At 38.6% G+C, this 144,179-nt stretch overlaps 9 protein-coding genes across 16 annotated transcripts in view; 3 read left to right on the top strand and 6 right to left on the bottom strand.

Moving 5' to 3' along the window:
• Positions 1–18,299, bottom strand: part of LOC112553161 (FMRFamide receptor-like) — a 47,113-nt gene extending 28,814 nt beyond the window's left edge. The window contains exon 1 of one of the 2 annotated variants that reach the window (XM_025220201.1): positions 18,236–18,299. The gene's annotated coding sequence lies outside the window, so the exon portion shown is untranslated. Of the gene's footprint in view, positions 1–5,121; positions 5,759–18,235 lie in introns of those variants that run through there. The other variant, XM_025220200.1, reaches the window with a different exon arrangement.
• Positions 18,300–20,528: 2,229 nt separating this feature from the next.
• LOC112576666 (integrator complex subunit 8-like) lies at positions 20,529–36,607 on the bottom strand. The gene is made up of 27 exons (XM_025259286.1): positions 36,465–36,607; positions 36,070–36,221; positions 35,420–35,569; positions 34,597–34,699; positions 34,236–34,382; positions 34,015–34,080; positions 33,507–33,567; positions 33,020–33,190; positions 32,297–32,389; positions 31,894–32,040; positions 31,316–31,407; positions 30,639–30,771; positions 29,755–29,819; positions 29,343–29,530; positions 28,294–28,430; positions 27,796–27,912; positions 26,441–26,648; positions 25,740–25,849; positions 25,079–25,163; positions 24,528–24,697; positions 24,219–24,278; positions 23,738–23,799; positions 23,330–23,448; positions 22,901–23,004; positions 22,343–22,532; positions 21,939–21,982; positions 20,529–21,544 (listed from the first exon to the last, which is right to left on the bottom strand). Exons 2-27 carry the CDS (start codon positions 36,197–36,199, stop codon positions 21,425–21,427), a joined length of 3,072 nt encoding a protein of 1,023 aa, XP_025115071.1. The 5' UTR covers positions 36,200–36,221; positions 36,465–36,607; the 3' UTR covers positions 20,529–21,424.
• A 144-nt stretch (positions 36,608–36,751) lies between these two features.
• On the top strand, positions 36,752–38,158 carry LOC112577431 (guanine nucleotide exchange factor MSS4-like). The gene is made up of 2 exons (XM_025260503.1): positions 36,752–36,901; positions 37,919–38,158. Exons 1-2 carry the CDS (start codon positions 36,752–36,754, stop codon positions 38,156–38,158), a joined length of 390 nt encoding a protein of 129 aa, XP_025116288.1.
• A 4,783-nt stretch (positions 38,159–42,941) lies between these two features.
• On the bottom strand, positions 42,942–55,260 carry LOC112576667 (pyruvate dehydrogenase phosphatase regulatory subunit, mitochondrial-like). Of its 4 annotated transcripts, none has more exons than XM_025259287.1 (16): positions 55,135–55,260; positions 52,688–53,074; positions 52,074–52,204; positions 51,727–51,808; positions 51,027–51,108; positions 50,626–50,707; positions 50,220–50,341; positions 49,243–49,513; positions 48,682–48,806; positions 47,884–48,076; positions 47,133–47,285; positions 46,427–46,566; positions 45,422–45,570; positions 44,828–45,125; positions 44,455–44,634; positions 42,942–44,218 (listed from the first exon to the last, which is right to left on the bottom strand). In XM_025259287.1, exons 2-16 carry the CDS (start codon positions 53,026–53,028, stop codon positions 43,814–43,816), a joined length of 2,754 nt encoding a protein of 917 aa, XP_025115072.1. In that variant the 5' UTR covers positions 53,029–53,074; positions 55,135–55,260; the 3' UTR covers positions 42,942–43,813. The 4 variants fall into 4 exon arrangements, with proteins under 4 accessions (XP_025115072.1, XP_025115076.1, XP_025115073.1 ...); XM_025259291.1 differs by lacking the exon at positions 55,135–55,260 and adding an exon at positions 54,913–54,996; XM_025259288.1 differs by lacking the exon at positions 55,135–55,260 and adding an exon at positions 54,222–54,309.
• A 14,002-nt stretch (positions 55,261–69,262) lies between these two features.
• Positions 69,263–83,734, bottom strand: LOC112553236. Of its 2 annotated transcripts, none has more exons than XM_025220326.1 (10): positions 83,649–83,734; positions 82,826–83,061; positions 82,243–82,389; positions 81,911–82,090; positions 81,500–81,696; positions 73,286–73,452; positions 72,393–72,646; positions 71,403–71,664; positions 70,538–70,715; positions 69,263–70,123 (listed from the first exon to the last, which is right to left on the bottom strand). In XM_025220326.1, the coding sequence occupies exons 2-9, from the start codon at positions 83,018–83,020 to the stop codon at positions 70,555–70,557; spliced, it is 1,563 nt and encodes a 520-aa protein (XP_025076111.1). In that variant the 5' UTR covers positions 83,021–83,061; positions 83,649–83,734; the 3' UTR covers positions 69,263–70,123; positions 70,538–70,554. The 2 variants fall into 2 exon arrangements, with proteins under 2 accessions (XP_025076111.1, XP_025076110.1); XM_025220325.1 differs by lacking the exon at positions 83,649–83,734 and adding an exon at positions 83,509–83,648.
• Positions 83,735–85,954: 2,220 nt separating this feature from the next.
• LOC112576438 lies at positions 85,955–95,308 on the top strand. Of its 2 annotated transcripts, none has more exons than XM_025258848.1 (3): positions 85,955–86,161; positions 88,490–88,542; positions 89,141–95,308. In XM_025258848.1, the coding sequence occupies exons 2-3, from the start codon at positions 88,527–88,529 to the stop codon at positions 91,165–91,167; spliced, it is 2,043 nt and encodes a 680-aa protein (XP_025114633.1). In that variant the 5' UTR covers positions 85,955–86,161; positions 88,490–88,526; the 3' UTR covers positions 91,168–95,308. The 2 variants fall into 2 exon arrangements, with proteins under 2 accessions (XP_025114633.1, XP_025114632.1); XM_025258847.1 differs by lacking the exon at positions 85,955–86,161 and adding an exon at positions 86,891–86,988.
• Positions 95,309–95,454: 146 nt separating this feature from the next.
• On the top strand, positions 95,455–131,936 carry LOC112577428 (protein broad-minded-like). Its single transcript, XM_025260493.1, has 37 exons — positions 95,455–96,117; positions 97,240–97,293; positions 101,482–101,506; positions 108,798–108,958; positions 109,586–109,744; positions 109,869–110,022; positions 111,410–111,421; positions 114,031–114,105; positions 114,554–114,671; positions 114,811–114,848; positions 115,010–115,085; positions 115,381–115,484; positions 115,845–115,906; positions 116,724–116,856; positions 117,156–117,212; positions 117,635–117,737; positions 118,106–118,243; positions 118,601–118,687; positions 119,158–119,300; positions 119,740–119,867; positions 120,617–120,815; positions 121,043–121,131; positions 122,101–122,239; positions 122,629–122,716; positions 122,966–123,084; positions 123,466–123,585; positions 124,152–124,240; positions 124,846–124,956; positions 125,555–125,666; positions 126,016–126,112; positions 126,573–126,695; positions 127,335–127,418; positions 127,958–128,027; positions 128,235–128,356; positions 128,824–129,119; positions 129,649–129,837; positions 130,554–131,936. The coding sequence occupies exons 4-37, from the start codon at positions 108,804–108,806 to the stop codon at positions 130,665–130,667; spliced, it is 3,903 nt and encodes a 1,300-aa protein (XP_025116278.1). The 5' UTR covers positions 95,455–96,117; positions 97,240–97,293; positions 101,482–101,506; positions 108,798–108,803; the 3' UTR covers positions 130,668–131,936.
• Positions 97,381–107,377, bottom strand: LOC112576440 (dehydrogenase/reductase SDR family member 1-like). 2 transcript variants are annotated; one of them, XM_025258850.1, is made up of 10 exons: positions 107,222–107,377; positions 106,701–106,858; positions 104,299–104,363; positions 103,714–103,857; positions 103,174–103,253; positions 102,685–102,817; positions 102,208–102,348; positions 100,620–100,695; positions 99,985–100,065; positions 97,381–99,545 (listed from the first exon to the last, which is right to left on the bottom strand). In XM_025258850.1, exons 2-10 carry the CDS (start codon positions 106,810–106,812, stop codon positions 99,409–99,411), a joined length of 969 nt encoding a protein of 322 aa, XP_025114635.1. In that variant the 5' UTR covers positions 106,813–106,858; positions 107,222–107,377; the 3' UTR covers positions 97,381–99,408. The 2 variants fall into 2 exon arrangements, with proteins under 2 accessions (XP_025114635.1, XP_025114636.1); XM_025258851.1 differs by having other exon boundaries at positions 107,197–107,256.
• Positions 131,274–141,459, bottom strand: LOC112576439 (probable serine/threonine-protein kinase kinX). The gene is made up of 3 exons (XM_025258849.1): positions 141,322–141,459; positions 138,711–140,696; positions 131,274–132,003 (listed from the first exon to the last, which is right to left on the bottom strand). Exon 2 carries the CDS (start codon positions 140,656–140,658, stop codon positions 139,588–139,590), a length of 1,071 nt encoding a protein of 356 aa, XP_025114634.1. The 5' UTR covers positions 140,659–140,696; positions 141,322–141,459; the 3' UTR covers positions 131,274–132,003; positions 138,711–139,587.
• Positions 141,460–144,179: the final 2,720 nt, after the last annotated feature.

Below are 144,179 nucleotides of genomic sequence, written 5' to 3'. Positions count from 1 at the left end.
TTCACCTACGAATCTCTTCATCCTCATTGTCATCTGCAGGTGCTCGTCGAGCGTTGTGTGTGTGTAATACGTCGTGCGTATGCAAGGTAAGTGTACGTTCGTCTCATTACAACAGCAAAATGTTACTATTGTAACTGGTTGCATTAACGTTGTCAAGGCTTTCCGACTAATGGAAGATTTGGGACCACATGTCAAACAGCCTATCTCTGGACAAACCGTGGCGTCTAGACCATGGCGAAAAAATTCACTTTGATGTCAGGGGAAAAAAAGAATTTTTCACTGAACTTGACCCACTTGTTAAGAAAAAAAATGGCACCGCTCCCTGTAGGTCTTTAATAGAAGTGCTGGCGTACGTACACGCCATGACTAAAGTCACGGAAATCTTCGCACTGCGTCAAGAACACGTGAACGATAAAAAAAAAGTGTCAAGGTCGCCGACGTGTCGACAAACATATCAGATGGTGAAGTGACGACAGGTCAGAGGGCAATCGCGATTGTGGCTGGTAGTAATGTCATTAAGCTTGTTTCGTGCTGAGGTCATCTCGCCGCTGAAGTCAGGGGAGGTCAGTCAAGTAAAAAAACATAATTAAATTAAAATAAAACATGAGCCCACCAATATCCTATATCTTCTCTCCGCCTCTCCCACCCCAAACACACACACAAAGTCGAGCAGACGGAGGTAAAGAGTGAGAGACGCACAGACTGAAGCAGGATGACAAAACGCTTCCTCCCTACTACTCTCGCGAAGATTTACAAACAATTTTACGAAAACGGCGATGTTACACATAAATACTAAGGGTCTAGAGCAAAAATAATGTTAAAATGGAAAAGAAAAAAAAATCAGTAACTCAAAGATGAACCAAACCTGGCTTCGTTCGATGCACAGCCGATTCCTTCAACACAGCATAAAAAGTGTACAAAGCTGTACGTGATGTCATGCTTTGCAGAAATCCATGTTCGATCTGAACGCTAAATAAGAATGGGACGAAAATACAAAATGCAGTCCGAATGCCAAATTTGGACAGACAAAAGATCAGCATCTTTTCACACAACGGACCAATCACCGGCCGGTTTCATCAAAAGTCTGTTAGTTTTTAGACGACGCTTGCATCATCATCGAGGGCTTCGAGACATTTTACAGGATACAGATGTCTATTAAATAAACGAGGCTGAAGACAATCTTTAAAAAGTATACGTATAACCTCAAACACAAAATATTCAAACATCCGACCTGGGCCTGGTCGTGCAGGCAATTTCCAGCGACAAGATAACAAGAGAAAAGGTCAAAAGAGTACAGAAACGAGAGTTCTGTATTAAAGAAATGAAGCTATTTTCAAACTGAAACGAATGAAAACTAATTCTCCTGCATCAGAGATGATATTGCATATACAAGCAGCTCTAGCGACTGCTGATGGACTCGTACAACACAAAATAAGTTACCACTATCTCATAATTGACCGTAAACAATACACACGTGTAAACTAATCCTATTGATGATAATTATGATTGACCATAACACAAGCTAATCTCATCTAATGATTGACCCTAAAAAAAAAAATACAAGCATGTCGTTAGCTCATACTAATGATTGGGGGAGGGGAATTGGGGATTTATACCGAGCCAGCAACTAAAGCTGTCATGGCAAAAGCAGCCAGCCCTGTATATATATTTCACATGCAGAGAAAGAACAGTGTGCCAGAGACGAGATATAAACCCAGGACCACCGACCTTCATTAATAAAGGTCCTTGCACCCAACCAAAGTGTTGGTGAGAGGCGCTAACCGTTGCGCCAGTGGACCGCCGCTGATGACTTAGGGGAAAAAACTGAACAAGCAATTAGTTACAACCAAAAAATGGATACTATTCCGAATAGACGTCAGAAACATTATTTCCCTACCACCTTGTCGCATACCCTCCGCCCACCGGCCCTTCGGTGCTCAGCACAAACTACACATGAAAATAGTTTCTTTACAAGTCTAGTGTCGTTAAACTTGAATCCAACGCATTAGGTCGACTCCTAGCTGCGGAATAAAAATAATTATTACTTTCTTAAAGGTCTTACAAAAGTAACAGCTGGAAAAAATTGCACTTTTTGAACTGGTGCCCTAACTGCACTAAACGTATAAAAAGTTTTATGAAATGTGTGAGAAATCGGCTTTGAGCTAAGTTGACTTAGCAAACTATTTTTACATACTCACTTAATATCTTCCAGTTTTAATGCACTACAGAACAGCAGAAAAGATATGTATATTTTTCAATCAGTATCCTAGCTACGCTCGACTGTACAGGAAGTTTAATCTGAATGTGTTTTAGGCGAAGTCGACTCCGCACACTATCTTCACACTTTGGCAAACACCTCAAATACTGCCCATGTAAAGGAGGGTTAATCACACTGTTATTTCTCTTTTAAAAAAATCTTTTAAAATATCTTTCAGACTAGGAAATTAAAAGACGGTGACAGCATTTCCTAGATGTGTCAGTCTGCTAAGAATGCCAAGAACTGATGATGCCAGTCGACTCACTCACCTCTGAAAGGTTTTGTTTGGCTCCTGCCCCGCTGTCGCCATTTAAGTTGCTGGCACGGCGTAAAACTCAGACAAACGAACGAACCTGCACCGCTGCATGAATTGTGTGTGCCGTCAGAAAATCGGGAGACAAACTGCTCAAACATTACACATTCTTTTACGCCTTGAAATACGAGACATGCCGAAGGGAAAGTTTCGCAACTCAAATACAGGGAGACCAGCCTGGCGCGAGATAAATCGTGATGGTTGATCAAACTGCTTAAGTTTTCTTTTTCAGACGTCATTAAGGCATACAGAATAAACAACAGGACCTGACATGCTATTTTTGGCTTGTTTTCATAATTATCTTGGGGGAAAGTCTAAGGCATTTAATTCCGTGTTATCGAGTCACCTCGGTACGGGACTCCCTGAAGAGAGAAACTGTTAAAAACTTGTTGTGCAGTCCGATTGTTAATGTGTCACGGACTGCCTCTTATTTCTCCACCCACATTCTCAAGTTTGAATAGGAAATCATATCCCGGAGCATAATATAAAAGTACAACATATTCTCGGTTAAAATAGTCAAATAAATCATAAATCTAGGCGTACTGCATTTTGTGCGTCAACTGAAATATTAAATATTGCATATAGATATATATTTTCTTTTTCTGTATTGATGATCATGAAGCTGTGTGGGTAGAATGACTGGGTTCATACGAGAAATTTGGTGACATTAATCATGACGATAATGATGACGATGATAAGAGAGATTGCAGGAGAAATTGAAAGAACGGTTTCAGATTGAAACACTAGGGACTGCGTCATTTGCGGGAAATGTTAAGGACCGAGTAATCATAACATTAGCGTAACACACATATTTATAACCGAACCTTCACGCGAGCTAAAATTTATTTGCTACTTCTGGTTCCAAAAGTGATTTCTAAGTCCTCGTTACCGATGCCGTCTGAAACAGATGCTGTGGTCTTCGTCTCAAAAACATCACACAGCTCTAGTTCGGAAAAAAAGGACATACACTTTCCATAATATGAACATAGTAAATTTCTTCTTAACTCTAAGCTTGACATCTCTTATTTAAAATAAGATGAAATAAACCTGAAACATCTGTGAGCGTGTAAGAGTGCCTGATAAAGACAGACAAAAGCCTACCGGTGTGACAAGAGCATTGCGTTTCGAAACGCAAAACACCTTCCAGACCTTCAGTGCCAGACAAAAAGGAGCCATTACATAACTTTACTCACAGGGGTAATAATTTTTTGTCAAAAAAGAAAGAAACTGTCCAGACATGCAAGCAGACCAGATCCCATGAGCCCACTTCCAGGACCAGTATATGTACGCAAACGGAACCAACTTTTAGAGTTTAGCCAGAGACTGGTGACATGTGCTTTTTGAGGACGCCTCCTTCACATTCCAAGAAGCGGCAATCAAACTAAAAGCAGACATTTTATTATTACTGGCAAAACCCAGATGTGCAAGGTCCGTTCTGTGGAAGTAGTGTAGGCGACTCTTAATGGCTAGCCCCAGACAAATTAAGCTAAAAACTGCTCGCAAGTTAACAGAACACAGAAATCTCATTATACTGTTACGGAAAATGGACTGCACGATTTTCAAATTAATTTACATATAGATTGACCTGTAACCTAAATTTGAACTACTGACAAGCTAAAAACTGCTTGCGAGTTAACAGAACACAGAAATCTCATTATACTGTTACGGAAAATGGACTGCACAATTTTCAAATTAATTTACATATAGATTGACCTGTGACCTAAATTTTAATTTCTGACATCATTGAAGGCTGCAACCAGTGGGAGAAGTGAAAGGTGCAAAGAAAACACTTGCGCAAAATTCGCGCTTCTACTTTGTGACAGGACTCAGAAAATGAAGTCTTGATCCTTTCTTCAGAAACCCAGATGAGAACTTCGATGCTTAAAGGTCTGTACCTTGCCAACAGAAATTTCGCTTAGGATTTTTTTTAAAGGAATATACTCTATCCACAAATTAAAGTCATTCATTTCATACTAATTTTTCACGCAGATTAGCCTTGGATGCTCATGCTGCTCGCCCATCAAGCAGTGGCATTTAAACTACAGTGATGTGACTCGCTTTTGCGGATTTCCTAACATGATGAATACGGAGAAAACACACCTCTTTTCTTTTCATTTTTTTTGTGGGGAGGGAGTGGCGGTGACAGATCTGTCTATTATAACACGGCAGGTACTCCGAGTTGCGTCTTTAGAAACCACGGGAGATCTCGCGTAACGTTACGAGGTTTTCAATGTGTCGTCTGCTTTCAATTAGATCTGCTCAGCCGGCGATTCACTGGAGTGAAGGCAGGTCAAAGGCTGAGCAAAGAAAGCCACTTTAATGCCGCGAAATCACTATTGAGATCGGTAATGCTGCATCTGCACGTATCGCAATGAGTAGAAGCAATTTGAAACGAGTGGTTCAATGGGAAAATGAGAACCGTAGTGGTTGGCCTCCCACGAAAAAAAAAAGCAGATCTCACACAAAATATATCAGAAACCTGTAGCAAATCACTCCCTAGAAATTATTCAAGCTTACGTCAGAAGTAATCGGTATATGACAAAGTACTAACCTTATTATAATGCTTTCGATTGTTCTATGCTGATTTTTTTTTTTTCAATGCCCGGCACTGCGGTATGTCTACATGTCCACCATCTTCAATCTGCGAAAGCGAGTGGTAGCCATCTGTGCATATGTGCTTAGGTTCAAGGCAAGAAACCCGGCACTAACCACAATAAAACAATCAGTAAAATCAGTCGGCAATTTCTTTCAAAATTTGAAAGAGAACTGGTCCATAAAGCAAATTGCGTAAGTAGGAACGCAGAGAGAAAATGTGGAGACTAGCTCTGCTTGTTTCTGTTTTTTGTTTTTTTTTAAGTGCCATTGGATTTTTGTCGTGTTTGTTGTCTGCTGAACATTGATTACCTGTGCTTTATTGCTTTCGCCTGCCACTGTTTTGGTTTTTCCCCCCGAATATGTATCCCTTTGATGTCTGCTTCATCGTCTAACGCCTAACAGCCTGAAACACGATCCTGAGCCATCATGTACAACGTTTTCTGCACATCACAACTCAGGTTTTTAATTTGCTAGAGAATTACTCCACTTCCTGCAGTTGTTAGCGCTTTCTGCTCTATGGATTACTTTCATCACAATTTTTTTTTCTCTCCGCTGCTTTAGATCTATGTGATTGTTTACAATCTTGCCTTCCTGCTTCGTTTATTTTCTTCACAGCCATTGTGTTGATGCGACCTCTGTGACAGTCATGTGTGTGTGTTACAAAAATGGACAGTTATATATGTTGTTGTTGTTGTCACCATCACCACTACTATTACTGCAACTACAAATCACAGTTACAAGTAAAAATACAGTCAAAGAAGAAGAAAAGGTTAGAAACGGATGTTTTGCTAGTGGTACTAAGCTGTAGTGACTGCTCCTAAGCTAATCCCATTTATCTTATTCTCGCAATGAAACTCTGTTTTGAGACTTAGCGCTTTGATTATTTTCTGTTATTTGTTAGTCATGAGGAGATTAACAAACAAAAAAAAGAAGAAGAGGAAGACGAAGACAGCATCCACGTACACAGATATACCATGAAGAATAATATTCAAACACACACACGAGCTAACTCTTCACACCGGGAACAGTTTTGCAACAGATGCGCTTCTTCAAACACCCACAATGACAGCGACCAAAATTTCTGCGCCAGCTGCCGGCTGCGACACATGCTGCCAACTGATGGCACAGTGGCTCCGGTTCACAACATCACCGTGCATGCAGCACACTTCTCACCTCGCTGCACGGACGGATGCGGCAACGCACACCACACACTCTGCTCTGGCACTAGCTGCTAGAGGAGGGAGGGTGCGCTGTCAGGAGCATGGCTGTTCCGCGAAGCGCGGCTGTTCCGAAGTTTGCGTTTTATTGCATCGCCCGCGTGCGCATCTTCACAGTTCCGCAAATGTTCGCACGCACTCCTGTGCGCCTGCTTTTAATCAGAAGGGATGAGCCATAACTGACGACGAGAGGATGAGTTAACGACATAGCACCACTACTCCCGCCCTCCTTTTTTTTTTTTTTGGCTAACCCCATCATCGCTTATTTCTAACGAATACAGAAGCGGCGAAGATACTGCCAAAGGGGAAAAAACATGCTTGATGGCAGCATTATGACAAATATTATAAGATAAAATCAGCCTCATTAAAAAACTTTTATGTCTATTCACTCAAATTCAGAAAAAAAGACTGTACAGCTGTTGGTGACAAAACGAATAAAAAAACCCTTGATTTTAAAATACAACGGTATTTTTAATACTGAGCTGATAAATTCATTATAATACCACAAAATATATTTAAGATGCCTTCAGCGGAACATTGCAATTGTGTGTTAGACTATTACTCCCGATAATCTGCTGCAATGATGTGAGTTTTTTTATGTTTCCTTGAAGACATGCAAAAAAAAACATGGAGCCGCTTCTTGCCGACATTCTATACTTTTGTGTTGATTTTCATTTTTGTTAAATTTTATTCTTTCTCTTCTTTTCCCTCTTCTTCCTTCTTTGTTATTCACTGGACCTGCGCATGTTGATTAACGGTCTTATAAGCTTGTATGGCGCAAATGCATGATGGTTAGCTAGCTGTTGATGTTTTATACTGAGTTAGCAACTGATGCTGTATCACAACTAATTAGTTTAGCCCTGTGAAACAACTGCTACAACTACTTGAAGCAAGATCTGAACCAACAACCTACGACTTTTTCTGGAGGGAAATACATCCCGTCCAGATTTTAGTAATCTAGAAATTTACCACGAGGAATGTTCGTGTGACCAGGTAAGAGATTATGTTCCATTACCTTGTTTTTCTAAATTTTAAGGAAGAATTCAGTCAATCCGGATTATTTCTATCGATTGCTACAAATCCTATCATTCCTATTTTCTCGGTAAACAGTCACTTCTAATAACTCATTTTCCCGCAAACCAATACCCGCGTTTTCAAGCCATTTCTCTGGGATTTTATCTTAGTGATTCTACCTTCCCCACTCTCCATCTCTCTTGCTTGAATAAGGTACTTATGGTAATAGGTACGACACCTTGTCGGATTCCTTTTTCTTTTATCTCGCGGAAAGTTGCACATCAGTGTGAGCGAGCGCGTAATTTTATTTCAAATCTTGTCTAGTTACAGCTTTACAATCTTGTCCAGCTACTTCATTGTACTCATGCTAGGAAAATAAATTAGCAATGGTGTCACTGTGGCTTTAAAAGCGTTATGTCATACACCCTTTCTATACCCTCTTACCCTGCTAAAATACAACCGAACTGTCGCTGTCTCAGCGACACTTATCGGTTCCACTTACATGTTCCTCTACAATCCTCGTCTGTTATCTCATTTTACAGCCATTACCTTCCGTGTTGGGAGCACTCTTCACCATCACGCGCCTGGCCCCACCTCACCTTAAGATATATTTCTTACTGGCTTTATAATAAACATTTAATACCAACACTATATTAACAAAGTTCAGTGTGTCAATAGTTTATTGTTTGTTCTACACAAAACGACTTTTGTATGTCCATCTCTCTTACTTTTTATTTTCTTTCGTGTTTAATTGAATCCTTTTTCAGCATGAGCATGTTCACATTTTATCTTTAACATCTGTGATTTCCGGAAAACGAACCGTGGATAATCTAAACCTGATCAGATCCCACTTTTTTTTTTTTAAACAATCGCTCGAGCACTTTTTTTCTGTTTTTTCTGACAAAAATGGGCGAACGGTGACCTACGTGTGTCCGGCCCCGGATCGACCGTTCATTGCTACCGGAAGTTTGATTTTCACTTTTCGCCACCAGACGGCGCTACGACTTCACTTAGCCGTGTGACGTCAGCGATGGTGTTGACGGGCTTCCCGCTGCGCCGTGGAATTCCGTTAAGGAAATTAACCTGCAGGGCGCAGGGTTGGACACGTGTTCTCAATTATGAATGCACACAGAACAGGTTAGAAGCGAATCTGTGAAAACTGAAGAGCAAACAAGGATGTGTATATATATATTTCCATGCGCTACATCGAGGACATCCTCTCAAGACATTTTACCGTGAGCTTGGTTTTGGAAAAAAGGTCTCTGGCACCAGTAAAGATGTGACTCAAATTGCAGTGAAATATTTGTGTGTGCACCTACAAATCCATTATTATCTCGTATTACCATGTACGTAAACTTGCACAAACAAAATTTCATCCTACCAATCAATAAAAGTATCAGATCACAATTAATGTTAAACTGTATCTCGCAAATCCATGTGCAGGGGAAGAGTACGTGACTGAAGCCAAGTATAAATGTTAAAGAGCGTTGCCCTCGAAAGAAAGTGTAGGGCTTACTCCAGATATTATATACCTCCATTAAGCTCCTCTTTGCTTGATACTGGATCTGGATAACAGTTTCTACCAGCGTCTAATACTTAATCTTATTTGTGCTGCCGTCCATGAGACAAACTGTTTAAACAGTGTTTATTCACTGGGTTCATTGTAAAAGTACTTATGGACAATAACGTATTTATCATGTCTTTCGATCATGTCTAAGGGAGTCCATGTCGAATGCATGTTGATGATTTATCTACCGCTTACCCAAGTTTGAGGTAATTTAAAGGCCAACTCATTTCTCAGTCCTTAAGTACACGTATATTGCACTGACGACCGCAAAAAGTGTCCAAAAGCCAATAATAGTGGTGACGATGGCTGAAACCTTCGTGGCTGACTGAGTGTAGGACGTACCGTCTTTTGCCGTTCAAATACGTTAGCAACTGGTGCTGAGGGGCAGAGCGAGTTTTTCCGTTACGGGTCCCAGTGAACCTTAAAAGGGCCACCTGCTTCTCAATCGAGGACACTAACCACGGTGCCTTCCCTCACGGTCATCTGCGAGATTAAAAGCTTTCACGGAAATGACACACCTAGGGTTAGGGAATAAAGATGTTATTTCAATTACATCTACTTTTCTCTATCCCTCCATTCCCCCTTCTCTCTTTCCCACACACACAGAGCCGCCAGGCAATGCACCTGCATTCACAGTGCTGTTTGCTGTTAACAATGCTGCCAAGGGCATGCACTGACCAAATATTATAAGCAATAAAATTGTTTAAGTGTTTTGTCCTACATTACAAACAGGACACCGAGGTGTGTGACCCCCCTACCGCACTCCTAACCGCCACGGTCAAAGAGCACAACGGCATTCATGGGTCATCACTGTTGGCGTCATTATTCAAACTCCATGTCCTCCTCACCCTCCCATCGCCATTTTCATCCTCTCCTGTTTTCCACGACACAAAGAACGTGCAGCACAGCAGTTTCGCCGCGTGCGTGACAGCAGCAGCTACACGGTGGTCGCGGATGACTGACAACTCACGGCTCTCAAGCCTAGATTTCGAAAGGATTTTGGGCTCGGTCACGTGATCCAACTGGAGTAACCGACCACGTCTGTTTACGTCTATGCACGCGCTGTAGCTGATCTACCTGACGCAGTGACGCTGGTAACATTCTCGTTGTAAACAGTTTTCTTTAAAATTGGTTTTTAAACATTTCTATTGACAACAAAATATGTGCTTAACTCTTAACTTCTATGTTGTATGTCTTGCCGGTTGGCACGTGACTTGGGGATTATGAGTAAAATAAATGAGGGGAAGGAGTGGTACTAGTAAATGACGACTTACCATGATTTCAAACTGCATGCTGACAATCTGGAATACGAACTTTCCCTGAGACTTTCTTTTTAACAAACGCAACGGTTGGCAGGATAAGCAATAGTAATCATGGCTGGCTGGCTAACAGCAAAGAGCGGACAGGATGCTAGATGGGGGACCTACTCACAGGAGCTGAAGATCGGCTCCGACGGCACGTTGCTGCGTCTCATCGAGTCCTCCCGACGACTAGTACTGGCGGAATTATAATGACAATGATGATGATGAGGAGGATAAACAGTGATGTGCGTTACACTTGTTCCAATTCCTGCTATGCTTCTTAGGTGGTTAATTAAGACCATCTACCAGCAAACCCGTACTCACTTATCAACAGAACCCGATCATCGCTAATAACAGGTGGAACAAATAAATTGTTTTTCCCCTTAATATCTGCGTCGTGTGAAAACCTCGGGCCACTAAACAACAAACAAACAAACAAAACGTGGATGGGAACATCGAAAGGCTGCCAAGGCAGATTTCTTGATTCCCTCCTACCCTCCAAAAAAAAAGTACATCGCTGGAGTGCCATGACGAAAGATGTTTAAAAATGGAGAAGGCAGAAGGTTCCGAAAGTGTGCAATAAAAACGATGACTAATCCTTCTATGACCGTTCATGCAAAACATCAGTCGCAGATACCCAAGCTTATTGCCAACAGTCATTAACCGGAACGGTTCCGCACGACAGACCGACGTCAGCAGTGGTGGCCGCAGCTGGTGTCACCACGGAGTTTTTATATAATGTAATCACGGAGTTTTATATAATAAGACTGATGAACTCAGAAACACCGTTGAAGTCAGACATACGGACGAGATTACAAACAAAAGACACCACTGACCACTTGTACACGACTGGGCATCATCTACATCATCGTTGCCCAGTGACCAAAGTGTTGTATGCATATCCTTGTATCACCTGATTACAGGCCTGACCGTCGGTGGGCTTTTTTTTCCAGGTATTCCGGTTTCCTTCGCGCTCTCTCTCTCTCTCTCTGTTGTCTGCAAGGTTGTCCATGAAAGTGCATGGATGTCCACCCTGTAGAGATGTGTGCCTGAGCGCACGTGCGTATGTCACGCCTCTTGAGCCCGGCTGGTGCAAGGGAAAGGCGCTATATATATAAATGCACTATTTTATTACTACAGCACAAAAAAATAAGGTATTTTCGCAACTTCCTATGAACTCATTTCTGGTTAATGTATTCAATTATCTGCAAATAAAAGACCTCGACATCTGTAGTCCTTATTAACAAAACTCATCCCAGATAGAACCATGTCCCTGACGACATTTGCCAAAAGCCTTTGGGATACCATCTCTGTTTCCGCCTGAGAGATAAAAGACCCGCTTTCTGTACCCTGATTGCAATTAGCGCCGCAAACAGTACAAACACCCAACACACTGACTGCACTCATTACTGTAATTATTTGCTTGCAGGTTGCCCCGCATACCTTCAAAAACTCCGGAAAATACAGAACTCCGTCTGAAAATTTGGCGATCAGACATAGCATCAGAACACGATCTCAGAATCACAAGGTATGAGAATCGTGGCAATTTCAACTCTATCAAATGAAAAGATAGCAAGATTCCAGTTCTGTTGAGAAATAAGAGAACGATATAGACAGGCGGAGGAAACTCATATATCACTAACGTTTTTACAGTTACACAACAAGCAATGAAAGATGGAGGTCTAAGAGGTAGCCAGCCGCAATGTTACCTTCTGTGAATGAGCAAATCAAAAGAGAGAGGGGGAGAGGAGTGGAAGGTGGGTAGTAACTTCACTACAGGCTCAACTTTCAAGACGTCCTTCCCCTTCAAGACACCCGTGTATCAGAGACTTCTATCTCTGTGTGTCTAAACTGTTTGCGTTTGCCCGTGAAAATCTGCCATGTATATGTTCCTATCTCCACAAACATGTCTGTAAATCTCATAGGGTCCGGGAGTAGGAAGGAACAGACCCTAGAGACACTTTTATGGTCTAAATGAAGCCCGGGGCCGAACTGAATGAGTGTTACTGTGTATTGTTTTCCAAATCATGAAACTGCCAGCAAGTCGCGCCGATCGTGTGAAGTTTATGGGTACTTTTACGTACGGAAGTGACGCATACGCTCATACAGGGGAGCCTAAGATCAGAAGATCAGTTAGCGGAATTATGAGAAGAGTAAGTAAAGGGGAGTGCAGACAGGTGCGTGGGTGTAGAAACAAACTTTTAACTTTCCTACATCTGAGCTTAGTCGGAATCTCTTTCAGCAAGTCGCAATCGAATTGTATTGCCGTCCTCTCGACTTAGTCTCCGTGAACAAACAGTCCAGGAATTGTTTTTGTTAAATCTTATCAACTTATCAACGGCTTATTCCAAACAAAGCGCATGCAACACATACGTACTTTTACATAACATCGAGCTGTCCTCATCACCACAGCTCTGTCCAAACAGTCATCGACAATAACCAGCACTCTTGCTGCAAAAGATTCGGGGTCTCAGCCCTCTCCTCCCATCCCCGATTGAGAGTAACCTCCGTGTTGCTGCTGGCACAACTTCTTCCTCCTTGACTCGCGTTACGACACTCCAACACAAGTACGCACGCTGGGGCTCAAGCACGCGCGTGTTCGAGCGATGTTTAATGGCGATCTATAATTATAACATTCCGAGACATCGGTCCCAGCCACTCATCCGTTATACCTTTTTGATGTCCACGGCCAATAAATCATATTAATTCCCTGGCATGACATGCACAGCTCTTGTCCTCAGCGCGTCGTCATGCGCTTAACCCCCATTTCACGCACCCTCGTGGGGCCTTCTTAATGGGGTATAGTCGGTATACAATTTTCTGTCGAATACATCAGTGTGTCTGGGAAAATTTAACGTGTCGGATATAAAAACAAATGCCGCGGAGCCGCACACTCGCTAACATGTCAGGGATATAAACATTTTTTTCTTAAGATTTGTTAAAGTTCAATAGAAGATTCTGTTTCCCCTAATTTGGGTGACGTGTTTGATTAAACATCTACAAACGTCACCATGACAGGGAGAGAGGTCAAAATAGTGATGTCATGATTGTACTCAGATATGCCTAATCAACACTCTCCCATTGGCTGAAGCCTTTATAATGTAGGCATATCCGTTAACAATTCTAACGCCTGTGCTGTTGACTTCTTTCTGTGGATGGTGATGTTAATAGCGATGTGTTTCGAGAACGGAAGGGAGAAGGTATTTACTCAGATTTGTGGAAATATCTTTCACTGAGCTTTCTTCACTAAATTGTTAGAAAAAAATGTACCCCACTAATCCTTTAAGAAGGATCGTGCTATGAAGCTTTTCTACGCCCATGGTAGGTAAATAATACAGAAAACATTTAATACGTGGTCATTGACCCACTCGGCTGTGGCTGTTGTTACAGGTCATCTTTAGTAATGCATGTAAGTAGGCAATGTGTACCAGTCATCAGCTGAAATCCAACATTCAGATCGCTGACCCCGACATGAACCTTGGCTTTTGGTAATATTCATTTCAACGTTTAGTTTACGATTAGTTGACAATCATACCACAGAAGAGTTCACAAAGGAAAGCAGCCCCAGGCAATGTCTGGCTCACCTGCTAGCACGGTATGAACGTGTCTACATACATGAAATAGTGGATAAGCTAAAGCAACTGTAGTCATGCACACTGGAGATGTTTTGCCAGGGACAGGTGTTGTCATTATTATTTAGGGATTATTGTTCGGTGCTTTAGAGGGCGCCAGGTGCCAGGAACAATACCCTGTTCAGTGATATCTGGATGGCTCACACGTATCGCCTTTTTGACTTAGCCTATTAGCATAGTAGAACTGCTTCGATTTAGCCTTCCAGGTAATGCTAGGCAAGGTGTTGTACAGCAGGTCCATAGCGACTCACCAAACCCAATCAAGACACCATAATGCCCGCTCAGGTAGTCTAACGGAAAATTAACACAAAGTGAATGAACTGTAGCATACCTCACCTGTCTAGTAGTCCAGGTCAAGAAAATGCAAGGTACCGTTTCACGGTCTGCAACGTCTCACCTGACGACCGGCACTTCGTCTCATTAATTTATTCTCAACCAAGTTTCGCTCGGCTCGGTGCTGTCCCGAAGATTCTGCGCACAACGCTCCAGTCCATTGTCCATTGTTGTTTTTGTTGTCTCAAATCAGTTTATCCACTCTTACGATATCGGGGCATCCACCCAATACCTCCTCTCCAGCTCTTCATCTTGGCAAAATTACACTGGTCCTGTTCCTAACTCCAGCATCTAGCTCAGCGGTTCTCAACCTGTGGGGCGCGACCCCCTGGGGGGTCGCGACGTGCCTACAAGGGGGTCGCGAAGGTGGTCATTTTTTAAAAAAGTTTCTTATACTGGTATTAGTGAAATTAGTTTACATTGTGTAACCGAGTGGTGAGGGCGATCAAACTCCAAATCTCTTCTCCCTATTCAAGTACACTGTCTCGACATGCAGTGACTTCTCACTTCCAAAACTCAAAACACAATCCCCCTCTCAACAATTAAGCCTCCAATCTCCATCCTCTCACCTTTTGCCCTCTCTCTTCCCCAATCTCTCATCGCTGACTCCACTCTCCCTCTCCAGTCACACCTCTCTTTTTTTTAAAACATCTAAAAGGCACGCATTCAGGAAACGTCCATCATTCACACCCTTTCATTCGCACGTGCTCAGTCCTAGTACTCTATAGGTCCCTGACAGAAGGCCATGACCAGACAAGGGAAGGACACCACCATATTACAAACAACTGACAAGATGAATGCTTTCGTCCGAAAAATTTCGTTGTGGACGCAGAAGATACTCCAAGAAAATATTTTTGATATGTTTCCGTGCTTGTGTAAGTGCAAGGCTGACGTTAACTTGAATCTTGATCAGGTGAAGAATGTAATTATTGCCCATCTAAGCGGACTGCAAGAAAGGTTTCAGCATTATTTCGCTGAAATTGATGTGACTAAATACGATTGGATTCGTAATCCATTTCTGGCTGATCCTAGCACAAGCGGGTTGTCCACGCAAGAAGAAGAGCAGCTCATCGACCTTTCGAGTGACCAATCCCTGAAAATGGTCTTCCACACAACACCAGTGCCAACATTCTGGATTAGCGTCAACGGTGAATATCCTCTCCTTTCTGAGAAAGCAATGAAAGTTCTGCTGCCATTTTCAACTTCATATATGTGTGAGCAAGGATTTTCAGCATTGGCAGCACTGAAGTCTCAATACAGAAATCGTGTGGACGCAGAGGCTGAGCTGCAAATAGCAGTGGGTACGAACATCGCACACAGGTTCGCTTCTCTATGCAACAGCAAGCAGGCTCAACCTTCTCATTAATCAAAGTGAGTGTCCAATAAAATAATATTTATTAGCACCGCAGAATTTCATTAACAGTTATACTTCTTGCAGATACGAACTTTGTTCTTCCGTTGTTGATTTCCTCGACGCGCCGTTCGAGGTTAGCTAAGGCTCCCCCCCCCCCCCGCTCTTCCACCGACCTAGCTGGCTAAGGGGGTCGCGGACGTACCGGTGTTCGTCAGGGGGGTCGCCACATGTAAAAGGTTGAGAACCGCTGATCTAGCTATTCATGGTTTGTAACCCGTAGGTGCTTCAAAAGATGCCTCCCGTCACGCGATGTCACGTGACCCACCGTTTGGACGTTATTGCAGCCATTCTGCGGCGAAACATGCAGGTCAGAAGTGGATCTGGTAGAAGACAGGAGTGACCCACGAGAGACTAAATTATCTCTTAACCGTACTCGTCTCCGGTAAAAACGTTTGGTTACAGAACTGGATTAAAAGAAACACAATTCTCTTATGTCTGCGGCATTCCCGTGTCAACAGCTCATTCCTTGAACATAAAATACCTCGGAGGTACGTCCTGTCTACCCTTGTCTTGCCCAAACCTTCTTCAAAGCCAAAGTAAGCAGACTTGTGTCAGAGGTCCCCTCAAAGGACCAACTTTTACGCGTGTCCAGGGAGCTATTGCACATGAAAATCCCTCTCGAGCCCCAAACCCATCAGGGTGTTGCTGCGATGGCAGAGATGTACCAAGCACGTGTGTTTACGTGTGCACAGCCTTCTCCAACAGAAGATAAAAGTCAAAGCGTTTTTAAAATTTACTTACGTGTTTTTGTGTAGATCACTAGCAGCTGTTCACCAGAGACTTGGTCCGCTGTGGCAGGTAAATCACTCAGCGAGAAATGTTTTTCGTAAAAATGCTGATACCTTCTGATTGCATGACTTCACAAAAGGATGAAAGAAAAAACGAGACAGCAACTCTTCTTTGCTGAAGCGATAGCCTTCCTGAGCTTGTGTCAGGACCAATACTAGTTGTCTGGGGTAGAAAGGAAGTGTGGAAGGGAAAGCAGGGATGGTGTGTATGTGCATATGTATAGGATAGGCCTGATTATTCTTTCTTTGGTTTTGTTTCTTCCATCATCTAGTCATATTCCGAGTGGCGTCTCACTTGGCTAATAAAATTCTTATTATTATTCTTCTTATCTTGTTCTAAATAACTCAAAAAATAAATAAAAGAATACCAATTACAAATATGCAAAATGCAAACAGTATAATTTTAAGAAATGGCGATATAATAATACAGGTTGTAAAGTCCTATGAAAAAAAAATCCAGTGGATTCTGTGCTCATTTTCTTCAAGACTCCCCAGTGGCTTAGGAACCTGGGAGTCAAAGGAAGGAAGGAAACAAAGTTGGGAAAGCTCTCTGTTGTCTGACATTCGTTTGGGACAGAGAAAGATTGTTAGGGTAGCCATTCCTAAGCACGAACAGACAGTGGAAACAGAGGACATGCTGAACATCTTGGTCACACCCTCTGCCAGCCTATCATGGATGCTTCGTATTTTTCACTGAATACAAATCTTCCTTCTGGAATCGTTTTCCACTGCCCGTGCACTCGGGAGTCTAAAACCAGACACAAATGTAAACACAAACAAGCATTTGGCCTTCTAGAAGAAACTGGATGCTGGTGTAGCAATCGCGGTTAAAATGATATTTAAAAAAGATATGAAACAACTCCCAAGGAAGAAAAATATTTCCAACTCCAGCCTGAACTGCTGCCAGACCTGAGATATTTCCCAGGGAAGAAGAATTAGTCCAAGCGGACGAGCTGGGAAGATAATCACACCTCGGTTGTGAGAAGTGTTTAGATGAACCCCAGCAATAAACTCCAGACGTGCTAAAGTGAACACCGAGGTAGTAACCGTGCTTTCTCGCACCTATCCTGAAGAGTGGTATGGTAAACACCTGCCATCAACACTCTATTAAAAGCTGAAAATAATGAACGAGTAACGTGTGCATGATGATTTCCTCCTGCAACTTGTTGTACCAACATCGGGGGTAGGTGTTAAAGATTTCGCTCTGATGTGTAACATGTTTACGCACTATGAGTATCTAGACTGGGTTTTGTTTTCCCCTTCTCTCTCCCTTCAAGAAAACCGATGATTCGTTTTTTTTATGAAAAAAGTCTCTGCTTTAACGTACAGGAATTTTCTGCCGACTTAAGTAGTTGTATAACAGTGATATAAAGCAATACGCACAATAAATAAACATGTACTGACGACTTCAATAAACATGTGCAAGTGCATTTACACGGGAATCTTTCAATAAACATTGATTGTAACATTGTTGATATTAATGAATTTAATGGAAAATCCATCCCACCCCAGAAAAATGTTAATCCAGAAGCACGCTGAACGTCGAGTCATTCACTGACAATGCCTCCCTTGTGACATTCAAGTGAATGAGGTTTTATACTCACCGGGCACAATGAATGATAGATGTGACAGGGCCAGATCATAAACGGCCGAGCTGAGGGCAAGCCGATGTTCCAAAGAATAAACCAAGGTGGATAGAAAAGGGGATTAGCCGCAATGGCAAGGACCTGCCGAAGAACGACTGGCACCAGGGTTTATGGCCTGCTGCTTGGCATGACAACGAAATGTGAGAACTTTTTCTTACCTTACCTTCGCCTCAACGCCGGCTCCGTCACATTCTTCAGGTCAGGGTCAAAAGCCATCGAGTTTAGCTCCCTCTCTCATGACCTACGAAGTGTATTGCACGGGGCTGTCCACTTGACATGTCAACAGTTATTGGCTCCGAGACAGCCAGGTTGTTACAAGTCACAGTAGCAGATTGGATCTCGACTCTGTATGTGTGTGTATGCAGCCCCGACTCGTTATCTCGCCATCATCCCCTAAACAAATGTTGGGTAAGAGGCGTGGGTGGCAACATTAAAGAGGGTATAAAACCCATTTCCGAGTATAAAGAAGTGAACTGTGCCATCAGGAAAGAGATGAAATCAACTAGGGAGGGCTGATGCTGGACCGTAGTGGAGGGAATGGCATGGAATAACAGCAAGGACTTACTACTGAAGACCCTTACCAAGACAGGTCAACAAGTTATTATCAACGAAGACAGCGATAGCCACCTTCTATCAGAAAGCGCTATGTACTCAACCGATGGACTGAATATCTCAAAATCTCGTACAACTTCCATCTTAAGACAACATCCTTCAAAACAACCAGAGAAGAACCAGCAAACCTGGAGACCTACCAGTCCTTTGGGAGAAATGTCGAAAGAACGATGCGAAGTCTGGAGGGAGGAAAGTCCCCTGGCGTTTACAAACGTCCCGGTTAAGCTGCTCGAGAAGGGCGGGGACGAAACAATAGTCTTAATATTTTGTGAAAGAGATTGGGAATGCAAAGACAAAGGAAATAGCAAACAACGCCAGAGGGACAGAACCAAAAGTCCTATCAGCCACCCAACCAAAGTCTTGCTAAAAGTAATACAGAATTGCATCAGCACCACACCGAGGAACTGGTTGCAGAAGAACAGGCTAGCTTCAGATCTTTAACTGCCACATCCTTATGGAGAAGCATCTTCAGCATCAGCGGGACCTCTATCACAACTTCACAGACTTTCACAGGGAGCTATGGCCATTCCACATCGAAGAAGGTCTCGCCTAAGTTATCAAATCTGTATCATAACCCAGCGAGTACACTGCTGGACAAGCAAATGGCAGCTTTCTTTCACACACCAGCAAAGCTCTGTCAAAGGTACCTCGTATCACGTGTGCTGTTCAACATCTTGGAGAACATCATGCGCGAAACCCTCCACGACCATCACACTTCCATTTCCATGATGGAAGACCGATTTGCATCCTACGCGTTGCAGACGACCTCGATCTGATAGCAGGCAATAACAGAGAACTGTCAGACCTTACAAACAAACTGACAGTCCGCAGTCATTAATCTAGAAATGAGACCAGCACTGACAAGAGTAAAGTCATGGTCATTGAAAACAGCAAGGCAGATAACTTGATGATAGGAGTACGGGTCGAAGAGGTAAACACAGGGCTGCTGAGAGCCAGCAGGGGCCCCGGAGTACACGACCTCTCCGGGCCCCTTGTAATTGTAATCATACATTATTTTTCCAGTATATAATAATATGCTTACAATTCCATCGGCAATATCTATATTTCATCAAGTACCGTAATATAAACTGCAAACATTAGGGCAAGTGCACTAGGATCTACATCAAAAAGAAGGGGGAAAAATCCACCGACCAAGACCAGTCCCCCTTTCACAGCCGCGGGCCCGGGTATAGCATCCCTTCTCTTCAGGCTTGGGTGAGTTTATTCCTTGTTACTCCTCGAAGAGCATAGGGCCGCAACAACACATCGCCAGCGGACCCGGTTTTTGGCAGCCACCTTCAGTTGGGTCCATGTGGTTCCGTTCTCCTTTGCTCGCTCTCTACTGTTCTCTTCCACGTCTGCTTTGGTCTCCCAACTCTCCTCTTCCCCTAAGGGTTTTAGTCAAGCATGGGTAAACACCTTTAAGTGCTTAGGGGTCGACCCTCTCCAAAGACGGCGGTTCTACGACAGATATCGCGATAACTGCGGCGAGGACATGGTCTGGAGCAGCCGTAACATCAAGTTTACTACTAGGTACTAGTAGTAAAGATCCTGCGTGAAACATGGATTTTAATACAGATAGGAGAATCCAGGTATTCGCGAGCAGGTGCCTGATGAGGTTGCTCTGGATCTCGTACAGGGAATATAAGACAATCACTTTGTACAAAACATGATCACCACATTCATCGGACACCAGGAACTCCTTAATTGCAACAATCATGCGGCACGTCACTGTTGAATTGTCCTTCGAGGTACCTAACAGGGTGGTCAACGCGGTGGTGCAATTTTCTGACTTTATTCAAGCACTTTGCATACAAGATTCAGCAAATCTGACAATACTCACAGGTAAACTTATTTATTACACAACTGTTATCATAACTCAACATCAATTATTTCAAAGTTCAATCCTCTTTTTTCTGACCCTTGTATATACATTATATACATATATACACACACGTATACATATTCAGACCTATACTCACAGATGCATGCATGACAAGAATATATTTGCTGGCATATTGTACAGTCCCTGTAATTAAATGTGTGATCTGTGGTAAAAATGCTTGTGATTGTCTCATTTGTCTGACATTCTGCTTTCTTACCAAATACACAATTACAAAAAAAAGAGTAAGGCAAAATACTGCTTTCTTCTAATTAATCATCTCAACAGTATGACTTGTTGCCCTATTGTGATGTAGCCCATCAGATTAAAAGAGGAGCTTTAAATGTCTAGCAGGATGCAGTTTTTTGTTTCGATATTTTTTGAATTTTTTGGATGACAGAGTAAAGCTCACCACAAAATACTATTTCCCCAAACCCGGTGAATAACCCTCTTTTGTTCTGAAGGTACATACTGATAGACATCGCCATGCACAAAAAGAGACCAAAAATCATGTCACATTCGTAAATAGATAAGCCTAATTAACATATGGGTCAAGCTCTCTCATTGACTGTGGCCTTTATAATTCAAACCTATCCTTGTACAATCTTGATGTCTGTGTTGTTGACCTCTTTCTGTGTAGGATGTTTGTAGGCTTTTATCTCAAGAGTGGATGGAGGTATGTGAAATAGTATCTTGCACTTCACCCAGCCATTAAAAATGTAGAGTAAATATTCTAATCATAACTACCAAAAATGACAACAATGTCAACACATTTACTACATGGTGTGTTCTCACTTGCAGACTGCACAGGAGAAGGCATGAGGTGAAAATCAAAGGATTGGTGGAAACATCTCTAGATCACATATTGCTTTGCCAAGGCTCTGAGAAACTTGGTTTTGCGGACATGGGTAGCACGGCGCTGTATTTCCTCAGGATTATTACTGTTTAGGTCCATCTGACTTAGCGCTCGTTGCTGCACACACAATGTTCAAGGTGAAGAACAAGCATCTACAAGGCAACTGGTGAATTCATATTCAATTCTTTCATCATCAACTTTGATTATAAATTAACAACTTATTATGTTTTGTTAGTGTGCTGTTTAGCTATAAATCTGATTAATAATGTTTCATATAGATAGCAGGAGACCTTAACATCTGATTTGACAAAGACATGCTCCTTTTTCTGTAAAGACAAGGGGCTGAAAGACAAACGCACTAGATGAAAATAGACACAAGACAGGATGGGTGCAAATGTTAAGGATGAAGATGTTGGAGTAAATGTAAGCAGGAACGGAAGAGCCTGTGTGTGAGTGGGTGGCTGTCAGTCCACACATGTATAGATGCCTTCAGAAAGTATTATATACTTACTGCACACTGGCGTTTATCTGTCTCTCCTCGTTTTGTATGTAGGTCTAGTGTTGAATTAAGGATAATACAATAGCATTTCTGACATATACCAAACCACCAACTTTAATAAGACATTTTTAAAATGAATAAAAATCCCTTAACATTATGTTTTTTTATATGACAATGTATCTAAAGTATAATTACTATTCAGTTTCCTTATACATATGAAAATATTTCTGATAGAAGTTTTTGAAAAAGTTGAACAATGAATGTTCATGCATGTATGTGTTAAATGAATGTATCCTGGAAATGAACCTGGCAAATGGTGGAGACACCAACAACTGTGCAGCAAAATACTCAAACATCAGTAAACCAGCATACATGCTTAATCCTTTCAAAGAATGCTTTTCAGAAGCTAAGGATACGGACTAAGAACTCTAGAATGGTTATATCCCATATGCAGGAGTAGTAGGCATCCATAGCATCGTGCGTGTTACGCTCTTGCAATGCTTTAAAAGCTGCGCTGTAGTCCGTCTCATCCAGAAACTGGCATAGCACAGCCACCTGGGTGTGGCACTGAAGGTATCCACAACACTTGATCATTCGTCTGTACACCTGTTTTCATAGTTTGATTAGTGGGATGAGTGGCAATGCTTGGTAATAATCACCATGCAGGATGTAACTTAAAATAAACAAACAGACATCATCAGATATCAGTCGCACATAATGAAACTGAAGAAAATGCAATTACAATCACATGAATAGTATCTATACAACTCTACAATGCAATAAAAATATCAATAAAAAGAGAAAAAAATGTGTGGGCTAGAACAGCACAACTATGCAGGAATAAAATAAAGACACCATTGATAAACAAAATGCATGTACATACAAGAATTAATTCGACACAACTGCTGATTCCTAAAATATGCTTTTTCAAAGGTGTTTTTGATAACACACTCCAGAAACCATATTTCACACACCTGATCATCATACAGACTACGTGGAACAGGTGTAGAGAAGAAATCTGTTGCTACAACACCAGCCTCTAGGTAAAATTTGATCGCTGTTGAAAATTGCCCTTCAGCTGATAAATAATAAAAAGGTATGATTATTAGATTTTTTACATTAGTTTTCTGCAAACTAAATAAAAATATCAAGGGAAACACATGCAGAATAGAAAAGATCAAGAACACTCAGAACAATGTCACAGAAAATAGATAATAGTAACACCCACTTCAGGAAATGAAATAGGGAGAAAAGTTTTGAAAAATAGCTTAATTTTTTTTAAGGCAAGCCATTGGAAAATGCATAATATTAGAAGTTCCAGCCATACACTGATGACTAAATCTCCAAGGCTGCAAAACTCCCGTTAGACATGCAAAAACAAGCAATAAATTTATCTTACTTACCAAAGGCAATGTCAGCTTGTGTACGCAGCCATGAAGAGTTTGAAGGATTTACTGTCAAAGCATGAGTCATCAATGTCTTTAATGTATCTTCCACTGCTTGCACATTCATGAGATTCATGCTATCATCAGAGAAGGGAAAAAACTTGATAGTGAACACTTATCATTTGAAACTTCTAACAAAAAGAATGCATGCATAAGAATTTGCACAGCATATTATGGATGCAAAAATTATTATAAAAGAAAGGTGTTGATCTCCATGATGCAAAAGCCTATCAATGTTTAGAAGCTAAACTAGCACTGTTGTGGAGACTAAAAAACATATCAAAAGCTAATTCAACTGTTAGGTATTATGTATCTGATCTAATACGGCTATATTAGAAAACATTACAAAAGTAATAGCTCATTTACCCGTTAACAGCTGTAGGCCATAATTGTATGTATTCCGTGTTGATCTCACTTGTAACATTATCCTGTAGCAATATACAAAGTGGCAACCATCAGCAGTCCTGCTGCAAACTTTTACATGAGAATAATTATCAAAATGTACGCAAATTTAGGACCCGAGTAGTTTTAGAAAATGCTCACCATTTGTGAATCAAATAGAAAAGCTATAATGCACTATTTCTGTATGATTTCAACAATACATCAAATTTCACCTTTATGAAACCATGCATCTGAAAAAGGGGCATTTTAGAGCTTCTGTTTGCAGATCATTTCTAATCTTTGTAATTTTTCCACCATATTTAATGTCATCTTTCAGGAGTCAGCAACTGGCAGTGGCAGAAAACTCTTCTTACTCCATGCAGTGACCACTTTTACCATGCCTATAAATGCATTTTAGTCTCTGCTATACTTATATTTCTTTGAAAATCATGTATACTTCTTGTACCTTCAGTGTTGCAAACAGCTTTGCAAAGGCAGACATGAGCAAAGTCAATACAGTTACTTCCTGCAACACAGTAGCAATATTAGAAATAAGTAGTGGAAATAATACAAGCTGCATTAGAAGCAACTTATTAAAGCTAGTTCTACTTATATGATGAAAACACATGCACACACACATACAAAACCCCTGTCTAACACTTGAGAGTATTCTCTGTTGAGTATAACTGTCAAGGGTTTTCAGCCTTCATACAATACAATCTGCGTTGTCAAAAAAAAAAAAAAAAACAGCTATCAAAGCTGCCTTTTAGCATACCTTTATATTTTTTATAAAAGCCAAAAACTGATTTTTTTGAAGAACCCCAATCTGGGAATCTCGATTTGAAGCACTTTCTCGCATGCCAATCTGAGACTCCCGAGTAGAGGCCCCTTCTCGTCCTGTGGTGGTGCGTTTTGTCTGAGCACTGTTCTTGTACACGGTCAACACTGAAAATGAAAATCACAAAAAATTATACAGGGTACTTAATGGAACATGAATGTGAAAGGAAGATTTTTTTTCAAATTCTGGGAAATCCAAATGATGAAACTTTTATGCATGGTTTTTATTTATGTTCCTATATTTCTGCAGAATGCATTTTTATACACACTGAATTTTGCTTGCTGAACAAATTTTTCACGGTATTCACCACACATATCTAAAAATATTTAAAAATTTAATTAAAATTAGAACTTCTCCAGAATGAAGCAACTACAATGAAATATCACTATTAATATTTTTTAATTTACTTGCCTATAGTTAAAAAAAAAAAATTAGGAAGAATTAAGGCAAATCAATCATGGATATGTTACAAAACTTTATTCACTCACAAACTTCCCACATTTCCCTGGCTGGTTTGCGGGCATTTTTGATCTGTGAAATCTCCTTACAAGCACATGCTATAAGTCGACTCATCTGAAAGTGATTTGAGGTAAGTTTTACATTATTTAACTATTTAAATTAAGGGACTCGCAAAATTATCTGTCTTCTTGATATAAAAACTTAAAACTTTGGCTTGCAGTTTCAACAACAACAAAAAATACAGGTCTAGCTGTCATATAGTGAAATATGATACACATACATAGGGTAGTGCACAAAAAGGCTGGTCTGTCTATAACCTGCCATGTCTGCCATGAGAATGTACTTAGACTTCATCACAACCTACCCTTCATTGTCACGACAGTGTCTGTGAATAATCCATGAGAAGACCTAAAGTAAAATATATGAAAGTAACTTTAACAAACTGACAATGCTGAGATGCATCATGTGTATGCCAATATGGTGCAGCATGCACATGAGTGTACTGGCATACTTAAGGAGATCATTTTCACCTTCTTTTCTAATCACTGCATTTGTTTATTTTCCTGTAGGGGAGTCCAAAACATATGCCTATGTAGGGCCTGGAAGATAGGCCAGTTTTCTTTTGTTTGCCACCTTGTATGTAAAAAAAAAAGAGTAGCTTTTTGACAGAAAGAAATGCATGTCTCACACCTCTATATATCCATTTGCTGTATTTTCCATATTTGACAAATAATCCCAGTCACGAATATTCAGCAGGAAAGCTGTACAATATTCCAGCACCTCCATGCTAGGTTGGATATCTGCAATATAAAAATAACTGGAATATGAACTGAACCATTTGCTCAGACCAGCACTCTGTCAAAGCTGATGCACTCCCTTGCTGCAGCTGGTGACTAATGTGTAATGTGCTAAGTACTTTTTCATTTGCATATTTTATTTTCATAGCAAAAGAGAAATGAATATTGCATTTAAAAGCTGACATTTCTCTACAGGTTACTTCCCTTAATTAAAATGACAAGACAGGATTTCCAGTCATTTACTACCATGATTCCTTTCTGGTGTGACAATAGAAAAAGAACTCTTACAAATGGTGACACTATCTTGTGGTCTGGAAGAACCGATGACCAACACAAAGAAAGGGCTGCAGCGAGTATCCAAATACAACACAAGTAACTTCCTATTATAATGTAAATCTGAGAATGCCTGCTCCATGGCACAACTCCAGATTCATCTTGCTTACCATTCTGACCTATACCTACAGATGAGGCAGAGGAAGAGGACATAGATGACTTCCACAACAAGCATATTTTTACTCAAGCATGTGAGGTTACTAGAAACAATTCACAAGGGTCTGTCACCTCTAACTGAAAAAAAGAGAAGCTACAGCTGACCTTGACCTAGACGTATTGAAGTCAGACAGGTTTTGGTTTTTTTAACCAGATCTTGAACACTTGAGGACTCAGCAACTGTCTCATTCAGGAAATACTGTTGGAGGTCAGCCAGCAGCATCTGCCACCTCACATGCTTAGATAGCACATAAGAAAGATCTGCCACCACTGAATCAGCCTCACTCAGCAGCTGACGGGCTCGGTCAAAGATCTGAAAATCATCAAAAATTGAAATCTAACTCCTAATATATTTTTAAAGGTGGCACAAAAAGTACCATAACAGAAGAAGTTAACAAAAAAAAACCAGCTCATCATAAAAAAAGATAAATACAGATAACAGACAATGCAAGAAATGTATAGGTAAATATGAAGGGCAGTCAAATGAAACATAGTTGATGCAAATTTTGGACACGGAAATTCACATAATGCTTAGTAATCCCCACGGTTGGCAAGTCACTTCTTCTATTGTAAAATGAGACGATGGATGCCCTGTTCATAAAATGCCTTGGGCTGGGATCGAACCCACTCGCAAACAGCCTCCTGCAATGCTGTGTCCAGTGGAAATTTCTTGCCTTTTAGATGCTTCTTCTTCATTTCACCGCAGATGTGGAAATTTCAAGGCGATAAATCTGGGCGATAGAGTGAGTGGTCCAGTATTTCCTGTCGAAACTTTGCCAGCTTGTCTTTTGTTATGTTCACCGTATGGGGGTGTGCACTGTTGTGTAACAGAATGACACTTAAAAATCCTGAATTTTTTTTTTTTTTTAAATTTGTTAATGCATGCACCCAAGAACCCCCGCTAACTGCTCCATATTAATGGTGTAATCATGTTCCATGTTTAAGGAGTCTATTTGCCTGGCATCCGTTTCATTTGACTGCCCGACATATTTCCATACAAGTAATACAAAGAGCTATCTTAAACCTCATCCTCCAAATCAAAAAAAGGAGAAAAAAAAAAAAGAAAAGAAATGAAGGTATGACAGTCAAGACTTTATATAACTTTTATAACATATTATAATATATTGTATATAATATATTGTATTATAATATATTGTATTATAATATATATTGTCTTTGATGACTGCTAGAAAAGATGCAGTAGTACTACTGAACAGTGCTGCATTTAAGACTTTCCTGCTACATAAGCTGTACAGAGATGTTTCACAACTATATGAAAGAGTATAATGTTTTAATGATTATGTCAAAGATAATGACATCTATGATGATGATACTGAAAATGAATAGTGCCTTAAAACAAAAAATGAACCAAAAAATTGAACCAAAAAATGGAACATAAGCTTATAAGAATCCCATCAAATGATGATTCTTTTTAGTAAAGTTAGGGAAGAAAGTTTTACCCTCAGTTCCATGCAATGTTTTGCTTTGGCAATCAGCACATAAACATAGGCTTGCTTGAACTCTTCTGCTGTAGGCAGGTAATCCAAAACCTGTTTTATCTCCATTGGAACCTTCCACTGAAAGTAGTGAGCTTTTATTGGCTACTGGTCCTTAATGACATATTAACAAAACCCTGCAGAATGTTATCTAATATAACTTGCATGATTTTCAAGTTTTCTCAAAATGAACATAAATGAAAAAATACTGAAGAACTTATTTTGGATCAGTACAAAAACTTTTGATTGCTAATGACAGATTTTTTATTTTGTGATGTAATAAACAGACTTTTTTTTAGTAAAATACTCTTTTGAATAGGTCATCTTGTCTAACTTTGCATTCTTCTTTACACATACCAGAATGCAGAAATATGGGCAATTTTCTGATGGTATCATTCAAAGTGGGCAGCCAACCAAGCAAACCACCATAATTTTTTTCTACCCAAATGTTTGATCACCTACCCTCTCATTCAGAGCTATAATCTGTGAAGGGTGAAGACCACGGTTCTCATACAGGTCAGTGAGAAGGTCATGGATTATGGATGGTTCATACACAGTCAACAGCTGTCCCTCAACATCGCTAACATTGTATGAGGACTCTAAATGCAACATATAAAGTAACAATGGAATAAAGATACTTTAATATATATATAAGAGTCAAAATCATATATTTTCAAACCTCAGTGTGAGATTACTTATCACTGTCATAAGTAAATTATAATTATTTAAACTCTTTACAGTTAGCACTCACTTTTATGTTTATCAAATTATTTTTACTAGAAAAATTGTAATTAAAGGATAATTAGCAATTATCATAAGTAGTTTTGTTTCACTTTATTGACTTAAATAATGTCTCAGATACATGTGTATTTTCTTTTTGTAAAGCACTTTAAGCATATCTTTGCTGGTGGGAAAAAGCACTATTGTATTATTATTGTTATTCACCAGTCAAAAGATTTTATTAGAAAGCAGTTTAGAGTACGAGAGCTCCAATGCATTTGCTAAAGTATACACCTTACACTACTTTTTATTAAAAAGCAGGATGAAAATTAGAAATAAATTTTCAGCAACTTCAACGTGTGAGAATATTATTCAAACTCTTTTACCATACATGTGCCATATATCTCATGGGAAGAAAACACAATTATGTAATTAAAGTTGTTTTTTAAATGTGCAGTGCCTTCCTTCTTGAGTCAAAAACTTGTGTGCAGCTTCTCACAGCAATTTTTAGGTTTGAAGGAAAATTAAAGATCATGCTGCCAATTCAACATAGCTGAAAAGCCACAAATTTTTAGGACTCTTGACTGGACAGCTTTAAGCCAGAAGCCTTGCACCACCTTTCTGCAAGACCATGCTTACTCTTTTGAACAAGACATGCACATTTGCACACTTTCGGGTTGATTGCTGAATTGAAGACTCTGAGTAAGTATGCACAACTATCGAACTACCTGTTGTAAAGCTAGTGCAGTTAAAATAACAGCTGCACAATTTTCCTTGCACCACTTACACACCTCGAGTGGAAGTACAGCTGAGAATTGCTGCTACATCTGTGCCCAGGTCCTGCAAATAGAGCTGGTCGGAGTCAACATCCTCCAAAGCCATCTCTGACACCTCAGCATCACTGAAGAATGCTGCTACATCACTGTTCACTAGAAGATGTGGCAGAGCACTGTCTGGAGGTAGAATCTGTACGAGATGCCTGAGAGCAAATGTAACAGGTTAAAAGTGGGGAACAATGCAAAAACTAATAAAAGCTTAATATATCAGAAGCTGCTATGTCAGAATTTTGGATAGCGTAGTAAGTAGACTTCTAGCATGCAAGTGATGAAAAGCACGGATAGATAAGGAAAGAGGGAACAGGGACAACTGTCTTGTTCCAAGCAACATAATTTATTATATGATTTATAATGAATGCTGTCTTACCATAAAAAACATTTGAGGTTTGACCTCTGAGTAATTGATGAACCTTTCATCATCTCACTAACAATCTGAAATACACAGCGATAAAAAAAGCACATGTTATAAATCATCAAACTGGTCTATTTTTTTTTTTAATCCTTATTGCAAGACAAAATAGTTGCCACATCACCATGAGAAGGCTAAATTCTACAGAAAAGATACAGGCAGTTTAGAGGTCCACAATAATAATAAATTTTGCCTTTTATCTAAAAGTTTCTTTTAAACATCATAAGAGCACAAAGGGTAATGAAATATTAACGAGGTCAAGCTGGAGTAATTTTGAGATTATCTGCCCTGAAAAGATGGATATTTTAACAATCTCATAAAAGGAAAACAAATAAACAAAAGATATGTGTAATAAAAGTAAAAACATGCTTTAAAAAAGTGCTAAAAGGCTGATCCTAACATCAATCCATGACTTCTTTCATTTAACACCAAATATACTGTTGCACTGTAGGGGGAGGGGAAATATACCAATACATAGCTGGACATGAACTCAGCCCATAACTCATTGTAACATCACCATTTACAACTTGTGAAAGGCTGATTACTTTTTATAGATATTACTAAAGTTCTGGGGCCTGATTTTGGCTGAAAACCAGAAATAACATATAGTTGCTTCTTCTTTTCCACCCTTTTTTTCTCCTTCAACATAAAATAATACAACACAATGTAGAGGGAACAGATTCAGATGTTAAATGCACCATTTTAGTGATCCTTTGTGAGTAAAATTTAAAACTGACTGTAATCCTATTCAACTTTTGCTAAATTTATGCTCTGAAGATTAAAATCTGCATACAAATGCTTGGTACCGCAAAAAGTTGTTAATGATATGGACAACAACTCACCTGAACAAGAAAACTAAGTATCTCTTCATCAGCAGAGCTAAGTGCTTCAACCACTGGTGTAACCACTGCTTTGCCTTCAAGTACAGTTCGCACAATGTTGCAGAGACAAACCTGAATGTGTAGCTGGCTTTGCCTAGCATAAGAAAATATTGTCAGCACCCAATACACACACTCTCCACCTTAAATCTGTAACACAGGTCTACAATGATGTCTTTAAATTGTGACTGACGATGCTAATATATTTAAATGTCAAAGACAATTTTATATTAATATACTTGCTTGTGGTGGATAAATGAGAACAAGCCTGCGCCTAACTAGCATGACAGCTCTCATGCTGAGCAAATTGTTTCTTGCTATATTTGGTTAACTGCAATCGACAGCATTTTGTGCCTGTCTTCATCAATGACTGAGCTTTAGTTTCTGCTGCATTTTTGTGATTCACAGTAGAAATCATGCAAACTTTTATTCTTCAACAATTCTTCAGAGTGATGCCAGTGTCAGCCGTTACTTTTTCAGCTTCAGCATTTTGTATGTACAAAAATCACAATAACTTCTCATTGGATTATTATAAATTTATATCTATATATATTGCTATATAAATTCACTGTATTATTATTATTAAGTTTACAAAGACTACTGCAGTTACTGAGAGCAAAATGTTTATGTTAAAGCATTACCCTTGTCGAGCAACCTCCTCTTGTATACTGTTACGATAAGCCATGCTCAGCTCTTGTTTCAGATTATCCTCCAAAAGAATGCTCACAATGCCCTGCATATGCAAGACAAGAAAAGTGCACACACTTTTAAGACTTCCTATGCTTAAACATAAGGTTAAATATTCTAAAGATCTCTTAAGCTGCAAATTTAGTGACTCTAACAAACCATTTCCTAGCAATATAACAGACAAAAAATATTAATACATTGTAAAAACACATCATTAACTATTCTAGCACAACAATTTTCTAAACAGTTATATTTAATTCTGAATGAAGTTTTTTTCATTTTTTTAAAATATCACGTAGGTGTGATAAATATGTAGAATGTCTATCTTCCCTGTGACAAAAGATGGCAGAGTGTTTACCAAAAAAAAAAAACAAAACAAAACAAAAAAACCCCACAGAACTCCACTTTTATTATGTGCACTCCAAATAGTTAAAAATATATTTTAATTAGGGCGAAATCAAAGAATCTTACTTCTTGTGACAACCTCACTGAAAACATTATCTTTGCTTAAAATACAGTATTTTTGTAATACCTGGTATTGTTTCTTCTTGCTTGCCTCTGACTTCTCAAACAAACTGTTGGCCTGGCTATCTAGGGTGACCCCAAGGAGACTACTGCAGCTGGTAAGGTATCCTCTCAATCTTTCTTTGCAAATGTTGCAATACACAGGCTCAGTAAACTGTTAGACATATTTCACCATTGCCTTTTTCAATAAAGACATTCATATATTTGACCAGTCTGAGGTCATATACCAGTAATTAGTTTTCCTTAATGAATCCCTTTTTCCAGATTACGTTTTGTGACACTTAAGCTGTAACAGTGTGTTCCAAAATAAGTGAATGCATAGGGCATGCATCATATGATGAATTAACATCTCAGAACAAACTAATGCTTATTTTAGACGCAAGATATGGCATTTTTTACTTTGGATTTACCTTAGTTAATAATTGTTTACATGTTCGGAATTTTTCAAATGCTTTTCGGTATTCTCCTTGGTAGAAATAAAGTGAACCCAGGTCAAAGGCAATCTGGAATTGAAACAAGCATGCATCTTTACAAGAGTTTGCAGAATATAAATGCTGTTCTAAATTAGAATACTTGTCCCTGGCAGGAGGAAAAAGAAATATTGTTCCAATGAAACTGTAATACCATAGCTGTAAAAATACTAAGGAAAGCCATACAAAAAGTGCATTAGCCATAAACCCCCAAAAGGCTTTTACACAAAATCAGAATATCACCATGTCAGGGATGCTAGCTATGGCCTGTCACTGAGCCAAGTTAAGAAATAAAATTATATATATATATGTCCAATATATTACCTATTAAAAAACAGCATTCCTGACAAAAGCCCTTATACTTGCAGCTGAAAAAATTCTATCGCCCTGTTGCATTATAGCCATTTTAAAATTGGAGCGCAATGCATTACTCATGTGCTTAAGGTGTTAACAAATTTACTATGCTTCCAGCTCTACAAAACTATAACACATACAAACACAATAATTAATAAGTATAATAAACAACTCAATGCAATGGAGCAACTATGTATTTCTCATTTTTCTGTCGTTAAGCAACATATGACAGTATTATGGTTGAATATGCTTGCATATTGTACTCTTAACTCTAATAAAATAATACTATTATTACTTTCATCTCTGTACCTGACATATAACTTCATCAGCTGAAACCAGGACAACTTGCTGCCAATCTGTACTGGCACTGACATTTTCATTGGGAACAAGGAAGCTAGCAGGTGTGGCCATCTTCACGCTGATTTGATCCTGGCAGCACTTTTCAAGAAAACTGATTGATGATGGAAGCTGCTCTTTGAACTAAAAACAAATTAGCACAGGAATTAGCAAACACTCTTTATACAATCTACAAGTAATCAGACTTCCTGCACAAAGCAGAGATAGCAAACAAGTATCATATTTAGTTTTTGCCCATGATAAGTCAAAGTGGTCCTTCATCTTCCTCTGGATCTTTTTTCTCTCTCTCAGACACACACACACATGTATGTGTCTCTTGAATATAATCCTACCCCAACTGCACAAAGATGAAACACAATTTACATTCTCTCCATGGAAAGTTATGGTAATTTTTTTTAATCATATGAAAATAAATGCAAAATGGAATCACATGTCAAACCTTTCTGATAATTGTCTCTGTAGCAGCCATCATAAGTGCATTTGGGTCAACTTGGCCTGGCCTGAAAAAACAACTTTCAGCACTTTAATCAGAGAAGACATTACAATAATTATTCTAACCAGATGACAACTAGTAGTGAATAAAAGAAGAAAAAAAATTAAGTAGCAATCTAATATTTTCATCTCTCATAAATCAGAACCATGAAATCAATTCTATCAGGGCTGCATTTTTCTTGTCTAGTACTTTGTTTAGTGACAGTGACAGCACTGAAGCACAAGTCACCCAAGTCATGTCTGTTGCATTCACCAACACCTATGCTGTGTACAAAGAACAGAATGACACTGACTTACAGAGATTAAGAAATTTTGAATAGGAAGACCCCTACACCCGCTCCCCCAAAATGGCTCAAAGAAAAGTGTTGGCCAATATTTCTGGGTTTTAAAACTGGATAGATCATCAAAAAATCCTACTGACAGAAAATGAGCTGCAAAATAAAAATTGTACTTACGGTGGAATAAAACTATGTTTTGGAGGTCTCAAAAAAAACCCATCTCGAACGATGCTCCGAATGCACCTGTCCAAACAGACAAACATTTTTAAAACTGCTAAGTGGTATGGCTCTACAGTTAAATATTAATGCTATTAAGACATTGGTTACTAATAAGCAATTTTTATGTGGTTAACACTTTTTATCTCTCTCTCTCTCACACACACACTTCTTTTGCTGACCATCGATGGAATAGGTGAACTGCAAACAGAGCACTATCAGACATGCTGGTGTCCTCGAGATCTGGAGAATGAATGTTGTCAATCAAATCTGGAGCAGCTATTTTTAATAGCTCAATCAAAAGGGCTTGTATTATTGGTGTCGGTACACTACAAAGAAACAAAGTATTATTTTATTTCAACAGTATCTGACATTAATAATGCTAATAATAAACACATATGCATGCACACTCAATGAAAAAAAGTAAAGTTTTTTGTTGAAAATATCAAAAGTGAAAATAATGGATTTCGTTATTACAGTTACTAAAATATTAAAAAAAAAAACAAAAAAAAAACTACCAACACAGATAAATACACTGCAAACCTTTTTTCCATGGTAGATAAGTCCCAGTGTAAATAGCAGGCCACCCGGAGTGCCAGCGTTCGTAGTGCTTTCACTTTTCGGCTCTCCTCCACTACCAGTTCATCTGATGTCAGAATATGTTTACATATAAAAGAGCTAAAAGCACCACCAACTGACTCGTAATATAATGATTTAACTTGTAGTAAAATATCACCACATCAGTAATAATGCCCATGGATTTTCATTGATGTTGATGACATCAACTGCATAGACTATAACCCCTTTTATCTCATTATTTTTCTGCACTGATACAACATCTATACCTGTAAAGTGTAATATGTGTGCACATCATAAATGGACACCTATGTGCCTAGTTGTCTTCTTATCTCTGTTGTCATTTGGACATACATTTCCATCTGCTCTGGGCAATTTTATTTTAGTGGACTGTGTCTGCTGAAATTCATGTTCTTTGAATCGTTCAAATGTAAACTCTGCATTGCCATGACTTGTGTGCTTCAGTGACAAGCTTGTGTTGAGTTTTTTTTAAATAACTATTTAGGTTAACTTCTTTACATTATTCTTCTTATTATTTTTATTATATTATTGTGCATTTTTATAAAATAGTATACACTAGCAAGCAAGAACTGAGAATGAGAGTAACAGATTAATAAAAAAAGGGGGGGCAAAGGAAATAACCTAGGGGCTTGTAACATTTTTGATGTACTTCTTAATCTCAAAAAAAAAAAAAAAAAGGGGGGGTCCAATAATGTTGCATAAGTACACTTCAAGTTTTCCAAAATTATGAAGAACATTAACAAAGAACATTCACAAGAAATAAACATACTATTCTCTGTTTTGACTTCTGAAGGTGGAAGAAGATGTGCTTGGGCTTGTGCAGCTGCTGCATTCTGTTCCCGAGTATTTTGGATCAAGGCCAGCATTTCAACTTCTGCCTGTTGCATGAACTGGATGATGAGTTGCACCGCTGCTGGTTCTGTTAAATACAATCTCAATGCATTTAAAATATGACTGCCACCTTGTTGGAGAAAGTTTCTACAGCAATACTATTTATAAGCTGAAAGCAGAGCGTCTTTGCATTATTTCATCTTTATTCGCTTCCCCTATAAGTTAAAAGTCTACAGGCGTAAAATTCCACTAAAAAAAAGGTCTCCGCTTTTAAACACATTCTGTGTCAGGGATAGGAATTGAGCATATATTTTTCATACCGTCTCCCCCTTACCCTATTCCTTTAAAAAATGAGAAAGGTGTGTGTGTGTGGTGGTAGATTGTCCATATTATCTGTCACGTTTTCCTTTAGTTTGCACAACATCAACATCATATTAGCGTTTATCATTTGAGACTATCAGACATTACTGAAGAAATAGTAACAGTTGTGACGAGTGACGACATTTGTAGTAATGGTAGTACACACAAATGTTGACAACCTCATGAGCTGACGTTTAGATGTCTTCAAACTACCACTAAAAGCCATACCTGGATTATCCTTAGAGAGATGTTCTTCCAGAAGATTTTCATTAAGAACAAATTCAAACCATGAGACGGGAGGAAGCATGTTTGGCCCCAAGCCGGTGCCTGGGCTTCTCGGCATTTGAATTTCTGTCATGTTTTGAATCGATGCTGTTTTTCTATTTAGGTAATTGAAACAAGAGGTACATAGGTTAACGCATGCGACTTCAGTGATAACCAAAGAATTTGACGTAAATCTCAGAAGTTAAATGAAAGGATGGTCTCAACATAGACATCGGTCTCAACATTTTTCGCAAATGTGTTGCCGAATCAACACGACGTTTTGAGAATCGAGTCATAAAAAGTTTTCAATATATTTCTTCAAAAAATTAGTAAGTAAAACGAAGCATCTTTCACTTTACCCATTTCACTTAGGGCTAAAAGTGCATAATGTGCTTTGTTGAAATGATTTTGTTTAAAACCATGCTCAACAAAAGGTAACACGGTCGAATTAGGATTAACGGGTTAATGCCTTATATGGCGAATATTCTTATATATTCAACATGAACGCTCTGACGCGCATCTGTTGCTACTTCCGGTCAATGGCAACACATTGAACATAAGCTATTCCGATTTCTGAGAGAACCATTGTCCTTCGATTTGAAGCATAATTTCATGCTGTGTTGTACTTGCTGCAACTCATCCGTACATGGCAGAATCTGGAGCAACGCCTGTTGGAGACGATGTGTCTGCTTTTTATGATCTTGTAGAAAATGGAAAAAATAAGACCAGCATTTACTGTCAGCGATGTCGAAGTCTTGTCCTTTCGCCGAACAATGCAACATTGGTTGAAAAAGAGGTAACTTAAATACGGAAAACTTAAAAACACACAATTATTGAACATTTTGAGAGATTCAGTTTATTTTTTATTTTTCCTTTTTTCTCTCTCTTCCGTCCACTATGTGCAAACGTTGTCGTAAAGTCTCGGTTTGACTGAAGGACACATGAATAAATTTGTGCAGGAGTGCCGATTTAGTAATAAGTGGCAACACATATAAATGTGCCGCGTCTTTGCATATGTCTGTGCACAGTCTCAGAATTGTTTTTAACTATAATTTTCTGTTATATGAATATTTATTTATGTGTTAAAATACGTCGAAATTAAAATTTTACATTATTTAATAGTCATTTCGACGTTGAAAGGCATTTGAGCAGAAGTCACGAAACAGAACAAAATACAAGGTTTTTTTAAAATCAGAACGCTTGTTAACTTTAAATAAAGGAACTAAGAATTAAGATAAGGACTAAAAGGTCTTTCTAGTTCTACGATTATTTAATAGTAATGTAAATTACAGCACAGGGAAGTTGGCATCATTTCTCTGGACACTACTGTAGCTGTTCCAATGTTTGGTGATATGTTCAGTTTCAAGATAAAATTTGGCAATTAGATAACCGTTCAGTCGGAAACCTTTTGGCAAACATAAGCTCAAATTCTCCACATTCGAACGGTTGTGTTTACTTTTGTTGTTGAGATTTCAAATTTGGTGAAGTAGATTGTGAAGTTGTAGATATATTAAGATGTATATTACAGAATTTAACATAAGAGGTGTTTTTTTATCCACATCAAGTAATAACTTTCCTCCATGTTAGAAATTTTTACATAATTGGCTGTTCCTGTCAACTCAGCACTTGCAATCTGATCTCTATAGCACAGCACACACAAAAAGGAAGGTCTACAAATCTTCTTACATGAGGAAAAACTATGGTTTATCACTACCATAATTTTAACATATGATAAACTATCCACTTGTTAAGTTCATTTACTTACATTTCAAATGATACAAATAATTATAACGCCATTGTTTCTGTGTTTCAGTTTTACCTTCCATACATGTTCAAGAAAAAGGTGGAAACACAACCCACTGAAGGTGAGGACCTCAAGGCATTTTGGCTGGTGAAAGATATGTACACCTTTGACAATGTTGGCTTCTCTAACACAGTTGACTCCATAAAATACCTGATCTGCGCTGACTGTGAGATTGGGCCTATTGGTTGGCACAACATCACAGACAAGAAATCATTTTACATTGCTGTTGAACGTGTCCGACATGAATGATAATGTTTAACTGTAGGTCTGATGGTGGACTTTTTTTTTTTCCTTCAGCACCTTGTTTTCTTTCTGGAAAGATGCATGCATTATGTTAAGATGTATGCTAATAAAATAAATCATCCTGACATTTTTGTATGATCATCTGAACAAAATCAAGCCCTTCAAGATTCTTACACTTTGTTGACACAAATATTTTTCACATTTAATGTTGCTAGAATGTGCTAAGAGTTTAGTATAGGCATGAGGAGGAGAAACGATACTGTCTGCAGCTGTGATATGGTAAAACATACTCAACATTTTTCTGGGTGACAAGGGTTGATTGAGGATCATCCTTTCCCAAGTACACTTCATAAATAAATTTGATAGTAATATCATTGTTTAGTTGGTGGAAACTAGAGAGAAAAATCATAATAAAGTTAGCTGGGAAGTATAAAGAAATCTTGAGATTTAATCGATGACAAGGCTATCTTGTCTTCCTAACTGTGGGAAGAAAGAAAATAAAACATGTTTCAATAATAAGCTGAATCATGGGATCAGAAAATATTTCAATCATTTATAAAGCTGCAATGAAACCATTTTGTCCATAAATTTTTAATCCCATTCATGCCATTAATGCTACTCCCTTTCCACCTTATTAATGTTAGGAACTAGTTAAACCATATGGCATTCATTCTGTTGTCTTGTTGCCCTTGCTACACATTTCTAAAATGTGCACGTTTTTAATCTCATATCAGACACATAACTTAAAAACATCATTCATTAAAAATTATTGTGTTAATTTAAATGATTTCCGGTAAGATTAGCTGATGTTTCATTGGTAGCAAACCATAACCTTTGGTCATTGTTTTCAATATCAAACACACATTAGCATTTGACAGTCACTAGACACTGTGCAATGTTGTTTGAACTTGAGATTATGCTTGTGTTTACTAAAATTGTGAGAGTATTATGTGTGCTTGTATGTGGTTGCAGGATGCATGAATTTTTACAATAGTGGGGGCAGGGTTGGAGGGAGGGAGGAAAAAATCGCTATCTTTACATGCAAGGTTCAGTCTCAAGAGGGATAATCAATATTTAAAATTAACTGATTGGAGAACTGTGCTTTTGAATTCATTACAATTATTTGCATTATGCAATACAAAGTCTGAACAGGGGCTCCCTGTTGATGATTACATGAAAGTTGATGAAAACCATGAACAGGGAAACAAATCATGTTCATAAAGTTTAGAAATTAACCATGTAAACAACTTATTCTTTTGATTCTCCATGGTGCAGTTTTTTTGTGATTTATGTGTATTACATGCAGACTAGATCACACACTAAAAAGCAAAATGGACATTTTCAATGAAGACTTAATGGAAACAAGTGTGAAAAAAACAAATTCTGTTGAATCATAATAAATGTGATCACCCTTTTGCTTCTCTCTCTGGAGAAATGCATGGAATGCAGAAGAGGAGACACTGGGAGCTGGCCTTTTCTTCACTTCTCAAAGTTGTCATTTTAAGAGTTATTTTCCTGCCATATCTTTAGTTCAGATAATTGGTATTGTATAAAGTCATTTCTGTGAAACAATGAAATCAAAATACGATGATTAGAGCTACTGCATATTTTTTTTTAAATTCTGCAAACTATTTCAAAGTTGTTTTCACAGATTACCTCTACAGCGTGACACACCTGTTCAAAATCTCGCATAACTCTATTCACCCAAACCATATAGTCTGCTTATTGTAGATACTCGTTTTGCTTGTTTTTATTTTCCCACATTCATGGGTCTAGTAAAGTCATTAAAGCACGTTTACTGGAACTGAACATTTTCTCTCTGTCTGCTGACTGGTGGTCAGGGAAAGCAGTCAGCATCTGTGCCATATTTACAAACCGTAACAGCATGTTGATCATTTCGTGTCAGGTCAGATTTCAATAATTTGCTCAGAAGGAACCCAGATTACTATAAATTGGATAATGATCACCTGTAAAGAAGTGTCTAAGGATTTGTATATTACTTTTTTTGGGTCAGTTAACCTGTAAAAATCAGTGACCTAAAATAAGACATTTTTCTTAAGATAAAAAATGTCGTAGAGACAAGTGTGTGTGGGCAGGTGCTTGCATTAAAATATGTGAAGAGATGTCTGGGTGTTAATGGCCATGTGGATGAGTGTGCAAGATATTCATCTGCTCATGCTTAATTTTGAAACAAGCATTTGTTAACACTACACCATATTATATGGAAGAGACAATAAAGTGTACCAGACTCGATTGTCAATGAATCTGACACTTCATGGTAAGATAGGACCAAACTGGCATTTAGTTTCTGCAAATGGTTAGAACAATGAGTTTATTTTATTTTTTTATATATTTTGGGGGAATTTCTTGTTAAACAAAAATAATCCCCAACTGCATAAATGGCATCTTTCTGATAAATTTTCCGAATTTACAAAGGATTAGTTTTTACTTGGGTGCAAGAAAAGTTTTTTGTTTAATTAGTACATATTCTGGAGAGTGTTTGAAGAAAGCGTTAGTATAGGTAATATTTTATGAAACGCTACAGAAAATGACACTTCTTGTACATACTTTTGTCTAAATGAATTTAGAGGCTCTTTTGGGGAAATATTACAAATGTTCAAGCAAAATACATTAACTTTATAAAAATCCACTGGGCTGCTTATTTTACTGCAGAAAGAAAGCTCTGTTGTTAGCTGACCTTAGAATTTTCTAGGTCTGAAAAATGTCTTTTGCTTTCCTTTTGGCTTATAAATGACTTACATGAAACCTGTTTTGCAACACCTTTGTGTATTCTCATGTGTCACTAGCGAGGTTGTTTTCTGTTTTATATTTTGAATCGTTTAAAGTCTTAAATCTTACATATTATTGTACATTTGTGAAATCTCCAGCTGCTTAAGTCTCCATTATATAATATCTGCACTGTCACTTGATCTTCATTGTATTAATAGTCAGCCTCTTTCATTAGATACTCCTTTATAGATAATTGTTACAAGGTTCATTCTTCTGGCTTTGAGAAACTATAGGTCTCACACATCTCAGCCAATTTAAAGAAAGATGCCTGTTCAAAGTTATTCCCATCCCACCCTCTCCTCTTGGTTGTTACAGAAGTGTTCTGTCATTTAGGAATGATTATCTGGTTCTATCAAGACTAAACGCTGATGCCAACATCTTTTGTTGAGATATCTTTATGACAATAAAGAGCAGAAACCCTGTAGTATGTTTTTCTGTTAATTTTTACATCAGTGATATGCCTGAAGTATGTAAAAAGCTTTCAAGTGAGTGGTGTTCACAAATATCAATTTTATTTGTATCAGTATTCTGACTTATAAGCAGGCATATATGCACACACAGCAATGTAGACAGAAGATAATGTTGTCCTATACAAGAGGTATATAGCGGTTGTGCAGGTCTTAACGAACAAAGTGAACCAAGAAAAAGTTTACTCAGTAGAATATGGTTACTTATCTATCCATAACACTAAATACTAAGGTCAGTGTGTGCATGTACTATTTAAATCATAAATACTTCAATGAATAAGACATCATTACAATGATAGAAACTTACGACAAGTGTCCATTGTAAATTTAAATAAGAATAGATGAATAACAGAAAGTAAACATCACAATCAGAGGTAGTACCGAGCAGGAGAATAAAGGCAATGAGAGACTTTTTTGCTGTCTCATTTTCTTTTGATAACACTGACCCATTTATTCCAAATCATCTTATACCTTTGCACCCCCAGTGGAGCATAGGGCCGCAACTACACCACACCATTGATCCAGTTCTGGGTGTCCTTTTCCAGTTGGGTCCATCTCATGCCAGCTGCCTTCGCCTCGCCGTGGACCGATCACCTCCATGTCTGTTTGGGTCTCCCCACCCTATGGGTTCCATCCCAGAGCTTGTCTCATTAAATTGTTGGCTGGCTTATGCAGGGTGTGATCCATCCAGCTCCACTTCTGCTTCTAGATGTCGTGGCTGGCAGGTTTTTGGTTGGTTCTCTCCCACAGGTCTGTACTAGTAAGGCCATATGATGTTGAGGATGTGGCGCAGACATCAGTCGACAAATGTCTGAATCTTATTGATGATGGTGTTTGTCACACGCCATGTCTCAGATCCATATAGAAGGACAAACTTTACTTTTGCGTTGGAATGCCTATCTTGGTGTATAGAGATCTTCAAGTTGCATGGCGAAGGTCCACTGAACATCCATGTTGCTGTTAGAGGTTGTTCTCATATCCAATCTATGATGAATCAGGAAGATTGGCGGCAAGAGCATACAACCTTGCCTCACTGCGAAGGGGTTGGTCAGCTTCCTGTTGTGGATCACCTGGCATGTCGAGTCCTCACACAACTGCTGGATGATGGCAGTGAACTCTGGAGGAAATAGTGCTGCATCAGTTTCCAGATAGTTTCCCTGTCTATGAGTCAAACGCCTTCTCAAAATCCACAAAAGTCATGTAGAGTGGCGACTGCCATTCGATGGACTGTTCAATAATGATTCGCAGTGTAGCGATGTGGTCTGCATGATTTACCCTGCCGAAAGCCTGCTTGCTCTTGCCTCAGTCTCTTACCTAGGCCATTCTTTAGTCTCTCATTTATTCCAAATCCATCCCACAAACATTACACATGCAAATTTGGCACAAACATTTGTATATATATGTACTGCCAAATGACAAGGCCTTCTATTGTCAGGAAGTTTTTATCAATGCCATCTAACCTCAGATTCATAAGGTATCAGCAATGTCAAGCTTAAGAAAGGTCTTAAATTTATAATATGTAAAAAAAACCCTTGGAATTTTGCTTTTTATTTTTTTTAAAAAAAAAAAAAAACACTTGTTATTCTAATATTTTGCCTTCTTTTGATGAGGTTGTTAGATTTATCAACCAATAAATATTAGTATCCCCAAAATGTTACCACAAAGATAAATAACAGGGAAAGCAAACAGCCTATTGGTTACAGCAATAACACTCGAACCCAAAGACGTACACATGACACAAGGTAATCTTCCAAGTGACCCCCAAGTGCAAAATGAGCAGAGGGTTGGAAATAGCATGGGGGAGGCAATAGGTGTCACCTTCATAAAAGCTGACCCTATAATAAGGACTCCCCATTCCTCTGTGACTGTAAGGTCACCTTTACAGCATATTTTCTGATTAAAGTTACAGGACTTGCTGCAGTTCTCTAACAACATTAAATCATACGCTAACAGCGGTTTATTTCTTCCCCATTGCATCCATACTAAATGGAATCTCAGCACCAGGACCTGTTGTCATGTAAATCATGTATCAAAATCTAACCTCATAAAAAGTTGTATGCATGTAAATACATGCCACTTCTTTCAGTCCCAGTTGCTGCATAATTTATAGAAATTAAAAAACCAACTTTGTTAAAAAATATAAAAGCTCATAGTAATAATGGTATTATGGCATCTGCGGACAGCATGAACAAGCTCTTTAATATTTTAGACTTGTACGTAAGTGACAGCTAAGAATTAAAATTGCATTTAAAATCACAGTCAAATTTCTCTTGGAAATAGTCTTTAACATCGGTAAACAACAGGAAAATAGAAGGCAAATAAGTATACTGTTTACACTATCCTGGAATTCACCAACATTTGAACTATGTACTGTTGAAGTCCTTTAGCTTTGCATCCTGTGCAGTTAGTATGGTTTCTGTGGCGCTGGAATGAATGCAGGATCAAGGTAGGCTACATTTTGCTTTGGGGTGTAGATGGACGGCTTGGCCGGGAACCGGGAGCCTGCAATGTTGATCTCATACTTTGCATCCTTCATGACAAAGTCATTGCTGTTCTTGATGATCCTGGGTTGTCCCCGTTCATCGTAATCACTGATGAACCCAAGACATACCATCTTGTCCAAAGCAAAGCCAAATCCACATGTTGTGGTCAAGCCGGCATACTTCCCATTGCGGTAGATTGGCTCCCCACCCCAAGGCCAAAGGTCAAGGTTGACATCGTAATCCTCTAGCTGGAAGTGAACAAACCTTTGAGGAACACCTTCTTCTCGCTGACGTAAGAGAGCTGCCCTGCCAAGGAAGTCTCCTTTCTAGAATCAAAGAGGAACATAGCATTAAGGAGAGCAAGCAATATTATATGAATATCCATTTTGAGGCAAAAATTCATCTCTAATGTGAGTTAGAAAATCTGGCTTTGGGGAGAAACCTGCTTCCTGCATCCCTCAGGAGTAAGAGAAGACAAGCAGCATTTTTAAGTAAACAGTAATGACATATTTACAGCTGGAGATTATCTCATTTAAAGCAGGCTTGTGAAGGCCATACTCACATCAAACTTCACTCGGTAGCCACGACCACATTCTAGAGGCGTAGTCTTTTCACTAAGGTCCAAGCCCCAGTAGGCAAAGAAGTTTTCAATGCGCAGATGGCGCAAAGCATAGTATCCAGCATTCCTCACTCCATAATCTTTCCCAGCCTCCATTAAGATGTCATACACATGAAGTGCATACTGTAAACATCACAGAAATTATACCATTTATGCTAACAGTGCATATCAGTGCTGCTCAGGCTATATAAACATGAACACTGAGAAATACTTTTTTTCAACTGATTCTTTGATGATAAAAAATTAGAAACAGTTATAAACAAATTTCTAGAAGAATTGAGAACTTTTTTGCATGTTATGCCAAGTAAATATGTACCTCAGAGGGGATATAAAGAATAAAGCCATCTTCTCCGGTGTGTGTCAAGCGCATGGCTAAGATGCCGCTGGCATAACCAACATCCATCTTTTTGCAAGTCATTGGACGAAAGTCAGACCTTGATGTAGAAATGTCTGTCACATCAGCTAGAAGCTGCTGAGCATGTGGACCAATGATATTGATGGCAGTGAACATTGAAGTGATGTCTCGTAAGTGCACAGACCCATTCTGTGGCATATGCCGGGTTAACCAGGCCCAGGCTTTGGACTGCTGGGTAGCAGGGCAGATCATGAAAAAGCTATTCACAAAGGTACAAAGATAAAAAAGAAATCAACAAGCTCAAACTTACTTTCTCATTAAATTGTATTTTATAGATTTAGGACTTATTCTATACTTTGACATAAAGAAAATGTATTTAATGTTTAAAGAAAGCTAACTCTTTTAAAGCTGTTCTAATACTCCTGCTAGATAAACAAGTTAAAAGTACATCGGTTTGACATAAGCAAAGCCTAATGAATAAATTTTTCCCTATCACTATGTCTGGGAAAGGTTATAAATGCTCTGAAACAAACCCACACACTTATTGCAACAAACCTGCTCTTATCTAGCCGAGCAATGGTGCAGTCATTCTCGTGGCCACCTCGCTCATTTTGCATGCCAGTGTGAACAATAGAACCCACATCGATGTCAATGTCATTGGAACACATGTACTGCAGGAAGTCCACTACCTCTCTATTGGTTGACTGAAAGTACACAACTATGCTTAACTGATGATAATATACAAGGTTGCAGTATCACATGATAGTCTGCCAGCAAATTGTCATGCACATAAGAGTGCCTATATGTAAAAGCAATAGGCACCTGAAATTGTGCCAACTGAAGTCCAGCTGCTCAATCTCAGATGAATTGTCAGTGGTGTGTGTGATATTGTAGGTGCACACATGAATGGCCTTGGTGTAAGTTGGGTTTTTTTTCAAGACTGTCACTTACCCATATCTTTTTTCTTATTCACTTGTTCATATTTTTCACTTGCTTACATTTCTTTAAAGCTGCATCTTGTAACGAACTTTATTTTTAACTTTTAATTTTGTGACTCGAGTGTTCAAATTTCCCACTGCGACAAATAAAGTTGGTCATTGTCATTGAGTAGATGCAAATGTTAGGCACAGCTTTGAATACTGAGCATAACGCAGAAATTACTAAAGCTGAACTGGTGAAACAAACCAAGATCAAAAATAGAATCTGAACAAAACTAGCATAGAGTAAAATCTGTAAATTTAATCTGAGGTGAATGTTACACCTTAGTAAAAAATAAAATTTGTCAAAGAATACTTTATAGGACTAATCTGTAAATATCCAGCTGAAAACTCTATCATGGGCTTTGCTTCCATATGTTTAACTGGTCTCTTAACCTGTGCATGCAAGAGAAAGCTAGTGACAATATAAACACATATGGCAGAAAAGAAACCTATAAAAACATAACCATAGGAATGTTGATTTTACCTAAGAACAGATCATACATTCTTCTTGCCAGCAACTCAAGCATTTATTTCTGAAATCATAAAACTGTTTTTAAATGATGGAATAAATAGTGCATACCTGTAGTTCTAATTTTAAGAAAGAAGACATGTCCATAATGCAGACACGTTCTTTACAAGCCCAGTACTCTTCTTGCACTGCTTCAAACCACTTTGGTTTGGTAAACGTCCACATACGCCTCTTGTTATCCTTATCCTTATCTGCAATCATAAGACTCAACTGCTTGGTTCACTGAACATATGCACATACCCAAAAGAAAAGGAAAACAACAAAATGTAAATGGATTTACTTTAGTTCTTCAATAGTTTACAATCCACTCTAAACTGCAAAATGCATTCGACATTTAAAGCATCAAGTCAAAAGGTGAAGTAACAGCAAGACAAAATTACTGCTATTCTCAAAATAAAACAATTTATTTGTCCCACGAGTATCTGTCTGCAAGTGATGCACAAAATCATAATGGAATCTTTGTTCTAAGTGTGGTGAGCAGTAAAATTGTCTTGCTGTTCATATTATCAGATCCTGAGAAAAGATGTTGTAAAATGATGAGGGAGCTTGGTACCTCTGATAGGGTAACATAGTTATAAAGAACGCAAAGCTTCATTTTGCAACGTTAGATATATTCAAAATATTTTTTTCCAGAAATAAAACCTTCAACAGGCTTTAAAAAGCCCATAAATGTGAGCAGTAAATTCAATATTCGTGGACGGCATAAATAAGACTGCTTCTATTCATATTTTATATAATTGATATATTGCTGGCTTACCATCTTCTAGATTAAAATACATGGCTCGCTCATAAGCCATTGTCTCTCCAAACACAGCACCTGCAACCTCCTGACGAGTGTATAAGGGAGATGATCTCAACATGCGCCCAGATGTGTACTCTTCACGTGGATACTTCAGGATGCAGTGGTTTGCTGTGACAAAATTTAACAAAAAGAGAACCACACAAATTACTTAATGATTCTGGACCATCAGATTATTAAACAATCAAATTTAGCCTACAAAACCTGACATCTGTGTTTCCCAACTAACTGTCAAGTGCTAAATGATGTACTTCATATTTTTTATGTTTTACAAGTGGGATAGCACTGAAAATAGTATCTAGCTGGAAGTATGTCATTGTGCCAGCTGCAGCAAGCTGTAACTAAGACATGAATTTGTGGTTGGTTGTTTCACACAAACAAAAATTGAGAGATAAAAGTGATATGAAGGGGACAGAAAAAAAGAAATGAAGGAATGGAAGATTGAAAAAAAAAAAGATGCACAGACAGAAGGAGAGAAACTGAGTTAAAACAAAAAGAGACAAAAGATCAACAAATGTACAAGAAAAAGATGTGGAAAAAGGAAATAACAGAATAATAATACAGGACACAACAAAAGATGTGAACATTATATTCACATTAATGTCTACTAAATGTTTTAACTTGGAATAGGCCAGTAAAGATTAGTTATTTTTTGAAGCGATCTCCCCAAGAGCAATGATCACATAAATATCAGCTGACACAAACTTACGAAATGCTTCCTGCATACGGTCTCTTAGGAATCTTTTGTTATTGTGATGACCTATGAAACGTCGAATGTCATATGCCCAAAGGTTTTCACTTGGGTAGCCATCCACAATCCATTCTGCCATAAATTTACCCACACCTCCTGCTCCTGCTATTCCTTTAGAATTCATACCTGCTGCTATAAAATAATTCACTATCTGTAACAGACAAATATTGAAGGTGGAAATACACTACACTGCAGACTAAATAGTTAACAGTCTGGAAAATGAAATGAAGGGAAAAGAAAGAAAAATTATCTAAGAAAAAAAATATTAAAAAAAATATGAAAAACTATTATAAAAAGAAAAACTGAAGGAACCTAATCAGAACTGTCAGCTATCCAGCCTGATGGCAGATATTTTGTATACTTTGATTTATTGTTCATTGATACACTGTTAACACACAACATTTTTAAACCGTTTAACTCAAATTTTGGAGAAATTAAACCTCTATTACTGAGTTTAAGCAATTCAGATTTTCTGCTGCTATTTTTAAACTGTTTTGATCCATTCACTTAATGGTGCTGCAAACAGAAATAAATAATAGGATTACTGGCTACAGATTTTAAGATATGTTGACGAATAAGATAGATATTTTTTTTGAGAGCTATACCAACAAGATTTTTGATCAGATAGGGTGGCTATACTATATGAACTACATGCTACTGACTGGATGTTGGTTGAGATCAAAGGACGTGGTCATGTGGTAAACTAATCTTTCAAGAACATGGATATTAACAGAACGTTTCTAATACCATTCTCACCTCTGGACTTTCTCCTAGGAGCCACTGTGAGTCTGGTGTGAAGCTCTCAGGTCCATTGACCACCTGCCTAACTTCTGCCTCTTCCAAGGCAGGGATACGGTTCAAGATGTAGTTAAGCAAGACATCTGAGTAAGGAAAAATAGACAACTTTCACACAGTATTTTATTGTTTTGTATTTCTTTTAGAAATTTCAACCTACTCTGTTCTGGCATTAATGCCCCTAGCAAATTATGTCTACTATTCCCAAATGCAATGATCTCAAAATGTCTATGTGTGTAATTAAACTGTAGAATGAAAGCATATATACAAATGATGTAATTGAGGTTTTCAGCTATTTTTCTTCAGTACATAACCTGTATTCCTATAGTAGCGACACCTGTGACAGACACAGCATACATAGCAAAGATTTTGAAATCCATTGTGATGGGACATTCCTCTCCATTGAAGCACTAAGTTGAAAGATAAGAACAGAAGATCAGATGTAAAGGAGCCATAACATAAAAATCAAGCCAGCCTTAAGAAGCAAATAAATAAACCTTAAAGGATGTTCCAAAAACTCACGAAAATGATCATAGTCCTCTTGTAAAAGCTGGAATTCAAACTTGTCAGGAACACCATGATGGAAGCATGGTATGGGATTAGGCTCAAATCCTCCAGCTAGGATTCCACCATTCCATTCTCGAGTATAGATGTAGTTGTCATAATCTCGCACAACTGGCATAAGAGAGTCTACACCTTCCATGGGCTTGGTAACCAGGTAATAATGTTCACAGGCATGAACAGGGACGTTAACCCTATTAGGTACTGTTTTCTTGCCCAGTGTGCGTGCCCACTGTTTGATTCAAAACAAGATCTGAAATAACATATTTTGCTAACTTTTTTTTTCAAATATTGTACTGAAAAAGATTAACAGTTTTTTATCGTGTTCTGTAAATAAACTCTTTGGAAGGGCAATACTTTACTGCATAAGCCACTTAAAGACTACAAAATCTGCTGGACATAGGATTTCCTCTTTCCTAATTCATTTTGCTACCTAATATTTTCAGGATGTATAGTGTGACAAGTATTTAAATAAAAATAAAAACAAAGAATAGGCAAACTCTGCTTCAGTAGCAATTCACTTCAATGGCTACCTCAACACAATTCTGATATTTACCTAAAATCCATGTAATAAAGGTTTATAAAGAAATACTATAAAGTTTAGATGAAGCATGCGGCTAAGAATGAACTAAGCATTTGCTAGTAATTCATTTCAGGGACCATAGTCATGAACCAGAGGTAACACTACCATAGGGTTAGCTACCAACTGAAAGGAGGAGTCCTGTGTGTTACTGTAAACAGGTGCTGACCTTGGGAGGTCTTGCATACAGACCATGATTATGGGTACTGACAGGTCACTAGGGCTGTGGGTATTGGGCAGAGGTAATACAAACCCTAAGAAATGGCCTCAAAAGATTATTTCCTAGACTGTATTTATAGGAAATACAAGAACAAATAGCACACAAAAATTTTGAAAATCTTAAAATATTTGTCCTCACCATGCCAGCAGCATTGACAAAATATTCACACTTTATATTCCCAGCAGATGTCTCCACCTTTGCCACCTTAAAATTTTCTGTCATCACTTGACGTATACTGACCCCTTCAATGATCTTTACACCTGAATAACAAAAGAGCACAATTTCTCACAACGTTATTAACTAGAAAACATGAAACAAAAGCTACATGCATAATACAATGATCATGGATGAACATTTAATTTTATCACAAAAATGCTACCAAGACATATAACATTTGCACTGCTACGTATCACTAAAGGAAGCAAAATTACCTTGGGGAGCAATGTTTCATGACTCACAGTGATTTAGGGCCTGATTAAATAGATCATCTGTACATAGTTCAAGATGTGGCGATAGTGAGAGAAACACTCCATCAAATAATTACCTTTTGCCTTGGCTTTTCTGGAGAAAACCATAGCAACATCTGGTGCTGTAACTCTCCCATCTCCAGGGATCCAAAGTCCACCCTAAATAAAGCAGTTCACAGGATGATAAATATTTTTGTGAAACCAGAGTTTGGTTATTTAATTGCCTGGGGTTTTCAATGTTCATCTGTATGTGACACCTCTGCAGGACTGGGGGTTTCCTCCAATTACCCTCCCTCCAAACCTCCAAAAAAAACCCCCAACAATCTCTACTCTCATAGCGCGAAATCATCTGAAGATGGAAACACCTTCCTACTAAACCAACCAAAGTGACATCTTAGCATGGATGCAATAACTATTTCATCGTCATACCACAAATATGAGAAAAAATAAAGTTAGGGGAAAGCAACATGTTTTTTACTTGCAAATCATCCACTTTTAACAAGGGAGAGATCTTCTTAATGTCAGATGGTGTGACAACATGGCACTCCATTCCTAGGGTTCTGAAATGACATATGACACAGTGAAATTGCACCTTTTATATATTAAGGGACATCTGACACCTGCAAATACATTAATTTATGATAATATAGCTTTTACAAGAGTTTACATGCCTCAGATACACGTCCATGTTTATGTAAAAAGAAATGTTAAAAATAATTGTACTGTAGCACTAGGACTCAAACATCTTAGAGAAAAAAAAGAAAACTAAACATTATCATTAGTTTAGAGGCAAAAGAAATTACCACAAAAAAATAGGCAGCAAAAAGAAAAAAGCAAACAAAGAGAAAAACTAATTATATAAAAGTTACCAATTGAGATGAGAGAAAAGAAACAATGAGACCACTTTTTGAGCCACTGTATTAACTTGGCACAGTACTCAGACTATTAATTTAACAGACTGTAAGGAAAGAATTCTGTCTACAACAAGGTACTAAGCAAAAATAAAACAAAACACATATTATCTGTATTAAACTCTTAGCATATGATAAATGTATAGGGTATGTTATGTGCATTCACTTATATCTACATATGCATTACTATGAAGCTGCTCATCTGTGCAAGTTAATTTGGTACCAACAAACTAAATAAAATTGTTAATAAAAAGTATCCTGACCTACTTTGCTATCTCATGCTGGCGCTTCAGTGCTATCATGCGATCCAGTGTCTGAGCAACGTTCAGGCTTCCACACTGTTTCCATCCTGCAAGAAATTTCACCTGTCAAATAACCTGTATACACAAGCATATGCTTACATGCATACACACATGGACTCACATACATGCATGCATGGACACACACACAGAGTCCCATGCATGCGTGCACACACACGCGTGCAATTATACTCAAACGCACATGAATGGAAGCACACAAACTGCTCACATCACATTCACACACATTCATAAATGAGCACACACATTCATGCACACACAAACTAGGAATGGATGCAAACACACAAAACTGCTTACCAACTCCATCTCCCTCTGACTCCCACTGCTTATATAATGAAGCACTGTAGTCACACAGTTTTGACTCCAGTCTGGAAGACCGCATGCGCCCCACCAAGCCCGCAGCATGAAATGTTGTTCCACATGTCAGACTGAGATACAGAAACACAGAGGTCTATATATATTATCTGCATACTAAGAATGTTAAATATTAAAATGACATTCTTAACTGAAAGGTTTGAATCAACCATATGCTGCACAGTTACTGAAAAGACAAGTTTATCCACATCTATGGTAAAAAATTAAAAAATACCCTGCAGATAATTTAGTATAAAATCAAACCACAAAGTACCTAGTGAAAAAAAGTCACATTCAGCAAATACTACTGCATACAAGCAGATGACAGATGACTGTCTCCTAATACACAAAGCAAAGACATTTTGTTGACAAATCAGAGAAGGTTAAAAAAAAGTTTCATATCTTTGAGCAATGAACATGCTCCACATGACCAGGACATAGCAAGACACATTCCAACCCTCTCCTTCTGCCATCTTGACCTCCCCTGATAAATCAGATTATTTATCAGTTTTCCAGAATGGTAATAAAAATTAAATGCATGTGTAAATTCTACTCGCCTGCCTTGTTCCAAAACAACAACATCCGTCCAGCCCTTCTCTGCCAGATGATATGCCACAGAGAGACCTATGACACCCCCACCACAAATGACCACTCTGGCCTGATCTGGTACTGTAAGGTTGGCTTTTGCATGAGTTGAGTGGGGAGAAAAATCTGGTTCTTCACCTTGATCACTAGAGGAGTACCATCTAGTCCATGTTGTATTAGCCACTGGCACTACTTTTCTGCAGTGAAAGGAAGATCTCATGATGGTCTGTAGCAACTGACATCTCCGACATACCAATGAGAGGCTCAAAGGTAATCGGCTTTGAGTTATGAACCTCATGGTTGCTACTTGCATAGTCTGATATGAGATGATGGAGTGCTTCACAGCATTGTTCAGTGTTCTATAAGCAAAGATATAAAAAAAAAATTAATATTTCTGACATATGAAGAGTAAAAATAATACTGTCATATATTCTTCAAAAGTATCCAAAAGAAAGAAAGGTAAGTAATAATAACCAATCAACAACGGATTCATTCTTTTGAATAATACATCTCCTCACTAATAATTAATAATAAACTCAAGTAAGTGTTTCAAAGTGTGGAAAGTAAAGACTCTTTCCTAATGTAATAGCTTTTACCAGGAGCACTTTTTCCGTTTTACAGATTTGTTCATAGTACAGATTGCCTTATTAAAAATGAGATGTGTGGGTGTGTGTCAGTGTATTAATCATGCTGCAGTACCAACACAAAATCATGCATGCAGAATGTGAAATAAAGTCAAAGCAATATATTAAGGCTATTCTTTTTCCTCTGCAGTAACCTAAGCCTTCAGAAATATTTGTAATAAAACCTTGTAACATTCTAGGAGCACATGGGCAAATGTATGCAAGCATGCTCTCTCTCACACACACATCCTGCAAATTTACTGTAAGTCAAAAAAGCAAGAAATTATTTGGGGAGGGGCAAATAAGCATTTTTCTCACACAAGAGTTAAATAACTTTTCTACAGGCTGATTACAAAAATACAGTAATAACAAACCATTGTGAGTTCCCTCACTCTAAAAAACACAAATGATATTAACAATTCTAATGCACCACATAAAAAATCCCACATCTAAATCCCTACATGTAAATTTTCTTTATTCTTACTGATGTGATTTTTAACTAGTGTTAATGAAGAATCAAATTCATTTTAGATATTTCACTTGTGAAATTGATATATGATTCTTATGTTGTAAATCACTGATACATATCCAAATATTTTATACTACTTTATTAAACAGTAACTGTAAAAACCACATATTGATTGAATATGCTATTCAACTGCCTTTAAATATATTATTGTAATTACAATGACTATGTGAAAATCTTAAATGAATGTTCAACAGTTTAAAATTTACCAAATTTCACCAAAGTTTAAAATTACCTAATATTTCAAACAATATAACTAGCAAAATGAACTTTCAAACCCCTTACACTCATCTATACTGTGAGTCATGTTTGTAAAGGCTGAATTCTGGGAACATCATCAAAGAAATACGATTATACCTAAATCAGTAAGTAGAACATCAGCAGGTGGTACAGTCCCCACAAAACTAGGTTTGCTACACAGGACTATCAAATATGCTCCTTCTCTGCTTCTCAGGTACAAAGTTTAATACTATGAATAGTGTCTTTGCATTAATTATTCAAAGTTCATAGATAAGGTCCACAACACAGTAAATGTTACTATACCACTGTTACCTGGGGAAAAGGATATTATTAAAACTCTTTCCCATGCAAGATCATGTGTTTTTAATGAATATCTGTATTTTTCTCTTACTTTTACAAAGACTAAATCTAGTTCAGGAAAGATTTGTATAACATGCATTCACATGTGAGCTAAGACTTCGCTTTAAGGAATATTTATAGACAAATTCAGTATAGTCTACACTCTAGAGTGTTGGAGGGTCTATAATTTGTGTGTGGTTCATGTCTAAGACATGGTATGTGGCAGGTAGGGCCCAGTCCTCAACTTCTGCTAGCTTTAAAATTTCCTGAAAAATTTACATTTCTTTAAGTTATCATAAAGAACGTCTCTCACACAGACACAAGCACAGAGATTATTTTCCTGAGGTTTGATATACTTCAGGAAGTGATTTCTCATATTAATTGTTAAATGAGTAAATGAACAATTTTTATTGTTATCTGTATGATTTGAAACGTGATCAACCTGCTGCATAAACAAAAAATTGCATACTTTCTGGCTCAGACTCAAGCTCATGCTCAGTCACTATCACGCATCTTAACCTGCGTGCACCGACCACCCAGAGTTAGATAACAAACATGTTATGTACGTCCGTGGTTAGGTCTACTATGTACGGTTAAAATTGGACTCTAAAATGCGCGTTGCTTTGCATGAATTTTTTCTTTAAAGGCACAGTGTACTGATGATAATTACGCGTATAGTAATTTACAATACCTGCACTTTCAGTGGCTCTTAATTCTGCAGAAAATGTGTGTGCAAAGGACACAGTTCGTGCAAAGAGTATTATGTCCCCTGAAAGACTCGCCTCCGTTAGAAACAGAAAAAGGTGGGTAGGGGCACAACGACCCGTAGAAGCACGATAATCTGTGGTGGAAGTCTGCGGGTAGGTTGCTCGGCAGATAAGCTCAAAATCACGGACCTTCGTTACTTAAGAAAGGCCCGTGGTAAAAAAAAAATGACAAATCTTTATTTACGAGGGTAGCAGAATATAAATAAAAGTTGTGCGTTTTATAACATCTAGCCCTCGGACTAAGTAGCAGAGATAAAAACACGACATTACGTTACAGTCAAATCTCCCTACTATGCCACCCCGCTACTATGCCACTCTCGGTATTATGCCACTTTTGCTCGGTCCCGACTATAAATTCAATGTAAAAAAAAATTTACTATGCCACCCCAGACTCTCCCTACTATGCCACTTTTTTTTGTGACTGTTACAAGACACAAGTTGTGAAATTCCGCGCAGTGCTCGATTACTATACTGTATGGTAGTGTGGGACATCGCAGTTAGGTGGGATGGAACATCCGAACATAGCAAGCACACAGGGAGGGTGGAGGCTGGCAATGTGGGGGGGGGGTGGTGGTCGCTGGCCGGGTGACAGCCACGTGACAGAGGGAAGGTGTGAGGGGGTCGACTAGCGACAGAATGCAGGTGCGCGGATGTGGTTGGGAGGGGTGGAGGATGAAGAGGTGAGGGGGAGAATGAGAGGAGACAGCGAGCGAAGCCGACAATTCTTGAGAGCTTTGGACCAGACCTGGGCAAAGGCCTCCTGTCTCTGACCGGCCCGCCCGCCAGTATATATATATAGTATTGGGTAAAACTGAGTTAACTATATTAGTCCGGCCCTCTAAAACCATCCCAATTTCTCATGCGGCCCCTTGGGAAAATTAATTGCCCACCCCTGCTTTGGACTGACGGGTAACTTGAACAAATAAAGCCGTTTTTACGAACCCTCGCTACTATGCCACTCTCGCTACTATGCCACTCTCGCTACTATGCCACTTTTGCTCGGTACCGGTAGGTGGCATAGTAGGGAGATTTGACTGTATTTCAAAACACGACAATAAGAACGTCTACAGTATGTACATGTACAAACATGTTGGTGGATATCTGATTAGACAGTTGTTTTTGTTGCTTTTTTAAGTCAGCTAGGGGATTGTCAGCATGTTTGCTTTGTCGGTGCGAGTATTAATCTGAGAAGGAAGTTGAGGTAATCTTGGAAAAGACATTATTACAAGGAAGACAATTAAAGCCTATTCCTGTTGCTTATATAGGTAGACGTTGTGGAACGTAGAAGTAAAAAAAAAAAAAAAAAAGATGATTCTCTCGGTGATCAGGACAGAACAGAGTGAGAATAACATACCTGACAGAAAAAGACCTGATCGAGTTTCTGAAGGAGGTACAGGCGAACTACATCAGTCTTTGAGGCATTCATGCAAGTCAAGGAAATGTTCGTCACATTAGATAGCGTATGAAGTCAGCAAGAGCGTCGATCACTTTGAATATGTTCATTATTATACAAGAGTGACAGGAAGGCAGTGTCATCAGCAAATTTTATTAGAAAGCTTAGGCTTAGTGGTTCTCCAACTGTTAGTATACATTATGAACAATATATACATGTAGTGGGGACCAGCAGCAACCTTGATGGGAACTCGTAGAGGTGACATCAGGATCTAAGCGAAAACCATTGTCGAAATCTCTCAGCAGCCTTTTTGTTAAAAAGTTCAAGATCCAGACAGTTGGTGGGGTAGATGAAATTCTGAAACTATAGACTACTAACAATTAAGCGATCGAGGTTGCACGGTGTTAAAAGCAGAACCGAAATCAGGAAAGGGAAGAACCCTAGCACGAACAACAGGTTTCTCCATATGTTTGTACAGAGTATTTAGCATAAACAGCTTAGCATCATCCACAGCTCTATAAGCAAACTGCAATGGGTCAAAATATTTATCAAGGGCAGCCATAACCTCGTTCCTGAAATTCCCCCCCCCCCCCAATGTGTTTAGGTTGCGTGAGCCATTAAGTGGTTTTTTGGGACAGGAGCAACGTGAGAAAGTTTCTAAATATCGGGGAATATGGTCAGAATCTACAGATGTAGGTGTAATTGCTAATTTTTCTGCACAATAATGAAGGATGCGTCCACAGATCACACCTAGACCGGGAGCCCTGTTAACGTGTTTTACACTCCTCTGTGACAGAGGACTGGGCAATCATTAACTCGTGCCCATAAAGGACCACTGACTGTCTCAGTGTGGTAGCATATTGTGAGAAAAGTCATGCCTCTCAAAGTGGGCATAAAAATTAAGCACTTTGAGATTTGAGAAAATCATTATCATCAACGCCTAGAAGTTCTAAAGCTTTTTCAAGAGCGTTTGCCATATGATTAACAGAGGACATTGTCTTAAAACCATGCCATGCAGTCATGAGGGCTGAACAGCAACGCAATTTAATTCGCCCTTACATTATGTTGGACGGAAGTTAGAAAGATAACAGGGACCACAAAGAAATGTTTTGTTGGGATTGGTGTTTACAGTAGGGTTTTTTCCTTCCAGCATGACTGGGTGGGTGGTTCCACAACTGGAAAACCTGAAAAAATTAAAGTAGTTGCACATATATGGTTTGAAACGGTTATATTTAAGGGATTAATGGTTTTATTTATTTTTTTTTATCCTGAAAGAGATGCCAATGATTGAGTTACAGTGGCGTAAGAAGATGCTCGGTTTTGAGAGAGGGTGGGTGAGAGGCAACTCATTCGTGCCTTCTTGAAGGGGCGGCTGCCCCCTTTCATCCCCCACTCCCGGTTCCTATATAGACGCCACTCTCCATATCCCAAACGAATGCTCGTAAAGTCTGACCGTTCTATATACATGTAGTATATATTTAGAAAGTATATTTACAGTTTTGTTGGCTTATCTGATTAGGATAGTGTTGTCACCTCTCTCATGGTTACTGCATGAGCAAAGCAGGGCCGCCGAGAGCTTTCCCATAGCTACTTCACGACACCGTTAACTTTCTCCTCCCGTCTCTCCATCAGCAAGCAAACTACATTAGTCTACAACTCTATACCAGGGGTGGGCTTAAGTTCGGCCTGTGGATGCCTTTGGATCGGCATCGTCTCCCAAAATGTAAAATGCACTTGTTTTTTATTTTTTAAAACATCGGCCTAGGTTAATTTGCTAAAAAGTTAGAAATCGGCAGTCTGTAGCATTCTAACACAGAGAAAGTAAAAAGATAAAAAATAATAACAGACTGACATGTCTGATGGAGTCGTTAGCGGCTGTCTTCAAAGGAAAGCGAGCGACTTCAAACAGCTTCACTTTACACAACAAAGTCGGCAGGTGAAAGCCATTGTGTACTCATTTGTTGTCCATTCCATTATCACTAGGTTTGGTGTGTGCTGGCTTGGGGTTAGGGTAGGGAGGAAACTTAAACCATTGGGGAGTGGGGGAACTCGACAACCTTAACCAAAGAAGCTGACACCTTACGATGGACGAGCAGACGACCACCGGCGATGTACTAGCGGCGCGTGCAATAAGATATCGGCCGGCAGGTCATTGTCGTCACGGGTCAAAGACCGGAGCCCGCAGAGCAGCGAAAAGTCAATCGGGATCAACAAGACACCGGGGCGGGGCCCCTTCAAGAGGGGGCCTGGGGGGGGGGCCGCCCCACTTGCCACCCCGAAACGCCGCCGCTGCCTATGACATCTACCGTTCCTCTTTCTCACGATCGGCCACATCAACCTCTGACTCCCGCGACACTCAGTCTAATAGCGCTTTCTCGGGTTACTAAAAATAGATTGTGACGTCACGCAGCAGAGCATCATGGGATTGCTTTGCATACAAACACTGCACGTTGTTCTGTGTATTCTACGCTACGGCGACTGACAAAAAGCGACATTTTTCTATTAATCTCTGAAACAATGCTGACAACTGGAGGAACCAAACACTGCTGTTGGGGTTTATGTAAATCGGACTCCAGATATCCAGAGCGGTTACCGGAGGGGACGTTTTTTATTCCATTTCCAAAGCCTGGTAAGACCAGTGACAAAATGACCCATGCAGTGGGAAAGACAACGGCAAGTTCAAGACCGAGAAAGCAAAGCGCCGGCAGTTTTTATGTGGGCGATCTGATTTCCAAAATGTGGAGAAAATAACCAGGAGCACATATATCTGCTCTCTGCATTTTCATGGTAAAAAAGGCCCAACATCTGAGAACAACGAACCAATATTAGCGACGCTTACAGACGAGGAAACACAAAAGCGACAGAGAGGTAACAGGAAGGCTCCAGCGCAACGTGGAGACCAAACTGCACATTATCAACGTGAACGTGGGAGAAAAAAACTTCGCAAAGAAAACTCATCATTTCCAGAATCCACAGAACAAAGTGACAACACAACATTCGAAGACGCAGGCTGAGAGTGCATCTGCTGAATGTAAGTCGGCTAGCCCAAACACCGGTGTCCCGATGGTGGCAAAGACAAAACAAAACAAACTGTTTGCACGGCCGAGTGTACCGGTCTTTCAACACCTCACCTGTCAAGTGGTGACGGCGGTGGCTGGCCAGCAGGTGCGCAAGTGTGCAAAGTGCGTGAGAGACTGAGGCTGAGAGATTTGTGTATAGACGTGTGTGTGTGTGGGGGGGGGGGAGACTTATGTGCTGAATCTGTATTTTGGGGGATTTTTGTGTAGCTATGATATGCGCTTAGCGGCCCGGTGGCGCAACGGTTAGCGCTGTTAGCGCCTGTCACCAATACAGTGAAGGTTGGCTGCCCTGAGTTCATTTCTCGTCTCGGGCATGCTGTTCTTTCTCTGCACGTGGCATCTCTTGGTATGGCCAGACAAACGTGACAAACAAGAACAAACTGAGGCGCGTTATAAACACAGCCAGCAAAATCGTAGGCTCACAACAGCTGACCCTTTCCCACCTGTACGATTTACCCCCACCCCGTAAAACAAATCCCTGCTACCAAAACATCGACAACAGTTAAGACTGTAGTCGATGGCCAATGCCCCAGGAGGGGCGAAGGGCCTAAAAAAAATAAAAAAATGATATGCGCTTAGCGTCTAAGACAATGTCAGGGAATTCTCTTTGTGTAGATAAGGTTTGGCGTCTGTCGGGGCTGACGACGCTGTTGTTGGAAGGGAACAAGAGACGCTTGTGATTCTATGTACATGGCCGTAGAGTGTGTTGCTCATGTACATCACTTACTGCAGGCTCCATCACACACTCGATCAATCGGTGTGAAAAGTTACCGCACTAAGGATCAACAGTCAGCAAACTGGGGACGGAGTGCCGTTGACCACCTGCATGTGACTAGACCGTTGGCCACGCCCCGACACCCGAGTTGCGAGGAGCTAGAGGGGCGGGTGTACATGTTTGTGGGTGTGTGTCTGATTTGGGGTTTTTTTGTTTTTTTGTTGTTGTTGTTTTTTGGTGCGTGCGTGTTATGGTGGGGCTCTTCCCTATTTGTTTTGTTTGACCACCTGAATGAAAGGAGTTTTGTTTTCTTTCTTTTTTCTTTCTTCCACATTTTATTTTATTTATTTTGAGCTGGCGGTCGTATAGTGCGACCGCCAATAAACTTTAGTTAAGTGTTGTCGCTTCGTGTGCGCATTTTGTCTTCACTGACGAGTGACTGGCTTCGCTGCTCGCGTCGGGTGCGCGGAAGTTTGTCTGTGTGATTGCGAGTGTGTCTGTGAGAGAGCGAGTCCCACAACGCCCGATCGCGTTACGCGACAACCTCTGGCACTGCAATCAACACACACACCCACGCGCATGCGCATCTTGTTGTAGTCCGGTGAGCTGGTGTTGTTGTACCAGTGCCACAATATTGAGATGATGCTTCTCTATCAACTTGTCATTTTACAGAACTCTGCAGCTTTCCTTCCTGCAATCGCCTACAGAGGGGCTGTGCAGACTGATTAAAAAAATAAAGAAAGAAATAAAAAAATAAATATGCATGTAATGCATGCAGTGTGCAGACGAATTTAGAGAATAGTTACATCACCCTGTACAACAATTCTTGAAACACCATCACTGCCACCGTCCAAACCACCCACAGAATAAACGCTTGAATTTCATTTTGGTACCTAGAACTTTATTGTGTCCTTACATGAATTTCTTACATTTTCAGGACAAGGTTAGCAAGTATTAACAGTTGAAGATGCGATTACCGCTAGCATCATAGAACTCGGCATTACAGCCTCCACAGAAGTCATTCCTGGCAGGAAGAGGTACCAAGACAATTTTAAGCAGAAAAATCGTAAATATAAGCATTCTAACATCTACTTAAAGAAAGCAGTTTGCGTGGCGATAAATGTTAAAGTAACTTGTGGAGTACATAACTTGACATGTACATAACACTTCTGATTGTAATCAGTTTGACATTTTAAGCAGAAAAATCGTAAATATAAGCATTCTAACATCTACTTAAAGAAAGCAGTTTGCGTGGCGATAAATGTTAAAGTAACTTGTGGAGTACATAACTTGACATGTACATAACACTTCTGATTGTAATCAGTTTGACATTTTAAGCAGAAAAATCGTAAATATAAGCATTCTAACATCTACTTAAAGAAAGCAGTTTGTGTGGCGATAAATGTTAAAGTAACTTGTGGAGTACATAACTTGACATGTACATAACACTTCTGATTGTAATCAGTTTGACATTTTAAGCAGAAAAATCGTAAATATAAGCATTCTAACATCTACTTAAAGAAAGCAGTTTGCGTGGCGATAAATGTTAAAGTAACTTGTGGAGTACATAACTTGACCTGTACATAACACTTCTGATTGTAATCAGTTTGACAGAACTTACAGAATTAAATAGACTCAGACATAGAAAAAAATGTAGGTTAAAGGGACACACAAGCAAACTGTTAAACTGGGCTTAAACGACAGATACATATATTCTAAATTATGTCCTGTGCACGCTATAGCTTGAACCACCTATTCCCCCACACAAACACAAGCGCGCGCGACGCACACAGACAAGCGCACATGCACAAAATATGCGTTAATCAACGCATGTAGCAACAAGTACTGATAGCGATACAGAAACATTGGGAAACACACCCATACACCACGATGCTTCTAACAGTTAGTGTTCAGAAGGAAGTAATGAAGGTACCTGCACTGAGCATTAGAATACTTTGTGTGTTATCTCAACTGACAAGAGGCGAACAAGCAGTTGACAATGTTCGGACACTCTATGGAGACAAGTACACCGTAAATTAGACACATACAGTTAGAAATATGATAATGTCAAGGTTATAAACTTTATAACAACATAAACTTTGTTAAAGTCATTCTGTGCAATCGTCAGTTGGGCCAACATTCCCCAGCAAATTCTTGCATCTCTGACGAATCAGTGCTTCAACACATGCATCCAGAAAGCAGGAAACTTCAGGCGTCTGCGATACTTCGTTCAATAGGCCAACATTAGCCATTACAAAAGATGATTGTCTGATGTCTCGTGCTGTAGAAGAACCAGAAGAAACGCCAGCAGTATCCACTGTCAAAGATGCTTGTCTGGTGTCTCCTGTAGAAGAACCAGAAGAAACGCCAGCAGTATCCACTGCGAAAGATGCTTGTCTGGTGTCTCCTGCTGTAGAACCAGAGGAAACGGTTCTGTCATTTGTCTGCCCGTCCCTGACGTCTGCTTGTCTAGAAGTCGACGGTTGCTCCTCTTCACGAGAGGTAGAAGGCTGAGGACTAAAGGTCAGCGCTCTAGCCGTGTCCATGTTTGCTGCATTTCTCGTCACCACGTCGTCCTCGGTATTGCCACTCTCTCTGTCAATTCCGTCATAATTAAATGCTTCTCCCTCTGATGATGATGGCACTTGAGAGGAGGAAGAAGTTTCATCGACAATGTCAGGTGGTGTAGATTGTCGCAATGTCAAGTTTGAGCGCTCTGTGCGCCTCATCTTAGGTAAGGACGATCCTTCTTCCTCCGAACTCGATGAACCCGCCACTCTTGTACGTTTTTCAGGAGACAGTAATGTAGGCCTCTCAGCATTAGCTATCCGTTCTCCCTGCATGGCATCCCAGTCCCTTGGTGTGTCAGATTCGGTGTCCAATTCAAATCCGCTGAATGTTTCAGGTATACACCAATTTATGTAGTGTCCTGTATACTTATTTCCTCGCTGGTACATTCCCCAATGTTTAGGAGCAAGGATGGCCAGATCACTGATCATCGTTTCGTAATACTCTGGAAAGTCTATGTGGTAGCGATGGACGAGATGTATTGCATAACAAATAGAGCTTTGCTTGCGTAGAGTTTTTTCGTTCCAGTGAGGCTCAAGACTGAAATTAGAATCTGTCAGTCCTTCGAAAACATCAATGAAAGCGCCTTTCAGTCTCTGCTCAAGAGACTGATTATCTCCAATGAGGTTCTGGCAGAGACTAAGGAAGACACGCAGGAAGTCCTTAAAGAGATTTTTAGCTCGGTACTCTATGGTGTCTCCTGCCTCAGCGGTAACAGAAAGGTCGACAGCAGCAGGTAAGCTCCAAGGCTGTCGTGGCCGTTTACGAATATTACAGAACACTCTCTTGGCGATTTCAGAATCTTTAAAAGTTCTCAGGTGTGCGCACACAGAGTCAATATCACTGCGAATACCAAAAGCCTCCAAACACTTTATAGCTTCAATAAAAAGACTATTGCGGCCTGGTGTTTGTATTATCCTTTTTTGTTGCAGTCTGAAGGTAACTGGTGTCCACGGCGCACAGCGGAGGAAGGCTTCTTCACAGACCTTGATTGGCTGTTGTTTACTCATGTTAGTAGTGTGTTGCTCACTTTCTGCAGACTCCATCACACACTCGATCAATCGGTGTGAAAAGTTACCGCACTAAGGATCAACAGTCAGCAAACTGAGGACGGAGTGCCGTTGACCACCTGCATGTGACCAGACCGTTGGCCACGCCCCGACACCCGAGTTGCGAGGACGAACTGTCTTCCTGCCAATAGCAGAGAGTGTGACACTGTGATTGGTCCGTCGCTGTGAACAGGAGGGGGGGGGTAACTCAGGCAGTGGCCTGGAAGGGGGAATAGCCTTTTGAACTGCGGTGACAGTTGTGGGCTGCGTCGGACCACGCGAGCGCCATTAGCTAGAGGGGCGGGTGTCCTGTTCGTGGGTGTGTGTCTGATTTGTTTGTTTTTTTTTTTTTGAGCGTGCGTGTTATGGTGGGGCTCTCCCCTATTTGTTTTGTTTGGCCACCTGTATGAAAGGAGTCTTGTTTTCTTTTTCTTTCCGTTCTTCCACATTTTATTTATTTACTTTTGAGCTGGCGGTCGCACTACACGACCGCCAATAAACTTTAGTTTAGTGTTGTCGCTTCGTGTGCGCGTTTTGTCTTCACTGACGAGTGACTGGCTTCGCTGCTCGCGTCGGGTGCGCGGAGGTTTGTCAGTGTGATTGCGAGTGTGTCTGTGAGAGAGCGAGTTCCACAACGCCCGAAAGATAAGAAAATGCTAACCGCTTGTTAGTACAAGTATTGGTACATATAAAGGACAAGCATGTCCTACTGCATTTAGACCTGTTTTTGTGAACATGCCATGTTAGGTTTTTTTTCTGAAGGCAAGTGACCTCGTCTTCTGATCCTACTCTGTCCCCTATTAAGATACTGCAGATGTGATTACAAACTTTAATACATGTCTTTTCCAAATATGAGTACCAGCCCTAACAGTGACCATTGATTTCCACTCGCAATTGTATGAATACAAATCATGCAAATGATTGAGATACAGATTTAGTGACTGAGACAAAGGTAGATGGCGTTTAGGTGTGTTTGTGTGCGTGAAGAGTAGCAACGAATAAGTGTGTGAGTTTGAATTTATAAAGAGTATGTGTGTTTGTGTGGCGAGGGTTTGTACCACAAATTCCAGCTGTATAAACACACCACCTCGCTGTATCCACATGCTTGGGGGCAATGACAAGATGAGGTTTATTGTCTTCCACCAGACATCTGGCAACCGACATAATAACAGCCATGAATGTGTCAGAGACCTACACCAAGTACTACAGGACTGAACACGTGCGAGGGCGAAAGGGTGTGAATGATGGACGTTTCCGGAATGCGTGTCAGTTAGATGTTTAAAACAAAAACAAAGAGAGGTGTGATTGGAGAGAGAGTAAAGGGTGAGAGGAGGTAAGGTGAGCAGACGTTTCAGGGGGGCGAAAGCGGGATGAGTGCCGATGATGGGGTCGTCACTGACAAAGAACGCCGAAAAAGGAGGAGGTGGTGGTGGTGGTGGTGGTGGTGGGCAGGGCCACCGAGAGCCAGCCCGGGCCCCGGGACAGACGACCTCTCCGGGCCCTTGTACTTGTAATCGTAAATTATTTTCCCAGTATATAATGTATGTTTACAATTCGAATCTCAGTATCTACACTTCATTCAGTAACGAAATATAGACTGCAAACATTAAGACAAGTGCACTAGGATCTACATCACTACTTGAACACAAAGTTGTTTACATGCGAGTGGTTAGTAAATGAGGAAAAATGATGTTAAAGGATCAGACCTGTAGCACCCCGCTCCACAGACCCCCCCCCCCCCCCCTTAGTAAGGACTGTTACGTCAGCAGCGATGTCAAAACCTCGACAGATTAGAACAACGGGTAGAGGTATCACATCGCCTTTTGTTGTAAGTGCTGCGCTTTTGTACTAAGCTCACTGACGTGCAAGGAAATGTTCTCCATGTAAGTGATTTATACTTCTACATGTAAAGAGAAATAGAACCGAAGAAGTAAATGCCTAAACAAGTCTTCATCGAGTGTCGTTAATAACCTCATTAAAAAAGTGTTTGCTGCGACTTACAGGCTGCAGCGCCAGGGGCGGGCCCCCACCATGTCGGTTCACAGAGTGGCCACACATCAGTAACATACCTGATCTCCACTGTTAATTCCGATTTGCTTGCAGGGCCCGCCCCCTCCTCCACCCCACCCTTCCCCGTAGTGGCACCTGTAACCAGCAATCTCATGGCACGAACGTTCTTCAGGGCGGTTGACACGCGATAAAATCTTCAGTGTCCAGCGGCCGTCACCTCTTGGCTTGTCCAGCGAGAATATGATAACCGCTGACTACACTTCTCACGACAGGCCCCAGTACCCCGAAATTGTATTCTACAGACTTGAAACTCAACTTCTGCATGTGTAATGCTTGGGTGTTCTGTCCTTAGACCTTTCTTTAAAAGAAAAAGAAAAGGAGAAGAAGAAAAAAAATCCACCGACCAAGGCCGGGCCCCCTTGACAGCCGCGGGCCCGGGTACACCAGACCCCCCTGTCCCCCCCCCCCCCTCTCGTCAGGCCTGGAGCAAAGGAAAGGATGATGAATTAAAAGGGGGGGGGGTTGGAACGGAAATACCTGAAGACCCATGCCCCCCTCCCCGACAACGTAAACACATGGACAGATATCACGTGTACTTATCTGACGTGCCCGAGACAAAACAAGAACCCCTGTCTTAGTACAGTACATCATGATAATAATCACATTAGTCACAATTTAAACAGGTTCCGGTTACAGGCATATCTATGGTCGATCCGTATATTTCATTGGCTCTGTAAGCACCGTTTACAACAATTGTAGCTGATATAGTACGAGTTCCGGGTTTACCAGTGGACTTTCTTTATGACCCACGATAAACTGCCAGTGACCTCCGAGACATATGTAGAAGTCTTTTCGCAATCTCAACCATATTATATGTGACTCCAGTAAACACGGTTTCGTGTGTCATAGTTCTCGCCTGCTGATGCCCCTATTATAACAATAATAGCAGCAGCAACAACAACAACAACAACGGCGGCCACGGACAAGCTGCGCAAGGACACGACTCCCGTCATCTACATCTGCGCCACCATGTGGTGTAGCAATATGAATCGTTGAGCAGCGGACTAGCAGACACGGGTTGGTGAACAGTTGTTAGAACTTCCCTCCTGAACGGTCGTTTTTCAGGTCTTCCAGGCTCAGCATCTTCTTCGACACCACTACTTGAATTGTTGACGAGGGCAACGTGACGCACAATGGCGGACGCTTCCTGTCTGCGGCCACGTGAGTGACGTGACACCAACCAGCGGGACGACTTGGGGATAAACCTACATTTGAAAAGCGCACCAATGACACAAGCCTATGTTGTATTAAATAATAATTTGGTTAAAGACGTGTCGGAGACTTTGGTGTTTTATCGGCGGTTTTCATTACAAATCTTTTGCTTAAAAACAAGAATAGATTATAGGTGGCGATTATCAAGGTCTTGAAAAAATTATTTTAGTTTACCTACATGAAGATCGGAATGCATATAAGGTTGTAAGCTGAGAAAGCTAGCTGCAGGTGGTTCCATTTCCGAATGAAGTATGCCATTAAGACGATGATGTAAAGGTCTGTTGTCCCGACGATGTCGACAACTATGCCAGCGAAAGTGCGGTGCTGAGGCCCTACGAGTTCCATGCCTAGAGTGAACAATGCTCACTCTCATTTATTTCATTATGACATAATCTTTTTACGCTAAGCACATTTTATAAAATTAGATACATTGCTGAATCTCATGACTAACTTTTGTTATCGCACCATCATACAAATATTATTACATTACCTTTGTTATTGTGTTGTTATGAACTATTATTTTATTCATTAACCTTGTCATCGTGCTATTACAATAAAAATGTTATTTTAAGCCTGTTGTTACTTGTTTTAAAACGCTTGACTTTGGGGAAAATTGTGTCTAAAAAGTTAGGGTCATTATATTACAAAACATACCTAAAACGCAAACATAGTCAGTAATATAAGATTTGTAAAGACAAAAAAATAAACACAAATTTGTAAAAGTATTTTCATTTACTTGAAAATAAATTTATTTACTCGACGTTGAAGTTCTAATGAAATGATAATTGTTAGATACTGTTACATTTTAATGTGATTTTATTCAAATATTAAAATGTAAATCTGTTTTATCCAGGCTGAGTGTCAGCGTTATGGAGGCCGCCATTGTAGCATTCACACCTTAAAATGTTAATCATTAACTCAGAAATATATTTTTCTTGCTTTATAAATTTAAGGTACATGGGTTAAAAATGTTTTTTAATACATATGTACATAAAACACACACACAAGCATGGAAGGTATTTACAGTGAAATAGATGGCTTGATGTGCTGCATTTGCTGATAGTGTTCACACCCATTTGTTTCTTGGTGCTGCATTAGGAAACAGCATCAAGTTAATCAGCGGTAAATCCGCAAAAAAATCGTATTTAAATTTTTTTTTATTTAAATATAATTTCAAATTAGATGATCTAATAAAACTTGAAATTGTATAAATATAAATAAATTTAAGCCGCAGACCACTTAAACAGTTTGGACCCCATGCAATCACCGCGGCTTGATGGCCCTTACACTGTACCTGCCACAAAGGCTGTCAAATACTTTGCCATTCCGAAAAATGAGATTAAAAAACTGAAGAACCGCGAGTGTGATTGGCAACGGTTCATTATCTGATGAAATTTTCATTAATTTTCTTTGGTACAAATGCTTTCTACTTATTATTGTTTGTTGTTCTAGAGCGCTTATGCAAATAAGCTACTGGGGTACTCTCCCAACATTTTTTTAACATGAAGAATAAATGCTTTTGCTGGGCAGAATTAACTAAGGAAGCAGCACACAAGAGCATGGTTGAAGGCGGGAACCACACAGTCACCTCAACTTGATAGACTTCCCCCGTTATTGCCAAGGCTCTCTTTTTCGTTTTTGCTTTTTTGCAAGCCGGCCAATTCACACTCGCCCTACTCATGTCTCGCGGTCCTGCTTTCAATCACATGTCGCGACACACGTGTCAAATTCCTATGTGGGCAGCTTCTGATTTTGTTTTTCAGTGTCTTGGAAAATACTTAAAAGAAATGTTTGTAACTTAATTGGCGGGCACAATTTTCAGAAGTTTCACAGCAGGAATGCTTAAGTCAAGTTTGAGTATACTGATCCTTTTCTGAGATCATTGGAGATTTTCTAAAATAACAGTAGCATAAAAAATATCTACACAAATAAGAACTGCAATACAAACATAACAGCACAAATGTAAAGAATTGTATAAATACAGTTTAATGGTATAATTGTACAGTACAATAAATTCAAAATTATTTATTTCTGTATTATACAGCTACCCTGTCATAGGTGTTTTGAGGTTGTGTCAAAAAGTGAGAGGGAGTGAGGACGGAGGGACTAACACTGATCAGCAAGGTAAAATACAGAAAGACGGTTGGTTTGTGCTTTGTTGCTTTAAGGATATAAATTGTATATAGAGAGTATTATGCAGTATGCATTATAATATTGTTTGGTTTGTTTTTCAATACCAATGCAATATCAGTGTGCACGTTTTAAGAAAATTTAAAAGACACACAATGTAAAACAGAAGAATTTTTTTCTAGATGATATTGCAAGTCAAAACAGTGCCATTGCATTTGATACTCATAGAATTGGTTTGTGAAAAGAGTTATAGCATTTCACGCTGTTAAAGCTCTCTGAAAACTGTACTTGCATTTGTAGGTGTTGCTATGATGAACTGTTAAAAAAAACTACATCATGAATTAAAAGCATTTTTTTCCCCTCTAGCATGAAAATGCAAAAATCCAAAAAATCTGATTTTCTGCTGATCTTTACCCCAAATGTTCCCTTAATTATTACAGATGATATATACTAGCTGGTAGTGATGCACATCAGAAATGTTTACAAGAGGCCCAGTAGTCAGCCATCAAATTTCACAGCAAGTGTCAGACAGTAATCAAGGAACTAAAGGCGCAGCTTACAACTAAAGTGAGTTTCACAAGAAGCATTGCTGGATCAAATATTATGACACAGTTTAAGCAGTGATACTAATGAAATGGAAGGCTCATGGAACCCTAACTGTAATGTTTTCCTGGTATTTGTTTTTTCAGTGGTCTTCTGCAACATATAAATCATAAAAGTTAAATATTTGTTGTAAGCTTACTACATATCACAGAAAAGTAATATTTTGTGCGTAATATTTTAAGTTTAGTAATTTTTCTCCCTCTCTTCACCAGGTTCAGAAATCTCACAAAAGACATAAACACAACATGTTCTCTATCTCTCTTTCAAGCACAAACACATATGCAGAGAAAATAACACACAGAAAAATGCAATTGCACACACATTCATTTTTGAATGCTGACCAACTCCCCTGTCCCTCCCCCACACACACCTATGCATAGGCATGCACTATCACTGATTCACTCTCAATCACATGCATGTGCATGCACATTCTCTCTCTTTGTAAACTCTACTGCACAACATTTAATTGAAAAAAACACTGAAAACAGTTGGTTAACAGAAACATACATTGTCACATGGGATTCTCACGTGTAGTGAAAATAAGCTGTCAAATAGGCATCTCCATCAGAGACAAGCCTAATCCAGTGAGCACTAAAGCCACTTGGAAATACCAAATTGTAGTAGCTAACAGAATTTGATAGAATAATCTGAGTGTAATTCAGCCATGGCTCATGCGTCGGACCTCCTGCAGACCAAAGAGAACAGAAGATCTGGTGCTGCTAACTTCAAAGACACATTGGCATGTACATTTTAAAGCATGGGGTTTAAGTATTACAAAATCCTAATCCACATAATCTCAGCAAAGCTGATGGGTCTATAACATTTAACTGAAACATGGATAAGTTTATGTCATCAAGGCTGCAACCAACGGGAGAGCTGTGACCATATTTTAGTATGTTAATTATGTTCTAACATGATGTTGCAGATTTGATCTTTTTCAGTGTGCAGATGAGAATGTCAATAATTGAAGCCTTGTATTACAGAAACAGAAGGTCCATGGTTTGTGTGTGAGAGAGGCTGTTCAGGTGTGTAGGGGTGTTCAAGGGGTGAGTTATGGCAATGGTTCATGTTAAACTATTTTGTAGAGTGTGTCAATGATAAATGTTATACAGTAAATAAGGTTGGAGCACTCATTTCTCATTTTTTTTTTAAATGCCTGACAGCAAAAAGCATGAATTTCTCTCACAAGACAGTAGTATAGTTGTATTTTAACATGTAAAAGCTAAGAACATACCCAATGAAACTTAACCGATATAAAATTTCAGTATAAGTAGATATGACAAACGAAAACAATTGAAAGATGACAGTGACCTGGACTTTGATTGTAATACTATACATGCATGACGACTTTCACTAAGCATAAAAAACTCACCTGCTGAGCCAGTCACATCCACCTGAACAGTAATTTTTATTGCCTCGGTCAAAGGCCCATTGGCATATAAATGCAGGACTTTCTGGTCAAAGCCAGTCATCAGATATGGATCAGAAGTTACATTTGCCTTTACATTTGTTCTGCGCCAGACACCACCCCAGCCTTGTGGCTTGCCAAAGCCCCACAGGTCATCAGTCTTACCAAACCAAAGGCCTGACTGAGACTGGCCAGTCACCACATTGTTGCCAAAGATGGAAGAAACCTTTAGAACAGGCAAGAGTACAAACAAAATTGGTAAGTTTGCTCAGGGGGAAAGAATTTCTTATCTTGTGGTAATTTTAGACTATGGGAGAAAGAGTGATGAGATGGAAGGTACCCAGAGAACAACCCTGTGAACATCCAGAAAGAAGTCATGGCAAAGAGATGTACATATGCCATGAGGCAAGACCTGAACCCAAGACCTTACAATTCTCACTGCAGTGGTGAAAAGCGAGAGCCTAATAACAATGTTCTGATTCTCTTACCCACTATGAGTCTAAACTCAAGAGGCATCTCTTCAGAACAGCAACTTCACTCCAATCCTTTCCAGACCTTAAGCATGCATAACGTGTGTGTGTATTTTTTGGTGCACAAGTAGGTGTGTCTGTTATAAAAGTATGTATGTCAGTTACATGTGAATATCGGTGCTTGGCTGTTTGCTATCCTGTTTACTTTAGTACATCCTTTCTGTAAAGAGCTCTGATCATATTATTGGAAAAGTGCTTTACAAATGTTCATGATTATTATTATTGTTAGGCTAAACTGTACTAAACGAACAGCACAACATGGTTAATGGGAATAAATTGTATCTAGCGATATTTATTTCTACATTTTTGGGAAAGGTAGGTATCAACATGTAAACTGTTATCATTGTTAGTACATTTAAAGCCACTAATAGTTGCCTTTGTTTTTCTTAAACATGTATACTTGATTGATTGCCATTTTTATTACTTGGTTTCCAGCCAAAACAAGAAAGCCCCTATAGGAGGCGTAGTCTGGGATCACACGAATGTGCTGGGAGATGGGACGCAACCCCCAGGTACTGCCTCCCCAGCCTAAGGGAGAGAGCTCATAGAACAATCCGTGCATGTCCATCAGATATCTCTCAGTCTCCACTTCTCGAATGCGAGGCCACTCTGTCTGCCACAGATGGTCAAAAGCGTGGCTTCCTTTAGGCAGACGATAGGTCTGCCAAAAGCCATTTTCTGAAACAGAGTGTCCCAGCCTCATCAATTCTGCCTATAATCACTGTAAATTAAATTGCATGTACTTATTTGCTGTTTCCTAATGCAGCACCAAGAAACAAATGGGTGTGAACACTATCAGCAAATGCAGCACATCAAGCCATCTATTTCACTGTAAATACCTTCCATGCTTGTGTGTGTGTTTTATGTACATATGTATTAAAAAACATTTTTAACCCATGTACCTTAAATTTATAAAGCAAGAAAAATATATTTCTGAGTTAAATATCTTAATAGTGCAGATATTGGACCTCCTTTATGAGTTCTTTACTTTTTCCCGTAACTTTTACTGATACATGTATACAATTGTGCTTTACTGATCTGTTTAAAAAAAAAATTTAATTCCCGACTAAGTCCTACAACAACGTAGTACATATTCATATTCATGCATGCTCACATGTACACCAACCCTACACCAGCCCTCTAGCACATCTTCCTCACACCCTACTTTTGAAAGCTGCTGAAATTTAATGCTTATCTCCCATTGAGAAATGTTGACAAAACATGTGATGCAAAAAATCATCATCAGTCCTCCCATACTTTTTATTCCCTATCCTCCATTTTCGGAAAAAAAACCACATCAGAAAACATTCTACTTACTAGGGTCAAAAACCTTCATAATTACTGAAAGGGCATCCCAGCCTACTGCATAGATGACTGATCCTAAATTGTGGCGACCAGTCACCTCGACGAATGCAGTGTCGGCAAGAATAGTCCAGTTTTCTCCTGGTCCTTTCCATTCAGCCAATCGTCCTCCACGCTGTGTTCTAAGATTAAGGGCAGTGTAAAAGAGTTAGTTTCATTAATTGCTCATTGGAAGAAGATTTTTCTGATAAAAGATAGTCATGTAATAAGAGATGATGATCCCACTTCTCTGACAGCTATAGTAAATTTGACTTTCTTCTTGATTAACACAACAGTACAATATGTGAAGAAATGCTTCACTATCAACAGTAATTTCTTTGATAAATATATTCACAATTTAGTAATAAATATTCACACAAGTCTCCTTACTCTTGAATGATTGTAGATGACTGAGCATTCCTGTCTGGGTATAGATTTCATACACATGGGACTTTAGTATGAATGAGTGTTTAAACATGTGTTAAAGAATAATTCAATTATCAAATGTGAATCTTTGTTCAAAGGTACAGGTGACCAGCATGCTTTAGAGCAGGGGTGGGCAATTAATTTTCCCAAGGGGCTGCATGAGAAATTGGGATGGTTTTAGAGGGCCGGACCAATATAGTTAACTCAGTTTTACCCAATACTGTATATATAGTATATATATATACTGGCGGGCGGGATAGCGGGCGGGCCGATCAGAGACAGGAGGCGGGCCGGATCCGGCCCGCGGGCCGGCCTTTGCCCAGGTCTGCTTTAGAGAATAATCAAACCAATAAGATAAATCTTCATGCAAATGAGTGTCTGGCCATGAACCGGAGAACAGACAACCCCAACAGAGCCTTGCCCTTTGAGTAGAAGCTTTTCTCTTGAGATGCATGAATTTTCATTACTTTAAAAAGAAAATTGTAAGAAAAAAATCTATATGAGGTATAACTGTAGTTTTCACATAGATAAATTGTTATAGAATTATCTTACCTGAATTTGCTTCAAGTTTATCTTTGCAACAGTTAGATATCCAATAAGTTAAGTAAATTGGATCAAAAAAACAATTAAGTTGTCATGAAGTAGTCTACCACACTCAAATGTGGCTCTATCACTAGAAATCTTGGCAAACATACAGTTTATATACAAAAAACACATAATTTGAATGTGACAGTATAATAAGAAAAAGCATATTGAAATAATGTTTAAGTGCTTTCTGCACAGAGAATTGATTTGACACAATTATCTCTTACTCGCCATTTTGAAACGAAAAATACCAGGTCTAGATAATTAAAAATTCTCAGCCCCAAACAACTAATCAATGTTAAGAAAGGTAACTTTAGATTCTTAGAGGATTACTGCACCTATGTACCTGTAGCGGACAGGTGTGTAAGGGGGTGGAAGGTGGAAAAGTTGACACGCATGTATGTCCTGTTTTTTGTGGAAAAGCGCTGGCCACGAATTTCAGAGTATTCCTCGTACAGCTCGGGCTGTGCTCACACCTGGTCTGGTGTGAACGGGGTGGGTATTTAAGCCCGACCGTAGCGGCCAGTGAGCAGCGAGCATCGAGCTAACAAGAGGCTATATCGCTCCGGCGGCTGCTATTTTTACCTGTGTGATTCTTAGTGAATTTACTTCACCGACTGGCTGCTGCTGTTTTGGGATTAAACCTCAGTCAACTGCTGCTGTGGTTTAGCAAGCTCCCGTAAGTTTGCTGGAGTTTCCACATCGTTTCCACATCGTTTCCGCTGCTGTGTGCGGGGGAATAATCGCCGTGCTGACGAAGAGGGTGCTGTGGAAAGCACTACCAGGGCCGGCGACCAGCTGGAACGTATCCCAACCGAGCCTCAGAGGGTGGGCTCCACCCTCGTACCTTTCAGCAATGACAACCCGCCGACTACGGGGAGGGCCGTCGCTGTCCGTGCCGTCCGTGGAGTGTCAAAGACACCGCCGAATGTTCTGCGGGTGTCGATATATCGAAAAGTAAGACTTTTCCTTTTTCTATTAGTTACACTATAGAGGGGAGGCCGAAGGTTGCGTACCCCCCCCCTCCCCACCTGCTGTCGTTAGAGAGAGTAAGACTGTTGATTTGAACTTTTTAAGACGTTTATGCGGCATTGTTGAAAATTGAAGAGCACGTGGACTTTTCGTATAGCTGGCGACTTGAAAAGCTCTCTGAGAGACTGGTAGTTACACATGTATAGTCATTGACATGCTTTAATAGCTGTAGTGGAGTAAGAAGACCAGCCTGCGTGCGGTCACTGGTATTTACATATAATAACATTTGGTGTGCTGTGGTAATTTAGATATTGTCGTGTACGAGTGGAAGAGTAGAGTTTAAGCTGTCTTATTTGGAAGTTTACTGTATTTGTCATTCTTTCCTCTGAAGTTTTCGTGTGTAATAATTATTTTTGGATGTCCCAAACTGGAGTGATCTCGATCGTGTTTTGGTTTTTATTTATGAAAGAATGCGCAATATTCGAATGCGGTTCGTGACAGTCCCTTATACAAATATACTTCTAGAAAAATATTAAAAACTAAACATCCTTTGTCAAACTGTGTTATATGAAGTGGCTTCAGCTCTTCCCCCAGCAGCAAAGGAATATTGGCTACAGGTGGGGGACATGTCTTGAGTATCCGGGGGCCATGTGGCAAAATGGCGTCCGACCCATAGCGAAAGTGAAACCGGGCCGTAACAACGGGGTCATGTCGGTTTTACCTGTGAAACAAGCGTGGGACGCTTCTCTCCCCCTTGTGACCGCTAGTCAACCCTGATGGCTCATGGGTACGTCCCATCTTTTTTTTTTATATATCCCACTATTTATATCTTCAGATTATTGGTATTTTTAGGGATTTCGGCATATCCTGATTTACATATTTCTAAATCAAGACATGCCAAAATTCCTAAAAAAATACCAATATCAAATGGATTAATAATTTGTGTATTTTGCAATAATTATATATATATAAACAAGCAGCAAAAGAGTGCACAAAAGTGCAAAATGTTATAAAAAAACAAACAAACATGATTTGTTATTTATTGGCGTTTATTGAGGTAAAATAAGGATAAAAAGCAAACTAAAAAAATTTTTTTAATATAAAATTTTTTTTTAAAGCATTGTCTCATTTGTATACATAAACAATTTATCATTTATCAAGGTAAAAAATATTATCACAAATAAGGATAAAAAGCAAACTAATAAAAAATAATGTTAAAAATATACAATTTTTTTAAAGCATTGTCTCATTTGTATACATAAACAATTTATCATTTATCAAGGTAAAAATGTTATCATAAATAAGGATAAAAAGCAAACTGATAAAAAAAAAATAATTTTAAAAATATATAAAATTTTTTTTAAAGCATTGTCTGTTTGCATACATAAAAGATGTTTCCTCTTGATATATTAATGCAACATTCGTTATTTAATTATAAGTTGTAGAACGATGCAAAACCATGTATCCATTGACAAAACAATTAAAATTAAATTGCAGTTTCCTTAACACTAATTACATTTTCCCAAAGAAAGGTTCAAAGATCTATGACAATATATCAAATGATAAGTATGAACTGAATTGCTGTCAAAAAAGAGTGATGCTTTAATAGACATTTCTAAAAATAAATCAAAGTCATGAAATTAACTATAAAAGGTTCTAGGTTGGATTGCAGCTTATGGTATTAACTACAATCTTTTAAAACAGATTAAAATTTTAAATTGCACCTTTATCACTAAGAAAAGGAAACCATCAAACACATGTTTGAAACACAATTATGTTCAAGAATTTAGAAGGTATTAGAAAAGAACTGTAAACATATAAATGATTCTGAATTTACCACAACACATCTCTTATTGGATCGGGTGAAAATATCCTCATTGATAAATTAATGGGTTAGAGTAAATAATAATCACAGCACAGTTTTATATAATTATATAAATCCAGATTTAGTATATGCAGGTTTATGTACAAGAATTTTACAACTGTAGGTAGAAAGTTGCACAGCTTTACTTGTCCTCCACCCCAGAACAATTAACTGACGTATAGGCTGTGCTCAACCCTTTCCCTTCTGCCATTCTCTTGATCCCTAGCACCAGCTAACCAAGTTGATGCATGCAAGTCAGCATCCGTAGCTTCAGGATAACTTTTTCTTGCAGCATCTAAAAATAGAACAAATATAAGAATATGAGGTCTGCATAAAAAAGTAATCACTTAATTGTAGGTTACTGACCCTAAAATCCAGAATATAATGTGAAACAAAAAGAGGTACAAGCAAATTATACTGATATGTAAAGTGGCATAAAAATTTAAAGCGTTATAAACAGAAAGGAACTACAAGTGGAACTGCATTTGAATTTCAGTTAGAATTTCTATAGGCAGAAAAACTCTGGAAATTCTAATTTCAAAAACAATCCCAATACATGGGAACTGTAAAGATGTCTATAAACTGTCATTTTAATTCCTTTCTACACAGTGTTAACCAGCTGATTAAAGGACTACAGTCACTAGAAATTGCGTAAACATGTGTCCATATTTTATTTTGGCAATGTAATTCAATCACAATAAAATGAGGGTAGGGACAGTTCTCCAGGCCTGATTTATCTTCCTGTCATGTTTTTTTTTTTATGACTCATGAAAATTCTTGTCTGCACCTAGCAGAGTCAAAGGTTAAGGTTCATAACTAAAAGATAAAGAAACAATCCAAACAGTCCTATTTTATGACAGGCATGTATTAATGTACCGTATACACACACACACAGAGTCAAATATTTAAATCCTTACCCTGAACTGTTTGTAAAATGAAGGGGTGGTTCTTGAGTCCCATTGAAGTTGTAAGATCAGGCCAACTCAGTTGAAAATAGCACAGATAGAATGCCCCTCACTACATGCTTTAATGTGAAGCCCGACGCATCACCGAATGGCATTCCTGAAAACAGACAAAAATAAATACACATCATTTAAAAAAAAATTGCAGTGGGCAACATTATAATACCTGTTATGACAACTAGTATTTAAAGACACCCCCCCCAAAAAAAAAGACAGCAACAATTCAGGAAGTTTCATACAACCAAGCAAAAGTGGGTACAGAAAATTTACTATCTGCTCTAATCAATGCCACCATAACAATGCCTTTATTACTTTTTAGTACTGCAAACATGTCATTAGTTTTATACAATGAATGGTATGGTATGGAAACCTTTAAAGGGAATCAGATAAAAAAGATTTGACTCCTCCTACTAACAAATCAGAATAAAGCACATACCAAGCATGTCCTTTTTTATGGGTCTGTCTTCATATCTCCCTCAAGACTCTCTACATCTTCTGCTGATTGTTAAGCGAGACTGGAACCCCTCTGGCAGATTTCCCGTGTCATTTTGCCTTTCCTGTTCTTGTTCCTCCATCCATGTAAACATCCTTTTAAGGTTGTTTGTATCATTCTTCATCTCTTCCAGAAGAGACAGTTGTTGCATCCCAACTTTCTCTAGTTTAGTTCTAACCTAAGAACACAATAGCAGAAAACATGTAAAATAATGATCTTTTCTAGCTTTGCTATAGTTCACAATGCCTGGAAAATACCATTAATTTTGGTTAATCTTTACCATTTGTCATATCTATCTGATATGTGATCCATATTTGTTTCAAATTTTTTCACTATGGCAAAAGGCTGGGATTTTCCGCTTCCAGTTTAACTCATAAAAGCACTGTTCATAACTCTTGGCCAAGGGTAAGAAGAAAAAAAAGCTAAAATGATTATAAACAAAATGGCTTTAAATTACCTTCCAAGGGGTTATGGGTCTTTATGCTGGCAGGCTGAAAACCAGACAATGGAATCGGAAGGCGCTGGGGTGTGAAGGCAAAGGTGAAACAGTCCTTTTTTGAAAGCTGCTACTTGGGACACCCTTGAGATGGTGCCAACCACTAGTGGCAAAGAGTATGGCAATGGTGGTGGACATTGCTGCATAACTGAATGGTCAGCATATAGTGATTCCTCGGCATCCTTCTCTCCTTCGCTGTTAGCTGTGCATCCCTGTGTCAAATGAATACATTTGCATAAACTTTTTTCAGCTTAGTACATTTAAAACTGTCAGCTGCTGATAGGTTGTTAAAATTTTTTTAAAGAACATTTTATTGTTATTGTACAAAACTTGTTTATCACTGTATGCTATTTTACCAGAAAGAGGACACAGCCTTGTGTCCCTACATGATGTCCACCAAAAAAAATTCCCTAAAATTAAGCAGAGGAAATGAAAACAGACCGAAATCTAATCGGAGTTATCCGTATCCTTTTTGGTTGAGTGGGAGCATTTTGTCATCACTCTCCACCTCCGACATTTTTTGTCCCTTGCAGATTCAGCTAGATTCTTGGTAGTTACCTGCATGGAAATAAATATAGAAGGCAAATAAGATTTCACAAATCAAGATCAAAAGTATAATAATAACACACTCTTATAGTGCAGCATCACAACAAAAGCTACACTATCTGTGGTGTAATGACTGTGTTCAAACAGTTCAGGTATTATCTTTTTCTCCTTCCTTAAATCTGCAGCACACAATAACATAGAAGTCATTTTGACCATTAATGGTCACATGCTTCATAAATTTTCTTTCTGCACAAGGATTATGAATATTATGAATCAAAAAGTAAATTGCACTTACTTAATGACTTGTGCAGAGAACTGGAAGCATAGGACATGAGGAATCAGCTTTATAGCTCTAATTAATGAAGCTTGCATCTGGTTCAATAGATTGTAGTGGGAAGTTGCACACCCTGTGACCACTTTCATCTTAAAATGCCAGCAGCCAGCTATCTAGAATAACAGTAAAATAAATTATTTGACCATTATGCAGTTATTATGATTTGTTGTTGAAAAAGACCATTAAAGTTGTCTGAAATGATACTTCCAGTCACAATCAGTTGTCAATGGCTATCTATATAAGTTTTTTTTTGGTTCACCACTGGAACACAATCCTTATGCTGCTCTTTGACAAATATTCTTAATTAGCTGCTGCAGTGGAAAGTTTGGGTGTTTGAAAAAAGTCGTTTAAGCTAGCCTAAAAAAATATAAAATTGAGAGGCAGAGTTAAGAGTCCAAAGGACCAAATCTGTCAACATTATCAGCAATATGTGACAAAGCAAGTACATTTTACACCAAAAATCCTTTACCATACAAAACACTGCTTCTTGAACAAATAAACATGAAAGGTTATGAGCCTAATAATCAGCATAGTTCACACACAGCCCAGGACTTGCAAGACAAAAAAAAAAACAAACCCACAATAAATAAGAGAAAAAAATAATTATACTGCCCGAAGAAACCTGGCATTTAACGCTATCGTACCAGTAAACAGACGGAACTGTCGAAGCTCTGTTACGTTCCACTTTCGTAATCGCAATTTGAGGAAATTCTGACAGCTCCCAAATTCTCTCCATTGCTAACGGCTAAAGAATTATCAAATGCAAGCGTTCAGAACTGCTGAGCACGATTTCTACCTCTGTCTGGAAAACTTGTGCATTTATTGCGTTAATGTGTACTCTTAATCTTTTTTCTCTTAGAATGATATTTCTGCATTAAATTGGACATTTCTGTAGTTAAAATCTCAATAACTATGTTAATATAGAGTATAAAAATAATTACGTACTGTTATCGAAGCGTCGAACACATGTATCAGTATAGAAATTGACCGCTTGAGAAGCTTTTCTGTTGGGAAAAGTGTAGACTCACACATTTGAAAATGGCGGCTTTGCCTGCACGCATGTGGTCGTATGTAGCACGCCATGGCGAAGAGTCATTGCCATTGTTAGGGGTCACGACCCTATATGTGGGGTTGATCTCCCGCACTCTGTTTTCGCCTCGGCGAGCGTGGAGCTTGGCTTATGTGCGCATGCGCTGACAGCGGCATGCAAGACGAGTCAAGCATTGCGATAGATTGACCCCCTGTATCACAGTCGGATCAAGACAAACTTGGTGGACCCCTTGAGCTTATGGTTTCCGATGCTGCTAGGGTCCGTTTTGTTTTTGTAATGAATGTATGCAAAGCAGCTTCTATGAGTTAACATCTAGACATTCATTAATACCCCTAGTACCTAAAACACACTTAAAAACCCCATGCATGTGCAGATGGTCATAAATGCCCAGACATTCATGATTGTTACAGCCCTCATCTCCTCATATTCTTTCATTCTCACAAAAAGTACAGAAACATTACCCTAGGAAGTCAGCTTCTTCAAAGGTATTGCTGGTCACAAGCAAGCGACCATTTGATGTGTGAGCTGCTTTAAAATGAGGTTGTTCTCCCTTATTCGCTGGAATCCTCAAGGCAGTGACCAGATTAAACAGCTCCGTGCAGTTAAGCGATAGGACATCACACTCCCACAAGGGACCATCCATTCCCAGCATGTACACCTTTCACAAAAAAAAGAAGGCAGGCATAATTATGTGTCTGAAATATACACAAAATATCAATAAACATTGCCACACATTTTTACTTTCTTAATATGACTAATTGCTATCATTATCACAACTGTACCTTGCAAAAGTCTTGAAGCTATGAGCCATAAGTTCAAGCATTAGCATACCTACAAATATTAAGTCACATGATTGATTCTTAAAAAGTTACCAGTCTTTCGGGGTTGGTGAGATGTTCAGCTGTGGCAGCAACTCTCACATGCAGAAGGTCAGGAAATTCAAACAGGTTCCCTTCAGCATCAATGACCCAAGCACCAATTACAATCCTGCTTGTTTGCTTGTGCAGGAGTCGATTGGCGTATGTTGAGGTGTGGTTTGCTAGTTTGGTCATCTGCACAGTTCAACATTTTTTAGATATTAAAGACAAAGTTTATTAAAATCCTGAAACATAAATGATGATAGCAAAGCAAGTTTATAAACTAATATTTACCAAAGATATATAGATTCACAATGCATACCCACATCACTGAATATCATTCCCACCTGGAAGTTGGGATCAATCTTGTACAATCCTGTCCCACTGCCAGCATTGGTTACAGACAGGTAAGACACCATGTAAAGATTCTCATTCCAAGGCATCAATGCACCAATACCACACTCAGATCGTGCACCACCACTTTCTGCTGTCACCTATGTTTTAAAATTATAAACTTCACACTTTGATTTCAGCAGTGAATTCACTTAATGCAGGAGAGTCAGCACTAGGCCCTAAAAAAAGCTATCTGAAAAAATTACAAATGAAAAGACCAAGAAAACTGAACTGAGCAACCAACTACACATTAAAGAAATGAACCAACTAACAATGTATTTAATGCAAATGAAAATTGTATATATGTACATATATGTATGAACATAAATAAATGTTCTCATTCTTACATTAGCAATTCTAAAAAAATTCTCGTAAAATAAATCAAAGTAAAATACTTGTAAATTACAGTGATGAACTACTCCCATATATACATGCTAGATGTGTAGTCATGAAAAGAGAGCAAGAAAATATGACCTCTCTGAAATATTTTTATCAATGAATGCATAATGTCTGAACAGATTGACAGAAGTTACTTACAGCAAGTGAAGGTATGATTCCATTTATCTGAAAAGCCCCGGAGCTTGATGAACCGGGCGTTGGAATAATGGGTACAGTAGATTCATAATTTTCTTTTATTTTCAATTTAATAACTGGCTCTGGGCTGACTTTCTGACCAAATATGCCCTGAATCAGTATTGTGATGACCAGTACACTAAATGTGAATGTCATCATGGTTGACTTGAACTGGGCTGCTGACAGGAATGTCCTTTTTACTGAAAAAAAAAATTCTTTGATGACAGATACCATATACGGTTTTTATGTTAATGTTCAACAATGGTCAAGTACAGCTGGAGCTCATCTTTAAGCAATTTAAGCATGAAGAAACTTCATAAATATATTTCCCTTTTGTGGGCAAATTCTGGCTGATTAATACTCTTGTAGTTCTCTCCAAAAGTGTCATTGTATTACTTTATTGAGCATAATAAACACAGCAATCAACATCATCCTATAGAACATTTGCAAGTTATATAATAATATAGTAATATCACTGAAAGATAAAGGTAAATCTTTGAATAAAAGATTATCTTATTTATTAATAAAATAAAATTTAAAAATTAAATAAAAAGCTGTTTAGATTTATATTTTGCTGTATTTCAGTAAAAAAAAAATAGTTTATCAAGAAGAAAATGTGAATGACAAGAAATCAAAAACGGTTGTACCTAAAAGATCTCTTTGACCAAGACAGCTAAAAACTAACATCTAATCAATCCTGAAATAAATTTTTCAGTACGTAGTTCTATTTTCTTTGCAGATTTAAGTTGTTTCATACAGGGACTGACAAAGTCAGCGCAATAGTTACCGGCTAAGAATAACGGTCACCCAGTGAGATCCATGCTGGCTGACATCGACCAATAGCGCTTTCTCGGGTTACTAAAAATAGATTGTGACGTCACGCAGCAGAGCATCATGGGATTGCTGGGTTTGGAAAAAAACTCTTTGCGGCCTGTTTGTTAAAAAGTTTAGGATCCAGACAGTTAGTTGGTGGGGTACATGAAATTCTGAAACTATAGACTCTCTACTAACAAGCGAGGTTGCGCAGTGTTAATAGCAGAACAGATATCAGGAAAGAGAAGAACCCTGACAAGAACAATACGTTTCTCCAGATGTTTGTACAGAGTATTTAGTATAAACAGCTTAGCATCATCTACAGCTTTATATAGCAAACTGCAATGGGTCAAGATATTTATCAACGGCAGCCATAACCTCGATCGATCGTTCCTTATATTTTTTCCCCATGTGTTTAGGTTACGTGAGCCATTAAGTGGTTTGGGGGACAGGAACAACGTGAGAAAGTTTCTAAATATCAGGAATATGGCCAGAATCTACACATGTAGGTGTAAAACTCCTCTAATTTTTTCTGCACAATAATGAAGGATGCGTCCACAGATCACACGACCGGGAGCCCTGTTAACGTGTTTTACACTCCTCTGTGACAAAGACTGGGCAATCATTAACTTGTGCCCAAGGACCACTGACTGTCTCAGTATGGTAGCATATTGTGAGAAAAGCCATGCTTCTCAAAGCGGACATAAAAATTAAGCACTTTGAGATTTGAGAAAATCATTATCATCAACGCCTAGAAGTTCTAAAGCTTTTTCAAGAGAGTTTGCCATATGATTAACAGAGGACATTGTCTTAAAACCATGCCATGCAGTCATGAGGGCTGAGGTAACCTGCTGAACAGCAACGCAACTTGAATTTGTGCTTATATGTTAAATGTTGGACAAAAGTTATTAAGATAACAGGGACCACAAAAAAAATGTTTTGTTGGGATTGGTGTTTACACTAGGGTTGTTTTCCTCCCACTTGATCGACTGATCGAGTGGGTGGTTCCACAACTGGAAAACCCGAAAAACTTAAAGTAGTTGCACGTACATGGTTCGAAACGGTTATTTAAAGGATTAATGGTTTTATTTATTTATTTTTTTTTTTATTCAGAAAGAGATGCCAATGATTGAGTTGCAGTGGCGTAGGAAGCTTCTCGATTTTGGGAGAGGGTGGGAGAGAGACAACTCATTCGTGCCTTCTCGGTCGAGAGGCCGCTGCCCCCTTCCCTCCCCCACCCCCGGTTCCTATATGTACGCCACTGTCGACGTAATCATGCATATCCCAAACGAATATGCCCGAACAGCCCGACCGTTCTATATAGTATATTTAGAAAGTATATTTACAGTTTTGTTGGTTTATCTGATTGAGATAGTGTTTTCACCTCTCTCTGGTTACTGAGTATAGGAAAGATCGATGATGAATTAGAGGGATCGAGGGGGTTGGAACGGGAATACCCGGACGCCCTACCCCGACAACGTAAACCATGTGGACAGATGTCACGTGTACGTATCTGATCGACGTGCCCGAGACAAAGCAAGAACCTCTGTCTTAGTACAGTGCATGAGTCACAAGCACTGAAGCAGGTTCCGGTTACAGGCATATTTATGGTCGATCCGTACACTTCATTAATTGGCTCGATTTGTAAGCACAATAATATAGTAGTTCCGGGATGGCTTTTTCAGTGGACCTTCTTTGTGACCCGCGATAAACTGCGATAAGCTGCCAGTGACCTCCGCGACATATGTAGAAGTCCCTACGCAGTCTCAACCATATTATATGTGACTCTCCAGTAAACAAGGTTTCGTGTGTCATAGTTCTCGGCTGCTGATGCCCCAACCCCCTACCCCCCCGACCAACACTTACACGTTTTTTGTTCGCTCGATCTTCATAATCATTGCCCACGTCTTTCACCACTATATATTGTTTGATAATACATTTTGTTTCTATGGTAGCATGGAATATTTAGGTATACGTACAAGCACGGAGAGAGAGAAAACATACAGGAGACAAGGAGAGCTATATATACAATTATATGCCAATTTCTGCTGCTGTTTCCCCTTCTCAGATTGCCTTATGAGCGTCGTTTACAGCGTCGTAACCACGAAACGACGTAACTCGAGACCGTCGTAACCCGAGGACTACCTGTTTACTGGCCGGGTTGCGACCGGGAAGGGGACCGGGATGGGGTCGCCCAGTAAGGATTGGGGGGTGGGGTGGGTGAGTGGAGTTTTCGAGAAACGTCGAGGGTTATGGGAATAAGAGTGGGGGAGAGAGAGACACGAGAGTTGGAAGGGACAGCTTAGAGGCGGTAGCATCACGGTACTCCACCAAGCATTAAAATAAAACCACTTGAACCTATGATCGACAGTGTTGACCTGTGCTCGTTATTGTGGTGAGACTATAGGTCAAACAGCCTCTGCCTAACCTGCTACATTTTTGGCAATATTCCATACTACCATTTTCAACTGCAGCAGGTGTCGCAACGTACGTATACCAGATCGTAAGCATTTAAATAATATAAATTAGAATAAAATGCAAAGCATTAATATTATATATATAGAGAGAGTGGGTTAAACGAGCTGGAGCCTTGATGCACGAGTTAGAGATATATAATTTCTGAATCTTATACATGCAAGAGATTATATAGAGCCACAGTGAAGATATGTCTGTTAGTCGACATAGAAGACATTTAATACGATCTTCAGTTTCCATTTGGTCGACCATTAGATCGGTTATAAACAAGGATAAGATCTTGTTCTGGAAAAGTAAGCACTCACTACATGAATAGGCAGTCCTCGACTTACGATATTGTTCTGTTCCTACGTCGCGCAGTAAACCGATTAATTTCGCTGTAAGTCGGAACATATATAGGTTTAAAGATAGGGGGACAAGTCGAGGCTTATAGTTCGAAATTTACGGTAATAAGATCGCAAATACTTACAGCACACTCTCAAATAAAAAATCTTCACGATGAGAGTAATTAAATCATAGCAAATGCAACAGATATAATCCCATTTCGAACTGTAATATATATATAGGGCAACAGTCTGACAAAACTTTCTTATATACGTAATAGATACATTTAGGATACATGGATGTGAACGATCGGTAAGTCTATAAAGGTAGTGAGCGACTCATGGAAAATGCTAAGTGTGAAATGACATATAGTCTGGGGTGCGGGCCAGATGTTCCGGGATTCCCCAGTTTCCCCAAATAAACAACGTTAATAGCGGAAAGCCTCGCTTTCGTAAGCTAGTCTGCGAAGGAGTTTCGTGTCACGCAGAGGTCTGTCTTGCCGAATAGCATTTATGGTGAGCGCGCAGATCTTTTTCTCACTTTATATTTTATTTTCTTATTAGTTCTGTACTCTTGTTTTAAGCTTGTTTCTAAATTTTAGTTTTATTTTATTACCATCATTCACGGATTCACATACTGCGATGGCATAATTGTTGGAGTGGAATGCGTGCATGTCGAAGTCGGTGACCTATCATATGTACTAGCCTTGGCTGCTTATTTTAACACTGAAGTCAATACTGTGAAATAAGCGTTGCATGATTGAGCCACGTGAGGCCTGTTGAAGCAGTTATACATATATACGCGGAATGTTAAGGTCCGTGAAATTGAGATCCAGCAGCTCCATCAACGTCGAATATTGTATATACATTCCAGTTTGCGACTATAAATAACTTTATAATGACTGGCATCTGAATAGAGATCGACCCTGTGTCTAACAGTTTATAAAACGTATTTCTCGGTTATTGTTTTTTTGTCAATGAAGCTGCAGCGTGTTGATGAGTCACGACAGACTCGATCTATGTGACGTGTGACGTTCTGGCGTCAGCTTTTGGCATGGGGAGGGTTCCTTGATAACTGCACAATCTTTTTCTTTTTATTTGTTGTCCACCCTTGAACAGGCAAGACAACACTAAAGTGTAGATGTAAACAACAATGAATTTTAAAAAAAAATCAGCAGTGAAGGGGCCTGTTACAAACACGATCATAAATGTTTATGCACCGATCGAGGCTTTGGATTTGATGACTGAATTATTAGTTTTATGACATAGTGGTGTATATCCTATGAAATGAGGGAACTGTTTTGCATTTTAAATAAAATTACAATTAAACAGAGATTTCTGTAACTATATTGGTAGGTCAATTGCTGCATGGTTAGAACCTATTGAATTTAGGCAACAGTCATGTCAGTGAGGTGAACACGTATGCGAGAAATAGTGATTCAATTTTTTTTAATATCTGATTTTTTTTCTGATTTTGTGTTCATTGTCAATGGATATGATCAAATTTTTTGTGTGTTCATATAGGAATGTATAAAGACTGCATGAAAGTTGACATATTTGTTATCAGTATATGTTATTGTGACTGAGGATTATGATTTTATATAAGCTTTAAAATGGGACCAAGGTAATACTGTATAAATAAATGTACATTAAAGTTAAAAATCTTTTGTGTTTTACTCATTTGTAAAGCCTGTTGAGCTCTCTGCCAGGTGAGGAAGCATGCTGTATAAGTAATAATAACAATACCTTTATATATTTTCAGTTGTAAAATTTATCAATAGTGTAGCAAGCACTGTACTTTTATTATGAAGGCACAATGAACAACGTTCATTTGAAGACTGAAGAGATGATTCTTAATGGTACCTGCATATAATTAGACCATGCTAGTCTGGGCTAGGAAGAAATCTGATTGAATGCAGAGTTCATGCTTATGTAAAAGTATTTCTGAAGTTTCTTGATAAATTCTCTTATAATAGTCATGTCTATAGAGGTTAAAAAAGTAATTCATGTATTTCAGATACCAATTATATTCCAGTCAACTAACAGCCTACGACATGTCATCTAATTCAGGTAGCATGTATTCCTTATAGTCATATTTATTATACTGTTAGTATGCTGTGTAATAATGAAATAAGACTATTCATAATCAATTATAATGTATGTTATATAAACACGTATAAAAAGAACTTAATGAAACTGAACTCAAATATTAATAAATTGATTTGTATTATATGCAATGATATGCAGGTATCCAGTTGTGTATATAAAGATTTAATAAAACTGATCATTTTCATTATTTAAACATATAAAACAAATATTATATAACAAAAGTGTCAATCATATCAATATCCCTATGGATATGTGGGTGTGCATGCACATGTAAGAGAAACTGATGTATTATATACAATAGTATTTTCATACTCAGTATACAGTTATACAGCTACATATCTTTTCCAGATATACTTAACAGATTGACTGTCACGAATGTGTGTGCACAAGCATGTGTTTGTGTGTTGTGCATGGTAAATAGCTTGTAGCTTGAACCTGGTGAATTATTATCATTATTATTAAATATTTAAATATACAACTTTTTTTTCTTTCTTTTATAAAGAATCACCAATAGCTGCCAAAGTAATTGTTTAAGATGTTTTTCCTACCTTTGATGCAGTGGATCTGAATGCAGAAACTGTAGAATCTCCAGATGAAGCTCGCACAGTTCCACTAGAAGATGAAACTGTAGCAACTCCACATCACTTAACGCTGTATTATGTGTCAGAAAAAACACCAGAGCAGTTGTCTAACAAATTTCCTCAAGAAAAATTATGTAAACACCCAGGAGAAACTATTCTTATAGAAAGAAGCGAGGTTGCTGACATCCTTCTGAATGCAAAAGAAATGCCAAGGTCTTTTGTGGAACTCTGGTGTCACTTTGAAAGAGAATGTGGACCAAAGTGGTATATCAAGAATAAACATGGAACCAAAACAGTGGAAATTTGTGATGATAGAAGCTCAGTTTCATTGAATCAATACCAAGAAGTAGAAGTCAGAAAAGGTTCCAGGATAAAACTTGACAGACAACTCACTTTCACAGTTTTTACTCTAGATGGTGATGCTCTGAATGGAGATTTTGAGGTGGAGGTATTGCCCGACAAAGGGGCACAAAGGAAGCTAACAAATCATGCACACAGGCAGATTTCTTGCTCTAGTACCGACAGTAGTGGGTCCTCAAGTTCAGGTGTGCCACCCTATATAGGTGTACCCGTACAACCAAGGCCGAGGCCTGATGTGATACATCAACCCCCCTACCATCAAATTCCTCATCCCTATAGCCCCTGTATACCTTGCATTTATAGTCATCCTTATGGGCAAACACATATACTACCCATTGCTTTTCCTTTTGCAAGATCAGGCGCCAACTTTTCTTGTAGTATTGATGCAGGTGCTGAAGCTGCAAACATTCAAGGGCAAATACTTGTGCCATATGCTCTATCTACACAAGCAGCCAGCAACCCAAATCATTTCCAACCATCTTTGCCACCTGGGATCCCAGTGTGCGATAGCATTCCCACAGGTCATCCAGAGATCAGAGCTGAAGTTGCACATACTACAGCCACCTTCAATTGTCCTCAGAATTTTCAGGATCACCAGCATCCCCATCTGCAACACCAGCGACAGCAGCTTCAGCAGCAGCAGCGGCAGCAGCAGCAATTCTTTCAGCCTGTTTCTCACGGAGATACATTGTTTCCATCTTATCATATAGAGAATATTGCTGTTGGGCCCTTACATGGGCCAACATCACTGCCCATTAATAATTCTGTAGGACCTGTGAGAGCTGTGGGAGTGGAATCATCAACACATGCTTCACAGCAGTCACATAACTTACAAGGATGTTCATATCCAATACCACCAGAGTCTGCAGGCATCAGTCCTCACCGACATCAGCAGGAACAGCATGTACTGCAACCACAGAGGCAGAATGTGGTTAACTTACAACCATCTATACTCATGCCTAGTGACTCACAGAGAGGTGTTGCATATGAGCAAGTGACCACAACAAATACGCTGGTCACTTCCTCCCAGCCTGTCCAAGTTGCATCATCTACTGTAGACTCTCTGTCAGGAATTCACTATGTGTCACCTCGCCAGACTGTTTCTGAAGGTTTACCAGTAGTAGGTCCTGCTGCAAATCATTATCAGCTTTCTACTGAAAACATGTCATTTGATTCTTCTGCAAGACCCACAGGGACTGAAGAGAGTCAGCAACAAGTGCAAGTACATGTTGGTCAAGGACAAATCCCTCTTGGTTTTGTTGGACTTAGTCCGCAGCAAATGCTGCAAGGACAAATATCCCAGACCCAGGCATCTGGAGGGAACCAGTCTTATCAGGGAGAAACCAACTCTTCCATGCAAAGAGGACAAAACTCACCAGGGGCAATACCAGCATCAATCAGTTCTATTTCTCTGCATCAACGACCAACCGAGGATGTAATATCTTCTAGCTTGTTGACAGCTGCAGCAAATGGAAATGCTATCAACTTGCGAGCAACAGGAGTGCGTGCAGATGAGACTGAATTTTCCGATTTTAGCAGCACAAGTTCAGAAAATGTCCTTGACCTTCAGGCCAGTAATGATCTTAGGAGACGACAACCAGAGGAGGATGATGAGAGGCACCCACAAGAGCATGATGATCAGTGAAGATTCATTCCAGGGTTCGTTCATTAACTGCTAACATTAACATTATCCTTTCAGTAAGGCGTGGCTGACAACTAGAGTCCTAATCTGACCTGTGATCACTGTGGATGCAACACTGGTCAGAATTACACATTTAATAGCCTGGACCCAGCATGTTAATTATTTAAACATTAGCTAACATATAGCCCATCTATTTAGAAACAACTTGAAGAAGAATTGGGCAGCTTATTTGTAGTTTTATTTTTAATGCTTATTCAATCCATAAATTTTGTATGGTTAAAACGCTGCAGTTGAATATTTCTACAGTTAAAGCAAATGTAATATAAATAGAATGATTGCAGAATTTTTAAAATCTCCACTCAATACTTAATTTTTTTAACATCATCATACAATAATTTGATTAAATTTTCTGAAGCTTTAACGCAAATCTATTTAATAAAAATCTCTTTGTCTTGTTTATAAGGGATTGCCTAAATTTTGTTAAGGTATCATTTTCAGCAAATGCATTTTTTCTGCCATCAAGTATTATCTTTCTCTCTTTTGTGCATCCACTTTTTATTCTATATGGTTATGGGCAGAATGTATGTGTGTTAGCCGATGATCTTGTCAAACTTAAATGAAGTTAAGCTCCTACTAAATCATTATTGCATATATTTATATTTTTTGTACTTAGATCTGTCATAAGAACAAACACATTCATTTTAAAAAAAAATATTTTTTAATGTTTGGCTCTTCCTGATAAATTAATTTTATATTATATATTTACACTATATCATATAGACTACTCTACTCCTAAGAAAATGTTTTCTTGCCATTATGTATAAAATGTTATAGTTGGTGTAATCCTGTTACTCGGGATAATTTCTCATGTAAAAAAAAAATGTGTTGAAAAAGATATTGGACTCATTTGCAGTATTGTATGACTTCTCAGCAGTAAAAATGTATTCATAATCTAATATAAAAAAATGGTGCTAAAAGAACAATTACAATCACTCTCATTGGCAATGGATATTAATATCACTAGTCAACCAATAAATCACAGACTTGAGATTTGTGTTAAAGCGATGTTTATGCTCTTTCACACCAGTTCTATCAACACTGCCTCTTAAAAATAGCATGCATTTTACTTTGAATATAGTAAAAATAATAATTTTTTCACATGATAATAATTGACATTGCATAAAGATAAAGGAGTGATATATGCAACCATTCAGTAGCTTAACTTTTACTGACCTGGATTAATCTTAAAGCTTGTGATGATTTGCAGTGTTAAACTTATACGTTGGCTTTTCTGTTAATAGCAAACAATGCACATATTTCAAAAATGCAGAATTAGTAACTACTGACACATATACCTACCATGACTACTATTTGGATTGCTTATAGTGTGGCAACATTTTTAAGTAACTATACTACGAGTGCCTAATATGTGCTTTCTCTTCAAATTCAAAACTATTGTTCCATCATTTAAACTGATTAGTACAAGGCTGTAAAGGGAGGTTAGACAAAGTTCTTTGTTTAACTCTTCCCATACAGTTCACAGATGCAAATGTCTTTATAGCTACAGCTAAATTGCATTACTTTGTCTATATATGAGAGGATATGTTTGTTGTTTTCAGATCTATTCCATTTATCATTGACTATGCCAGTTGCTTGCAAAACCCTTTCATTTCAACCATTTTCATTCTTTTGTACTTTACCACTGCTCTTTGGATTTTTGTGTGATCATCAAATACAGAATTACGTAAACTTGAAGTATTATATGTTTAATATTTATGTATGTTTTATTTATTTGTTGGCATAGTTTCAAGTGTACAGTATATGATGTGATTTTAACATGAGCTGATATATATTTGTTCATTTTCAAAGCTGTTATATTCATCTGGGATTGTTTTATTATTTTGGCACAAGCAAGGTGTGGGTCATTGGAATTTTTTTACAGATATGCTTCCATTCACATAAATAGTGATTCAGACTAAATTTATAAAACTTTACCTTAATAGTAGCGTTCAGACAAAAATTTGTCAACAAATGAAGATGGCTTATTTTCATCACTTTTTCTTCATGTTCTTGCCTGCTGTCATAAGCTAATCATCCTTTTGATTGACATTAGTTAATAAAAAAACTAATGCTGTCTAAAAGGATATAGCATACCTCTCTTTGCAGCAATTTATTTAGATTTAAATTTCAGGTTATATAGAAGAGTGATGGGCATTGTTAATAAGGTATTTCCAGCATCTGTTATGAACTTATCATCTTCTTAGCATTGTCTTTTACTCTTTTTTAAATAGATTTTTAATACACAATTTTACCTCTGAAGAATTACTTGAATTTAAAGAGGTAATAGTGATCAAATGTTTTAGGTGGAGATCATGTCTTTGGCACACATTTTCTCTGCATGTTTTGCATACTTACAGAGCTGGATCCTTCTCCATGGTGTTCTTGGTTTAAAACACCATGTTCTATTTTGTTACACATCAAAGAGATCAGTTAAACAAATCTTTTATTTCTCACTGCTTGCAGGATTTTTTAATATCAATCCAGTGATATATAATTTGTAATTTATGCAACAGTTTTAAACAATGGCACAAATTCATTCATCCCATTTCTTGTACAGTTTGATGAACAGTTAAGCTGGTTTGCTGACACTGTTTGATGCAGGGGTAATAAGTGGATAAATGCAGCAGCAAGCAAGGCTCACTGGGTAGGCTTTCAAGCAGTGGTGAGTGGGTCCTCAGAGGAACAACTAACCCAACACTTTATAGTTGGAAACAAGTTCTTCCTCTTCCCACCCCTCTGAAGGACAATCATGAGCAGAGCATTGTGCTCATTCACCACCAAACCAGACAAGCATGCACCACCTCACATTTGGGAGAAAGGGTTCATGACGGTAGAGTAGGTGGCGACCCTGTTCCATACAGTCATTGGTTTTTGCATTCCGTGTAGATTTTGAGCAGCCTCCTCGGGCACTTGTTCTCATATGTCTATATTCTCCTTTCTGTATCAGCAAGTAGAGTCCATATCTCTCATCTGTATGGCAGGACTTGTGCAGTCGGTAAACCTGATGGTATTGTGACACCATATCCTGTCCAGTCTGGCTATTGCTGCTGTCATTGTTGCAATTCTACATAGACATTTGCTACAGAGCTGTCATCTTCGGAAAGGGTGACGACCAAGTACTTAAAGATGTTTACCTCCTAAAGCTGTATTCTAATCATGTAGATTTTGCTTTGCTGTTGCTGTTAACCATGACTTTGCTGTTGTCACTGTTAGCCTCCATACACATTCATATTGTCTGTCAAGAGGCACAAAGAAAGCTTACAAAATAAAGTTTTATAAAATGTAAGCTTTCAACAATACAATTAATTTTATAAAAATAAATTATATATATGAATTATGTCATATTTAATCAGTAAATAGTTTATATTAATGTGGTATGTCATGCAGTGAAAACCCCATGACTTTACCAGCTTGCTGCTTTTCAAAATAATTGAAAGAATATATAAGGACTCAGTTGCTTATGCTGTAGAAGATATTGCTTTGAAAAAACTTAAACATGTTATTTTAAGGCCATTTGTATTACAAACATCCATGGTCAGACAACATCTTGGTATTGTTAATATTTTTTATATGCTATTCCTGCATTAAAAGCAAACAGTGTAGTTTGGCAAATGTGATTTGCTGCTTGCTTTACAGCCAAATTGCAACTTCATATTTATTCGAAGCTTTTATCACCTTTATTTTAAGTCTCTACAACAGTGATTTTGGTTACCAGAATTATCTTTTGGTTGCCAATAGGAAATATATAAGACAGTAGGGATGAACAAATATGATAATGCTTCATGGATTTTAACCCATTATTTACCAAGTCTACAGTCATGAGACACAATGAAATTAACACCAGATCAAGTATAATACAGGGCCCATGTTCACGATAGTCTCTGTTGTCTAATGCCTCTTTTAGCACTGCCTAGCATTAAGAATCAGAAGTAACCATTGGCCACTTCATTAAATTTTGGGATATTGCTGAAATATTGGTCTCTTTTGAGCCTGTTGTTTTGTGTATCATAAGTACAAATACAAACATTTTGAGCATGTGGTTTTGTGTATTCTTAACACATGTACAAATAAATCTGTGCAAAGATTTTCTATCTATATACACGTTTGTTTAGGATCCTAGCTGCGAGTGCTTGTGAATGTGTGCATGCCTGTTCCCATATATAAGGGGATGAACCATCCTCCAGCTGGTCCAAGCTGACCTGGTTGCTGCGTACAGGAAGTTGTGCTTTAGTCAGCTACCTGGCCCTTGCTCATGATAGCTAACCACTTAATCAGTCTGTGGTTGGACATCTAGGGTCTGATTCACACAGTCCAGGATGTTGACAGTATATAGAGTGAGCCCCTCGTTGAAAAAAATGTCTTGAGTGGAGTGGGGAGAAGGAAGATGGCTGTTGTTTATGTCAAAGTAAATAATCCTTTGTACCATCTTTTCCTTCAGTGCAGTCTCAACAATATGGAACTTGTGATAACCCATTTCTGTTTTCTGACTTGGAGATAAACTTTGCCCTCTGGCTCCCCCTTCCCCTCCAAAAAACCCCTCCTTGGCAGATAAATCAACTTGGCAAACATGATTGCATGTGAGCATATAGCTTACACATTTTCATGCAAGTGCGTGCATACACATCTGCACGTCCATGTACACATGCAAGAGTGCATGCTGAACCAATAACTTGCATGCATGTAAATGCATGAATTAAAATTGCAAACATTTTGACCCTTTCCGGGTTCAGTGTTCTTAAACTTTTTGGAAATAAGATTACTGCCTGCCTGCTTTACCTCTTCTACTCTTCACCAGCAAGTCACGAGCTCAGGAAATATTATTACAATTTCCTTCCTGTTCAGCAAAGGTTGAAACTGAAAGAAATCATTCTGTTGATTGCAGCATCACTGCTGGTATGCATAACATTGTTTCTTTGCATTTTGTTTCACCAGGTGCCTAAACTGACATACTTTTGTAACTGATTTGACAGATAAAAAGAAAAAAATTGTTGAAGGGGTGTCTGAGGCTGATGAAAATAATAATAATAAATATAAAATTTGTAAAATGCATACTCACACTCCTAAAGAGCATGCTCTTAGTGCCTAAGAACAAGAGCGAGACATGGACAGCATACAAAGACGGTATTTATTTCTATTTGTAAAATTTGTATTAAAATTGTATTTGTATCTGATTCTCTCTCACTCTCTGCCTCTTCATAAGCACGCTGAGCAAGACAATTTGAAAATGATTATTTCATTTATAAATATAAGAGGATCACTAAAAGCAGAGTGCAAAAATAAGATCTTATCAATATCTTTTTATCAAAAATAGTGATGATTGGCAATATATATTAATACTAATTTTTGTGTATTTACTTAATAATGTGAAGACCAAATCACAAGAAGCCATCATTTATGAATAAAGTTATGAGATGGTACAAGCTATGAAGCGCCATGTGGCACTGGATATCAAGTGTTAAAACTTTCCAGCTGTAAGTTACTTAAGAAACTCTCTCCATATGCAGACTGGTCACTCCACTTAAAAATGTTCTTTTTAGCTCTTTGTACCCACCCACCCTATAGTTATGCAGTTTTTCTCTTTTCCCTTAAAACATGTCGTTAGGGTCTAACACAGACTGGTCCACATCACATATACAATTTAATAAAAGTAAATATTTTCATGATTTTATAACTTCTCTTCACAAAAATAGCTTTAAAATTGTTTGCATCCAAAAACAAATCAGCAACCAGGATGACTTTCCTGTCAAATGCAAGTCACATCCCCCTTCCAGCCTAGCCACTCCTTAAAAAAGTTTTAAATGTATTAAGACATTTTAAATTCTCCCTTATTGTTATACATAATGATAAGATAAACTATTTACTCATGTAGGGGTGTCAAAAAATTGTTTTGAAAGAGCATCATTTGAATATTACGAAAATTGGTAGCAAGATGGATATTTTTTATGGACAAGGCACTTTACGACTTTGTCTATTTTAAAAATGTTTGAACAAGTTTTAAATTTGTCTATATTGCAGATTCCACATACATATCTAGTCATCTAATGCCCTACATCATGACAGCTGTTCCAGGTATCTGGTATCCATGCCACTTCATTTAATATTTTCAATTTCTCTCTCTCACACAGACAAACATACAGAGTTCTTACTTGACACAAATTTGCCTTGTGAAAATTAGTCTTTATTTAAAGAATTCAGAAGGAAATTAACAAACAAAAAAATTATCCATAAGCAGATGCTATTTAAGCACAATGTGCATAAACAGTAGCAGTAGGCTGAGAAGCATAAAAATCAGTTCCTGCACATCTGCAGACAGGATGATATTTAAGAACTGCATTTTAGTACATTTCACAACTTACATAAAGATGTTTTTGACTTTGTTATAAGTAATTTTGATTGGTAGGGCAAAATTGGTGTTAACTATAAACTACTTCAGGGAGTCAGATGTTCGACTCACGAGATGTGCCTGGATGATATCCCGTGAACTGACAGAGAAGAATAATGTTGGGGGTAAGGTGAGAAAGGAAAGGAACTATGTGGAGAAGTGGGAGATAAAAGTTGCTGCTAGACAATAAAAGAAACTTTGTCCTATTACAGATACAGTAGATGTGAATGCATCAACTGTGGAATCTGGAGATGAAGCTCATACAGTTCCTCTGGATGCCGATACTATAGCAACTCCACACTGTTTAACACTATGCTATGCACAAGATAAAACACCCAAGCAATTGTCTGATAAGTTTCCGCAACAAAAACTACATAAACATCCAGGTGAATCCATTCTCATTGAAAGAAGTCATTCTGCTGACATTCTTCTGAATGCAGCAGACATGCCAAGATCCTTTGTAGAGCTCTGGTGTCAGTTGGAAAGAGCATGCAGACCACATTGGTATATTAAGAAGAAGGACACATCCAAAAAAGTTCAAGTTTATGAAAATGGGAACTCAGTCTCATTGAACCAGCATCAACGAGTGGAAATCAGTGACAGCTGCAGAATAAAGTTGGAATATCTCACTTTCACTGTGAGGATTGAAGATGGTGATGACCTTAATGGAGACTTTGAGGTACAGGTTTTACCTCATGAAAGTGAAAGTGGGGAACAGGCGCTAGATGTTCATTCACCTTCTATGAGTTGTCTTCTGCCTCACTCTGGATATGTGGCAGCAAACATACTACAGTGCTCTCAAGTCTGCAGTATTAACACATGCCAGACTTGTGGGAAAACAATGGGTTTGCAGTTGACTGCTGTTCCTGTGGAAAGACCCACCGCTGGTCCTCATGATGCCCATGTTACTGGTGTGACAGATGCGAATGTTTGCATTCACCATGAATCTTCCTGTTTTGCTATGCATCCCATTTGGGCTAGTAATGATCAAAGTAATAACCGCAATAATCGTGAGCCCGTGGAAGATGATGAGAGGCATACACAAAAGCACTTCCACTAGAGGTTACTTCCAGGGTCCATTAATTTGGTAATGAAACATCCCACAGGCACATTCATTTTCGTCATGCACATTTCCTTTCAAGCAGATCTAGATGGGGAAAGTTTAGGGATGATTTATGAGCTCAATCAGGATATGGAACAAATAATAGTCCTGCTGTTCATATATATATATATATCACATGGAGAAAGAAGTAAATGCTTTCTGACAATATGTGGAATGCTTGGGTCATAGCTTCCACAAAAACGCTATAACAGCATGAGGCCTTTCTTTTTTGACTGCCTGCTGGTTATTATATTATCATTGATAGTCCTTTAGTTCTTTTGGACACAGGAACATTCTGATGATTTTATCACCAAACATATTCAGAGGTGGGGTTTTTGAATACTAATACAACTGCAACAACTAGGAGTGTGCTAGATTCTGTGACTAGATTCCTAATGACTACATTCCTAGTGACTAGATAAGAAATATTACAATGTTTATCAATTTTGCCATCATACCTCCACAACATGATTAATGCAAAAATCCTCAAAAGGGAAGTAGGAAAGAACTTATTTTCTTTTTGTTTTTTTAAAGATTATCTTGAATTTAGTGATGAATAACAGTAATGCAATGAGACATTATTAAAAAATAAATAAAAACGTTTTGAAAAAAAACCATAAAAGATATAATCTGTATCCTTTATTTACACCAAGAACTGATCCTTTTTGGGCTGAAAATAGCTTCATTTATTCTGTAAAATTTAAAATTTGTTCCCCTGGAGGGAAAGAATCCAGTAAGGAATCCTGAGAAAGCTTGGAATCCACTTTAAAAAGATGGCGTTGCCTGTCAGAAATGACAGGATATAGCCAAGCTCTCTCAATGAATGAGTCTGCTGACCTGAAATTTAAACAAGTGTTTCATTAAGAGGTACAAAGCACACTAAGATCACTTCAGTTTCAAGATAAGATGGCCCATTACACATCCCCTTGAATATAGTAACTGTCTCTTTACAGCAGCAGTTCTCAACCTTTTACTTGTGACGCCCCCCTGACGAACAAAGGTACGTCCGTGCGCCCCCTTAGCCAGTAATGTAAGTTAATTTCACTAATACCGGTATAAGAAACTTTTAAAAAATGACCACCTTTGCGCCCCCCTTATAAGCACGCCCCACTGTTTGAGAACCACGGCTTTACAGTTTAGTCAAATAAATAATTAATGAAAGCACATTATTCGGTGGATGAGAAATAAACTCTAATGAGTAATGAGCTAAACAGACCAAAATAAACACAGCTAACAGAAAAATTATAAACATGTAGTGGTAACACTAGAAAATTACCAGTCACATCGGTAAACCCATATTCTCTTCCAAGATCAGCTGCTATCAGGATGCGTCCTGTCTTTTTCATTATATCAGGATCTGAAAATGTTACATCATATTAATAATATAATCTACAATTTATTGCTATTATTAAGTGAATGAACAAATTATCAACTACAAAGAATAGAAACAACTCATTACCAAATTCTTAAAAAATAAACATTTTGATAAAAGCTTTCTTCAAAATATCTGTTTTCTTAAAAATGAAGGTTGACACTCGGGGTGGTCTTTAAGCAGGCTAAGTCCATTCCAACATTTTATAAAACATGCTGCACATCCTTTTAGTGCATCTCTTTCCAGCTAAATGCAAGGTTACAGGTCAAAAAAGTGTAACAAAACTGGCTGCACTTTTCCAACCCTACATTAAAAACAATTGTCACATGATCAATGGTCCTTACTGCTTATCTGTATGTTGTGAATATTGCAAAATAGAAAAACACTTTACATAAAAATGAATGCATGCATATATGTATCAATTATAAATGAAAAATAAACCCTCTCACATGCACACACATCCATTTGTATGCTTGCAAATATAAATAGGACAAACAATATTAAGATGGCTTTTCAAGACAAAGAAATGGAAATTTCACCTGCTGCTAATCTGGCCACGCAAATTCCTGTATATTCTGGAGTCTCACCATTCTCTATAGCCTTTTTCAGCAGTGTCTAACACAGAAAGACTAGCACGTGTTATTTTTTATGGTGAACTATTGATAAAACACATTCTGTTAATTATTGTCGAACCTTGGTATCCAAGCTCTCCTTCTGTGCAAATACTTGCTATAATTGTTTTTTTTTGGTAAAATACCCTACTCTACTATTTAAATTGTTAGCTCTCGCTATAACAAAATAAAATGTTGAAATTTAATCTGCAAAATCAAATTTGGAGGATATGTTGTGGGCAATGAACATACATGAACAGGATATGTGAATGGCATCTCAAATATTTTACATGCCAACTGCAAGCATATCATGAAAAATGGGGACATGATGCACAGTCAATCAGCAACTTTACCTCAGCTTGGTTTTAGTTGGGTTTTAAAGCTACAACGTAGATTATTATTCAATGATTTTTATTATTTTCATCATAAGTCTTTAAAGATCTGGCTGCCCCTTCTGCAGCTACCCATGTCATCACTTTCCTCCTTCTAATTTTACTCAATAGTTTACTATAACTGTTATTTCATATTATGCTGACATCACTGATTGACAGATATGTAGGTATCATACACTGTGTAAACATTACTCCAAACAATCTTTCTCATAATGCTAGTTTTTTTCACACCCTTCCTTTTGCAACATCATGTTACTTTTAGCTCTTGTTTTTGTTACTTGGTTCCTCTTTGTGTTTTTCTGTATTTGATTTTATTCTTCGTTTGGTATGGTTGTGTATTCTTTTATAGCTCATATGTTATTTATTTTCCTGCCCATGTTTTGTTCTTGTTCTTAAAGTACTACGAGCATACTCCTGAGGAGTGTGAGTATGCGCTTTACAAATTTTGCATTTCTTATTATTATCTAGGGCTGATTAGTATGGTTACTGGATTGTTCCATAATGAAGAAAAATTATTAAATTAATAATATTTGCTATTGGAAGCATTTACCAGAACAAGATACATTCAGATAACAAGGTTCGACTATGCATGATTTTGCACAATGGCATCTTATACAACAGGAGTTTACTTTTGTTACTTTAGTTATGCATACATTTTATCTAAATCATTATGTCATGTATCTTGTTGCTGTGTCCATGTATGCATGTATATATATATATGGGTGTGTGAATGCATGCATTATGCTTACATGCTTATGTGCATGTTGCTCCCCCTTCCCTTATTTAAATGCATCAAGTTGTGCTATTATCATTAATCAAACTGCCATTCACTGTCTATGAATGTTTGTATTTATAAAGTAGACCAGAAATGTATGAAATAATACTAATAAACAATCCTATTTTTATGAATCATGTATTGCTCTTTTTTAGTTTCTGTTGGTCCTGCATGGTATTTATGTCGCACTTGTGTTCTTTAGTTTATCCATTTTGCCTCTGTTGTTTCCACGTTTTGCTATTCTTTGTCATTTTACTATAGCTGGATGTCCTGTGAAGGACAGGTGTGCTTTAAATTCATCATTAATTACAAAGTAATCAGAAAAAGCGACACACAGTAAGAAACATACTACTTCTCTGTTGTTCTCGTAGGTTTTTGATTTTAGGAAATGGTTTATCATCTCCGTTTGTACTACTCCTGGCCACAAGCTGACAAAAGCCACATTGTGTTTTCGAAGCTCCTTAGCACAGTCAACAGCCATGCGATCACACTAGAAATTAATTATTTTAAAAATCACTTTAAAAAATTGTGTACTTTAAGCACATTCACCATTTAAAATAGACAAATTTTACAGCTTTTCATTCCATTTAAACTTGTTTACCTCAGCAAAAATGTAAATGTATCAATCTGTAAGGAAATGGAAAAAGTTCACACATAAGATGACAAGGTGTATCTTATGTGGCACTATTTCCTTAAAAATAAATTGTATATGAATTTGTTAAAATGTCCATCTGAAATGTACAATTTATATAAAAAAAATTGAATAAATGAAGAAACCATGACAAACATGTTGAATAAAAAGTAAAATCTTCAATGAACATCTTACTGCTTCTTTTCCAATACCATAGGCCACATTAAACAGATATGACAAGCCTCCTGCAGATGACACATTTATTATGAGACCTTGTTTGCGAGGAACCATTAGGCGTGCTGCAAAGACACCGCAGATGTAATGGTTCCTGACAGAACAGACAACCACCACATTATATAGCAACTGTCCTTGAAAAGTCAGCACGTGCTTCTCTCGAAATTATTCTGTCAAGCCATAGAAACAAATCTTTCACTCTTCTCCTGCACCCACTGTTAGTACATATTCTACCCATTTTCCTTTTTATTAATGTATCATATTCATATCAATGGATATAAACTATAAGTACCTTTGTGGTCCATAGATGGATAACTCTTCTAAAAAGTGTACCAATTCAATGTTTAAATTTAGTTTAAATTTCATGCTTACATGTCCCTTCACAGTCTTACCAGAGAAAAAAATAACAAATTTAGAACAGATCCAAAAAAAGAGAAAGATTGAAATCACCTTAATCCAACGTTATTTATTTCATCCCAGAAGTCAGCATCCAGCTCCCAGAAAGGTGTACCAAAATTTTCAGCAAGGATCTAAAAAGAAAATGCGTAATTGCAAAATTTTATTCCACTATAGCATGCTTAAAAAGTTCAATGATTTACTGAACGAAAACATTTGGAGGGAAAAAAAATTCACATTAAGCAAGGTTAGTTCCAAGCTGCATATCTTTGTCAAAGATGGCAGTAACAGTCCATTAATAATAATTGTCATTTTGAAATGGCTAACAAGTTAAGGTGACATATATATGTAGAGAAAGAACTGATGGTATATGCACACACCTCTTTATCTGTGGGTCCCTGGGTATTTGAGAGGTAAGGGAGCATGATGGAATGAGAAAGAAACATTGAGAGGGTGGAAAGAGAGAGTGTGCATATGACATCTACACATTCATGCATCATTTGCTTTCACCGGCTCATGCACGACCACAACATATCTGAAAAAAAACAGCTGCTAAGATTTTGCATGTTGTCAGCAGCTGACATATTTTATAACCTGTACTCCACTATAGGCATTGTTGACTAGTACATCAAGCTGCCCATTCTGCTCCTGAGAGACTCTGTCAAACAGATTTTTTATATCCTCATCTTTGCTGTGGTCACACTGTATAGGAATGCATTTCCCTCCCCTGGCCTTCACCTATAAATATGCAAGAAATGATAAATTGATTCATAGAACTTATCTTTATGTAGTAGCATGAATATAGTCTGTAACACTTCCTGCTGCACTGACAGTGCTAAAGGATATAAAGTGCAAACAGAAAAATGCCATATTTGACATACAGTGTCAAGCGCTAATATAAGGCTGCAAACATGCTGACAACAAACATTGATTTGGAATGCTACCAACACCATCTGAAAAAAAAATCGAACACCTATTATCTGTCTGTAATAGTGACATGTTCTGTAAACAAGTTTACAGATGCTGCAATAGCCATGTATATATCCTGGTCTATGAATACAACACCCAAGACAAATTTTGGCAGCTTGATTGCACCATTGTAACATTTACAGGCATGCTTACACTTGGATATACCTGTAATACAATGGGCATATTAATATTGTCAATATTTTCACTCACCTCATCAGCTGTCTCTTCCAGAGATCCTCCAACAGGATCATCATCTTTTTTTTTTAAAGTTCGGCCTGTTGTGAAAAATGGTGAAATAAATCCACTTATTTATGCTGCAATGTTAAGAGTTATTTATAAACCTTGTTGGTGCTTAGAATATGTCTCATCTGAACCACAATTCCAGGTGTGGGAATGTACACACGCTTTGGAAAACATAAGGTTGATCATTTAAAAATTTCAACTATTTTTATTTTTATCAAAAAATTTTTTTCAATAATTGCATGTGAGAGGTATAAATGGGTTAAGTAGGATTATAAGTTACATAATTAAGTAACCCATGTATCCTTAATGGCTTCCATTTACTACTTATTGAATAATTGTCATACACATGGCTGTTATTTTTTAAGCATTAAAATCAGTGCTGTCAAGTTTGAATGAGTTGTGTTCTGGGTCTCTTGGCTGGCCAGAATTTATAGTAGTTGGGTTTGATAAAAGTATTGGCAGTGTTCCTGCTGTTTTGTGCGAGATATATTTTGTCAGTCAAAGGTTTATAAGAGTTTTATTCTTTTACTTTTCTATCATAAATACTCCGACACCAGGAGGTGCATCTTCTTCTTACTCCTTCATGCTCCAAGTGGAGCATAGTGCTGTAACTACACCACACCATCGGATCTAGTTCTAGGGTGTCCCCTCCCAGTTGGGTCCATGTCATGCCAGCTGCCTCAGCCTTGCTGTGAACTGATCTCCTCCATGTCGGTTTGGGTCTCCTAACCCTGTGCCTCCCCTGTGGGTCTTGTCTTGTTACATTGTTGGTCGGCTTTTGCAGGGTGTGACCCATCCAGCCCCACTTCCTCTTCATAATGTCTTGACTGGCAGGTTTTTGGTTTGTTCTCTCCCACAGGTCTGTACTAGAGATCTCGGGTCAAATGATGTTGAGGATGTGGCACAGACATCTGGTGACAAATGTCTGATTCTTGTTGGTGAAGATGTTTGTCACATGCCATGTCTCAGATCCATATAGAAGGACTCATTTTAAATTTGCTTTGAAGATGTGGAGCCTGGTGTGTAGAGATAATGCCTTGGAATTCCAGATTTCTTGCTTGCTGTTGACCCTCATTGCCTGTTTTTTTGATGTTGTCAGGCCAGTCATTGCTGCTTCTTCTGAGAGCCAAATAAACTTTGTCTGTGCATGCTGCTGCTTGTGAGACAACAGACTGATGTCATCCGCAAAGTTGAGATCCTCAAGTTGCATGGCGAAGGTCCACTGAATGCCTGTGTTAGAGAGGTTGGTCAGCTTCTTGTTGTGGATCACCTGTCAAGTCCTCATACAGCTGATGGATGATAGCAATAAACTTTGGTGGAAATCCATGGTGCTGCATCAGCTTCCAGATGGTTTTCCTGTCTATGGAGTCAAAAGCCTTCTCAAAATCCACAAATGTCACGTAGAGTAGCGACTGCATCTTCACAGCACATTTACACAAAACTCATGTGACATCAGTGTATCCTTTCAAACTGAAAGATCTATCATGGACTTTCTGCCTGTTTAAGTAATGATACCAGCTGATGTTTGTATTCCAAATTACAAATATAAATTTAAGTCTTATCAATTTGTTTAGATTTTTATTTAAATGTCGTTTACTAATTTTTTTGTAGAGTCAGTGCCTGTTGTTGACTGAGAACTTGTCGGAAAAAAAATTACATGGTCATTTGGGAATGCATGTATAATCGCCAATGTTTCAAGTCACTTTATGCTTTACTGCAGTTACTATCCATCCTTTATCACAGAAAAGGGACAAGTCCAGATTATGCAAAATGCACTTTAATTGAAGAACGAGATTAAGGCCAGATTAACTTTTAAGACAAACCGATCAGAACTTCAGCTATAAACATTAAGCAACATACAGGCGCAGGAACGAGGTACCCCTTCCCCTCTCAAAAAAAGATACTGAAGAGGCAAGAAATTTTTTGAATGTGAACCTCCTTCAACATCAGAATGAAGTTTGCCCCCTCCCCCCCACCTTCCCCAAGCCACTTGAGCATCTTCCTAAACTACGGACATAAGAAATAGAGGTTATTTTTTTTTTTTTCCTCCCAGGGGCAGCCTGCAGTGTAGTGGTTAAAACTATCACTAATTGTCACCACTGCAGTGAGCGGCTCAGGGCTCAGATCTCGTTTTGGGAAACCCTCTGTATGACACCTGTTTCCTCCCCACTCCCTCTCCCCCATGGTGTGAAATCACAAGGTGGGAGCACTTTCCTAGCAAAATTTCCTACAATCAGATAGAAGTCTGTGGTGATTACCTTCATTTGTATATCACATGATACGCAATGTAAAAAACATGGACTTGTATTACACAAATAAACTGCTCATTATGTTGGTCTGAGTAATAATAAACTGTATTATTATAGTACCTGTAATGTATACAGTTGCTCCAGCAGTTCCAAGCTGAAGAGCTATGCCTTTTCCAATACCTCTGCTAGCTCCTGTAACTATACAGACCTTTCCTGCCAGTGACTTCGCCATCACATCAAGGACGTGTATATTAGTTCGTGATCAAATTTAATGGCTTCTAGAAATTATAAAGCAAATGCAAAAACAATGCAAAAAATAAATTCACAATTTAACGTTGACCTAAGGTGAACTTATTAACTTTAAAACTCTAGATCGAGTAACTTTCCACTGCACGATTTAAATATTAATATATTTAATTTACTGAAAGCTGATTTACTGTGTGTTGTGCTAAGTGGAAGGGGTGGATGCGATAACGTTCGAAGTTTTATATAGAAAATGTTTTTAATTACGAATAAAGAAGTGAAATTTTGAACCTAGAAAAAAGTGTAAAGTTAAAAGGTACACGTTGAATTCTTAAGAAAGCAATCCCAAGGATATTCAACAAAACATAAATACAAAGTAATGCAACCACGGATGTTACCCGCCCGTGATGCAGCGGCCAGCAAATATGCAGTTGGTATTTTCCACCTTTACTATTGCTGCAGGTTTAATCTTGGTTACGGAGCACATGCTTCTGTGACCATAGACCACAGAGACTTACAAATCATGGAGTCATAGATTTTAAAGTCTGTGTTACGAAGTCCTAAATTAAAACAAACTATAAATCTGAGTTTCTAGTTATTGCTTCTTCATTTGTAACAAAATATCCAAGTGCTTGTTTAATTTACGGACGTGTAGATCATTGTTGGAATGGTTGCAGACGAATTTTGTAATATTCCTGAGCAGATAAATTATTTCCGTTCTTTGACTGATAGTGACCATAGCATAATTTTCCTAGGTATAAAATATTAAAATTTGTCAAAAACTGACACTCTTTAGAATTTTTAAAAATTAAATAGTTCAATCTGCTGAGGACGTCTCTAACCAAGCCATCGATCTGTAAAACTATTTTTGATTGGTCTGAGCAATCCCTTTATCCAATGAAACTTGAGGACTTTTACACAACTTGGAATGTAGTTTGACAAGGAATGGCGACGTAAACAAAACTCACATTTACTGTTTGTACGCCGAACCTTTTCTATATTTTTTGTTTTAGTCAAATGCTTTTTATTCATTTATGTGTTGTTTAATTGTCCTGCTCAGTAGTAAACGTACTAAAATAAAGTGGCCCGTCGAAAAAAAAAACAACAACAACAAAAAACTGGCAAAATCGTGACTTGTTGGACTGCGCGCGTGGTTACTGCAAGCAACTAACAAAGCTTAATGCTACAGAGGTCTTTCTGAAGCGGAGGCAAGCAGGTTTGGTGAGGTATAATATGTTCACCAGTCAGTTCTTCCTTTGTCGGGCTGAATGCCGACCTCCCGCCTGGGTACCTAAAATGTGGCGCTGGCTTAGAAACGCCAGATCGACGAATTAAACATGCACCATATTCACTTTACTATCGCCAGAAGTTCTGGAAACCTTGTGTTTCAGATAAGAAATGGGGAGCAATTTATATCCACATCGTATCTTGAATGCCTAACTTTTTTCCCATGACAGCAAGCAGACTGCACTAAAATGCATATGTGAACTATAAACTATATATGTATGATCGATCGTTTACAAATATGGTAGCTTAATCCACCACTATATATATATATGCTGATAGTTTTGGTATTGTGAAAAGTTTCCTTAGTGGTTGAATAACTAATGACTGTGTCCATTCTATAGTATTCTTTAGATCTCATATCCTTACTCAAATTTGTGATGACCTGTATCGCTTCATCTGCAGAGAAGAAATGAAATATTTACAAATTGTATGTATACATTCCGATGAAAATGTAACAGGAAACAGACTAAGACTGATAATTGCTAAAGATTCAGTTTTGTGGAATATCATTGGTGGTTGGTTATACGCAATCGAAAACCTGACCTAAAATGATTATTTTGTTTGTTAATAAAAAATAGAGCTAATAGAAATAAAAAAAATAGAGCCTCAAAACAAGTTATAAGTGTTGTGTCATAAGGCATCAGCATTTTTTTCCTTTTCAGGAAAAACAATTATTTTTCATTGCAGAAAAAAATGGCTGGGATGAGAGGGCTTGAGGGGGAGGAGCTGTTGGTGAATCTGCGGCAACTTATCAGTAGTTTTGAACCATATATTCGGGAAGCAGGATCATCTGAACAGGCAGAAGAGACTCTGCTGCATTTGGAAGAAAGTGATGAAAACTTTCACAAGTTAGAACCCACTTCTGATTGATTAAGTTTATTATTTTTTAGTGTACCTGCATATCATCAATCTGCAGGATGAAATGCAAAGAAAGTAGTGAGGGTGTGAGTAAAGGGAAATTTCTTGTCACTTTTGTAAGGAACATTTTAAGAAGGGAATTCTCCGTTTAAGAGAAATGTTAAAGGTTTGCTATGACTAATATAAATATAACTAAATTTACCAAAAACTATAAAAAGCAGACTTAGTCTGTGTGCTTTCCTTCCAGTTAAAAAAAAAAAAAAGCACAGCATTCTATGAATAGAACATGAGCATAGCTTAAAAAATAAAGGACAAGCTATTTTTACATGGTGAATGAATTCTTGTGATCGCTGGATGAAACAATTTATATGATTGTTTAGGGGCAGGATGTATTTCATGCTTACATGGAAGTATATATTAATCCAAGAAAAGTTTAAGACTATAGCTCTGGTATTTATATGTTTTGTTCTCTTTTGCTCAAACCTTACTTCTGTTAGAATTTGTACATATTTGTTTTACATTTTTAAAAATTTTGATGAAAACAAGTTCAATAAGAATTATTAATTTATATTGTATGTCTGCAAATTAGAAGAACATCCATAGCCTTGCTTTTACAGACATGAACTGGTCAAGAACTTAAAAAGAAAAGTTGATGAGTTGTTGAGTCCACTTATTGATGAGGAACTGGAGAAATATTCCTCAGCTGGACATGTTGACTCTGGCAGCCAGGAAACTTTGGTAACACGGATCACAACAACAATCACTCAGTCCAGACAGTATGTTACCAGGTTTTTCTGTTTTCCTCTCGTCATATGTTTTGCCTTTTTTGTGATTATATGACTGACAAACAGGGAAAGGAAGGCAAAAATGTTCAGAGTGACCACTTTGTTTTCATAACAGGTTCACTGAACTAATGATGCGTCTGAAAAGGAACATTGAAGAAGCAGCATCAAAACTGAGCAGGAACTTTGATAATGAGTTTGGCTCAGGACAACACAGCCATGAGAGTTGGGTGGAAAACAACACACTTGTTCATGGGCTGGAGGATGAAGAGGTACAATCCCCTATTTACAATTTCTAGAAAAGTTGTGTGCAGTGCTCAGCTTTCTAGTGCTTCAGTGTGGGGTTTTGCACTGCACAGATTCATCCATTTATGAATTTGTTCAACTCCCTAATGATGAAAAGCAGATATCTTCCAAGGTCATACATTTGTGAATGTCACAAAGCTGTTTTAAATATCTTTCAAGATGGGATGCGTGAAATGGATGTGTCATGAAAGCTTTCCACAAACAAAGCTATCACTCACACTCTTCATAAAATAATTAGTAGCTCATCAATGTTGCAGAGTTCATGAGACTAATGTTATGTATGAGGAAAGATTGAAAAGCAATGAAAATGGAAGTCAAAGTATCAGTTTCAAAAAGCAAGGAAATGGTGGCAGTTAATTTTTTTTTAACCTATGTCAACAGTGTACATACTTCCTTTTGGGGGCATCAGTCTGCCACTTGTATATAACAGAACCCCTTGGCTGAATTTTATACATTGTAGATTTTAAACAATATTTTATGAAGGGTCATTGTTACACATTGAATTGTTTTAAAGATATAGTCATGTGATCTGTCTTTAGTTACGCTTGGATATCTTGAACAGATTTAAGAGATAGTTAAAATAAGGAAGATGAAAAATTTGAGAATTCAGTTTATTGAGAGTGATTCTGTAAATTGTTTCTAAAAATCAACATTTTCATGAGAAGTAAGTTTTATGAAGAGCACTTAAATTTACTGGATGATCTGCTATGCTGGTTTCAGTTACAATTTCTGTAGTATTTATTTAAAGGAAAATAGAAGTCATTTTAGAGGACTAGTGAGGTGAAACATCTTTTTCTTATGATTGAAAAATTTCTTGCGCAATGAAGCATTCTTCGGAATGGATACCTGCGCATTACAAATCGACTTTATTATTATTATTATTATTATGTAAAGTTTAGTACAAAATACTATTTTTCCAGAACTGGGTGAATGCTCAAATATTACCTGCTCAGAAAGAGGTCAACAATTCAGCCATCTTGATAGTGCATGTGTTTAATTGTATCCTAATCAATTTGAGAGCTGTAAATGTATATTAATTAGATATATTATGACCGCAACTTAGACCTCTTTTGTATGTGGGGATGTTTGTGATATCTAAATAACAAAGAAAAAAGAGGGGTATTTGCCCAGATTTGGGAAAATTGTAGCTTGGACTGAGTTTTACCCAAGAATCAGAAAAAAATGCATCTAACTAGTCCTTTAAGTTTACATTGGTATCGTTGTCCAAATAAGTGTCCAATCATGGAAACTTAGAAAATTGCGCAGTTATGTCTTTTTTATAAAGATAAATTGATAAATCTTGCTCTTTTAATCTAACAACTGGATCTAATGGTTTATCTATTTGATTAACAGGGTTCGGACAGTGTGGGTATTTTATTTATTTACTTCTCTTATTTTTATATATATATTATTTATTGCTAGTATACCAATGGCATGCACAATAACCAGATGTTATTTTCATAAATTTTGCATGCTATATAATATACTGAAGATATTGGCAATTTTTATGGTACAGTTAAAAGAGTTTTCTGGTCTGCTTATCCTTTAGTAAAATCTTATTTTAATAATTTAAGGAATGATCTGTCAGAAATATATGTTACTATACTGTATTATATTGGTTGGATTTGTGAGGATAAAAATGGAGGAAATGTATAGAAATCTGTTACTGGCTGGATACCATGAGAGAATTTTAGAAATTGCAGTAGGATATTTATTATCATCACTTGGGTTCAGTAAGTCATCTGCATTAAGTAGAATATTTAACTTTTTTCCAAGCTGAACTAGGTAACAATTTTTTTAAGGAGTTATCTGAGCTCATTGTTATAAATTGTTTTAAATGGAGAACCTCTAGCCATTCTCAGATTACAGACATACAAACATCGCCATGCACAAAAAAGATATCAAAAAGTCTGACATCAGGAGATTCTCTTACACTGCTAAGGTTACAGCCAACAGCAGAGCTGGGACAATAATTAAATATACCTTGGGATAATGGTGATGTCACGGTTTCAATCACTTTGTGCAAGGAGATGTCTGTAGGTTTGTTTCTCAAAATGAAGAGGAGTTATTCACTTGGGATTTTGCACAACATGGTCTTCTGTTAAGCACAGCTCAGTATTTTTGGAAAAAGCACTGTTTTGCATTCTGGTAGGACTTTATAAAATTAAACTTCAGATTTGGCTTATTATTTTTCCAAACATTTAAGAGTTTTGGTTTGTTGTTAATTTATTATTTACACTTGCAAATCTTTTATTTGTTTATATTTTCATAAGAAGTATTTTTATGCACTTATGCAACTTTAGAAAATATTATAAAACAAGGTTTCTAAAAGGACATTGTGAAATACAGTCATACTTATAAAAATGAGACTAGTAGTGACAAATGAAGCTAGGAGTAAAAAAACATGCAAATTTGGCTCACTGATCTGATTAAAGGTAGGCTTTGAAAGTCCTATCTGAGAATATAAACCTTAGGTTTCTTATCTACTCATCATATCTTCGTCAACCACACACCATCTAATGATGTTGATAATGACAACGATGATGAGAAGTTTGTCATTATTATTTCTGATACTTCTTTTCTGCACTGGTTACTGTATGTAGAGCTTGTACAACACCATTATTGCCCTCATTTAGATCATTTCACACAGACACCGTTATTGCCCTCATATAGATCACTTCACCAGCACCAATATTTCCCTTCCAGAGATCACCAACAGCAATAATATTGCCCTCATAGATCATGTTACTGCCACCAATATTACCCTCATATAGATCACTTCACAGTCATCACAGACACCAATAGTACCTTGTATAGATCACTTCACCAACACCAATATTTCCCTTCTAGAGATCAACAACACCAATATTGCCCTCATAGATCATTTCACTGACACCAATACTACCCTTGTATAGATCATTTCACTGACACCAAATGTGACCCTCGTATAGATCACTTCAACTATTGGTACTAAGCTTTGGTACCCTTCCCTTTTCACAGAACAATATAGATGTTCAAGATGTTTTTATTCCTACTCTATCTCAGCTTATTCTGTAGTCTGACATTATGCTCAGAGTTCTCCAATGGTACACGAATGGCACATAGCTATGTAAAAATGAACCAGTAGAATGTTTCATGATATGTAGTTGTTTATTGCTTTGTTTTAAAGTTTAATGTGGGGATGTATTGGTCAGCATTTGATGCTAGGGTTGATGCTAACACATGACAGGTGTATGCATGCTAAAAATATTTTTTTCTAATGGTTATTAAAGATGTTTGTGTCTGGTCTTCATATTGTCATTTACCAACCCTTTCTTGCCTATTTTTCTTGTTTCAATTAGACTTCCTAAACATAATTGTAGAATTCCTGCTACCTGGACAATACAATAGCATTAATTGGTTTTGGTGCATATCTCTTGCTTGCTTTGCTTCCTCATAACACTGTAATGCTTTATTTCATTATCTTCTTTTCATTTATTAAAACGAACACCATTAACTCTCTCTAAAATAATTGTACGTATTGATATAGACTAATCTGTCAGAAGGCATCTTTAGAAAGGTGGCAGAACTAGACATGTTAATGCTTATCTGTTAGGCTTACATGTATTGCCTGAAGAACTAGAGCTAAAGAATGAGATAAAGAATATATTTTCCTTACAATTTGATTCCACAAATACTTCAAAGATTGATGATAATATTTTATGTAGTTTGTTAGCTGAGTCTTTCTGTATTGACAGTAATCATGAGCAGTGATTAAGTTACAGAAATGTGTAATGTAGTATGTGTTATGTAATATGAATATGGAAGGAAAATGATGATTGGAATAGTCTCATAATTCTTTCTTGGTAGCTGTGTCAGTTCTATTAGTTGCTGAGGGTAAACCGCTTTGTTAATACTAAATGGTGTTTTAATATTTTATCGTCAGTCATTATATTTCTTCTGAGCATTTAGAATTTTCTGTTTTTTTGTTTTAGGGAAGTGTGATGATGCTCGATACCAGCACTCTCAAGGCCATCACAGACAACCTTGCCCATGACAAAAGTCTCTTGGTAACCACATTTACATGCATGTCAGAGTCATGCTTGGCAGCAGTGTTATCATAATATAAACTTTGGAATTGATTTAGCAGGTCTATGAACAAACATCATGTTCTATACTTTTTAATGTTGCAGCAGTTACAGTGCAGGACTTACCTGGATAGCAGGATGCTGGATGTTTGCTCATCATTTCTATTCCATTTCCATTTTCATTCACTTTGAATACAAAAATGTTTTTACAACTATAGTATTGTTTTGAAATTTATAATTATTGCTTGTATTTTTCTGTGTCAACTATAATTTAAACAAGTGACAGTTTTGTGTACACATTTACATAAAAAGATTTCTTTATTTTTGTGTGTGTGTGTGTGTGTATTAGTTATATGAATTAATTTTTCTTCTTTATTGTTCATGTTAAATCTTTTGTTGTTTCTGTTTTTTTAATACTTAAACCAAACAGGTTAAGAAGGAAGCCATGCAAAAACTAAATAGAAGCATCTCTGGTGATGTCTTCAACAATGACCACTGGTCACAGTTGCAAACAAATCTTACAGAACTTATGGCAGACCCAGATGAGAGCTAACGGTATTCTTAAATAATAATAAGATACAATGTCACAAAATACTGAAAATTAAAACAATAAAATAAGTTTGCAGATTTTAATTTTATGACCTACTTTCTTAAAAGTGACTTCTTCCATAAAAATGTGAACACAAGTCTCTAAGAAAATGGACAACTTGTACAGCACATTTATGGCATTTTAAAAATATATACACACACAGTGTTTGCACAATAGACAACCATTTTAGTTGTAGAAATGATGATTGCATGTTATTTTAAGCAGTGTTGCTATAGTGTTGAGGTCTTCACTTTTTTAAAAATTAGCATTTCAATTTCTCTTTACATATAATTTCAGAATCTAAGTTTGAAGTTTTTGGCAAAGTCTTACTCTTGTACTTCTCATCATACTTCAGAGGTCTATGCTGCACACGGTGAGTGCACTTTCAGTTTTTCAGGCTTGAGTAAAAGAACAAGGTGTGTGTGTGTGGGGGGCTATAAAGGTATATAAGCAAATAAAAGCAGAGGCAGCATCAGCAAAATTATTAGCAAGGAGCTAATTTTTATGATCGCACAATTGCCAGACCATAAATGCAAAAGAACTCAGCTTTGATTGCTGAAGCTACTGAAGTCTAGCATTAACATCAAAAGACCTGTTGATTGTAGAGCACAGAGTGCTGTGATCTTATTGGATGCAACATGTAAATATAAGAAATATACTATTTCCAGCGGAGTACTTGAAAAGACAGTTCTTGGGAGACAATCCAAGTGTTCCCATGGTGAAGAATGGTCTGGACTGTGCTGAAGCCCACAATCATAAGTTGATAAAGGCTGTGAGTGTCAGCATTTGTTACTCAGATTTTCATGATGTAGAAATTGCTGAAGTCTTTTAGCAGCACCAGTTCAATCATTTGAATCTTCAGACATTTGGCAGTGCAGTCTTTCAGTCTTCACTTCTTATTAAGACTCAAATCTTAAATGCATTTTTGATTTTGTGGGTTTTGTAAATGTGAAGGTTCAGGGGATGTGGCAGCAGAAATTGTTTTGGTTTGTTTATATATGTGAAACCATAGCAGGAATATTGGTTTGGTTGTGTAGGTGAATAGGCATTGGAGCTAGGGGTGCAGATTCCAACTAGCTGTGAACAGACTTTATGGGCATTAGTGGTTAACCTTCCTACATCTTTGTTTCAGTTTTATTTGATGAACCAATTTCAGCAAGAAACCCCTAACTACTGGGTCAGGTACCCAACACAGTGAGTCATTTATGTGATATACTTAAAACCTACATTTTCTTCTTAATGCTGAAGGCAAATTAAAATTGCACAAAGATGCTTATGGCATATAGGAAGAAATTAAACCAACTGCCAAAACAGCAGGACAGTAAAAAGGGAAGGAGGCAGATTGAGAAAAGGAAAGATGGGTTGGTTGGTTTGACAGTTGACAAGTTAGCTTATAAAGAGCTGAATGTTCAGCCACCAGTGTAAGACAGCTGCAGATGTAAAAGGTGGATCATTGTTATTGGGAGCTGCATTCTGGAATGTTCTGACCCCCTAGACTCTTTTTTATTGGTGTCCTTTCAGCTGAAGAAGGGAGACAAAAGAGGTAACTGCAAGACAGATTTATTGCTGCAATTCTTTAAGTATCTTTTTGATGTTTTAATATGCATGGCCATAAGCACACCACTTTTAAAGAGACAGCAGCCGAAAATGTAGAAAAAATCCCACCTGAATTAATTTTCAGACACTTTTGAAATCTCTGAGACAGGTTAGTTGGCTGGTTGATGGTGTTTATGTAGTCAGCAAGTAAGGCTATGCTATGACGACCTCATCCAGAGACAAATTAGGTGTGCCTGACTGAGATGAAATCAGAATACATGATCTTTGCTGTCTTGGTGGCCAACACAATATGGCTGTACAATAGGAGCTACATTGTGGGTGGTTCGACTTTATCAGGATGGAAAGTAGAACACTAGTAAGATCAGATTATTGATATCATTGACTGACTTCGCTGCTCAACTGCGTTCAAATCTTCAGTGGTAGATTTCCCACAGGAAGTATGTCTGTGTTGTAGGTACATGGAAAAGATTATTGACAGCACTCTCAGTCTATTATCTTCTGCATATGATCGAAGACCTGGCTGTCTCACACCCATCCACTACATTGCGGTCATTGATCCAAAAGCAAGATGGGTGATCAAGTGGATGGTACTATTTCATTAAGTTTTAATTAATTCCTGTTTATATGAAATTGCCTTAGCATTTAAACTTTTTATGCACAGTATGCACTATTTTGTAAACAATTGAAGTGTTTTACTATAAAAAAAAAAAAATTAAGAAAGCGTTTTCTGTTAAAGATGTAAGCGCATGCATGCATGTGGATGATTTCTTTGTAGCATTCATATTTTGCTTATATTGAACGCATTCAAATAAAAATGTTGATTGCATTTTCATTGATAGAAGACCAATATTTCAGGATGGAAATCCATCTTGTGATTATTTTTCAGCATGGGTTTTACAGCCGGAGTGAGCTGTTCAAAGGGCTTAAGAACTATCACACTATTGTAAGTAATTCCATAATGTGGAAAGGAGAATAATTTTGGTAGAAATAAAATGTGTGTTCATTTGTAAAAAAAAAAATTCTTCTTTTAAATATTACGAGAAATAATAAAGTGTTTAAACTAGTTGAATGCATTAGTTGATTAATGTTTTAGGAAAAAAATAAGAATATTTACATTTGGAAGCAAAAAAATAATTGCACTTCAGTGGCATTAATATAACAAAGGGTTCTGCTATTTCTATTTGATAAAAGCTTTATTATAACCGAAAAGAACAACACTAAATCAACTCTTAGGATTCCAAAAAGCAAAAGCATAAAATTTGCACATTTAATGCTCAAGCAATATTCTGACCAATCTTATCAAGGTGGTAGATTCTTTTGTAAATGGAGAAGTCTTTTTAGTTATGAATTTCTTTTTTCTCTGAGATTGAGGATGCCCTTGTTCATTGCCTGGATTTCTCAGCTTCTTACAAAATGCAGCCTGACCTCATCAGCGATATCACCAGTGCCCTGAGTAATGTCTCTCTGGGTGAGTTTGTTTCATTGTTGTTTTGACTCCATGCTTTGTCTGCTTTTAAAACATTCGTAGTAAGTTTGTGCTCATGTGCTATTAGAGTTTAAAATACGACAGAAACACAAAGCATATTAAACTTACAGATTGCATTTGTATTGAAAACACTCTGGTTTACAAATGAGTAGCATATTGCCATTGTTTATCCAGAAAGCAAATTGTGAAGAAGCAGAGTGCTGTTTCCATAAGATTGAACTGTCACCTAATGGTAAAATAATCATTGTCCTCATCCATCATTCCCTAATTATGTACAAATTAGATCTAGAGTCATGGTGAAGGAAAAGTCTTTTCATCCGGTAACTTGTGGTAGTCGCTTTCTGTTGCAGCAGGAGAACGCAGGTTGTTCTTCACTGGTGATGAACTTCAGTATGCGTACTTCATTCACTCACTCTTTTTCCTATCTAGTCTTCTCTTCTTTTCAAAAGGGCGAGAATTTTTTCCTATCAAAATTCCAGGCAAGCATGGTAAGTTCAGCAATTCAAAAGACCACAAGACAGTATGTATCTTAGGCGACATGGAGTATATCTTAGACAATGTGGTGTATGACTTTTCTTTTGATAGCTACAGTTATTATTATTGTCTGTATGTGTTTATTTTTTAATTTTTTTTGTAAGCACTGTGAATCTGCCTTTGATGGTAGGGTAAAGCGCTATGTACACATATAAACTTTATTATTATTATTTTTTTGGAAAAAACGTGGAGAGAATGGTAGCATTTTATATGCTTGGATGAGTCAGCTTTGTCTTTTTTCAAGCACAGTCATAATAAGTCAGCTGTGTTTTCGCTATGTACATCTACAATAAATCATATGTCTTTTTCAGGCACAGTCACAAGAAGTCAGCTGCTGAAGGCCTTGGTGCTGCTGATTGTGGATCCTGATGTCCCAGCACTTCATCGACCCTCAGCTAGTGAGTAGTAGCAGTCAGTATATTAAATAGTTTTCCATAGAAAGTAAAATGCCCTTAAAATCATCGTTATTTTTAAGTGTTTGCATGCTTTGGATGATGGTAGTTCTAAACCAGCTGCAACTATTTATAAACATGGCATGTCTGAAATAGCCCTTTGGCCCAATGAGCTACAAGTGCTGTTGGGCATGACTTTCAGGCCAGCTTGTAGGCAGGCCAGATTCTAAAAATGCAGCTGGATTGTAAACACGCATCTGTGAGCTTAAGATTTTCATTCATGGCTTGCTTCTTAGTTTATAAGAATCTATATTTCTTCTAAATCATGCAGAATGCAGACTTTTGTGTAATCTTTTGTTTCTGAAGGCAATGCTGTGATGGATGCATACACATGCATGCACGCACACACAAACATATACATAGGCTTGGAAATGGGAAAGGTCTAGCTAGTCTGTTGACTTTGCTCTTTATGACAGGTACTTATGAGGTGGCCAGTCTTGTAACTGAGGTTTTGAAGGAATTACTGAGCAATGAGCAAGCCTGCAAGACATGCCTTTTTCAGGAAGACATTGTGTCCATTCTTCTTTCACCGTTGGCACAACTGTTAGATGAGACCTCTGTAAGTGGGAGAGTGCGTGAGAGAGAGCACGTGTCTGTGTTCATGCGATGTATATGCGTATACTGCTGCTTGTATGCACACATTCTTTGTAAATTAAGAATCATATTTGCCTTATTGTTTTTGTGCATATTTGCACCTTCACAAGTTTGGGGATGGTTGTAGGGAGAGACAGAGGAAGAGAGACAATGTGCTGGAGATGAGTGGATGTGTGTGTTGATTTTATATGCGTTACCATTTTTATGTTAAAAAAGGAAGAATCATCCATCATAAGGGGTAACATTTTTAACAACTTATTCAGGACATCAGGTTGCGCATATTGATTATTAATGCTGGTCTTTACATTGGAAACCCTTTTTGATCAAGTTGTCTTCTGTATCATGACATATGTAAATTTGAAGATAGTGAGCAAAAGTCATCTTTCATTATTTTGTTCATGTAGGGTGGAGTCCTTCCTAGCGAGAACTTGTTACTTCATGTAGCAGATATCTTGTGTGTGCTGGCATCCAGCACAAGAGGTCGTCGCTATCTCATGCATGGAGAAAGTCTGGATCTTTTTTCCCGTACAGAGTGAGTGTGAAAGTAAAATATACAGTCTTGTGGTATGACCACGAACTAATATCCCTGGACTGCTGGCAGACAATTTTTTCCAGTTACTTTACCTTCTGTCCAAAGCCAGAGTATGGGCTCAGTGTTCTGCGGATGAAGCAATGGACCAAATGCAGTAGCTTTTTACAGGGTTCCTCCTAAGTTTTCTGGAGAATTTTCCTTCTCTGGAATGTGGATGGCCATGGAATTTTCCTGAACCCCATCCATGCCCTTCCCAGCATTGCAGTCCTGACTTCCTGGCCACTGGGCCTTTGATGCCTCTCAATGTAGTTTACCAGGGTGTACCTGTTGCCACATGTTGACAGCTTTTTGGAGGTACAGGTGAAACTGAGTATCAGACAAGGACCCTAGATGGCTAGGCTGCCCTAGAGTAGATAACATGACATGCCCTACCTACCATAAGTGCTTACCTCACCTGGCACCCCACTGAACCCCATTTGCAATTACAAAAGTGTACAGTGCATTTGGTCCATAGCTGCCTCTGAGGTAGCTTTGTCTCTAGTCCATGTCTATTTTTTTGTGCTAAAATTCACCAAGTCACTTTTTTGTATTCTTTTTGCTGATGAGTATTTTTATTATAAATTTCAGGTTTATATCCTTGGCAGTTGAAATGGACAGATTTTACATTATTATTTAGCATGATTTTTTAATAATGGGTTTTAAAATCTTAACTATTAGTATTCCCATCAGTTTGTTATGTGTTTCTGCAGAACATCTGCAGCTCACTTGATTGTAGAATTTACTAAAAAAGCTCTGCTGAAGAATCTGCCCCATGTCAGTGAACCACCGTCACCTACGGTAATTGGAGCATACCTGTATGTCTGTCGCCAATTGTATAACACCTGTGAAGGGCTGTTCATTCTCTACAAATATGATCTCCACACATGTCTGGCTCAGGCGTGGAGGGAGGTAATATCTTAATGAGGGCTAAAACGTATTTAAAAAAAATATTTTTCGTAGGCAGTATTTTTTTCTAGCAAAAGTTTTTTGTTCATGATTTTGTTTTATTTTGTAGAGCTTTGGATAAATGTCTTTTATTATTATCCATGCTTACTTTTAGAAGTGATTCACATCCATATTATAAAGATGCCAAAGTAAAGTTAAACACAAAAATATTACTTGAATCTGAATTTCAGACCTTACAGGATGCAGAGCGAACTTCCACACCCACCCCCTCTGACACCTGCATTGATGATAATTTAAAGTCTGTGAAAGAGTACAGCATGTGAGTTGAGATCCTAAAATCAATCTTGCTTAAAGGTCTATTGTTCAGTTATATCCCAGTGTACTGGAAGTTTTAACAGCAAAGATGTGATTAGTTTTTAATCTCCTCTTCTATAAAATCCTGCAGGTCTGCAGAGTTTGATCACCAGTGTCAATAAAGTGACACTCTGTCATTTTACATGGAAAATGTGGTTTTTTTTTGGATGTAAGAAAAATTTAACTGTTTACAATTTGGAATGTATTCCTTAGTAGGTCTCTGCTATTACCTGACAGAATGTAAGAGTTTAAAATAATTAAATTCTAATTATTTATCCTGTATGTTTGACAGCAAACTAAGAAATGAGAACAGTAATTGACTGCAAGTATGGTAGCGTGAGGCTGACCAACATGCATTCACACAAAAAAATACAAACACACACACATATGCCAGCATACATGCAGCACAATGGGGCAGGTGACTGATGTCTGAAAGGAGGGATGAAGGGACTGCCAACCCTCCCTTGGGCCTCCTGACCCTGTGTCTCCTGGTTGTTTCAACCTCATGATCAGTGACCCTGTGACCTGGGTTTCACAGGGAGATGGAGATAGGTGGAAGGGAAATGGTGGCAACAGGGGATATTCTAAAATATTTGGGGTAGCAATAAGAGGATGAAGCAGGAAGGGAGAAGGGATGTAGAGAGAATTGTCGAGGTGGGAGCATCTTCCCACCATGGAGTTGAGAGATGGATTAGATTGCTTGTAAACGTTTCACCTTTTGCCAGCAACATCAACCAGCATATGAGTATAGCCTGTTGTACCCATGACAGTGTTAACTGTGTTTATTATTGTGGTAAGACTGGAAAAGCAACCCCCATCCCCTCTGTTACACAAGCATACACAATTTTTGGGAACCCTGATGTTTCAGCTACTTAGACTTTTTTTTATATAACATGATAGACTTTTATTGCATGCTATTATGACTTGGTTCTAGGTTGTTCTGGGAGGATGTTCTGCGAGACAACTTGCTGAACTTTGCAAGCACTGCCAAAGGTATCCTGTTGTTGCAGCAGACTGGTACTATGAATGAGTGTGTCTCGTATATGTATCAGCGATACGAGAAGAAGCTCCAGGTAAATGATCGGTCTTGCTTTGTTCGCGACATGAAAGTGTCAGGGTCATCTTGATTTGTTCACAAGATAGTGTTGGGATCTTGCTTTATTCATGACCTGATAGTGTTGGGGTCTTGCTTTCTTCATGAGTCAGGGTATTTGCAGCACTGTACCGTCTAATAGTAATAGGCGAGGATAAGATTAATATTTCTTTGGATTGTATGGAATGTCATGTAGTGACTGTGTGACTAGCTGCAAATGTTTTTTATTGGTCTGTTATCATGTAGACTAAAAATTATAATTCTAGTTTCAAACAATGATAAACTTATTAACGTATTATGTATTGCTATATAGTGTTGCACAGTATTAAGTTTAAAAAAAAACATGTTTTAATATGTATTGTTTTGTAGGTAAGCAAGTGTGAAAAATTTGGCTATGGCTGCATGGTAACACAAGTAGCTGCCACAGCACCTGGCATGGTGGCCCTTCAGAACACAGGTAATGTCAGGGCAACAATACAAGTAGAACCAGCAAGCTTTTACAGTAAAAAAGGTAAAATAGCCTAAAGATTTCATGTAAGCAGTATGCCATTCCTTGCACTTTAGTTTTATTTGTAATAAAAAGTCAGAAGCTTTTGTTTTAAATTCTGTCATCATGAAGGATACTGGTTTTAAAGGAAAAATTACAAATGGTGTCACTAAATGAACACTCATTAGCCATTGTTTGCTGCATGGCTTGTTCTTGCAGGCTATATTGCTGCCTTACTGAAGGAGCTGTGGTCTTCACTTGAGTGTGGACCAGAGGATGCTGTAATTTTTATGCCACCTGCATGGCCCGTAGAACATGTTGACAGGAATTCTCAGAAGGTGAAAGCATATGAAGCTTGAAGCATATAATTGATGATTTTTCCAGTAAATGTTTTACCAGGGCACTCGATAGTGTAGTGATTAAAACATTTCCTTGTCACCACTGCAGTGAGTGGTTTAGGGTTCAGATCTCGTCTCAGGATACTTTCTGAATGTGACACCTGTTTGCAGGATGGGTGTTGGGGGTTTCCCCATAGTGCGAAATTACCTCAGAGTTGATGCACTTTCCTACTAAATAAACGAACCAACAAAATAATGTTTTATATCGTTAGGGATCCTTTTATTATTTTAAGATATATTTTTTATAAATGAAAGACTTTTTTTCAGTACTAAACATATCAGAAAAGTGCACATAACTGGCTACGCATGATCTTTGTGCAGCACTTTACACGTCTTATGAACATTCTGTCAGGATTTCCAGCAGTGTACGAAGTGTTGAAAGGGCAGTTGTTGCCTACCAGAAGCCAGTACACTTTCCGTGATATCCCAGACACCATTGCAGTGAGTTTGAAAATAATTGGGTTAACATCTTAAATATATTCAAGGAAGAAAATAACAATAAAAATGTGCATTTTAAGTACATAATCATGCTTGTCTAGGAACATGAACAGGAGGGGGTGGGAGGGAGAACAGGACTGTTTGGGAGTAGTGTTTATGGAAAAGATGCTGTTTTGAATGCACATTTAAAAGAATAGATAAGTTGCTGATGTAAAAGGAGAGTCTAACCATAGCTAAAAAGCTACGTGATAGGAGTAGACAGTGTATGCTGGTCAGGTGAAGAGCAAAGGGTTCTGGTTGGGATGAAGATTGTAGGTGTATGTTGGTGCATGTACTTAGATGTACTAAGTGTGAAAGTCGATGATAGTTTTCTCATGATTTACTTGGGTATTTCTAGTGAGAGTATGGTGTGGTAGGTTAAGGTATGGGGGAAGATGTCTATAAATTGAGGGAGTGGGGGAAGAGAGAGAGAGAGAGAGAGCAGCACTACAGTGCACCATTACTTTTAGCATGTTAAAAGCTGTTTTACTGATACAACTTTTAATGTAAAGCTGTTCTTCTTTCTGAAGGGTTTGCTGGACCGACTTGCCATCATTGACTCTCCTGAAAAAGTCCATTCTCTTTTTAACTTTGAGCAGTCACACTGCTTTGGTTTAAGGTAGGTAAAGTAAAGGTCAGTCCCTAACCTTTTTCAGGTCTTTTGGGGAGTAAGGTGTTAGAGACCCCACTTTTCTCGGAACCATCTTTATGCAAGGGTGGTACCCATCTCTCCCTTGCTGCCTTAGCTTCCCTAACCCTCTCTGGAGTCAGGTACCCATTCCTGACAGCTGGGTTGACTGGGGGAAGTCTGTTGTGCCACACAGGTGTCACATGGCACCCCTCTCAGTTCAGACACCAGTACTGTAACCATTTTGCTGTCCACTTCCCCTGGATTAAGGTGTATTTTGTTTAATTTGATCTCTATATTAAAATAAAACCACATGTGATGATGGACCATGTTATGATTTTAAAACTGAATTATGACCATTGGAGTGACTTGCACAGTCTTTTTAATGGGATTTGTTTTCCTTCTGGTTTGTGCTCAGCTAAGTCATGGGATATGGGTGTGTAGATGTTTAACTTCTGTTGATCTGTCAGGTTGTAGATGGTAGCTGGGCATGCTGATCACTGCCTACTGGAAAAAATTAAGTTGAATTACAATAGCTGGCTGGTCAGGCAAGGAAGAAGAAGATACATTAACAGAGAGTGATCTTGTGTTTGCAGGCTGCTCAGTGTGATGGTCTCCTGTCTTGACACATACCTCCTTCTACAGTCACAGTACAAGTTTGAGAAGGTCTTGCTGGACGCTCAGGCAGCTAACAAACCTGAAGACAGGTATGCTGTCTATTTTTGGAATGAGGAATAGTTAGGGGACAGAGAGAGTGTGTGGGTGTATACACTGAAATGGCTATGTACTTTTGATTGCTTGCATACTCAGATATGAGCATTTTCCTGTGGTGCTAGTGGTAAAGAGTACAATAGCTTAGTTAATGAAGGGGCAATGAATGCAAGTGGTTATAGATTGTGGAAGGCAGAGCCCAACCCTCATTTTCTGCCTTCTTGTAAATCATTACCTATGTATGCTGAACAGGCTGCTTTTTTATAAATCATGACCTATGTCTACTGAATAGCCTTTGGATGGGCAGGGGTAGATATCTAAATATGGGCCCAATCAGGCCTTAAACTAACGATTTGCTGCTCCGTAGTCAAATGAACTGACCACCAAACTTCAGAGCCTTATAAATGGAAATTTTCCTGTCCATAGCATGGAAAAAAGCCCATCTAAATTTTGAGGTGCATGCCCAACACTAAAAGACATAGTACAAAGAAGTTAGAAATAGCTAAGTGATGAAAAAATGTTAGCAACTGTCATACTGTTGTGACCATCATGCCTGCTAATATTAAGTTTGTTGTTTGATGTGTCATGAATAAGGGATGAGATCATCATAGACATGCTATCTGTTGAGAGAAACTATATTCTGGTCAAGTGTCACCTGCTTGGTGGACCATCTGAACGAATTATACCTCCTCGCACACTTGTAGAGGTAAATATTTATTGTTGTATGTATCATGTTGAGTCGGTTGATTTAAAGGCTATAGCCTTTCATCACAACTAACTTACAAGGGTCTGGCTGTGAGGAAGATGTAGACTTGGAAGTTTAAGATAGGGAGGCATAGCTCACTAAAGTTTTAAATAATAAGCAGTGAATGGTCAACACAGAAGATTGTCTAAAGTGCCCCAGATTCATAGATGAGGTGTGTCGCTGTTATAAAGATGATTCCTGAGTATAACAAATGCATGTATATTATATAGATATATATATATACACTTGGAGAGAGAGTGAGAATGTTTCAAAGTTTTATTTGGATTTCTTTGTTGCTGTCACCATCTAGGGCAAAGATTCTATATATCCTTATCCTCTCTTCTCCTCACTCCCTTTGCCTCGCCAGTACATTCCAAATTTGACAGGCAGGGCTACTAACAAGCAAGGTAAAGGGCACGTGTATTGAATGTAGTGAATGTAGATCAATGGTTAACACCCACTGTTAGCTGTTCATACAAGTCTCTTGCTACTTGGCATATTGTCTTTAAAACACTTAAAAGAAAGTGTCACTAAAACTCGAGTTCAGAAAGTAGCTGTTTTCATCATGCATCATGGTTTTTGCCCTTTTGTGTGGTGTGTTTTAGATGTTAGTGGATACTTTTTTGGGACTAGCTTTTATTTTTTATTATATCTTGGTTTTACAATACGTTTTTCAAAGAAACACTATTCTTCTTATTATACTTAATTAGTAAAGTAATTTATGTGCATTCTGTTTGAAGAATCCTAATAAAAAGTGTCTTGAGTCAGATTGTTTACTCATTGTAGCAGAAGAACTTATACTCTTCCAGTTACTTTTTGTAATAGTTCTGATTGTGGCTTTCACTTTTTTTTTTATCTTGTTCGCAGAAACAGAGCTTAGTAAGTTTCTCTCCAGTAAAGGAGAGAAAAAAGGCCCAGGATGGCTTGAAAAGTGTCGCTCACTGGTAATGAAATCGCTGTCATCTATACCAGATCTTGCAAAAGGCACAGGTGAGAGTTGTCTACTCTTACTTCTCTCTGCTAGCTTCAACACTCTATTGTTTAAAACCCTATTTACACTGATGTATTTTATACTTGTACTAGGCCAGTTCATAACCCATATACTTACATGGAGTTTGGATAACCAATAAGTGTGGTGTTATCACAAATGTAGAACCATATTCTGTAAAAACTTGTGGTCAGTTCATAGAGTTTCAAAGTGTCATTGGGTTTGCCGGAGGCTTGTCAGTATTTTTGTTCTTTCCCTTCTCCTCCCAAAAAGAACGCAAAGAAAGGTCACTCCAGAGTAACTCATCCTGAAATCTTGGTCCTTGAATTAATTCCCTTGATGTTAAAGACAGAGCTGCTCATCTTGTCTCTTTCATTACTGTTTTCCTCTCCCTTCTTGCCTTTTTTTTTCCAACCTTGTAGAGGAGTCAGTGGGTTAATAGCTAAATTAAATGGGGGGAAGTGCACAATACCACATAGGTATCAAACTGGGTAAAGCACAGACCTCTGGAGTTAGTGTTCAAATTCATTGGTTATCCCCTTCCCCAAATGAAAGAGGTGTTAAAAAAAAAAAGGAATATTACCACATTATCATAAATAAAATGACACAAGCATTTATTTAACCCATACAAATTCACATAGTTTTACAGCAGCTTTTGGAAGAAGGGGTGGCAGCATTATGCAGTGTTCGTTCTGAGGCCATTTTCCCTCAAGTTGAATTTGCAGGTAAATCTCTATTGCTAAGTAAGGGTTCAAGGAATAGCTGTCATTTTCCACTTAAAATATGTCATAAGATGACGTAATTATTTTTTCTTTTTCCATGTTGGAAAAACCATCATTATAAATATAAACAAGTACATACAAGATATTAACAATAACCTGTGCAGCAACTTTTCCCTTGGGGTTACACTTATGAATGGAGAAGCTCCATCTCTTTGTCCTTTAGAGGAGTTGTATATGTCGTTCTATTGGTTCTTTATTTCTTGGAGCAAGAGATGTTTTAAAGTTTTAATGAAATATTTTGTCAGAGATGCTGCTATGTTAGAGAGAAAACCTGTTTCAGATACTTAATGAAATTGTGGGGTAACAGATACTAACCAGTTATCTAAATATGCATCAGAATGGTCATTATTGCGATACCATCCTTATACCTTACAAAGTGTATTAAAGTAGTACAGTTGTTTCAGTATTGTGTTCGGAATATGGTAATATTTATGCAGTTTGTATTCCATAATTTTTTTAAATGTTTTGATACTGTCGTGCAGGTAATGAGGGAAATATCAAGAACTTCAAGTTGTCTCCCTTGCATGAACTGGGCATTGAAACTGCAATAAGGTGATGCACATTTTGGGCTCTGTTGCACAAGTACTTATATCTCCATTTCTAAATAAGAAGGATCTTAGTCCTGTAGTCTGTCACTTACATACCTTCCATCTGTTTAAATCCACTGTGCTGTGTGTGTCACATTGGTAAAAACAAATCATAAAGACATGCAGGCAGCTGAATAAATTATGCTTAGTCAGCCTTAAAATATTTGTGCAGATATGGGAGACACCTGAAAGTAATCAACTCTTCTTCAGATGCAAAGGACAGCCTAACCCACCTGGTCAAACAAACAGGGTGTTTCCTAAAGCAACAGCAGAAGAGTTCAAAAACCTCATTACATATCCTTGAATGAAAAATTTAGCAGATTTTTGCACTCTACAAACACACCTAATTTCATCTCCCATCCCCATGGAAAATCAGTGGCCTTAGCGAGCACTGGCACACTCTCCCTGATATGACAAGAATGCCTGCTTTCATCTACCTTAACCTTCTTCACTGATCTGTAATGTTGAAAATAAGCAAATACTGATACTCTAGATGAACATTGACACCCTCTAACCCTGGCTGTCATGCATCTAAGTGAATATTTACTCACATATGAGGAAATTAGAGAGTGAAAGTGATTGGAAAAAAAGGAGAAAGAGAGTGATACAAAAGACAGGGTGAACCGTTCCAACTTTAGATGACCATTTAAATCTTACACTTTTACGATATTCAGTTGTTTTTTATTATGAGCACAGTGTTACATGGCTTTGCATAAGACCTCCAGCCAGTCTTGAGAGTAATATCCTTGACTAAGAGCCAAGCTGTCTCAGTGGTGCCTACCCAGGATTCGACTGGCTAACAGCAACAGTCTTTCTCATCTTCCATGGCAACCATGATAGGGCTTGGGGCTTCCTGCATCGGCTTTCACAGTTAGGCTGCTCTGTGTATTTATGGCCAGCACGCATGCATTCTTCAGTGCATCTTCCTACAGCATTCCTTACCAGTGGTATCCATCCAATTTTCTCTAGCACAGCCCACAACATCGAGCTCATCCTGCAAGTGGAACTGCCACTAATAACCTCAGCTTTTAAGATGTCTGGATATACACCTGCACAGGTAGTTTCTAAGATCATTCTTCTAGGTGAAATATTCTGCCTGGAGTATATGAAGAGAGTCTCTGGAGAGAGATCTGGAATGGAATATTTTACCAGGAATCTTTGAAGAGATCTGTTGAAAGACGCATGCCTTTTTCTAAGTGATCATGGATACTAGACAGCTTAAGAGTATACAGTTATGTAGGATTTAGGATGTGATATATCTTTTTTCCTTTTTGTCACCTTCGTGTGGATTCATTTTTATTATTATATTAAATGATTGAATTACTGTTGTTTTAATTAAATCAAATTGCTGAGGCAAATTTATTTAAGAAGTTGCTGGTTACTAGTTATAAAAGTATCATTTGCATGGCATAAAAACAAAGAATCTGAGTATCTTTTGATACCTGCTTATTTTAAAACTACTGGTGCATGGCGTAAACATTCTTTTGTCAACCTGACTTGCACTTTAGCAAGTGTTGAGCTGCTAAAATCGCTAAATTTTGATCCTGCACTATTCATATATTTGGTCTCAATATTTATTTGTACAGATCTGTGTGCACTGGCTGAAGCAGTGCTTTTGGAACTACCTGGACTGGGGGGACATTGTCTTGTACATCTGTACTGTGCTGATCATGGGTGTGGACTACCAGGCATACTTCTGTGTGGCAGCACTCAGGCACCTTCAGCAGCATATCATGCTGCAAAGCCAGACCCAGGACCTTGTCGTCTTCCTTAAGGTCTGTGGTCATAGTGTGTGTGTGTAACGGTAGATGGGGTCGCTCTCCCAATCTCTTCCCAAGAACCCAACACAACACTTTCATGGGTTCGGAATCGTTTTACTCTAATGCCAGTGGATGGTTCTGGCTAAGAAGAAACCTCCACACCACACAATCACGCTCTCGATGAAACGATGAAACGTCCTCCCGCATCTGTGCTGTCCCCTCACGTTCTGACCACTGGCTGGCTGACCTTCACGTCCAAGTTCCCTCCAAACACATTCCCATACCTACATCATGTGTCTAGTCAACCCTCTCTCGCTCTCCTTCTCACGGGGTCATCACCCGGTCAGTAATTACCCCCACCACCAGCCTGTACCTGTCCTGTGTGCGTGTGTATGCCTGCCATGTTTCATACTACTATATGTGTAAATTGAGATGTGAGAGATATCTTTATACAGCTGATACTAATGTTTTCAAATTTGTTATGCTTTTGTCAGTTTGCCCTTTAAGTCATAGGTAATATGATGTTCAGGCATAGTTTTGTTTGAGATTTTCTTCAGAAAATAAACTTTTTATGATAGACATAATTGGTTGCTCTTACATGCATCTATGCTTATTTCTGCAAAGGTTATGTGGTATTATGGCCTTTACATGGTTTAGAAGAAAATTTTACATAATAAATTGTGGATTCTTAGTCATCATGAAATATTTTCTACTTTTTGTTAATATGGCAGGAGGAACCAATCAGGGAATTCCATGTGGCAGAACAACTAAGTTACATGAAGGGCCTTGAATCTAAATATCGCAAGATTGTCCTCTCAGACATGCTGAACATCACCAAGCCCTAACTGTGTTGGTTCTTTTTGTCTGCCCTTGTTCTTCTTGACATATGTCTTGATCAGGGGAAATAACATGTCACTGAACTGGAAGTGCAAAGTTGTTTGTTGCTTCATGGGAGATCTACACATCTTGTTGCTATTGTTACTTTTTAAGATTCAGGGGCCTTTAACATGCTTTCAGCAAATACCATTGAAGACACTCTGATTGATGCTGAGTATCAGCTGTTCCTAAGTCTATAGCTTGTACTATTGCTCCCAAACAGAGAATTTAGAATATAGGCAGCAACATTCATCTTTATATATAGCCACTGGCTGTCAGCATGGATGTACTATTTGGTGTTTCAAAATTACAAACAGGTTAATCTTTATTTTTAATTTTGAACCAGGAGTGAAAGTGCTCTGATGCATAAGTATGTGATGGAGATCTTGAGAAGGGAAGAGAGAAAGTGAGAAAACAGATTAGTTGTGGTGTGTAGTCTAGGTGTGCATCTGTTGTGTTAAATTAATTGCTTTGCTGTTAACACTGAAACAAGTGAATCATGTGTTCAGAGGTTCAGAATAACTGGGCATGTATTCCATCCAACTCAAAAAAATAATTCATGACTAACCTGCAAGAGCATTTGCAGGACGGCATCACCTTTTATGTCCTTACAGAGTGCTTGGTGTACAGAACGTCTCATCGCTACAGAATAAGCTGCTGTACATCACATTGACATTTGTGTTACTGTGAGTTTCATTTCAGAAAGATGTCAGGGTACAGATATAACAAATATGAAGACAGATAAATATGCCATTTATCACTCACACCTGCTACAGGTCTAAAAATGTTTTGCATGTACAACTTGTAAAGAGAAACCTCTTTAGCAGCAGACATGTTAGGGATAATCTCATAAACTACAGTCTGGTTTCCACTGATGAGGTAGGGTTTTTTTTTATAAGGTTTTCTCTTATGACAATTTCGCTATAAAAGGAGGTAAAATACAATTTTTCAAAATTGCAGACTTGCATCAAACTAAGGGTTGCACATCTTTTTACCTAGTTACAAAATATTTTTTTTTGTAAAGATCATTATTTATTTAATGCATATGGCATCCTTGCATGGTTGTGCATAATAGCTGTGTGCGTGCGTGAGCGTTTTCAAAAGCTTAGATCTGATGTCTGCTTGTTACATTGTTCCAGACATGCGAATGCATGTAATTTCAGTGTTTTCAGTCGTTTAATAATGGGCCTTAAATCTTTTTTTTCCAGCCTGTAATAAATTAATTACCTCCCCTTTGATATCAAGTTCTTGTTTCTTTACGCAGTATAGAAGTTTGAGTGGCCATATGAGCTGCACATGCAGTTCCTGGAAGCGGAAAGGATATTTATTAATAAGATAATTACTCTTCTCGTCGAGACATACATAACTGTGTGAATATATAAGAGAATATTTCATTCCTAGAAATAGAAATGAAACCTATTTAGCTTCACAGGGAAGTTAATGACAACAGCAAGATAATTTTACAAGGTCAGAAAAAAACTTCCCAGTTCTAAGAACCGGAAATAACACGAAATTAATTATAGCTTACAGCTTACAATTTTTCATAGAAGACATACATGCCACATAAGCTTAAAATAAGAAAAATGTTTTAAGGCCAGTGACATCCCCCACGCACACGCAATTCTACACACAGGAAAGACAAAGTTAAAAGGGAGGCGGGGGAATCGGTACACTGACACTGATGCCAATTCCTGGTCGTGAAGTCCTGCAGTCATACTTGGGAAAAAAAAACGTTTTTTGTCTTTCAAGTCGCCGAACTATCCTTTTAAAGCGCTAACACCCCTTTCCCGCCTCCCACTCCCACACCCACCAAACAATTCCCGCTTCCTGCCACCAGCCATATCAGATCCGAAAAAGCATCTAAGAAAGCACTTTGTCCTGTGTGAGGAATAGGTGCAGAACCTATGACCGCGGACTTGATCACGAAGTGTCAGTTGAGATCTTGTCTTCTGCACTCGAGTGAACGCTGGCGTGAAATAAGCTTCAGTCGAGTTGACAGGTCCTCTAATATCTTTGGGACTGTGGCTGGTGCCACACAGATGAACAAGAGCACGAGTATGATAAACTGATTTTGATAGTTAAACCGGAAGAAAATTAGTGCCTTAATTAGTTTCGTTCTAGAAATTAAGGTGGGAAAATTCGCCTGCAAGCAGAGATAGACGTCCGTGGTTGGTGATGCGTAGACTTGCCATATGTGTCTGGGTTTGTCTTACAGAGTATCTTTACAGAGGAAAACGTTTTCATAAAAACGTACTAACAGCTGCAAGACTCTACTGACAGACATGCAACTGTGACAGTTAAAGGAAAAAACCAAACTAAAATATAATAGCAGGGTAATTGAGACAGTACCGCCTTTCGTGTGCCAATAAGGCGGTTATAGTTGGATTCAAGCAGAACCACCCAGGGTCTAGGAGTTAGTTATATATTTTTAAAAGATCAGTGGTGCCCATAAATTGTGCAGCTACTGTTTGCACGTTCATTTGTTGCCGGGGCGCGCGTGGTGCAGTTGTTTCAGAGTGTGTGTGTGTACACGCAAAAAATATTGGCTTCCTGATCCCTCTCATTCATCGTCACCGTTCGTTGCCATCATCTGTTTCTAGCACCCTCTGCCAAATGAGGGGAACACACCTGTCATCGAGCGCTGGAGTTGCCAAGTTTCCCCAACGTTGTTGGTTCTCACGAAAAACAACCTCGACATGAGACAACATACAGGGACGACTAAAAATCGACGAGTAATTATGGAACATGAATTTCTTATTCCAAGCTAAGCATACCATTTGTCTAATCGAGTAATTTTAATGAATGAACTTAGTGTTTTGAGGGCTTTTTTTTTTTTTGCGAAGGGCACCCAGACATGCACTTTAAAGCTCAGATCCGAGACCTGGCTATTGCGCTGCTTCAGGCTGGTGAAGGTCGTAAAAGCAAGAGGAGCCCTGAATCAACCTCTGCGGTTTCCCATTTGGTAAATTACTATTTCATGAAAGCTGTCTCCTGGACGCAACAGGATGTTTACCCTAGAGGGCAGCAAAAATCTAGCAATGGACAGCAAACAATTTCATGTGAACACTCCATAATGGCAACAGGAAAAGAACTGGGATCCATGAAAGAAAAAGTAACGATAGAAAACTAAGATTCCACGTATAGAGTATGCATCGAGTCCCACACGGCAACCATGTCCATAAAAAAAAACTTTACAAATGCATTTGAATGTATTTGTGACTTCTGTACGGAAACACCGCCTGCATTCGGCGCAGTAACCCTTGTAAGATTGTCCCAGGAATATTCCAGAAAGCTTTGCTGACTTGGTCACTCACTTAATTCCGTTAGCAGCAGCGGAGCTATCCGACGTTGACGCAGCATGAATAAGTTATTTTGTATTTATTCTTAGTACAGCAAGACCTTCTCTCTCTCCCTCACACACACGTACGTATCTAAAAGACACACACACACACGCACACCATAACCATAACAGCAGAAGGTGGCCAAGCTTAATGTGCTTACACCATGACAGCGAGAAAGCATACCGGGTGGCAGGAGGGCGAGTGAATTATTCATGGTGACCTTTGCTATCTAATATTACGGTGGTGCACTTATGTCCATGCGTTTTCTTAATCTCCTTGTATGTATGGCTGTTGATATGTTGTAGTATATGCTTGCATACTGAAATGCTGGAATGTATATACAATGTATATTTTTGATACATTGTACGAGTAACATTTGTAATTATTCCTGTTAAGTGCAGCAGGCATTTCAAAGAGCAGTGCTGTTGAAAGGGATTAGAAAGGCAAAAATAAAACTGTTTAGAATCTCGTAAAGAGTAAGAGCAGTTTCAATCTCGTCTATTTTCGTGTCTGTTCATGTGGAGAAAGTTAAATGTTTTAAAGAATGTTGTATTTAATAATAGAAATTACACGGGACTCTTTCGAAAATTACACGGGACTCTTCCGAAAATTACACGGGACTCTTCTCTTTCGTCCTCCGATGACATCAACCTCATCCCAGTGTCAGCTTATGCCGTGATATGGTTGGACATTGTTCTTAGCCATCTAGAATTCTAGATTGTTATCACTAATATATATATACATATATAACTAATCCAACTAACCACACACCACCGATCACTCGAGTTCAAATCCTAACAACGACCGACACGTCCTCTCCCTCGCTGACGTCATACAGCCCGCCACAGCCCTATCACCCCCGCCACAGGCTTTACTACACCTTTAAGAACGCTTTATTATTATTAACAGTAGTAGCAGTAATTATTTTATTTTCTAGGGTTTCCTGTTTTCCTGCACCCATAAATTAGTTTTTCAAGGCCATACCAAAAATAATAACTCTTGAGCGACAGTCAATATTTTTTTTCTCTGTCTTTACTTTCTTTTCAACAGATGAAAAGTTCAAGGAAATCTGCGACCTGATCGATTTTCGTATCACGTTTGACATCAGGCGATGGCTGGCGACACGCCTAATCAGCAGAACCCAGATTTTTAGTTGCGAAGCAAGGGTTTCTGAGCCCCTTGGCAAAATGGGCAAATGGAGAGCCCGCAGATGTTTGTTATATGCATATAAAATGGAGACCGGCATCGACTAAAGCAATGCCATTGCCAATGGCAATGATAAAGCAAACATCTACATAAACGGAGTACGGCTCGTAGAGTAAGCAGCCCACTCTCTCCAATAGTAACAGCTCCACGACAGATATCCTCATCAGGATAGTGAACACAACATCAGTAATGGTTAGGGCGGACAGGATCTGGAGCAACCTTGACATCAGGTTTACTACCAGGTACAGTCTGTGCAAATTCCTCGAAGTACAGATCCTGCTTTACGGATGTGAAACAGGGGCTTTAGCAGATATGGAAAACAGAATCCATGCATTGGAGAACAAGTGCATGAGAAAGCTGCGTACAAGGAACATAAAGCCAATGTTTTTGCACGAAGCATGACTGCCACACTTGTAGGACACCAGGAACCACTACTCGCAACTGTCAGGAAGCGAAAGATGTTCTGGTTCAGCCATATGACCCAGCACGACACTTTGTTGAAGACTGTCCTTTGAAAGGTCGATGCCGAGGTAGTCAGGGGAAGACAAACGTAAAGGAGTGGACGTCGTCCCATGTCGGAGTGTCCTCCATTAGTTCAAGACAGGATCGAGTTGCAGGCCTTGTCAACTGCAGTATCTACCCATGTCCTCCCCTTAGAGCAGGGGTGGGCAATTAATTTTCCCAAGGGGCCGCATTAGATATTGGGATGGTTTTAGAGGGCCGGACTAATATAGTAAACTCAGTTTCACCCAATACTGGATATATAGTATATATACTGGTGGGCGGGCCAGCGGGCGGGCCGGTCAGAGACAGGAGGCGGGCCGGATCCGGCCCGCGGGCCGGCCTTTGCCCAGGTCTGCCTTAGAGGGATACTCCGTTTCAAAAATATATTTAGTTACAATTACAGAGCAATACAGGAGAACTAAACGATTCGTTTCTCACTTAATTACCACTTATTAGCACTATTTCGGTTGCCGGTGTTTATAAAAATAGAAAAAATCCAGTGAAATCGACCCTTGTGTCCTTCCGTCGAGTAACCACGATAGCTTCCCGAGATGGTCAAGCAGACGAGTCTGGGTGTGACGTCAGAGACGTACAGGAAGTGTCTGTCGTCATTGCGAAGATTTGACGTCATCATCGGTGGTGTCTCGTGAGTTTACTTAGGTTTTAAAGTTAACTTTTCAAAGCAAAGTTTTGAAAATTATAGAAAACAGTCTGTTTCACTTGGTAAGCAGTCTTGGTCATAAGGTCACGTGACGGAGAATGAGACGCCGTCTAAGTAAACGAGAGTCCTATGTAATTTCTCTTCCTAAACACAACATGCTACAAAACCTTCAACTTTTCCCATACGAACAGACACAAAAATAGACGAGATTCAAGTGGATCCTACTCTTCACGCGATTCTAAGCAGTTTTATTTTGCCTTTAGAATCCCTTTAAAGACTGATACGACAGTACGAGTCAAGGGACGAATGAATGACTGTATACCTCTGTGATCCGAGAAGCGGTGACAAAGATGTGGCCTGGGGTAAAATAAAATACCACAGTGTCCAACAATGGTTCTGGACAATTTCAAACAACAAAGAGAAGATGCATGTCCTGAATTTACCCATGATACCCTGTGAGAAGCGACTTTATCCTTGGTTCTTCACTAAGGCCTCAGATGATGACTCCCGCTGTTCTGGCGTGTCAACCACGGCATGAAGTCACAAAACCCAGACCTCGTAACAGGAGAGCCGGTCGATTCGCATGCTCTTTTCAGGTTTTTTTTTCTTTTCTATTTAAAGAGAGAGAGACTTGGCTGTTGCTCAAGGCTTTTGTTGGGCCTCCTCGCAAATTGCAAAAAGATTTCAAAGATCAATTGTTGGCGGAACTGTTCTGAGGTCAGGTGCAGTGCTGGCGGTCTGCTGGTGTGCTCCACTGCCCGACTGTCTGGGTCGAAAGACGGTCACCTTACCCCAGCGGCTCCCTCCTCTTGCTTCTCTTCCCTCCTCGCCATATTATATCCCTTGCCCCAAAGGAGTCCTCGAGAATGCTTAAATATAATCTGCTTGCACTTGCTATTTCTCACCATTAGCTGTACACTCATGGTTTTCTTCCTTATTCTTAACGAGCAGGACAAGCTGAAGTACTTGGAGTGCAGATCTGGACTCGTTACTGACAAGTAAAGATTGGATGGTGTGGTGGTTGGGTAGATACAAATGTCATGAGACATCCATCCTTGATCGCGTAAACATTTTCGGTGAAATTTATTTACAAATGTAAAGTGAAATGATGTTTTAATGACAACACTGGGCTTCCTTTTGCTACAACCTGTGACAGGTGGACACATCCTAAGGGGCACAACCGACACTAATTCCTGAGCATGAAGAGGTTCAGAAGGAGTTTGCGTGCCACTCGCTTTCTCACTCTCTTAGTCGGAACGTGAGGTAGCGAAGTGACAGATCTCGATAAGGCGATTTCCTGGTTTTGCTACCACCAGAGCTGTCTCTAGCCCACCTGATTTATTGCGGTTGGCGGGGTTTTCTTCTCGTTCGATATTTCGAACCGTCCAACATCAAGGACGAGGACGACAGCAAGCAGGAAAGATGAGAGCTGTAGCTCTTCAGTCTTTGAACACGTCGATAGGGGGATCTGCACTTTATCCCCGAGAGACGTCGATGAGGGCGACACGCACTCACTCTATCACACCTGTTACAGGGGTGGCTGATCATCGATGATGTAGACTGACATAACGATCACATGGCTCTTCTGGCATAGAAACATGACGTCATGCATGTCTGTCCTATTTCGTGCTGTTGATGCTTTTTGTAAATAATTTATAATTCTTTTTTTTTTTTTGCTTTTTCTTTTTTTCTCTCTTTCTTTTTGTTAGGGTTATCCAGTGACGCAGCAGTTAGGTACTTGTCACCAAGAAGATCAAATACCAGAATTGTCGAATCACGTTATAATGCCATGTTCACGAGTCTGTGTGTATGCTTTTGCGTCCGTGTGAGAGAGAGAAAGGCAAACAAAAGAGGTTAAGGGCTGGGGGGGGGGAAGTAAGGGTAACTGACCGGTCAAGGATCTTCAGCCTACTTGCTAAACTAGGGACGTCATGTCTTGATCCCATCATGCACCTGCTACAAACTGACAGCATACAGTGTAAAACCGTTAACGGTGCCATGGTAGACTCTTTGACACAGACATAATGATTTAAGCATAAAAGTGCAGGTGCTTTCAATGGCGGTACCACGCACCTGCATATCCAAAAAGCCTTAAACGACCTTTAACCTCTTCTTATACCCGAACCGCCTCAGACAGCTAAAGTCCTACCTACAGTTATTTACAGGTAGAAGAAACTGTGTACTTTTTAGGTGGGGATAGGCTCTCATTGTTGTTTCGCCTGAAATATGAGAAAGTAAGGATAAAGTAGAAAAAAATGTCAAATGAAGACGGGGGATAAATAAAAGGTTTAATTGATTACCTGTAAAATGTTTCCAGCGTTGGAGGAGAATGTGAGAAGCACAGTCGTTGGTTAAAATAATGGTCGGTGTCACCATAGCAATATGCGAGCCTCGTTGTGGGGATAACTTCTGAAAACCCACACCACTGGGGCCATATTCATGACGCCAGCATAAATAGTTGCCACGAGGCAACATGAGAAAATCAAGGACAAGCTTCCTGTCTCTGTATTTGTAAAGTGTTGTTTCAAACACCGATGATGTTTGCTCACTCCGAAGGCTACAGTTAGGAAACGGTGGCACAGATGCCGTGGAGTACAGTAATCCGCGGGGTAGTCACTGATGTAGGGCTGTTTTCAGCTTGAATGTTCATTTGGATGAGTTGGTTAGGCTATGATAATGATTTACGAGGCCCCGGGGTTCTAGATTTTTCTGACGAGGGCTTGTAGTTCGCCATAACAGAGTGTTCGAGGATTGTAGGAACATGGAACTATGATAACAACGTTTATGGTTTTCACTGAGGTGGGTTTGTAGTTTGCCACAATAGACGGTTTATTGTTTAGCCCAAATGTTATCGGTTTTTTTTTTCTCTCTGGTATGGTTTCGTGATTCGCCCTAACGAAGGGTTCAGGCTTTACGGTGAAGAATTTTCGAATTGAGGCATGACTAGTAACTCGTAACTCGTAACTGAGCGACAACGGCTCGCGGTTTTTGTACGACGAAGATGATCTCGGTTTGCTGGCACAAAAGAGCTTGATGTCTACAGCGAGATCCTCGGTCTGTGTAACACATGTTCATGTGTGCTTCTTGATTGTTTGAGACAAGGGTTTGTAGTTGCAACGGTTCACGGTTTTCCATGACACAGATTCACGGTATTCTGCGAAGAAGAGTCAGTGGTTTTTAGTGACATGTATAAGTGCCCCTGGATACCATTTGCTTCTTGATGGTCTGTGTGGATTTGTCAGGTCTCTCCAGCTCTGGTTCCTTGTATTCCGGAACTGTCTCTAGCTTTGGTTCACTGATCTCTTCAACAGCCTCAGGTTCACTGATCTCTTCAACAGCCTCAGGTTCACTGATCTCTTCAACAGCCGCAGGTTCACCGATCTCTTCAACAGCCTCAGGTTCACTGATCTCTTCAACAGCCGCAGGTTCACCGATCTCTTCAACAGCCTCAGGTTCACTGATCTCTTCAACAGCCGCAGGTTCACCGATCTCTTCAACAGCCTCAGGTTCACTGATCTCTTCAACAGCCTCTGGTTCACTGATCTCTTCAATGGCCTCTAGTTCACTGATCTCTTCGACTGCCTCTGGTACATGGCTCTCTTCGATTGTTTCGACTGTCTCTGGCTCACTGACATCTTCGACTGTCTCTGCTTCACTTATCTCTTCGGCAGTCTCTGGTTTTTCGCCTTCTTCGGCAGTCTTTGGCTCATCACGAGATTTACAGGGGCAGGCCTCTTCTTCTTCCTCTTCCTCTTCCTGTTCAGTTTTTTCATTCTCTATGATTAGTGTTCGTGTCTCCTCCTCAGGGCAATCACAAGGGCTATTGGGTGTCTCTGGGTACAATTCCTGTGTGTCGGAGTTTTCTTGCGTTTCGGACTCCATGACCATTTCTGACAAATGGTAACAGCTTTCTATGGCGAAGGTTTGCGATTCCCAGGAACAAGGTAGTAGAGCGATACCCGCCGACGTCCAGCAGTTGTTCTTGTTAAGGGCTGGTGGTTCTTCTACACAACGGGGAGGAGCTATGATGGTGGGTTTCGGAGGCTCTTGGCGTTCGCAGACAAGGGATCCTTCCTCTCGATGACAGACGCTCTTGATGATAGGGGCTTTGGGTTGGGGTGCGGCCTGATTGTTGTTTTCGATGATGAGAGTTCGGTGCTGGTTCCCAGAGACCCCCAGGTGACACGACAGCAGCTTGATGTCCCCCACCATCCACCCCTCCGGCCGTCTGTCGTTAAAAAAGCTCATTGGACATCACACGGTGGTGACACGCCTCGCCCAAATACCTGGCGAACAGAGTGGACAGTCACATAAGCGTCGAGTTTTCGCATTTAAATAGACCACTCTTCCTCTCTGACGACAGTTTTAACTTCAACCATCAAGCAGATAATGGGAAACACAAGCTCTCTCTCTCGTACATACAATCACTCTCCAGTCAGGCCAAAACACAAATATGCACCGTCACCCCAAAACACACAGATTAAATAAAGGTATACATTAAAGCAACAGGTCCTACGTTCGACTATTGTTCCTATGCTACCTTTTGTTAACGAAACAGTCATCTAAATCATGTATTAAAACAGTCATCTAAATCATGTAATAAAATAGCCATCTAAATTATGTAATAAAATAGCCATCTAAATACTGTATTACAACAGCCATCTAAATAATGTAATAAAATAGCCATCTAAATACTGTATTACAATAGCCATCTAAATAATGTAATAAAGTAGCCATCTTAATCATGTACTAAAAAAAGCCATCTTAATCACGTAATAAAGTAGCCATCTTAATCATGTAATCAACGGCCAGTGTCCAGCGAGTGAAACTACAAAATAACCTAAACATTATCTTCAAATTAGTTTTTTGAAATAATTCCTTTGAAGTTCAACCAGCCTTGTGAAAACTTACTCCGAGAAAAGCTCTTGTGTCTGGAGTATCGTGTGGCAACAGCCTTTCCTCGGAGTCGGCTGCCCTGCTGACGTGCTGTTACATTTGACGTCACGCGGTAGCCATGGAGATGATGTCCGGCGAACAGTGAAGTGTCGCAATCCGCGGCGTAGGTTTTGCTACTCGCCTTGCCATTCTAGACCCAGGACATAGTTCACTAAAAATATTTGATTAGACATGTTAATTAAATACCGAATGATAATCTTACTTGGCTGAAACCAATGTAGGAATTATTGTTAATACGAAAATGATTAAGTTTTTTTAATGTCATTTTTTAGTGCTACGAGCAGGGTCTTTCTGAGTGTATGAGCTATAAAAATTTTTGTTTATTATTATTAACAACCAAATAATGTTCTTTGGGCAAGCGGAGATTTTGTGACTACTGTTTTTATTCGTAACTGTTTAAACAGTTTGGGGTGAGTAATATTCTGATAAATTGGTTCTTTTTATTGAAAAACCCATCGATTAACTCCCCTTCCTGTCCGACTGCCTGAAGGCGAACAATTCAGTTCGGGTTTGACAATTATGATTTGTTTAGATGCAGTTGTGGTCAGCAGATGTGCGAATTCTGATGCTTTTTTTTTCACTTCCATTCGTCACCAATACAGTGAAGGTTGGCGCTGTCCTGGGTTCAGCTCTCGTCTCGACTTCTTGTTCTTTCTCTGCATGTTGCCTTGTGTGATATATACCTTACTTGCTGGATGGACGTACAACACCAATATCCCCCTATTTCCCCTTCAATAGTTCAGTCTTCAAGTATTCCACTTCATCTGGTTCCAGCGAAGCCTTTTTATGTTCTCCTTTTCTAGAACAGGGAAGCCCCCTGAGACGAAGATCGTAAAATTGCTTTCGGAGTTTAAAAAAGCAATTCCTGTAGAAGTGAGGGATCGAAGCTGTAAGGCAAACGTCTTTCTTTTGAAGCCTGTGAGCTCGAGGTTGCACGTGTTCCTGCACGTTGTTTTAACTGGTCACGCGCGTGCTCAGCTGAGCACGTGTTACCGTGCGTTGGTTAACTTGTCACGTGTGTATGCACGTTGTTTGACTCACCACCCACACTTTCTAACTTTTCTCGTGCACCTGCACTTTAATCGATTCATCATTTATACCTGTGCCCTGTTTAATTCAGCACGCGCGCTGTTTAATTAACTTATCACGTTTTGTGGACGACCCTCGCGAGTACTTTTATATCCTGTTCGTCACATCGTGGAGGTTTCGCATTAAATAAACAACAGATTGAATCTGACAATATCTTTCTTGCCTTTTTGAGATGTATATATGCCTTATCTTTTGATAAACATAGCAAGTCTGTATAAGCATGACCTGTCTTTCTGAACTCTTTAGAGCAATAGCCTCGCTTCAGATCACGAACTTTTGACTTTTGTCGCTGCTGGTACCAAGGTGTGACACCAGTAAAAGTCCGTTTCAAGGACAAGCTAATGTTTGCTTGACGAGACAGACGACATGACGAAATGTCTCCTCCGTGTTGACCCTCCCGAGCCATCGTGACACAGGAAGCCTCGCACTCCAGGGTAAAAATGCTAGGAAGGCTAGAAAGGCTCGCGTCCAGACGCTCGATAACAGCAATAACAACAGCAATAATAACAAAATGATGCATGACACTCCCCAGAAGGTTTTAATTCAAGAGAGAAGATGATTGTAAATTTTACAATCTTATGAGAAGTGAACAAAATAAACCTCGATCCCAGACAACGCTGGACACCAGGCTGAGATTAAAGTCATGAAGTGAGGTTAATTTGTTGCCAAAGGGCAACATGAGGTTAATGAAGGGAGAGTGTCACTTGTCTCTGTAGCTGTAAAATGGTGTCCATATCCAAGGCTCTGAACCCTTCTTCGTAACTGAGTATAGACAACACAAGAGGCTTCTTTTTCTTCCTATTCTTGCATCGGGACAACGACAACGACTTCCCCTTGTTTCATTGACACACCACACAGCTAATAGTCAATGGACATAGATACTCTACAGACTTTGCACTGGACATACATGTAAACTTTGCTTTGTGTGATGCTATATAAGCTAGTTTGTTCTGTACATCGATAGTTCTGGACAGGAAATTTCATGTACCGAACGAAACTGGAGCTAGGTCTACAAACAGAACATAGAAACAAGTAGACAAATACAGAAATCACAGGCCTTAACACTAGGTCAGTATCTAAATGATTGTGAGCCTGCTTTTTCTGTAAATGGAATTTTGTTAATAATAAGTATATTAATCGATGTTATTGTATTATAAACACACAGTGACACGCACAAGCACGCGCAAGCCCAAAGTTGTAAGTTGTCAGTCTTTTTATCAGCCTGTATTTATTTTTGTTTGTTCGTCCACGCTCACCTTCTTTTACTCCATATCGCTCTCGTTTAGAGAGAGAAGGTAATCTCTCTGTGTGTGTATCAAAGCTCACACTATTAATACAATCTATTACTGATAAGAAACGATTGTCGCCCTCCCAAGAAATCGCGGAAACATTCGCTGTTTGCAATCTTCAAAGGGTTCTAATCAGCAATATCTGCCCGGAACTAAGTCGCAGCCTACCTTCTAAACTTGCAGCAAGAGAAACAGAAAAAACCAGACAGTGCTTGGAAGATAATTTACATAATGTGAGCTTGTTTGTCAGACAGCAGATGGCTTAAGTGGGTCGTATCCCGGAACAAACAGCCTGTACAGACAGCCATGAAGATCCTGCGCCAGACTTGTTTATCAGCAAAAGCTGAAGAGTGAAAAGAACAATTCCAGAGCTATATATACATATAGCAGGCTCAGTCTTTGTCTGAGAACATCGCAAATTTCTTTCCAGCACTA

Source organism: Pomacea canaliculata, linkage group LG12 (genome assembly GCF_003073045.1).
Source record: "Pomacea canaliculata isolate SZHN2017 linkage group LG12, ASM307304v1, whole genome shotgun sequence".
NCBI classification, from domain to species: Eukaryota; Metazoa; Mollusca; class Gastropoda; order Architaenioglossa; family Ampullariidae; genus Pomacea; species Pomacea canaliculata.
This window is presented reverse-complemented; position numbering and strand designations above follow the sequence as displayed.

What these genes read in the sequence shown, in the direction of transcription:
- LOC112576666 (XM_025259286.1), bottom strand. Translation starts at nt 36,199, where the DNA reads ATGACAGAAATTCAAATGCCGAGAAGCCCAGGCACCGGCTTGGGGCCA. An exon ending in GCAAGAAGAAACAATACCAG is followed by an intron (nt 31,408 to 31,893) that starts GTATTACAAAAA and finishes TTGCATATGCAG; the next exon opens with GGCATTGTGAGCATTCTTTT. An exon ending in TTATAGCTCTGAATGAGAGG is followed by an intron (nt 27,913 to 28,293) that starts GTAGGTGATCAA and finishes CACTACTTTCAG; the next exon opens with TGGAAGGTTCCAATGGAGAT.
- LOC112577431 (XM_025260503.1), top strand. Translation starts at nt 36,752, where the DNA reads ATGGCAGAATCTGGAGCAACGCCTGTTGGAGACGATGTGTCTGCTTTT. An exon ending in CAACATTGGTTGAAAAAGAG is followed by an intron (nt 36,902 to 37,918) that starts GTAACTTAAATA and finishes TCTGTGTTTCAG; the next exon opens with TTTTACCTTCCATACATGTT.
- LOC112576667 (XM_025259287.1), bottom strand. Translation starts at nt 53,028, where the DNA reads ATGCAAGTAGCAACCATGAGGTTCATAACTCAAAGCCGATTACCTTTG. An exon ending in GTATTTTAATCTAGAAGATG is followed by an intron (nt 46,567 to 47,132) that starts GTAAGCCAGCAA and finishes TTATGATTGCAG; the next exon opens with ATAAGGATAAGGATAACAAG. An exon ending in TCTTAAAATTAGAACTACAG is followed by an intron (nt 45,571 to 46,426) that starts GTATGCACTATT and finishes GTGTACTTTCAG; the next exon opens with TCAACCAATAGAGAGGTAGT.
- LOC112553236 (XM_025220325.1), bottom strand. Translation starts at nt 83,548, where the DNA reads ATGTTAGTTTTTAGCTGTCTTGGTCAAAGAGATCTTTTAG. An exon ending in AGATTGATCCCAACTTCCAG is followed by an intron (nt 82,091 to 82,242) that starts GTGGGAATGATA and finishes TGAACTGTGCAG; the next exon opens with ATGACCAAACTAGCAAACCA. An exon ending in TTGTTTTGGCTGGAAACCAA is followed by an intron (nt 71,665 to 72,392) that starts GTAATAAAAATG and finishes CCTGTTCTAAAG; the next exon opens with GTTTCTTCCATCTTTGGCAA.
- LOC112576440 (XM_025258850.1), bottom strand. Translation starts at nt 106,812, where the DNA reads ATGGCGAAGTCACTGGCAGGAAAGGTCTGTATAGTTACAGGAGCTAGC. An exon ending in ATGGTATTGGAAAAGAAGCA is followed by an intron (nt 102,349 to 102,684) that starts GTAAGATGTTCA and finishes ATTAATTTCTAG; the next exon opens with TGTGATCGCATGGCTGTTGA. An exon ending in CGTGGCCAGATTAGCAGCAG is followed by an intron (nt 100,066 to 100,619) that starts GTGAAATTTCCA and finishes TAACATTTTCAG; the next exon opens with ATCCTGATATAATGAAAAAG.
- LOC112577428 (XM_025260493.1), top strand. Translation starts at nt 108,804, where the DNA reads ATGGCTGGGATGAGAGGGCTTGAGGGGGAGGAGCTGTTGGTGAATCTG. An exon ending in TCTGTGAAAGAGTACAGCAT is followed by an intron (nt 121,132 to 122,100) that starts GTGAGTTGAGAT and finishes ACTTGGTTCTAG; the next exon opens with GTTGTTCTGGGAGGATGTTC. An exon ending in GCTAACAAACCTGAAGACAG is followed by an intron (nt 124,957 to 125,554) that starts GTATGCTGTCTA and finishes GTCATGAATAAG; the next exon opens with GGATGAGATCATCATAGACA.
- LOC112576439 (XM_025258849.1), bottom strand. Translation starts at nt 140,658, where the DNA reads ATGAGCTTTTTTAACGACAGACGGCCGGAGGGGTGGATGGTGGGGGAC.